This window comes from Giraffa tippelskirchi, chromosome 6 (genome assembly GCF_054371585.1).
Source record: "Giraffa tippelskirchi isolate mGirTip1 chromosome 6, T2T-mGirTip1v1.2.pri, whole genome shotgun sequence".
In the NCBI taxonomy this organism is placed as follows: Eukaryota; Metazoa; Chordata; class Mammalia; order Artiodactyla; family Giraffidae; genus Giraffa; species Giraffa tippelskirchi.
This window is the reverse complement of record NC_137280.1, coordinates 95,189,253-95,311,148: the sequence shown is the minus strand read 5'-3', so window position 1 is coordinate 95,311,148 and position 121,896 is coordinate 95,189,253. Positions and strand designations below refer to the sequence as shown.

At 52.9% G+C, this 121,896-nt stretch overlaps 1 protein-coding gene across 7 annotated transcripts; it reads right to left on the bottom strand.

The window, feature by feature from the left end:
* Positions 1 to 5,388: 5,388 nt before the first annotated feature.
* On the bottom strand, positions 5,389 to 115,544 carry PTPRS (protein tyrosine phosphatase receptor type S). 7 transcript variants are annotated; one of them, XM_081499620.1, is made up of 38 exons: positions 115,272 to 115,541; positions 71,027 to 71,228; positions 64,269 to 64,414; positions 63,586 to 63,727; positions 57,427 to 57,615; positions 55,433 to 55,441; positions 53,653 to 53,670; positions 50,682 to 50,792; positions 48,919 to 48,930; positions 39,579 to 39,848; positions 38,122 to 38,703; positions 36,976 to 37,109; positions 36,545 to 36,689; positions 30,704 to 31,009; positions 29,246 to 29,439; positions 29,087 to 29,113; positions 26,261 to 26,378; positions 23,911 to 24,519; positions 23,354 to 23,451; positions 22,555 to 22,808; positions 21,588 to 21,681; positions 21,281 to 21,496; positions 20,654 to 20,811; positions 20,173 to 20,184; positions 19,886 to 19,998; positions 18,295 to 18,342; positions 17,163 to 17,260; positions 16,958 to 17,081; positions 16,190 to 16,365; positions 15,991 to 16,110; positions 13,051 to 13,205; positions 12,664 to 12,949; positions 12,241 to 12,419; positions 11,212 to 11,338; positions 10,989 to 11,114; positions 8,024 to 8,178; positions 7,709 to 7,844; positions 5,389 to 6,698 (listed from the first exon to the last, which is right to left on the bottom strand). In XM_081499620.1, exons 2-38 carry the CDS (start codon positions 71,115 to 71,117, stop codon positions 6,630 to 6,632), a joined length of 5,847 nt encoding a protein of 1,948 aa, XP_081355746.1. In that variant the 5' UTR covers positions 71,118 to 71,228; positions 115,272 to 115,541; the 3' UTR covers positions 5,389 to 6,629. The 7 variants fall into 7 exon arrangements, with proteins under 7 accessions (XP_081355746.1, XP_081355742.1, XP_081355747.1 ...); XM_081499616.1 differs by lacking the exons at positions 20,173 to 20,184; positions 29,087 to 29,113; positions 48,919 to 48,930; positions 53,653 to 53,670; positions 55,433 to 55,441 and having other exon boundaries at positions 115,272 to 115,544; XM_081499621.1 differs by lacking the exons at positions 20,173 to 20,184; positions 29,087 to 29,113; positions 48,919 to 48,930; ... (1 more) ...; positions 55,433 to 55,441; positions 115,272 to 115,541 and adding an exon at positions 79,091 to 79,211.
* Between the last annotated feature and the right edge of the window lie 6,352 nt (positions 115,545 to 121,896).

Here is a 121,896-nt window from a genome sequence, read left to right as displayed (position 1 = left end):
GTAGGACCTTGTTGTTTATCCATCCTATACATCATAGTTTGTATTTGCTAATCCCAGACTCCCAATCCATCCCTTCTCCTTGGCAGCTACAAATTTGTTCTGTGAGCCTGCTTCTGTTTCATAGATATGTTCATTTGTGTCATACTTACATATAAGTGGTATCATATGGTATTTGTCTTTCTCTTTCTGAACTTGCTTCATTTAATATGATCATCTCTAGGTCCATCTCTGTTGCTGCAAGTGACATTATTTCATTCTTTTTTATGACTAATATTCTATTGTATGTGCTGTGTGCTTAGTCGCTCAGTCGTGTCTGACTCTGCAACCCCATGGACTGTAGCCCGCCAGGCTCCTCTGTCCATAGGAATTCTCCAGGCAAGAATACTGGAGTGGGTTCCCATGCCCGCCTCCAGGGGATCTTCCCGACCCAGGAATCGAACTGGGGTCTCCTGCATTGCAGGCAGATTCTTTACCAGCTGAGCTACCAGGGAAGCCCCCATTCTATTGTATATAACATCTTTTGTATCCTTTCATCTGTTGATGGACAGTTAGGTGGTTTCCACGTCTTGGATATTGTAAATAGTGCTGCTATGAACATAGCGGTGCATGTGTCTTTTTGAATTTGAGTTTGTTTGGGTATGTGCCCCGAAGTGGGATTACTGGATCACTGGGATTACTGGCAACTCTACTTTTAGTTTTTAAAGAAACCTCTCTACTGTTCTCCATAGTGGCTGCACCAGCTTACATTCCCACCAATGGTGTAGGAGGGTTTCTTTCTCTCTATCTTACACCCACTTCCTGTTGGTGGATATGTAAGTCAATGCCCATCTTTTATAAAAGAAAAAGTTTCCAGGTTTTGTTATTTTTTGTTTATAATAAAAATATTATACAGGGTACATTTTTTTCAGTTTTTACAAATAATTCTATGACAGACAAACCTCTGCATGTCTCCTTGGGCACATCTGCCCAGGACAAGTCTCTGTAAGATGTGTTAAGACTGGAATTATTGAGTCAAGGTATCTTGACTCAGTATCTTCAATTTATTAGATACTGTAGATTTGCTCTCTGAGGTAGCAACTTATTCTAACTTCTATTTGAGTGGATTTTCTAATGTTGAAGCATCCTTGCATTCCATAAATCCTTCCCTGTTGAGTCATAACATCCTATTCTTCTAATGAGATGCTAGATTTGCATTGAACTTCCCTGGTGGCTCAGTGGTAAATAATCCACCTGTGATGCAGGAGACACAGGTTCAATCCCTGGGTCAGGAAGATCCCCTGGAAGAGGGCAATGACAATCCACTTCAGTATTCTTGCCTGGAGAATCCCAAAGACAGAGGAGCCTGGTGGGTTACAGTCCATAGGGTCACAAATGAAATTGGACGTTACTGGACAACTAAATAACAACAAGATTTGCATTACTAGTATGCTCTTAGCCTTTTTGAATCTAGGCACATGAGCGAGATGTATTTCCCCCCTGCCCACCTTGAGTTGTCCTATACACTTTGAGTACTATCTCTTTTTTCCCCTCTGCAAGCTGACATAGCTTATAAAAGATGCCAATTATCTTTCTCTTGAAGATTTGGCAAAACTCACTTGTAAAACCGTCTGAGAAAGTGCCTTGTATGGGGGATAGATCTTCGACCATCATTTCAGTGTTTTTGAACATTATTCACTTTTTAATGACTTGGTCTGGTTTTGCTTTCTTAGACTTTCCCCCCTGTATTTTATCATTTGAAACAGTTAGTGGTGTGCTCAAGTCGTGTCCGACTCTTTGCGACCCCATGGACTGTAGCCCACCAGGCTCCCCTGTCCATGAGATTTCCCAGGCAAGAATACTGGAGTGGGTTGCCATTTCCTTCTCCAGGGGGATCTTCCTGACCCAGGGATTGAACCCACGTCTCTAGCATTCTCTGCATTGGCAGGTGGATTCTTTTACCACTGTGCCACCTGGGAAGTCCAACATTTAGTGGTATGAAGTTATATATCTGCAGCATATGCTCAGCCATTAAGATAACTTCGTGAGCACTGTTGATTCCTCTGTCATCCGTAACGTGCATCTGTGCTGTCTTTGTGCCAAAGGTTTTCTTCTTTAATGGGTGTTTAAAAAAAAAATCCAGATTTTTGTATTATTTTGTTGTTACTGCTGTAGTTTACCATTTGACTAATACCTGATTGTCCTAAAGATGTTTCCCCTTAATGCTCCTTGGATCTATTTGTCCTTTTGTGGGTGCCTGAGTTGAAAGCTTTAGTTTGTTCTATTTTTCTCATAAATTCATATAAGGCTACATATACCCTTGAGTACTTTCTTTGGCTACTTATTTCACTTATAACGAGTGTTCTCCTTCCCTCCATAAATGCACTTAGACTTTGAATTTACCTCTGAGTACATTTTTGGTTGCATCCCAAAGGCTTTCATTTGCAGTGGTCTTATCATTCAGTTCTAGATACTTTGTTGTTCATGTGTGATTTATCTTTAACTCATTTGTTTGAACCCTTCCACCTATGTAGATTTGAAAAGTTAGATATCATCACTGATTTATAATTTTATTACAGGTGGCTAGGGAGTAAAGTCTGAATGTTGAGCTTCTCTCTCTGGTCTAATTCGTGGTCCTTTTTTGGTGATGAGCTCTGAGTATTTAAACAGAATGTACATTTTTCATTGCTGGGTACAAAGCCCTGCATGTATCTATTTGCTAAAGTTTGCTACTGCATTGTGTATCTCAAGATCCTTCTTGTCAGCTTGGTCTTTCCATTCCTGAGTTAGGTTTAGCATCCAGCATCACTGTAGTTCTGTTCATTTCTCCTCACGGGTGTTTTAGCTTTAAATGTTTCAGAGTGATGTTATTAGGGAAAAAGTGTGTGCTCAGTACACTTTCTAGAGCACTAGAATGGGTTTCCTTGGTGGCTCAGTTGGTAAAAAAAAAAAAAAAATTCGCCTGCAACGCAGGAGACCGAGGTTCAATCCTTGGGTCGGCAAGGTTCCCTGGAGAAGAAAATGGCAACCCACTCCAGTATTCTTGCTGGGAGAGCCCCATGGAGAGAGGAGCCTGGCAGGCCACAGAGCTGGACACGACTGAGCGACTACACCACCACCACCACCACAGAGCACTCAAATGCTCTGGTCCCTGAGAGGCCCTTGGTGGAAAGGGGGACTCTGCTGCTGTAGGGCTCCGTCCCCTCCCAGCTTGGGGCTGATGCTGTGGTCAGGAGGAACTCATAGACGCCTTAAACTTTCGCACTATCACAACGGGAACTGGCTAGATCTGGGTCCATGTCCAGGTTACACTGCTTACCACCTGTGAGATCTTGGGTAAGAAACCTGACCTATTTGAGCCTCAGTTTTCTCATCTGTCTGCTGGTGCATTGTCAGAAGGATTAAATGAGACCGCATGAACCGAGCATACAGTCAGTGCTCAATATATGGGGGTGGATGTTATGGAATCCTGTAGCAGGGCCAAGACAACTGGCGATGCTTAGAGTCTTGGTGCTCCTGTCTGTGAGTTGAGGAAATTCTTTATGGCCCTCTTCCAGGAAGTCTTTAGATAAATCTCTGTCTGCCACCACCTACCCTCCAACTATAGCCATGAACACTCAAGGGTAGAATCATAGAGCTGAGGGTCACACGCTCGTTGACTTTCCCTGAAGATGTTCTGTCTGGTTTCCAAGGAGGGAAAGGTAGATCTTATTCAGACACTTTAGTCTCAATGGGCTTGGGTAAACAGAAAGGAAACAGATTTCTTAGAGGAGCTTTTAGAACTGGGCTTTGAGGATTGAGTAGAAGTTCTATGGGCAGAGTAGCCTGTGATAAAGTCTTAGATAATTTAGGTAGGACCAGACTTGGGTTAGAGTCTGACTTCTATCCCCTGGGTCCCACATCTATTACTAAGAAGACACTGTCCCACTACTTCTTGAATTCAGAACTCAGGAGCTACTAAATGTAGTCCTTTGCTATTTCTTCATCTTTCTATCTTCCCACCATCTCAGCCTAGGAGAGTGAAGGATTTATTTCCCCCATGCCAGCTGTCCTATAGCTCCCACTATTCCTCTGTCTGCAGTCTCTTTCCTGTTTTTTTCTCCGATACTCATCTCAAAATTAAAAAAAAGCCTCAATCTGTAGTTAATGTGCGTTCCCCCATATCCCTGGATTTGGATATTTTCTTGATCGTACTTGCCAAAGATTTGTCTATATTGGTGTTTTTAAAGAAAAGTTTTGTCAATGCAAGAACAACCTCAATAACACCCAATTAGAGTTACTTGGATTGAAAACTTGGTTCACATATTTTAAAGGTTGACTTGTTTCCAGAATTTCTTATCAACATGTTCAAGGCTATAAAATTTCCTCCCTGCATCCCTTTGGCTGCATCCCACGGGTTTTGTTACATTTTGTACTATTTGAGTTGTTGTTCAGTTTCAAAAATGTGTCACTTCTAAGTTGATTCCTTTTTTAACTCATGCCTCATTTAAAAACATATTTTAAAATTTCTCATTGAAGGCCTTTTCAGGGGAGGCTAAGTATTGCAGAATCTACTGCTGTGGTCAAGATCAGGTTATCTTACATTTGTTTCTTGAAATTTATGAAGATCTCCACTGCTGTGTTGTTTTTTTTTATATATAAGTGTTGATTTTCATAAATGTTCCATGTGTTTTTGAGAATTTTAAGGATGAGGGATTTAAGGTGTGGTAAATTGATTTGACTAAGTGTATTCACAGTGGTGATCACGTCATCGACTTACACACTTGCTGATATTGGATCTGATGGCTTCTAAAAGCGGTGACCCTACTCTTTCCTAGGCTGGGCCCCTGCCCTCAGACCCTCTTCTCATCCCTGGAGCATCTCTGTGAGAACAGAGGGGATCTTTCATCCACTTCCGGGTCTCAAGCCAGATGGTGGAGAAGGGACCCAGGCAAGGGTGCAGACACAGAACGGCTCACCCTCCACCCCCACAGGGCCTGACTGTGGCTTAGAGTAGGGCCGGTTCATGAGTTGGCCTACAGCGTGGCAAGAATAGTGCTCCCAACCCAATTCTTTCCCCCATGGACTCAGCTCTACTGCCGACCCTTGTGACCCTTCTGGGGGCTGTGGATGAGACTGACTGGGGTACGAATCCCAGCTCCACCTCAAACCGCTGTGTGACTCTTTGTTGGTGCCTGCCCCTCTCTGAACCTGTTTCCTCATCTATGAATTGGGTCGATTTCCACCTCAGCGGGCTGGCCCATGGTAGATACTCAGAGATGGTCACGATTATCAACAACAGTAACTATTATCAATGGGGCAGCCCCTGCAGGTAGCTTGGATTCTGTGTTCAAGTTCTCCAGGCTCCCGGCTTCCCCGAGGAGACTGGCTGGACAGGGAGTGGGGCGACAAAGACTCCACCAGCGGCCGGGGTCAGACGATCTTCCTTTAATACAAAGTCAATATATCTACATACACAGAGGTGGGAAAACCACCCAGCTGCTTCCGTTTGAATAAACAGTGTTGAAAGCAACAGCAGCTCTGCTCTTGTACAAAGAGAAAAACTCACTTGCTCAGGGGTGGGGGTGGGGCAGAACCCCATCCTTCTGCCCCAGAACGGTCCCATGGTCCCGGAGGGGCGGGAGGGGCCCCTGATTGGGGCAGGTCATGGCCTCTCTCTCCCCCCCTGTGTTCAGTCCTTCTCCCAGAGGTGGGAGATGGCGAGGGGCGCTTGGGCTGCTGGGGGCGGGGGTCGCTGCCGCCACCTCCTCCGTGGTAGTGCCCACCCTGTGGGCTCGACAACCGACGCTGGGAGGCCCAAGTCCCCCCACTGCCCCACCCTCACCCTCCTTGATATGTCTTGAGAATTTAATTAAAAAAGAAAAAGCAAAAAATTAAAAAAAAAAAAATCAGGAGGCAAAGGCCCTATTCTTGAGCGAGGCACACCTTCGGAGTAGGTAAAGGAAAAAAAAAAAGCAAGCCAAGGGGCAGCCTGAGCCCACACAGGCCCATGAACACGACTGCCACGCAAGAACGTCTGTTACGGTGGAAAAAAAAACAGACTGTCTGTGAACAGAATAGGAATAAGCCAGGTTTTTCTTTTTAAATCCGTTGACTGTCAAGTCTTTTTTGTTTCCCCCCTATTTCTTCTTTAAAAAAAAAAAAAAGAAAAAAATACACTATTAAAAAAAAACCAAAATGAAATGTCACCGGATACAGTTACACTGAGTTTTGAAAGAAAGCTGACTCCTGTCCCCACCCCACTCCTGCTCGCCCCAGCCCGGTGACCCCCAGGCTGCGGGGCAGGAAGGCTGCCTGGGGGGGAGGACGAGGGGCCGAGTTCCCAGCCCCTGCCCTCCTCTGGTCCTTGGGAACAGCCCCTGGTTTGCTCACTGCCCCCCTCCCCCCACCCTGGAACCTCTCCTTGTGGAATCTCGTTTTAGAAGGGAATGAGGAATGTGCCAAGTATTGAAGGCGGCGGCCCGGCCCAGGGAGGTGGCTGAGGCCGTGCGGAGGGGCTTGAGGGGCTGCGTCGTCATCCCCGGAGACCCCTCGGCTGTGGAAACGCGGTTGCCGCCTCCTGCCCTGGCCGCCGGAGGGGGTCCAGGCCTCAGGGGGCCCACCCGGCATGGGAGGCGAAGGGGCCGGTGGAGTCGGGCCAGGCCAACCTGGCTCTAGGTTGCATAGTGGTCAAAGCTCCCGAGGTACTCCAGCGCCGCCTGGTAGCAGAACTGGTATTCATCCTGTGTGGTGGGGGGAGTGGGGGAGGGCCCCCGTCAGTGCCTCTGCAGCCGCCCAGGGCTCCCCATCACACTGCAGAGAAGCTGTGCCCCTGGATCCTGTACCTATGGGCTCTCCCCGTCCTCAGCTGGCCCGCAGGGTTCTACTTGTCTCTTTGGACGCAGCCACTTGACCATCCCTGCCTTTTGTGACACTCCCCTGGGGGCTGGGAGGTTGCCACTCCAGCTCTGACTGCCCGGAGACAGGGGAGCTTATTGATGTATTTAACCTAGTTTCTGGATCTGGTGGCTTCTAAAAGCAGTGACCCCTCTCTTTCCTAGGCTGGGCCCCTGCCCTCAGACCCTCTTCTCATCCCTGGAGCATCTCTGTGAGAACAGGGGAGATCTTTCACCCACTTCTGGGTCTCAAGCCAGATGCGGAACGGACCCAGGAATGGGTGCAGACACAGACCGGCTCCCCCTCCACCTGCCAGGGGTCTGACTCTGGCTTAGAGTAGGGTCTGATCATGAGGTGGCCTAGAGCATGGGGAAGTACAGTGCTCCCAACCCAATTGTTCCCTCCACGGACTCAGCTCTACTGCTGACCCTTCTGAGGGCTGTGGATGAGACTGACGGGGTACGAATCCCAGCTCCACTTCAAACTGCTATGTGACTTGGAGACACTGTGTGGTCAAAACAAAGATGCCCACTGTCAACACGATGGTGGGACTCTGGGCCTGGCTTCAGGATCCATGACCCCTGCCAGGGTTCTGGCTGAGCTGGACCTCACTGAGACCCTGGGGCCGGGAGAGGGGACCCATCTCTGTTCATTCCGAGGGACGCTTCTCAGCTCTGGCCTTCGGCTTACTCTTGGGTCAGCCCAAAGCAGGAGGGGCTGAGGACCTTTTACCCTCGACTACCCTGGGAGTAGGGGGTGGCTGTGCCCACTGCACAGAGGAGAGAACAGAGGCTGGTGGCAGCATCAGCGTGAGGCCGGGCTGCCCTGCCCCCCCCACCAACTCCCCCTGCCTCACCTCCATCTGCACCATGGCTGGCCTCTGGGTCCGCAGCATCTTCACTGTCTGGAAGATGTCCACCACACCCTCGTACCGCATCCGCTCCAGCACGATGCTGAGCGTGATGAAGACACCCGTCCTGCCCACGCCAGCACTGTCAGGGCGAGTGTGCAGGTGAGTTCAGGGGGTGGGCGTGTGGGGGAGTCTGGCTCATCTGCCCAATTCCCGTCCTGCCTGCTCTGAAGCCCCCTGCCCCAGGGATGGAAAGAGCCCCAGCGGGAGTGCCCGAGGCTGTGCTCCTAAAGACCCAGCTTCCCGCCATGGGCAGCTCACCTGCAGTGGACAGAGATGGGGCCGTCCTGGCCAAACTGTTCCTTGGTCTTGTGCACTTGACCGATGAAGTCAATGAATCCCTCCCCCGACTTTGGCACGCCCTGCTCCGGCCAGTCCGTGAACTGGAACTGCCGGACAGTCCGGGACTGGCCGTCCTGGAACGGAGAGAGAGTGAGCCGGGTCCTGTTATCAAGGTCAGTGGCAGTCACCCTCGCCAACCACAAGCTGTACCAATAGCACCCTCCATCATTCCTCACCCTCCGCCATCCACCCTCCTCGTCCCACAGCATCTTTCGTTGAGATGCTCCAATTTCGTCTTTACCACCTAAGGCTGCCAAGTCCATCCTCCTCACCATTTAACTTCATCATCCAGCAACACCATCTTACATGGCAATCGTTCACCCCCGTCCCCCAACTGCTGCTCTCTGCACAGCTCCAAACCCATCCACCACGACCAAAGTGACACCAACACCATTGTTGTCTGTTATCCTCCATTCTGCACTGTCCCATGGTGCACCCAACACCTGCCCTTCTTGACCCATTCTCCATCTCCTTGGCAACCTCCTCTCTCATCATCTTAGAGTAAAAGAGCACTGTCCCATACTGTCACCTTCCATCTTCCACCATGGACATCATCTTCAGCCACTCACCAGCCCTATAATCTCCTATCCTTCACCACTCAAGGGTGCCATCTTCCACCAGCCACCACTGGAAATTCATCATCTTCTACCTGTGTACCTAATACCTTTGCCTCCTAACGTTCATCATCCACTTATGGTAGCTCATAATCCTTGAACATCTGGTGATGCCGCCTCCCATTAACTTTCTCCATCTCCACCGCTCAACCATCCATCTCTCCAGTCCTCACCCCCATGACACAACCATCCATCTGTACAATCTAAATCTCAACCACTCACCTCTCCAACATTCAGCCATCCATCTCTCCAATCCTCGTGCCCACCAATAGATCACTCATCCCTCCAGTTCTCAACCAACCACTCAACCATTCATCTCTCTAATCCTTATTGCACCACTTGACCTCTTGGATCCTCATCCCCACCACTCAACTATCCATTTCTCAAATCCTTAGCCCCAACAGTCACCTTCCATCTCTCCAATCCTCATTCCCACCACTAAACCACTCATCTCTCCAATTCTCAACCCATCACTCAACCCTCCATGTCTCTAATCCTCATCCCTACCATTAAACCACCCCTCTCTCTAATCCTTATCACCACCGCTCAACCTCTTTGATCTTAATCCCCAATACTCAACCATCCATTTCTCCAATCCTCATCCCCAAAACTCAACCTTCCATCTATCCAGTACTCATCTCCACTACTCAACCATCCATCTGTCCATTCATCATCACCATCACTCAACCATCCATCATTCAAATCTTCATCCCCACCACTCATCTATCCATCTCTCCAATCCTCACCCCCAGCAGTAAACCACTCATCTCTCCAATCCTCAACCCACCACTCAGCGATCCATCTGTCTAATCCTTACTCCCACCACTCAACCTCTTGGATCCTCATATCCACCACTCAACTATCCATCTCTGTAATCCTTATCCCCACCACTGAATCTTTCCAGTCCTCATCCCCACCACTCAACCACCTATCTCGCCAATACTCGCTTCCCACTACCAAGCAGTGCCATCCATCATCATGGCTCTCTTCCACCTTTCATTTATCATGACCCAGTGGTACCATTTTCCACAATTCATCCCTAGCAATCCATCATTCTTCCCCCTCTAAGGACCATCAGACATTCCACTATGTCAGGACCACTGACATTCTCTACCCTCCCTCACTCATCATTTACCTTTTCCCATTCAGTCTCTACATCAAAATGTTGCAGTCCAGTGATGCCATGTGGTTTTGATGGTCTCCATCCACCACCACCTAACACTTTCTTTCTCCAATCTCACTTTCCTCTCTCTTGGACCATCAACAGCACTGCCTATCACTGAATGTTCATCGTTCTTTTTACTCTTCAAATCATTTCCTCTTCATTTTATTCCATCTGCCACTGGCCAAACATTTGCCCTCTCCAATCTCACCTTTCTCCATCCATTGCTGGTAACACATCACCCTTCACCAAGCCTTGGTTCCATGTTCTACTATCATTCTCCATCCGCTTCTATCCGGACATTCTAGTCTCCAATCCCACCTTCCTCTCATCTAAGACCATCCTGTTTACCACCCTCCTCTATCACCCAACAGTGACATCGTTCACTGAGTCTCCAGTACCCTGTTCAACCAATCCAATGGTGTCATCTTGCACTACCCATGCACAATGACCAACAATGCTTTGTCCATCAGGGTTCACTATCCACTGGTATCATCTGGACTGACATTCCCATGCCCCATCATTCTACCCATGGATTCTCCAATTCTGGCACTAACTTCCATCCTCTGTCACCTAATAGTCTTCATCAGACCCCATCTATAATACCTGCCCTCTCCCATCACCCAGCACCACCCGCCTCCACTGGGTCTTCTCCAGCCAACACCGTCTACTCTCCATTTGCCTCTCTCCCCATATAATGGTTCCAATTCCTAGCACCTGGCCCCCCTTCACTGTCTACCACTCTTTTCCCATCTGCAGTGGCCATTACTTGACACCATCAACCCATCACCTTTCCCCCACCTGCCTTCAGCCCTCTAATGCTGCCCTCCATGGTTGCTGCTTCCCAGCTAATGCCCCACTTACTGCCTTTTACATGATCGCCTTGGACTATGTGCCCTAGTGAGTAGTGTGACACGTGCTCTGATGGGGACACCATGGGGTCATGGTCCTCTCTTCCACCTACTCGGTGGTGGGAGTGATTGTCCAGCTGGCCCACTCACTCCTCATGCAACCCCTGGGCCTTTGCTTCCACCCGCCAACTAGGAAAGCCCTCTCCAGACCAGCAGGGGAACGGTGAGCTGCCTGGAGGGTCTGTCTCTGTACTTACCCGGGCATCTGTGACCTTGAACTCCCGTAGGATGTACTGAGGCATGTTGTATTCCGCCATAGGATCCACCACAAAGTATTGGTAGCGGGCGGAGCGCTCAGCCGGCCAGTACTGGTGACACTTCTCCTGTTGGGGAAGTGGGTGCTGTGGTCAGCCCTGCCCCCACCCCACCCCGCCTCCAGGGCCCCTAGCCCCGCCCTGCCCTCTATGGTCCCCGGCTCACCCGGCCCATCTCCCTCAGCTTGGTCAGCATCACCACAATGGTTGAGTTGTTCTCCCAGAGCATGCGCCAGAAGTCCTCCGTGGTTTCCGCCAGCGGGCCCTGTGTGGCAATGTAGGCCTTCTGCTGCCTGTGAGGGGGGAGGTGGGGTGGTGGCAGCGGTGAGTCTAGGGCCCCAGGGAGACCCAGGCCCAAGCATCATCTCCCTCCCTATATGGTTCAGCCCCCTAAAGAATCCTGTTCTGCACCTGGAGAAACCACCAGCCTCAGAATCACTCCAGCTTCGTGAGGAAGCTGTGGGACTGTCTGCAGGCCATCTCTGCTTTCCTTCTCCGCCCCCTCCAGGGGCATTAAGTTAATATCCATTGTCTGCTCAGGCCAGGCTCCCCTTTAGGGCTACATATAGCTGCCCATTCCTAGAACACCCTCCTTTGCTCAGGGCTTCTCAACCTTGGTACTACTGACGTTCGGGACTGGATGATTGTGATGGGCCCCTGTTCTGTACCCAGTGGGGTGTCCAGCAGCATCCCTGGCCTCTGCCCACTAGAAAGTGTTAGTTGCTCAGTTGTGTCTCTTTGTGACCCCATGCACTGTAGCCCACCAGGCTCCTCTGTTCATGGGGATTCCCCAGACAAGAATATTGGAGTGGATTGCCATTTCCTCCTCCAGGGGATCTTCCTGATCCAGGGATTGAACCTGAGTCTTCTGCATTGCAGGCAGATTCGTTACCATCTGAGCCACCAAGGAAGCCCTAAATGCCAGTAGTAACCCTCCTCTCGCAACTCCCATTTTGACCATCAGAAACATCCCCAGATACTATGAAGTTTCCCCTGAGGGGCAGAACTGCCCAGATCGATGCTCTTCTCTGAGAGAGGTAGACAGATGTAATCATGTTCCAGCCAGTAGCTATCAGTTAAATGCATATCTAAAGAGTCCCTCCACCTCATCTGTGACTGCATGGGGCTGGCAGAGTCTGTCAAGCTCTCTCCCATGCAGGACTGGAGCCCCAGTAGCGGCCAGGGCCAGGTTTACCTGTAACCATCAATGAAGCTGGCGTTAATGTAGTCGGAGCCCTCCACGCCCCGGATGGGTTGTAGGCAGACCCGGGTGCTCTCGTAGGGCATAATGTTAACCAGGCGGTTCTTGAACTTGTTACAAGGCAGATTGGCACTGATGAAGCGGGATGTGTGGGCTTTGGAGTTGGCCAGCCGCTGTGAAGACGAGGGGACGCCATGAGGACAGCCTCCATCTGGGGACCCAATTTCCCCGGGGCGGGGGCAGGCTGTGTGTTTTCAGCCAGAGGGCTAGCAGGGCCATGGCGGGCAGGGGAACACCAGCCCTTCTACCCTCTGGTCCCCTTAATGGGGGTGGGGGAAGGAAAGAACTCTGGTCTCCTGCTTAGCCCCCTCTCCCCCACCCAACCACAGTATCCTCTACTCCTTCCTCCCCACCCACCTTGAACTCGAGTTCCATGCCAGTGACGTGCTCGCCTGGCTCCACCTGCGTCAGCTTCTGGATGTAGGCATAGAGGCTGCGGGCAGGCACCTCCGTGTTGCCGCAGCCCACGGCCTCCAGCAGGGCCTCGTGGATGAAGCTGTACTGGTCCTCTGTCTGCACCATGTAGTTGCGCTGAGACCGCATGAGCGTCACGTGGCCGTACACGTCCACCGTCTTCTCCGGCTTGATCCGCTCCAGCATGGCATCGATGACGATAAAGCAGCCTGTGCGGCCCACACCCGCGCTGTGCAGATGGAGGGGGCTGTCAGAGGGCATCCAAAGGCCAGGGAGGAATGGGGACAGGGTGCAGAAGGGAGCTGGGAGTGAAGGGGCGGGGGCGGGTACCTGCAGTGGACCACGATGGGGCCCGCGTCCGGCGGGTTGCAGGTCTTGACTCTTCGCAGGAAAGCCAGAAACGGTGTCGGGTACTCGGGCACCCCATGGTCTGGCCACGCCGTGAACTGGAACTGCCGGACCTCTCGTTTCTCACTAGAGCCATTCTGGGGGTGGTGGGGACACTGTTGATCAATGCAGCCCACCACCCATGTGCTGGGGGCCCAAGTTCACGCCTCCAGATCACCATGTCCCTGAGCGCCTGATTTGGGTGCCCAGCTGCTCCAGGGTGTGGGGGATGTCTCCACCTCCAAGTGTTCCCAGCTTCTTCGCACACTGCTCCCCATTTCTCCCTAAACCTGCTCCCCCATCTCAGCTGATGGTGGCGTGGTCCTTTCACGCACTCTGGCCAAAATTTAGGAGTCGCTCTTGACTCCCTTCCCCTGCCTGTCCACATGCAGCATCAGTCAGCACTGCTCACTCGGCTGTCAAAGTCTATCCCAAGCCCGCCCCCTTCTCACTCCTCACTCGCCTCCTCCATGGTGATTACCTTAGTCCAGCTCACCGTCATCCATCCAGACCAGAGCAGTCACCTGTGCCCCCTGGGTGTCCCCACAATCTATTCCCTCCACAGCAGCCAGAGGGCGCTGGTGAGCACCTGAGTCAGGTCTCACCGCTCCTCTGTCCACAGCCCTCCCTGGGCTAAAAGCCAGTCGCCCCTGCCCCTGCAACCCACAAGGTTCTGCACCTCCTCCCATCCCCTCCCTGCCCTCACCTCCTCCCTCACTCTGCTCCAGCCACACAGGACTCCTCACTATTCCCAAAACACCCAGGGCCTTTGCATGTGCTGCGCCCTGCCTGGAATGCTGCCTCCAGATCTCTGCAAAACTCCTTTCCTCACCAACTCCAGGTCCTCCACTACATATTCTGTTCTTCCTTGTTTTACTTTTCTCTTATGTGTAAGATTTTTGGTTGTTTTACATATTTGTTGTCCACGTGTTGTCCACTAGACTGTAAGCCCCACAAGAGTGGTACCTGACACACGGTGTCTGCTTAATGTGTGAATCAGCTGAAAACCCTTACTCACTCTTGTCTTCCTACTCAGGTTTCTGGCACCTGTGCCAGGTACATGCTCTATGTAAGGGCACGTGGCTGGCTGCCAGGGAAACACAGTGGTGCCGGAGCACCTCTCTCTCCCTACGTGACAATAAAAAGTGTCCCCAGTCTTCCAAGGCACTAGAAATAAAAATAAACAAATGGCACCCTAATGAAACTTACAAGCGTTTGCATAGCAAAGGAAACCATAAACAAAACGAAAAGACAGCCTACAGAATGGGAGAAAACACTTGCCAACAATGCAACTGAGGGGCTTAATCTCCAAAATAGATAAAGAACTCATACAGCTCAACAAAAAATTAACAACCCAATTGAATAATGGTCAGAAGATGTAGACATTTCTCCAAAGAAATACATCAAAAACTATAAATTCTAAGGGATGGAGAGGATGCAGAGAAAAGGGGACCCTCTAACACCGTCGGTAGGAATATTAATTGATGCAGCCACCGTGGAGAACAGTATGGAGGTTCCTCAAAAAACTGAAAATAGAACTACATATGATCCAACAATCCCACTCCTCGCCATATATCTGGAAACAAAGCTCCAATAAGATACAGGCACCCCTGTGTCCATAGCAGCACTATTTACAACAGCCAGGACATGGAAACAATATAAATGTCTGTTGACAGATGAATGGATAAAGATGTGGTACAAATATACAATGTACTCAGTTCAGTTCAGTTCAGTTGCTCAGTCATGTTTGACTCTTTGCGACCCCATGAATTGCAGCACGTCAGGCCTCCCTGTCCATCACCAACTCCCAAATACAATGTACTACTCAGCCACAAAAAAGAATAATACAATGCCATTTGAAGCAATATGGATAGGCCTAGAGATCATACTAAGTGAAAAAAGTTAAAGTATCATACAATTAAAAATACCATGATACCACATGATAAAAAGTCAAAGTATATGATAACACTCATGATATATGATATCACATATGCTATCAGATATATGATAACACATCATAGGATAACATATGCAGAATATAAAATTTGACACAAATGAACTTATCTACGAAACCGAAACCGACTCGTGGCTATAGAAACCAGACTTATTGTCAAGGCGGAGGGGGTTGAGGCAGAGCTGGAGTGGGAGGTAGGGGTTAGTAGATGCACGCTATTATATATACAGAACGGATAAACAACAAGGTCCTACTGCACAGCACAAAGAACTACATTCAATATCCTGTGATAAACTATAATGGAAAAGGATGTTAAAAAAAATTATATATACATATAACTCAATCACTTTACTGTACAACAGACGTTAATACAACATTGTAAATCAACTATACTTCAACAAAAATAAAAACATTTAAAGTGCACCCAGACATTGCCAAATGTCCCCTGAATGGCAAAATGCTGCAACCGAGAATCACTGATGTAGAAGGACACACGGAATCATGTGATAGACAGCAGCCATCAGTTAAATAAAGATTCCCTCTACCTCAGCCCCAACTGCCCGCTCTGTCCTCCGTCCAAGACTGGAGGCCCCTCGACTGCATGGCTAAGACCCTGCCATAAACCCAGGCTGGGTGAGGGAAGGGGTCAAGACTGACCCCGGGGTTGGGGGGTGATGGTGGTGAGGGGAGCAGAGGTTCATCGCTAAGTTGGATTCTGCTGGTTTGTCCTGCTGCGGCTGGAGACAAGAGCTGTTCCCCTGAGTCTCGGTGGTCCCATCCATAAAGTGACCACTTGAGAATGCGCCCAGCCCTGGGTCAGTGTGGTTTTTCTTCCATCCAGTGGGGAGTTCCCAGGGCAGAAGCTCATCTTCCTTCTCCACCCACCATCGCCCCCTCCCGCAGCCCCCCAGTCCCAGTCCGGGCCCTACCTTGTGTAGGGAGAACGTCCTCACGCAGAACGTGGCCAGCTCGATGGTGTCCAGGAGCGTGACCTGGATGAAGCCGTAGGTCTCCGTGCCCCTGTTGGGCCAGTACTGGTCGCATTTGATCTGCGCCAGGTGAGAGAGACCAGGTGAGTGTGGGCCGGGGCCAGCTCAGGGCTTGGGGGCCACAGGGGCCAGGCCTCACCCGTGACTTCTCCTCTAGCCGCGTCATCATAACAATGGTGGCCGAGCGCTGCTCCCACACCATACGCCAGAAGTCGCCGAAGGTCTCTGGCAGCGGCCCCTGTGTGGCGATGTATGCGTTCTGCCGCCGGTAGCCATCCACGTAGTTGGCGTTGATATAATCGCTGCCCACGATGCCTAGGCCGGGGGTAGGGGAGAAGCCAGAGATCAGTGGGGGTGCTATCTTTCTAGGCTGGCTCCACCTGGTCCACCGCTTAAAGGAAGCCCTCTGAGACTGCCCCAGTCTATCCCCAAGGAAATCGTGGCACATATACTCCATGGTTTTTCTGCCTCAACGATACTGCCATTTGGAGATAGACTGTTCTATGTTGGGAGCTGTCCTTTGCATTCCAAGGTACTGAGCAGCATCCCTGGCCTCCACCCTTAGGATGCCAACAACACCCCATCCCCCCAAAGCTGTGACAAAAAAAATGTCCCCAGACATTGCCAAATGTCCTGTGTGGTGAAGCTGCGCTGATTAAGAGCTACAGATGTAAAGGATGGATGGAAATCTGTAGTGGACAGCAGCCATCAGTTAAATACAGATCCAAAACTTCTCAATAGCTTCTGGGTAGGGTTGGACCAGGCCTCAGTTTCCCCTACCTATCTCCTAACTAGTCCACTCTGGCCTTGCCCCCCTGGCCAAGAGGAGACATGGGGTCTATGTGTTCCCCATGGAATGAGGACAGGGCAAGGTTGTTGGAGAGGAGCCTGGGACCCCGCACGCTACCTTCAATGGGCTGAAGGATTACACGGGAGTGGTCGTAGGCGATGACGTTGGCATAGCGGTTCTTGGGCTTGTTCACTTCCAGGTTGGAGTGCTCCCACGTGAACTGCTGGCCTGGGTCGATGGACTGTGGGAAGCGGGAGGCGGGAGATGTCAGGGTGGGCGTCTGTGGGCCCCAGGAGGGTGGGAGGTGGGGGAGCTGGCTCACCTCATACTCCTGGGAGAGCTTGAGGCTGTCGTTGGCCTTAAGTCGTTCCGTGTGCTCCGCCATGTCCCCGATGGGGATGGGCGGGTGGCTGAGCATGCCTGCAGGGAGAGCAGACCCGCCCATGTGGCCAGTCACTCGGGGGGCCAGGCTGGGGAGGGGAGGGGGGAGGGGGTGCTCTACGGAGTGAGTCTGCGATGGACGAGCTGCGGGTTAGAGGGGGTGGCGGGGAAGAGGAAGGTTTGGGGTGGGCCCCATGGGGGCGAGGAACCCAGGCCTGCAGGAGGAGCACTAGGTGGAGTCTCCCCCACCCTCCCCAGGCCCCCCGACAACCAGCTGGGGAGGCAGGTGCTGGGGGAGGGTTGCCCCGCAGGACTTCAAGCTCCTAGTGCCTTGTGGCAAGAAGCAGGCAAGTGACACAGAGATGAAGAAGCAGATGTGGCTGGCTGAACCTTCTGGAATATCGTCCCCCTGGTGAGGGCGGGAGGCCTATACCCCCATCTGCCCCCTTGGGAATCGGAGGGACCAAAAAGCCCTCTGCCAGCTGGAGCTGAGGGGCCGGGGAGGGGAGACATGGGGTATGTGTGTGTAGGATGATGGGGTGGGCCTGGGTGTTTCTTCCCCATCTTTAGGCCTGCCAGACTTCTCTCCTGGGGGCCCAGTGGCCATGCACGCGCGCACACACACTCACGCAGCAGCTACCGGGAGGGAGACTGACAGCTGTGCGCCAGCACCCAAGCACCGGTGTTAAATCTACAGGGATTTGCCAAGTCGACTGCTGAAGAGCTGTTGTCCCGAGCCCCTGGGTGCTGCCCCAGGGCCCACGTCTCAGAGCTCTGAGGCTGGTGTCTATTTGACTGGTGGGTCCCCCTGCCTCTCGCCTGTATTTTGACACATACCTGTGCCCTACATCCCTGCTCCTGGCCCCATTCTCTCTCCTCCTGCCTCTCTCTCTCACACACACACACGCAGTCACAACCTGCCACCTTAGGGCCCAGGGGACCAGACCCCTGCCCCCTTCGAGAAGCCAGCGCAGGACAGGTGGGCGGAGAGAGAGGAAGCCGGATGGAGAAACCAAGGATGAAAACAAACAGGAGCGAAAGGAAGCCAAGAACAGAAAGACACCGGAACTAACTTTCAAAGTGAAACCCCGGCTCCCTGAGGGGGCTGCTGAGGCCTGAATCTGCAGAAACAGCAAACAATAAATAAATGAAAACACGCAAAGGAGGGGGCCCACCTCCCCCCACCCCTTGCTGGGTGCGCACACAGTGGTCGACGGACAGATAGATGCAAAGGGCAGAGCAGCTTCAACAAGTGAGGGACACACAGCCACCAGGGCCCCAACCAGAGAACCCACGACAGCGGCTGGGTGTCACTTCAACTGGACACTGGCGAGTCCTGATTTTCAGCTATGACTTTGGAAAGATCTCAAAGCTTTTAGGTTCTTTTATCAAGCTCTCATCCCCGCACCCCGCCACCCCCGACCAACCTGGCCTTGGGTCCCTTGTCGGGGTCAGCAGAGGAGATTTTAGAGGAGAAGCAGGATGGTGGGGGAGAAACTTGGGGGCAGGAGAAGAACATATGGGCCCATGCCATGAGCTTTAAGAAGGATAGAGGCCATCAGTTAAACATACACATTTACCATTCTCATTTGGATGGAAATAGAATTGACATAAGCTAGTCCAGAGACAGAAGAGAGAAGAAGAGAATATAAGGGATGCCATGAGACTTTTCATGATCGCCTGTGGAGGGCTGCAGCCATCAGGTAAATATAAATGATCAAAACCCTCATTTGGAGAAACATGGAACTAACATGACACAGTCCAGAAATAGAAAAGAGAAATATATTAGGAGTAGCATGCAAGACTATACATGAGCCCATCAAAACCCCCATGGTCTCTTATGGAGGACTGCAGCCATCAGTTAAATGTTTAAAAATCTCCATTTGGTTGGAAACAAAAGTTAAAAGGAAGCAGTTCAGAGACAGAAAGTGAAGATCAGGGTGTAGGTAGAGAACAGCAGATGTCACCAGGCTATGAGCTCATAAGCAGAGAACAGCAGCCCTCAGTTAAACTGAAAATCCCTTAATTTGGTTAGAAGCAGCTGGCATGAGCCCATTAAGGGGGGGGGGGTGAGGGAGGCATTGCACATGAAGACGATCAAGGGCAGGGTCCTGATTCAGTTCTCCTACCACGTGTGGTAGGGGACTCAGCAGAATCCTCTTAATCTACAGGGAACTATAAGGAAACCAGGAGAGCATGAGCTTATGCGGCTATAGAGGGGAGAAAGATAGAGTATGGTGGAAGTGGAATTTTTGCTCCTTGCTAGGGGTGCTTCCCCAGGGAGGGTGGAAAAAACCCAAACACCCACCACTAAGTGGCCTTAAGACTAGAGGTGTGAACAGAAGCAGAGCTTTTTCTGCCAGAAGGAATGAGGACTCAGAAAATGTTTGCTTCTGTCTTTGTTTGAAGATGTCCTTTAAGCTCCTGGAGAAGACAGCAGCCACCAGTTGAATGCAGCTTCTCAAAAATCTCCCTAGATTGTAAGCACAATCAACCCCAGGACACTTCCAAGCCCAGAGCCACGTAGGAATTTGGGACTGAAGAACTGCACCAGGCACAGGTCAGTGGGGCCTGACAAGGATCCATCGAGGTGGCTGCTTCATCTCCCACTATGCTACCTCCCTCCCATCAGTGCTGTCCCTGGTGCCCGGGATAAGCACGTACCTGGCGTCTGGAAGTTAATGCGTCTCATTTCCACAGGGTCCTTGGGGTGGTGGGGGGCGAGGTCGGCGTTGTTCAGTAGGCATTTGGTGCGGGGCTCAGAGTCCTTTCGTTTGCTTTGTGCAAGCAGACAGACAGAGATGTGTGACCCAGCTGTATGTGACTCGGGTTCCCACAACCACACACAGACATGTGCAAAGGTTGGAACAACTAGGTTCCTGCTCATCCCGTGGGCAAGGTGCCACCCCAGCCCCTGTCCTCAGCCTCCAAAGGTTAGGACCAGTTCTTACCTATCAGGCTTACTGCTCCCGAAAGCAGACACAGGTGAGAAGGAGGCAAAGAAGACAGGTGAGGGCAGGCTGGCAATCAAGAGCCTGTTCTATGACCGTGGATGGCTTTCTTTCCCCCCTCTGAACCTTGGTCTCCAGAAAATGGGGCTAATCCCTTCCGACTTGGGTCTCAGTTTTCTAAGCTGGGACATGTCCCACGTGACTTCATTTAACAGGACAGAGGGAGTTCCCCCCCGCCCCATCTTGCACAGGACTTAACAGGAGTCAAATCACTGGCCAGGTTGGAATGCCATCCCTGCCACTTCCCAGGCTGTGCGACTTCGATCAAGTAGCTTAACCTCTCTGAGCCCTGTTTTCCCTGTCTAGACCATAGATGGCTTCTGTGACCATTCTCTCAGACAATCTTTCCCTGGATCTTTCCAAACCTCCCACCCTTAGGAAGGCCTCCCTCCTGTCAAGTGGGGACACGCAAGGGGCTCACTTCTTGTAGAGCAAGATGGCAATCACTATGCAGATAATGAAGACCACAGCCAGCACAGGCCCGATCACCCAGATGAGCCCCTCCTCGCCGTCCACGATGGGCTGGGGGTCTGGGTTGTCCAGCTGGAAGGGGTCTGAGAATGGGCTGGCTGCAAATGTCTGCAGAAATGGGGTGGGGGGGACTTCCATCAGTGCACACCGCCCTCACGGTGGTCAAATGGGTCTTCCTCAAACATAAATCTGTGTCTATCCCCTACTCTAAACCCTCCTATGGCTTCCAAGAACACTGACCATGGTGGTCTGGCCCTGGCCAATCTTCACCCTCCCCCTCCTCTGCTCTGTTTCAGCCACTCTTAGGTCCTTTTTGTTGCACCCCAGACCTTCGCACGTGCAAATTCCAGGATGCCTTTTCTTTACTGAACTCCTATGCATCCATCAAAGCCCTAGTTCCAAAGTCCTTTCCTCTAAAAATCCTTCTGCTTGGGATTTCCTCAACCTCAAATCCTTCCCTCTGCTCAGCTCTGACCACAGGAAGCTGGGAGGATCTGCATCTGACTCTGAGGTCAGGGCTCTGGGGACTGAAGCCACTTGGCATTCTGGATGGGGGCAGACACCATTTGGGACTTACGGGCTCACTCTTCTGCAGCACAGCAAGCACAAAGAGGACATATCGGTGGCCAGGCTCCAGGCCCCTGTTGTCAAAGCCTCCATACTGTTTCTGGTCCCCAGGATGGAAGGTGTGTGGCAGCACTGAGAAGCGAGCCGCAATGTAGGGTCGGGGGACCTCCAGCTGACGCGAGTGCCGCAGGCTGCGCCTCTGCAGCCGTGCGATGTCCTGGATCAGCTGTGGGAACAGAGGTGTGGGCTGCTCAGAACCCAGACAGGAGCCACTGGGCTCCTGAAAGCTGGCACGTGTCTGGGCCCTAGCCCCTTACCTCCTCCAGGTCCATATCCTCTGGGCTGCCCAGTGGGGTCAGGAATTGACCACCACGAGATTTGCGCAGTGGCACCATTACAATGAAGTAGTTCCTGGCAGGAGACAAGAGTCACAGGGGGCTGTCTACAGTCATGAGCAAGGGATGCTATTGGGCTGAGTGAGGGCACCACCCCTCTCTGAATCTTCCCTTCCATTCATACCATGGGTATATGGCTCAAGTCACATAGGACTATAATTTCTGATTCAAGCCTCCAGGGTTTTGATCATGTTATACCTTTTGCCTAGAAAGCCTACCCTGTGCAATTATAGTTGACCCTTCAACAACATGGAGGTTGGGGGTGTCAACCTCCAATGCACAGTGGAAACTCCACATGTAAGTACAGTTGGCCTTCTGTATCCATGGTTTTCCATCTATGAATTCAACCAACTGTGGATTGTGTAGTACTGTAGTGTGTACTTGTTGAATAAAAAAAATATGCATATAGGTGGGCCCCTGCAATTCAAACCTGTGCTGTTCAAGGGTTAACTGTATACTTCTCAAATTCCCATATGTTCTTCAAAACCCCAGCTTCCACATCCACACAGTCATGTAACTCTCAATTTCCCCCTGCTTCTCAGAGTACTCCTCTCCTTACTTGGGACTCTTAGCCTTTGTGCTTCTCATTGCCATACCGTGGGACTGAGATTGTCTGTGTCCAGCTCTGTCTCCCCATCAGTCTGAGAACCTAGAACTAGCAGCAGGTCAGGCCTGTAGGGGCGTGAGAGAATGCTGGAGGCCACATTTAGTGGTGACATCTATGAGAGGCACTGGACCTTCAGGGCAACCACATGAAAAGGGGCTGATGTAATCTCTGTTTTACAGACCAGCAAGGAAAGTGGGGTACGGAGAGGTCAAGCAGCAGTCCTCAGTCACACAGCTGACTAGGGGAGGGATGTAAAATCCTGGAGGGGTGGGCTAAGCTTACTGGACAGGCACGGGGCTCTGGCCATCTGGCAGATACACCACGATGAAGCCATCGGAGTCGGGCTTGGGAGTCACGCTGGGCTTTGAGCTGAGCAGGTTGAAGGCAGTCCAGGCTGTGACTGTCTGCTGGAGGCCGCCCAGGCTGCTGCCGCGGTTGGTCAGCACGAAGTTGTAGAAGGTGTTGGGCTTGAGGTGAGTGATGAGCTTCTTGGTGGTGCGGCCATCCACGTCCAACGTGAGCCCATTGTACTGGATCTGTGGGGTGGGCCAGCTCAGCGGAGCTCTGGGCTGAGCCCTGGTCCTCACCGAGCCTGGATCCCAGACTTAGCCCGGACCCTATGATCTGTGACCCCAGACTGAACCTTATTCACAGCTGTAGCCCTAATTCCGAGCCTTGACCCCAAGACTCAATCTCAACCCCAGTCTGAGCTCCAAAACCAGTTGATTCTCAATTCCAGCCGAGTCTCAACTCAAAGTTCCAATCCTTAAAAAGTCCTGATTCCACACTTAGGCTTGACTAGAGACTGAGAGACTGAGCCTCAAATCCTAGCTGATCCCAGGCTAAGCCCCAGTTCTGATCGAACCCTAATATCCCCCACTGAACCACAACCCCTGCTGAGTCCCAACTGTGCCTCCCAATCCTGACTGAGCCCTGAACCCAGGCTGAACCTCAATATCCCACCCAGTTCTGAGTCCAACTGACCCCCTACCCTGACTCCAGACAGCACCCTCACCCTGGTCGAGCCCCGCCCCGCACACACCCTAACCCCCCATCCTAGATGCAACAGGAGGCTGCGCACCTTGTATGGGGTGGGTGAGTTGTAGTTGTCTGGGAATTCCCAGCTGAGCAGGACTGATGTCTTCATTATCATCTTCACCTTGAAGTTCTTGGGCGAGACTGTGCCACACAGCAGCAGGTGGGAGAGAGCAGAGGAGAGATTCCCATGAGTGCTGGGGAGCTGGGCGGGGGTACGGGGTGGGGATGGGGCGGCCCAGGCGCTCCCTGTCGTCCGCTGTGCCCGTGGCCTTACTGCCTGGCCCTGGCCCTGGCCCGGCCCTGCCTGGCCCTGTCCCATGTCCCTGCTGCGGGAGACGGCGCAGCTGCAGAGAGAAGGCGGAGGCGGAGGAGGGGAGGGGGGATGGGGTGGGTGGGGGGGCGGCAGTGGGGGCGGCGGTGCCACCTAGGCATGTCCCACCTTTGCCAAACGCCGGAGCCTCGGGGTCCGGACTCGCCTTGAGCGTCCACGTGGAAGCAGAAAAGTGACCACTTACCTGGGCGGGGGAGAGGGAGGGGGCTGGGGTGGGGGTGGGCACGAGGCCCGGTCCGGCTCTGGTGCGGGGGTCACCGCGCGCCTACCTTGGTCCCGCAGGAACGTCCGGTAGCGGACGGGGGGGCTGTAGGGGCCAGGGCCCCGGCGTGTGTGGGCCCGCACTTGGAGGTCATAGGCCGTGTCGGGCTTGAGGCCCTGCAGCGTGAGCACGTTCTCGGCGCCCGGCTCGGCCGCCGCCGGCAGCTCGGTCTCTCGGGCGGGGCCTAGGGCGCCAGCCTCCCGCACGGCCACTGTGTACTTGACAATGGCCCCGTTGCGCTCGGCGGGCACGGGCGGCAGCCAGCGGAGCAGGACGGTGCCAGCCGTGGCGTTGCCAGCTGCCTCCAGGATCTGCGGGTGGCCACGGGGTGTGTCCTCGGGGATGCTCAAGACCTCGGCCGCCTCCTCGCCCAGGCCACCTCGGCTCCGGGCCGCTAGCCGGAACACATACGTGGTCCCCTTGTGCACGCCCGATGCGGTGTAGTGGTCCTCGGTGGGCGGGAACTCCAGCGTGGCCAGGGGGTGCGAGTCCTCACGGCCGAACTGCAGGCGATAGCCCAGCACCTCATCCTCAGTGGTGCTGGCCGGGGGCTCCCAGCGTGCCAGCAGGCTGCCCTCGGGGGTCTGCTGCACCGACAGGGTGGGGCGGCCCAGCACTGTGGGGGGATACAGGGCAGGCATTAGGGCCAAGAGATCACCCCCCAGCTCTGGAGCACAGCGTGGGGTTGCAATTTTTTGGCCACTTGTGGGATCTTAGTTCCCCAACCAGGTATTGAACTTGGGCCCTCAGCAGTGAAATCACAGAGTCCTAACCACCGAACCACCAGAGAAGTCCCAAGGAACTACAGTTTTTAAAAGCCATCTTGGGAAGGCCGTGCTCAAAAGGAAAAGACTTGAAGAAGGTGAAAGAGGGAGCCACAAGGTCTGGGGGGAACAGTGTTTCAGGCAGAGGGAACAGCCACTGAGGAACAATGAGGAAACAGGGGACTCAGAGGATCCGAGAAAGGAAAACATCCACAGAGGTCACAGCAGGCCCTCATCTATGTATCTCAAGTTAATAAGTCACTCATCTCTTGCCTCCTGCCAGCACCTCTTTAGCATCAATGGAATGGAGGAGGAGTGTCTAAAACCCTGTCTCTGCCCCCACGGTTCTCACAGTTTGGGTAGTAATCAATGCATCAAAGTCCCGAGAAGTTCTGCAGTGCTGAAGCACTATACGTGAAACCAGGTTTCTCTGCTGTAGGACTTCTCAGGGGCTTTAATGGAAGGTGGTATGAACAGTCACACTGTATGCAGCAGGTTCTGCTTAGCAAACATGACTCTAATATAACATCCCTGAGAGAGGCAGGAGAGATATGGGAAGATTCCTGGAGGTGGTAACATAGAAGCTGGATGCTGGACGACAAAGATAGTAGGCAGGTGAAGAGCACAGTAGGGGGCATGGGCCAGCAACAGTGTGAAGGCATGCTGTGTCCAGCTGGGAGGCCTTGAATATCAGGGTCTGTGGTGAGAAGAGATGGAGGCCATGGGGCTCTTCTCTGTTCCTGGAACACAGCAAGCTTGTTCCCCTCTCTGAACCTTTGCCCGGGTTATGTTCTCTGCCTGCAATGCCCTCCCCTTACGTTTTCACGGCTGCCTCTCTCTTCACTCAGCTAATCTTGGCTGGTGAAAAACCAGCCTCTGAGGACTGACAGGAGGAGCCAGAGGGGAAACTAAGGCAGGGCTGCCAGGAGAGGAGGCTTCATGGTACCACAGGGGAGACGGAGACACCACCCTGAAATGACAACCTGCTCGTGGGGATCAGAGCTGGAATGGGGGAAGCACGGCGTGCAGACAGCAGGGCTGGCCACGACTGTTGGCTGGAAAAGGGGTGGGGCGGGTGGCTGGAGAAGGCTTCCCGAGGAGGCAGACTAATCAAAGACCTAAAGGATGTGGAGGAGATGGCCAGTTGGGAGAAGGGTTATCAGCACAGGGGGAACAGGAGGCAGAGGGTGAGAAGTTAGGAATTGCCTGTTTAGGGATGTCCCTGGTGATCCAGGGGCTAAGATTCTATGCTCCCAATGCAGGGGGCCCGGGTTCGAACCCTGGTGGGGGAACTACATCCCACATGCAGCATGTAAGAGTTCACAAGCTGTAACCAAGAGTTCACATGCTGCAAAGAAGACCCAGCACAGCCAAATAAATACATTAAAAAAAAAGAGTAGGGTGTTGAAGGTTTCCATCTGGCTGGAGCTGAATGGGGCTGGACCACGCTGAGTCTGAGTGTCCTCTTGAACAAACCCCACACTTCGCTCTGTTCCTCCCTCCTGGGGCACCCTCCCGCCCTCCCCCACACCATGGGCTCAAGAACTCTGCAAGGATGCTCCGAGGGCAAAGGGGTCGGTGACAGTCTTGTACCTGCTCCTTTGGTCACTACCACCTTGGGTTTGCTGCGAGCGCCATCGCCTTTCATGGTGTAGGCGGCTACCGTGATGGAATAGGCAGTCTCAGGCTGCAAGTTTGTGATGACCATCTCCTGCGGGCAGGGGTGGTGATCAGTGATGCAACCTGGGCTGCCCACCCTCCTCCCCGTGCTAGGGACAAGCCAGGCGGACGCAGGGCCCAGTCCACGGGCAGAGACGTGCACCCAAGCTCATGCCACAGACCTCAACACGTAGCATGTCCATGCTGAGATGAGCACACGTGGCCTGATGACACCTGCCATGGCCCACCTGGCCCAGTGCAATGCCCACCCCTCTGCCCTGGTCCCCAGCTACCACTCTTTCCCACCCAGTCTGTCCTCCCTGCAGTGGCCTCCAGAGGGCGTGTGTGAGCACCTGAGTCAGGTCCCACTCTCTTCTGACTAGGACTCCCAGTTTCCTAGGGGCAAAAGCCCAGTCCCTCCCACCGCCTGCTGCCCACAAAGCCCTGACTGACCTGCCCTGTCCCCTCCCTCGCTCACTCTGCTCTAGCCACATGGGCCTCCTGGCTATTCCTCCTACACACCAGACATGGTCCTGCCCCGAGGCCTTTGCACTGGCTGTCCCACCTGCCTCCACTATGTCCCTTGGAGTGCTAGAGATTCCTTACAACAGCTCTCAAAAGCCAACAGTCAGATATTCAGAAAATCTGCAAGCCAGTTCTTAAAACAGGGTGATGATGGAAAATTAATTATAGAGGCTTCCCTGTTGGCTCAGTGGTAAAGAATCTGCCTGCCAATGCAGGAGACACAGGTTCAATCCCTTGTCATGGAAGATCCTATATGCTGTGGAGCAACTAAGCCCATGCACCACAACTACTAAGCCTGTACTCTAGAGCCCGGGAACTACAACCACTGAGCTCACGTGCCACAACTACTGAAGCCTGAGCGCCCTAGAGCCTGTGCTCTGCAACAAGAGAAGCCACGGTAATGAGAAGCCCATGCTCGCTGCAACAGGAGAAAAGCCTGCACGGCAACAAAGACCCAGCACAGCCAAAAACAATAAATTTTTTAAAAAACTATAAAAAATGAAGTTATATAAATGTACGATCAAATAAATAGTAAAAACAAAGGGAGTAAATACTCAAAACCCATTCCTCCCTAATTATTTTACTGTGTTAACTAATACTTATGCCTTCAAGGTCATTCTTTTTTCAAATTATATCTGAAATTATAACAAGTGTGCAGCAGTATACATATTTTTATACATTCTTTTTCATATTCTTTTCTACTATGGTCCAGGAGCCACTCAGGTAAGACTCGGGCTAGTGAATACCTCCAGGGTCCTCAGCAGGTGCCCATTTACCTGATGCAAAACTGAGGCTACAATCTCCAAGAGGTAACAATATCACAGAATACTGAATAGTTGCCTGTGCTACACATTACGACCCTGTTGTTCACTCACATTCCATCTCTCACATCTGTGTGACAGAAATACCATACAATGATGAGCTACTGCAAACCTGGTCAGTAGCTTGAAATTGACGTGGTAGTAACGTTTACACCATGAAGAAGGGCAAATGCCACACCAGTCACAACTGTGCCCACCCGCCCGCCCATCTGGACTGCTGACTGTTCAAGTCTTTACACCACTGTCTACACCCCGTCCCCACCAGAGCTGTAACCAGACATGCATTTGTGCGTGTTCCAAGTAATATCCCTCTCCCCTGGACCGTGACCCCCCAGGAAGGTGGGCTCAGGGCTGTCCTGGTCACCGCTGTGTCCATGGCACCTAGCACAGATCTACATTAGAGTAGGTGCTCAGTAAATCACTGCTCCTTCAGTGACTGACAGAGCACCCTGACCTTCCCCACAGTCACACGTGTGCCCATGTTTCCACGCATGCACACCCACCAACACGTCAGGCATGCCTGGGAGCTGTGGGGTGGCCCCAGGAGCACAAGGAGGGGGGCCAGGATGCACAAACAGGGGGTCTCCTGCCCCTGAGCCTCAGACATTCAGTACTTCCCAGGGTCTTCGTGGGTTGGAGGGGCTAACCTGGAGCCACGTGGGAACATCCCCCCAAAACTGGGATGGGAGGTGGGGAGTACGAAGCAGAGCCACTGGAATGGGTGAATGTGTCAATCTAACATCGGGCTCAGGGCTCAGAGGAGCCTGTGGCCCCCGTCTTAGTGGCAGAAAGACAGCCCAGAAAGAGGCAACGATTTTCCTAGAGCCACAGAGTCATCCCGACTCTGGCTCAGGGCCTCCACAGAAAGCTTGGAGGGGTAGAAACAGTTGTTCTACAGGCCTCTTGTCCCACCTGGCGCCCAAGGACCACTCCCCCCACACCCCAGAGCCAAAACGATGGGGAGGGGCAGTTAGGCCTGAGAGAAATTTCAAGGTCAGGGAAGGCTAAGCCAAATGACAAAAGAGTCAGGCTGGGTAGGAAAGTGACTGTTCTAATTTCCCAGGCCTGGGTCCATTAAGGGAGGCTGTAAGGTGTAAGGCTGTAAGGGAGGCAATGCTGTGGGAACAGTTGGGAGGGAAGATGTGTGGGAGACCACAGCCGGGAGCCAGCCTGGGGGACGGGGGTGGGGAGGCAAAAGGCCAGCGTTGTCCAAGAGTCACTCAGGTAAGAAGGCTAATGGATACCTCCGGGGTCCCCAGCAGGTGTCCATTTAACTGACGCAAAACCGAGGCTGTACGCTCCAAGAGGTAAACGGGGTGTGCATGGGGGCCCAGGGGAGGAGACCCTTTTACAAGGGGCGTGCAGGGAAGTGTGGACTCACAGCAGTGACAGTGGCTGGGGGGGCACTACTTACATATTCAGCCGTGTCGTCCATCTCCCACTGAGCGGGGAGGCGGCGGCAGGAGAGAGAGGAGGAGGTGAGCGAGGTAGCCAGAGAGAGAAAGAGAAGCAGCGAGAGGGCAGGAGCGCAGGGACCCCCGCCCCGCCCCGCCCCGCCCGGAGCCCCGCCCACCTGGGCGTCGGCCAGCATGATGTCCTTGATGCGCGGCGGCCCTCGGGCCTCTGCGCCCTCCATGCGCACGTAGTGGACCTGGTAGCCGCGGATCTGGCCGTGTTGGCGGCCGGGCGCGGGCGAGCGCCACAGCACGCGAATGGCCGTGGCGTTGAGCGCCTCCGCCTCCACCTTCCGCGGCGGCGCGCTGGGCACTGGCGGGAGGAGGGGAGGGGGGTGGGCGGGGACGTTACTGGGGTGCCCAGCCCTGCCCCGGGCAGCGCCACTGCCCGATGCCAGGGTGACGAGTGTCAGCTGGTTAACCGGGCGCTCTGAGCGCTCCCCACTGGCGAGGAGGGACTACCTCCCTCACACCTCCCACAGCCCGGGGAGTGAGCCCTGATGGTGCACCCTCTTTACAGATTGGCAACTGCAGTTCCCAGAGCCTAGACCACGTGCCCAGGGCCACCAGACATGGCCGGGTCCTTGCATGCCCCATCCTAAGAGCTTTACCCACACTGACTCCACCCTCAGATCACTCCTGCCAGACAGGGGCTCTTATGCTTACTTTACAGATTGGGAAACTGAGGCACAGCGAGTTGACTTAAGGATAGCAGGGTTATTAAGAGACAATGCCGGGATAGGAACCCAGGCAGTTCAGCTGAAGGCTCCTCTACACTCCAGGGTGTAGCCAGCCCACTCCACACTGGGACACTCTCTCAGCCAGCCCCCAAGCTCAGAGCCGTCACCATTCACCTCTCCCCTGATCCCAAGATCTGGCATGAAGAATGGCTTCGTCTCTTCCCCATGCTAATAGGACAAAATGTGGGGCTGCCAACAGAACCTTCCAGGCCAATGGCCCAGAAAGCAACTGGTCCGGGTTTCCTGCAGTTTTAATGGAGGAGCTGCCTGCTTCATTTCCCCCCCATGAACCTCAGCTTCTACTACGTGACTAGCGCCTTACGACTTTCTAGCGTGGCAGCAGTGGGGATATTTACACCACAGAAATTGGCCAGCACTGCAAATCAGTCTCTGACCCCAGGGAGCTGGTGGTTAACCATCCTCAGCATGCCATCTCCTTACTTTCTAGGTGGGATGGCTTAGACCCAAGGAGCTCCAAACCCTGGGTTATCTCAAGACTCTAAAAACTGGGTTTCTGGGGTCCCACGGACCTCTTCATTTTCCTGCCAGTGTTGCTTGCTGTTTCTTACACTCCACTGCCATGGTTTCCACCACCAGACCAAAATACAGGACACTGCCCGCTTAATGTTCCTGGCCCAAGGCTCAGAGAAAATGCAGCCCAGAAGGCCCAGTACGGAGAATTCCAAGATCAAGGAGCCCGGGATGACTTCTCACGTAGCCCTCTCCTGCCTGTATTGTACCTTCTGACCACCAGCCAGCCCAGTTCTCCAGGGACAGAAGGCTCTGCAGCAGGGGCCGGGCTGGGGCCTGGGGGTCGTGGGCCGGGTCGGTACTTACCGTCCTCGTCGGTGCGGACGACCACGGGCGAGCTCTCAGGCCCTGGTCCCACCTCTGTGTGAGCGACGGCCGTGATGCGGTACTCCGTCCACTTGTCCAACGCCTCCAGCAGGATCTGGGTGGTGGTCGGGGGGATGCCGTTCACCTCCTTGGGTTGCGGGTCCTCCGAGCCCAGCGGTCGGTAGCGGACGCTATAGCTCACCAGGGCCCCGTTGTGCGTGTCCGGCGGCGGCGGGCGCCAACTTACCAAAATGGCCGTGGAGCGTGTGCTGACACACTTAACATCTTGAGGGGGGGCTGACGGTTCTATTGGGGTGGGGGGAGAACGTGGGGGGTGGGGAAGGGAGGCGGGATGGGTGGGGAGGGGGGTGGGGAAACAAAAGATGGGAAAGAGAAAATAAAAAAGAAGATGATAACAAACAAAACAGAACCAAACCAAAGAAAAAAGTCGAACCCAAAAGAAGTGGGTGTCAACCAAAGATGAGATGGGCGGGTGGGCGGGGCCGAGGGCGGGGAGGGCTGGCCAAGAAGGCTGTGTTCAGCATAGGGGGCTGTGCTTGGCACACAGTAGGTCTTAGGGAGAGGGGAACCACAGTCCCATAGAGCACACATGTATGCCGTGCACTAGTCAGAGGGGAACAGCAGTGAAAGTCCTATTTACTGGGCACCTACCATGTGCCAGGCATGGCAACAACTGACATAGCAACAAAAGCCCCATTTACTGGGCACCAACTATCTGCCAGTCACAAAATAACAGCAACTCTGTATTTATTTATTCAACACCTACTGTGTGCCAGGGAGAGCACCAGGGATGGAATGGCAGTAAAGGTACTTATCTATTGAAGACCTACTGTGTGCTGAGGACTGCGCCAGTAGAAAAATAAAAGCTTCATTTATTGGGCACTTACTATGTGCCAGGCACAGTGCCAAGGGCTTTGCAGAGTAACAGTAAGAACATCTATTTACTGAGCCTCTGCTACATGCTAGGCACAATGTCAGGGGCTTCACAGAGTTAAAAGTAAGTGTACTTATTTACTGAACACTTACTGTATAGCCAGGCATAGCAGAGGGATAGAATAACAGTAAGTGTACTTATCTACTGAACACCCACTATGTGCTGAGCACTGTGACAAAGGAATAGCAATAAAAGCTTCATTTACTGGACACTATGTGCCAGCTGCCGTGCCAGGTGCCAAAGCAATAAAAGCCCTGTTAATTCAGTCACTACTATGTCAGGGCTTCCCAAGTGGTGCTAGTGGTGGAGAACCTGCCTGCCAATACAGGAGACATAAGAGACACGAGTTCTCTCCCTGGGTCGGGAAGATCCCCTGGTGGGTCGCGTGGCAACCCACTCCAGTATTCTTGCCAGGAAAATCCCATGGACAGAGGAGCCTGGTGGACTACAGTCCAGGGGGTCGCAAAGAGTCGAACCTGACTGAGACTTAGCATGCTAACACTACATTCTAGGCACAGTGCCAAGGGTTTCACCGAACAACAGTTAAAACATGTACTTATTGAACTCCTACTATGTGCCAAGCACCATACCAAGGGCTTTATAGAATAAAAGTAAAATGTTTATTGCACACCTGCTGTGTGCCAGGTACCGTGCCCGAGGAATAGCAAAAGCTCCACTTACTTATATGCTGGGCACAGCACCAACGATGGAATAACAGTAAACACTGGTTTACTGAACACATAATATGTGCCCAGGGAACAGCAGTAAAAGCCCCACTTATTGGGCACCTCCTATGTGCTAGGAGTGTCTCTAAAAACTTCATAGGTTAATAATAGGAGGATCCATTTACTGAACACCTGTACTGCCAGCGACCCTGGAGGGCACCCCAATGGTTACTCCTTGGTCTCACTTGCAAAGAAAACAATGCCTGAGTCTTGAGTACCTACTGTGTGCCAGTTAGCATGGCAGAGGATATGCAGAGTAATAATAAAAGCCCCTGTGTATTAGATGCCTACTGTGATGGCCCGGGGCCAGAGCTCTACAGGTAACACAGCTCATATTTAGCATTTACTGTGTGCCATATTTAGCATCTACTGTGTGCCAAATTTTTAATGATTCATGGTTCTTCTGAGTCCCTACTATGCACTTGATGCTACCCTAAGCCCATTACTGATCAACACTATGTCTTATTTATTGAGCACCTACTATAGGCTGGTCTTTTAACAGCCCTCTGATGATAAACGTAGCTGTTGCCATTTAGGCAGTGCCTACTGCATGCCAGGTCCTATGCTAAGGCCTTTACAGAAAAAGAAAAACAGTTCCCACATATTAAGTACCTACTATGTGCTAGATACTGTATGAAGGACCTTGTAGAACATTCATAGTTCTCATCTCTTAGGCACCTACTATGTGTCAGGCCCTGTTACTACTGGATAACAGTAATAATCTCCACAATTTAAGTACCTACTATGTGTCAAGCACTGTGTTGATGGCCCTATATAAAACCGGTATAGTTCTTATTTATTGAAGACCTACTGTTTATACACACAGTGCCAAGAACCTTGCAGACAACAGCTCTTCGTGTATGGGGCAAAAACTGCCCGACACCATGCTAGGCCTTTCCAGACTGACAGTAGCTTCCATCTGAGCACCTACTATGTGCCCAGCACCAGGCCACTTATCGAGCACTTACTGGATGCCAGCCATTGGCCAAGGGTTTTGCAGAGTGATCATCGTAGCCCCCATGTTTTGAGGACCTACTGTGCACCTGGGACCAGGTTGAGCTTGTAACAAACTATTAATAGTCTCCATTCATGGAGTACCAACTCTGGGCTCAGCACCTTGTCAATCCATATTTAGACTGAAAATAACTGCTGCATTTATGGAGCACCTACTGTGGGCCAGGCAGCTTGTTAAGGGCTTTAATAAACAACAGTGATGCTTCTCACGCATTAAGCACCAACTGTGTGTGTTCAGGGCTTTATGGAATATCAGTAATAGTCTCCATGTGCTGAGCCCCCACTAGGGGCCAGGCCCTGTGTTAAGAGCATTACTAATAAGTCTCACATTCTAAGCATCTTCTGCTCGCCCAGCAGCCTAGGCCTTTTACAGACTCAAAATGTGGCCCACTGATTGTGCCTCATTTAATTCTCACAACCCCTTAGGCGGCCAGAAGTAGCCCCCCCTCCACTCCTACCCCATGTTCCAGGGAAACGGGTTTCAAAGCCCACTGGGTTGCCTGGTATTATCGTTGATTGTGTACCCACTGGGTGCCAGGCCTGGTTTTACAGGTGAGGAAACTGAGGCCCAGAAAAGGCAAGTAGCCTGCCCTTAGGGCATGTGGTAACAGCCAGGACTTGAAAACAGGCTCAGGTGCTGTCCACAGGCTGTTTTGGTTGCAGCTGGGAATTCAGAACTCAGCCAGTGTGTTTATCAGCTCAGGCCAGTTAAGGATGCCTGGAGTCACACCCCCTCAAATGCCCATGACTCTAGAGTCTGCCTCCCCTCATGGGCAGCTCAGAGAGGTCACTGGTCTTGCTTGAGGTCAAGGTACATAGAATCTTCACCAGCTCCAACTATTCATCATATGTGTTTATAGACTTACTCTGTGCATACCCCCTGCCAAGATCTGGGACACAGAGATGAATCAGAGGCCTTTGTCCTCAAAGCCATCAATCAGGCCACCTGAGACCCCAGAGGCCACTCAAATGACTTATTGCAGCCAGAATGACTCTCTGGACTCACTTAAAGAGAAACACTGGAGTTCCTTCCTCCAGAGCTAGACCCTTGGGGGCCCCTTCCCCCATTTCTTGACCAGCCACCCCAACTGAAAGTGCCCAAGGGAGGGGGGAGTCAGGCAGGAGCAGAAAAAACAATCGAGGAATGTGCCGGAAGGAATGGATTCTCTGAGAAAGGGGGAGGAAAAACAAAACCAAAACCATAACAAAAGAAGAAACAACCATGATAGTGATGATGATGAGAAAAACCATAATAAAAGAAAGAAAGACGCCTTCCAGAAAACTCCCAGTCTGGTTACCTACCTTCCACTCTTCAACTGCTAACTTAAAAGACTTTCTTACGAGGGAGGGAATGGCGGAGTGCTGACCTACAAGGCCAGACCGAGCTCTGGGTGGGTCTCCGGCAGCAAGTGGGGCGTGCAGCCCTGCTCCGGCCCCAGTGTGGGCACGCTGCAGTTCCAGGCTGGTGCCGATGAGGCAGGAAGGTGGGATGGTGTCTGGGGAGACCCACGGCTGAGTGGTCTGGCCTCCACCTACCCTTGAGTTCAGCCTAAGAACCCGCACTCCCCGAGGAGGGGGGGGCATACGCCTGGCCCTGCGACTTGGCTGCCAGTTCTCTTTCGCCCCAACCGTCTTGGGGTGCAAAGTGGGGAGTCCCTTCTCCCCCACTCCCTGCCCTGGGCCGCCCCGGAGGTTTGCGTGGATGGGCCAAACCGCTTTCTTGACGACCTTGGCGGCCGCCTCCTTCACAATCCGGCCCAACCTGCGTGACTTCTCGGGAGGGGGCGGGGTGGCGTGGATGGGCAGATGGATGCGCCTGGGGGAGGGGCATGGTTCCGGGTTCCCAGTTCCTTGACAGGCGTGCCTCTCACAGCGGCAGCGGGGTGAAGAGTTTAGGGGGCTGAATTTGGGCTCTGGACTGTCTGCACAGCCCAGCACCAGCACACTGGGCACAGACTAGGGGGTGCACGCAGGGTGGGCCGTTTTTGTGAACTCGCTGGAGACCAGCGTGTACTCACCTTTGCGGCACCTGTGCCGGTCTCTCACGTGGCTGCCCAAGCCACAGGACACCCTCACTGATCGCCTCACGCACAAACACGCCTGTGAGTTGCGGAGCGCTTGGCTGGGCCCCCGTGGGGCGGGGAGGAGGGTAGGGGGCCGGAGGTGATGGAGGAGGGGCGGGGTGCTTTCTCCAAGGCCCGATTCCAGCGGCTCAGACACTCTGGTCGGAGTTGCTGTCTCTCGACTGACCCGTGACCCCCTGTGTGCACACGCCTAGGGGGTGCTTGAAGGTTTGAACACCAAGGCAGCTTCCGGAACATTGGCTTGGGGTAGTACCCCTGTGACTGACTGAACAGGGGGAGGAGAAGGAGGGGGCCACGGCAGGGGCCACCTAGGCCAGACTGAGCAGAGAGGAGGGAGAGAGGGAGGAGGGGGAGGCAGAGAGGTGGTGGGAAGAGGGGCCGGCCCCGGCCCTGAGCTCAGCAGGTGGGAAGGGGTGCGGAGTGTGGTAGGGCCACGGTGTGGCCCAGAGCCAGCTGCAGTGTTCTGTCCAAAAGGTGACTTTCTGTGACAGGGAGGCCGGGCAGGCACAGCGAAGAACTCCAGGAATTCGAGAGCCCTATGTTTTGGATAGCCTTGTACTCCCCCCAGGACCAGGCATCAGTTCTGACTCCCCCCAGCCCGGCCCCCGCCAATGGGGACCCCTGTTTGGGGGCCAAGAAGGGCCATTTGGGGAGGTGGGGTCTTCTCTGCATCCTCTGCTCTCTGGGAAGGGTGGGGTGCACGCTGTGACTGTCTCATGGACCCCTCCAAACGCCTGTGAAATGGGCGCAGTGTGGCCATTATTCCACGAGTCCCAAACCCAGGAGAGGCAGCAGAGAGAGAAGGTGCCATCAGTCAAACTGGCCATGGCTGTCCCCAGGGGAGATGGAGGAACTGGGGCCTGCGGGGTCCACCGGCGAGCCCCTCACTGCAGTGGCAGGGGAACTGGGGCTCAGCGAGGATTCTCGTGTGCGCCCGAGGCGGAGGAGCGAGGTGGGATGGGCCAAGGCGCCCCCCACCCTTGCGCAAGCCCCGCCTGGGTCAGTGCACAGGCGCCGGCCAGGTCCCCCCCGCAGGTCAGGGCGGGGTCCAAGAGACACCTACTGGACTGCAGCGTGCGCTGCCGCACCACCGAGGTGAAGGCGCCCAGGCCCTGTGGGGAGCGCGCCGCCAGGCGAAAAGCATACTCCGTGTTGGGTTTCAGGTCATCCACCACGAAGGCCGTGGCTGGGTCGAAGGTCCTCGCGACCTAGGGGGAGGGGCGAGGAGAGAGACCCGGATGGAGGGGCGGGGTGGAGGGAGAGAGAGAGACAGACAGACAGACAGACATCAGGGATAGACACAGACACAGACCCACAGAGTGATGGAGATGGAGAAAAGAGAGGTGTAAAGGTTAGCAAGGGACAGGGGCAAAGAGAAGGAGGAAGAGAAATATTCAGGCACCGAGCCAGCAAGGCAGGAGAGCCGCCCAGAGCGGGTGCTTGAGGAGGGGAGAGGGGGCGAGTGCCATCCCCTCCCCCACGCCACCCACGCACCTCTCTGCCGTGGTCGCCTTCCCGGTAGAGGAGCTCGTATTTGATGATGCTCTCCTGCCGCGGGGGGCTCCAGGAGAGCCCGATGCTCGTCTCTGACTTGGCCTCGGCCCGGAAGTTCATGGGCTGGCCGGGCACTGCGGGTGAGAGGCAAGAGGGCTGGTATCATCGAGGAGAGGCTGGGGCGGGGGTCCACCAGCATAGAGTACCCAACCTTCGAGGTTCCCAGTCTCCCCCAAAAGAGCTCCCTAAAGCTTAGCACTGCCCTAAAAAGAAGGGTTATGAGGCTCTGGATGCTCCCAGAATGTTCTCCAGTGTTCTCATTTCTCTTCTTTTCCCAGGGACAGCCCCCTGTGGCCTGTTGTTGTCAGCTGCCCGCCCCAACTCCCCCAATCCTCTCTGCTGCCAATGGGAAAACATTTAAAAAATCCCCTTTTCAATGCACCCCAGCATCCACCCTCTCCCCCCAGTTCAACAGAAAACTGCTGGGGCCCTTAACTGGAAATATAGGTCCATCTTGTGTCTGCTCTATGGCAGCAGAATTCCAAACCTCCTGTCCCTTTGCTTGAGCAGTGGCCTGACTCTTCCTGGACTCGAGGTTCCCAAGCCCAGAAACCCATAGAGAGCTGGGGCCCATGCCCCTACATGTTCCACACCCCTAACCCCAGCCCTGTGCCTGCACTGTGAGAGACCTGCATTCGGGACTTTGGGTTAACATACTTCCTGTTATTTCAGTGATCCAGTGGGCATGGATCACTCTAGTGAGAGCAGCAAACTGGGGTTCTCAAATTCAGAGATGGATGAGGGCTGGGCATAACAAAGGAAAGGGAGGCCAGCGGAGGCCACACCCCTTTTCTCAGATGCATCGCTACCAACTGTAGCCCTGGGTGTGGGCTTGCCAGATCGGCTTTTCCAAGGGTAGCCAGAAATCTGGGTTTTCTAGGACACCCTCCTGCATTGTGACGCTAGCGTGAAAATACTTGAAAAAGGCCAAATGAACCACGTGGTGGCTTCCAGGTAAGATGGCCCCCTCTGTGTGCTCAGAGGTGCATCACCGCATGGCTGCCTCCTACTGTTTGGTGGGGCATGGGTTCCAAATCCTTCTGTCCTCCCATCCCCCAGAAGCTGTGCATCACGCGGACAACTCACCTCCCTGCTGAGTCTTGACCTGGATGGGGTCCGAGAGGGGCCCGTCGCCCACGGAGGTAAAGGCCAGCACACGCACCGTGTACGTTTCGTCCTCCAGCAGGCTGCCCACGGTGGTCAGCAGGCTGTCGTCCACGTTGTGCTTCTGCCAGTTGCCCACGGGGTGCTCGGGCTCCATGGTGTAATAGATCCGGTAGCCCCGGATCAGGCCGTTGGGTTCCACCGGCTCCTCCCACTGGATGATCATGGTGGTGGCACTGAGCATGCGGGCCTGCACGTTCCTCGGTGCACTGGCGGGGGCCTGCTCACCGGTGCGGGTGACCACCGACTCGCTGGGTGGACCCTGGCCGATGGAGTTGACGGCCGATACCCAGATCTCGTACTCCGAGTTGGGGCTCAGACCACCGATGCTGTAACGCGTGGTGGTGATATCCTCTTTGATCTGGTATGGCCCATCCTGGCTCTTGGATTTATATTCGATGACGTAGTAGGACACAGGGTCTGGGTTGCCTGAGTCCCATGTGATGGTGATGCTGGTGGCTGTGTTCTCTGTCACCACGGGAGTCCCGGGGGCTTTGGGGAGAGCTGTGGGTGGGAGGCAAGGTCACATGTCAGGCATACTGGCTGTGAACCCTCAAGGCTGTGTAACTTTTAGTCATATGACTGCCCTCTCAGAGCCATCATTTCTTTGGTGGTAACCCCTGTCTTAATGACCCCTAGCCTACCATCTACAGCAAGTATTGGCAAGGTATATGGCTTATGTATTGCTGGTGGCTGCTTCTGTGCTATGAACTACTCAGCTCTGTCATAGTAGCCCAAAAGCTGCCACAAGCCAGTTGTGAGCAAATAGGCAGCTGTCAATAAAACTTTATTTATAAAAACAAGTGGAGGGCCAGATTCAGGCCATGGGCTGTAGTCTGCTGGCCCGTTCCAAAGCTAGAAAAAATATCTGGGGGCACCCTCCTCTGAATTTCACCACAAACTTGAGACATCAAGAGAATCAGTAATCCCTCCCTGCTCCCCAATGCTCCATCTCTCTGAGTTTTGCACAGGCTGTTTCCTTTTCTTAGATGTGTTCTCCATTTATTTTGGCTCATTCCTGTTCAACTTTTAGTCTTCCCCTGATTTAGCTTTCCTGGGAATTGGCACCTTTATTCTGGGGGTCTGAGTGGTGCTCCATGGCTGCTATCACTGCCCTAATCAGCTTGCATCATAACGGCCAGGTTACATGGTATCACCCACTTTGGACTGTGAGCTCAGCAGAACAAGATTGGGTCTCATTCCATGGGACCAGGCCCACAATAATTTGTTATCAGTAAATATCTGTTGACTGTCCTGTTCACAGCCAGGGGTGACTGAAGCCAGAAAAGTAACTCAGAAGTTTTTCCAGCAGTATGCCCCACCTACACCTGAGGTACAGGGATGACTTGCCTCCCCCATGTCCCCTGGCCCCTGCTTACATTTCACCGTGATCTGGGCCACGGCCTCGATGACGCCCAGGCTGGACATGGCCACGCACGTGTAGTTGGCAGAGTCCTTCACATCTGTGAGCTCCAGCACGTTCCGGCCCACGGGCATGTCATCCTCGGGCGTCAGGTCCTCGGCTCCCTGCATCCACTTGACGTATGGCATGGGTGAGCCCACGGCCACGCAGGTGATGTTCACGTTGCCACCTGGCATGATCTCGTGGCTCATGGGCAAGATGGAGAACCGTGGTGCCACGCGGCGGACTGGGGGAGTGGGGTGGGTGGGAGATGCAGCGGGGGTGGGTGGTGGGGGTGGTAGTGGGAGGGAGATGCATGAGGTTGGGGGGGATGGGGAGATGGAATGCAGAGGAGAAAAGAAAGAAAAGCAGGAGGAAAGAAAGAAAGGAAGAAGGAAAGAAAGAAAAAAGAAAAAAAAAAGTGGAAAACAATTTAAATATAAACAGGGCTGTTTCCTTCCCCCCAGTCGAAATTTTTTTTCTTCCAAATGAAAGAAAATAGCAAAAAAAAGAGAAAGAAACAAATTAAAAAAACAAATTCTAACACAAAGAAACCAAAACTTCAAAGGAAGGTAATTTCACAAACAATATATATAGAGAGATATCGATATATAATAAAAGAGACATGAAGCATTATTCCATAGCAACAGGGTTTCAGAGACCAAGGTGGCTGGTCCACAGCACAGTTAGAACACAAAAATTTATCAGCAGTTTCTCATCTTTGCTGACAGACGTGGCTTCAGGGAGCAGCCCCTCTGCCCGCTCAGAGGAACTTCAGAAGATTGGGGCTGTGGGGGTCGGGGGAGGGGGGATGCTCTGGGAAGGTCGGATGGGAGGGGTGAGGGCACAAGAGGTCATGGGAAGCTTTGGGACCAGCAGGCAGAGGGGGCCAGGATGTCGGGACCCCCCATCCCCACTCACTCTGGTGACCCGGGGTCCCCGCCCACTTCCCCAGGGGGGCCCTCCAGGAAAAGATGAGAAACTCTAATGAAATTTTTGTGGTTTTGGGGTATAGAAACCCTTCTTAAAGCTTCTGTCGGATCTGACAAGTTTCCATTGATAGATGCAGCTCTCAGAATCACAAACAGCATGCAAAATAGGTTGGTTGGTTGAGAGAGGTTGAAAGAGAAAGAGAGAGAGAGGAAGGAAGAGGCAGAAAGTAGAAGAGAGAGAAGGTTAATGCGAAGAGGCCTGGATCTCAGGGGCCTTTAGTGGACAGTCATGGGGGGAATCAGAGAGAAGAGAGAGAGAGAGAAAACAGAAAAGAGAGGGAGGGATAGAGAGAGAAAGGAGGGGGAAGGGGCCCACTTCAATGCTGCATATTAATTCTAGCGGATGTGACCCAATGTGACATGTCACATTGTCACATCACAGCCCTGGCAGAATAATAAGTAGGATATTAATAATAATCATAATCATAAACAAGGGAATGAACTTGAACGCTGAGAAACAGGGACATGTCCTGTGCATTTCTTAGCGGGAAAGCGAATGCAGCCTTCTGTCCCAATCTCGCAGACCATGAAGGCGGCAGGATGCATTTCGAGGGGCTCCATTTTCGGAAGCTGAATGGGTTTTTGGGTTGGGTGCATGTGTGGGGTAAGGGGTGGGCACTAATGGGCATCTAAACTGCCAAGGGGCACAGCTGCCCCATGGGAAATGTTGCCCTGCAGGAGAGGGCGGGGAAGGACTTGGGTCAACTGGTAAACCCTTCTAGCTAGATCAAGGTTGTCCCTGGCTTCAGGAAACCACATGGACATGCCCGCAGCTTCGGGTAGGTCAAGGAATCTTGTCTCAAACTGTAGGGATGACTGCCTGGAGGCTCAGCAAGGCTAAAACAGGACCACAAAGTAACTTTCACATGAAACTGGGGTGCTCGTGGTGGAGGGATCTGGCCTGTCCTACAGAGGAGGGGGCTCCAGGAGCAAAGGGAGGCAGCCCCATTTCCTCTCTCTTTGCATGGGTTACAAGCTGAAAAATCTCAAGCCTTGTTCCCTGAATTCCAGCAGGAGGTGAAGAAGAAGGGGAGCTCTGTGGGGGCGGGAGGGAAGGCCAAGAAAGCTGGCAGCCCTTCAGAAAAAGAAGCCCCACGAAAAGTCCAGAGTCACGTTGGAGACAGGATGGAGGAGCTGGAAGGTGTCAGCAGAGGAGAGGAATGGGGGGAGGAGCAGGGAGGGGAGACAGAGGGGCCATGCAGACAGACTAGAGAATGAGGGGCGGTGGGGTAGGGTGCTGATATGGGGGGGGCAGCTTTCTGGCAGGGCTGGGAGGAGGGTGGGGGGAGTTGGGAGGAGAATGGGGGGTCCGGCCAGCCAGCGGACGCGGTCCAGGCCAGCCGCCGGCATCCACAGCGAGGCACGAGTGGGATGCCCAAACGCTGCGTTGTCATGGAAACGGAACACGATGGGGGATGAGCATGGGGGAGCTAATTAATCAAGGACAGAAAACGGCACTGACGTCCAAAACAAAACCAGGAGAAACAAATGAAAAACCAAAGTGGGGTGGGGGGGATAATTCAAAACACCAAACAAAAAACCCCTCTAAAACAAAATACCCAAAAAGCAAGAAGAAAAAAAAAAACATGGAATGGGTGTGGGGCTGAAAATCGGGGTCTGAAAGGAGGAGGGCTGTGGCTTCCCCAGGGAGGTACCCCCCAACCCTGGCAGAACACAGCATCTGGCCTCGCCACCCAGCACCCAAGGGCCTTCGCAAAGGCTCGAGGCAGCCTCAGGGGTGAGAGCCTCACAGGTAAAAGAACCTTTGGAGCAAAACAACCCAGCCACAGGGAGCCCCACTTCTCAGTGACACTCTCCCTGCCGCTTGTTTAGAGCTGAACAGAGACCACATCAGTCTAATCACACAGTTCAAGGCGCTCCCCTCAAGACCTCAGGAAAACCTGCCCAGGCTGTAGTGGGGGGCAGATGAGGTTGCATAGCCCTGTGGCCTTGGGAAGGGCCCCTCATCCTCTGGGAGCCTCAGTTTCCTCCTCTGTGAAATGGAGGCCATCAGTGATATGCTGAGAAGGTCATTAAGTTGACTGGGGCAATGCCCAGCACACAGTGGGTGCTCAGCCTGGGCATGGGGCTGGTGAAGTTCCCTCTGGTCTTCCAGGGTGCTGGAAAGATCAATGAGATGCTTAACATTAAGGAGGTTTCAGGATGAATCAGAGTTGTTTTTTGTTTTTGTTTTTTAAGGAAAGCAAAAGAAGAATATCTATTGAATCCCTCCCAACTGAGAGGCCAATGACCTTGTACCCATTTTGTGGATGAGGCAGTGGAGGCCCAGAGAGGAACTAGGGCTAGCTGGAAGACACAAAGAAAGGAAGTGGTAGGGCCAGAGCTCAAAGCCTGGTATGCCTGATCCCTACCTCCCAGATAAAGTGAGCCTTCTCTTACCATGGTAATTAGCAAGAATTATATAGCCACGTGTCCCTTCTTGGTTCTTTCACACTTGTGTCCTTACCCTCTGGGGATACCAAAGAGGGTAAAAGTACCTCACCTATATACATCTGTCAACTAAATAATCACCAGTTGAACAATATCCAGCAGCCATCATAATAAATGTCCAGAAGCCATCAGTAAAAGGTTTATACCGAAAGGGATTACTGGAACATTAAAGGGAGTAAGAGCTAGCTTTAGGATTTAAAGATTAAATTGGAGCCAGATTTATCCCTGTGTAAAGCTCAACATCACACCCCAAAGACCCTGCTCACATCTGATCTTATCTTAAAATACCTTCCTTTAGGAGTGTCATAATTTGGAAGGTACCTCTAACACTTCTCAGAAGTAGACACAAGGCAAACATCTTGAACATGTAAAAGACTTGCCATACAGGGTTGTTAATTATAAGTCAGTTAAGTGTGGGAGGGCATTTATCAACAAATGTAATTTTGGTGCTCACAAATCCCCAGCATGGCCGGCAGCCATCAATTAAATGGATCTGCCAATATGCTGTAAAGGCTGACACCTAAGACACTTTGCCCACTTGCTTTCTCGCCTACCCCGTTGGTTTCTAAGGGTGTGCTGCAAGAAGAGGGCTGGTTTGTCATGACTTAGGGAAGGACTGTGCCCATGAGCACTAGGTGGCTTAAACCCCCCCCCATGGGGGGGTCCTCATAAGGCCTCTGGGCATCCTCCCAGTTGGCAAGGGCGGGTGGCTGACGCTGTGTTCTGCCCAGTTTGGTGCTGACTCCCACCCACATCATTTTTCCACCCCTGGCTGCAAGCTTGAGGTGCAGGTTAGAGAGTAAGGTGGGCGCGGAACCCACAGGACGGAGTGGCCCCGCGGGACCCCCGCCCCCAATTACCGACCTGAGTGGAGGGTCCAGGCGGGTTATAAGGGGACCACACCAGCCTTGGTCCTCAGCACGCTCCAGCTGGTTCTTGTTTCCAGCTCTTCTCGTCACCGAGTAGCCGGGGGGGTCCCAGTGGGGGGGACCCGCGTGGGTGCGGGGATCAGGAGGGTGGGCGGTGGTGGGGGGGGTGGCGGGTTGGGGGGATGGGTCGCTTCAAACCCCGATTCACATGGAAAAACAACTCAAAAACCATCAAAGCAACCGGGAGACGACCCCTCCCCCAGGCAGGAAGAGGCAGAAACTCAAAAACCAAAAAAAGTGGGGGCGGTGCGGGAGGCGGGGTCCAGGGGAGAAGGGGATGGGAAGGGTGGGAGGGGGAAACTCAAAAGTGAGGTGATCTGATTGAAGCACTAGATAGGGAACTCAACAGTGTCAGACATCTCAACGAGTCAGCAAGCCGCAGCTCCGAGGGGGTGGGGTGGGGGCGGGGGGCTCTGCTGGGCATTTTGGGGTGGGAGAAGCTGCTGGGTGCTCCTCCGGACTCCAAAATGAGGATGGGAAAGGGCGGGGAAGGTGCCAAGAAGTTCTGCAGCCTCCATGGGGTTTACTCAGGCTTAGATTACACCTGTCAGGGGAGGGGGAGGGGGGTCTGAGGCCTAACTCCAAAGCCCCTCCATTGAACCCCAGCCCGTGGCCCAGGGAGGCTGGATACCACTCCATGGCCTGCCCTGTGATCTTTCTCCGCCTCCTGTGCTATCCTGCCTCCCCTCTCCCACCGCCAGCTCCCTCTGCTGCTCAGATAGTGCAAGGCCTGGAGGGACCTGGCTGGACCTCAGGCCCACAGGCTGACCAGCGGCCTTCTGAGCTGGACATTTTACTGCCCTACAGATACTTTTTTATTGGGTTGTTGTTTTTTTTTTGGTACTCTCTGTCTCCCAATATTTTTTTTTCCAGTTCTAGCAAAAAGGGGCATAGTGTCTTGCCAATTGACTAACTCCCCTTGCCCCTTCGCTGCGGCCGCCGGAGACACAGGGCTCTCTGAATGACGAGGTGTAATCTAATGTACCCCTCACCCCCAAAAAACAGAGGAAACAGCAATGCAAAGGGTGTGAGGCAGGCAGCAGGCGAGGGGTGTCTAGAGCTCAGTGTTCCTGCGGAACGGCCCCACCCCCGCCCCCATCCACCATGCCCGAACAGAGAAGCCTGCCTCCCCACCCCTGTAGCCCCTCTCCCCTCGGGGTGACAGTGGGATGAGGAGAAGGGCTGGGTTCTGATCTGCCGCTGCCTACCACCAAGGTCATGTCAGGGACTTTGGGGGGTGGAGGATGAGGTGGGAGGGCATGGCCAGGTGTGACCAGCAGGAACTGGAGGAGCTTGCCAACATCCCCCAGTAGTAGTCTTTGTGGAGATACAGGAGGTCATGGGGAGGGATGATTCCAGGCTCAAAATCTATCTACTCCTGTCTGGAGGCTGCCAGGGGGGAAAAGGGAACACCTGGTGATCATATCTACCAATTATACGGCTTGGGTGGCAGAGATTTAATTTTAAAAACATTTTGCCCCACAAAATGCCATGTTGTGAACTGATCTGAAGGGGCCTGGGGATGGGTTGCAGATAAAGGGTTCTGAAGAACACCTGGAAACTGGGGCAATCTAGAGCTCCCTCTGGCATCAGATACTGAGTCCCTATCTCTTAGTTCAGCATTTGAGAATTAGCATTAAATTATCCCCATCAGGCTCCTTCTAAAATCCTGACAACATCCTAAGTCCCTTGAAGGTGGAAGGTTCTCTCCCACGTCTCTAGCTCTAGCATCTCGCTGTGTCATCAGGTGGGTGGCACACCATTTCACTGGGTCCTGTGCACCAGGGTTAATTATGCTATGTTGCTAGACCAAATGGTAAAGACACCATCTTCAGCCACTCATTCATACCTTAAAGGCCGATGATTTTAAAGAAAATTTACAGCCAGGGAGAACGTAATTCTGAGCTACATCTTCCTTAGGGAAGTTCTGGGATTAGAGCTGCCAGCTGCATTTTAAAAAATGGACCTGGCTTTGACTTTGGGTCCTTTGAATCTCAGCAACTGACTTCAGGAGAAGGGTAAATCTGAATACTCCACCCCCTGGATTACCCAGGGTCAGGAGAAGCTGGAGACTATGAATTGAAGGAAGAGTTAGGTTGAAAGTGGGGATTCCTTGCAACTAATTCCCAGGACTGGTTGCTCTGGCAACACTGTAAATGCTTATAGCTTTCAGGGCAGAACATGCTAGGTGGCTCTTCTCTTCTTCTGAGCTGGTATATATCTGCAAGGGTAGCCTAACACCCAAACTGGGTCACTGGCACTCCCTCCATTTTTTTTTTTTTTTGCCCCCTTCTGACACTCTGGCCACAGAACTTCCTGTGGGAGTGACAGGGAGTAAGAGGAAAGATGTGGATCTGGGGAGACCACTGATCTCATGGGATTCAGGTTGGAGCCAGGAAAAAATGAGACCATGGGCTGAGCTCTGAAAAGCATTAGCAAAGCTTGAGCTCTGAGCAAATGAATTAACTTTTGCCCTCCAATTCTTCCCAAAGCAGTTTCCCGTAAGCCATCTTATTCAAACAGCATATCTGTGAAATAAATGATGGGGAAACTGAGGCCCCCAAAGGGAAATGACCTGCCCAGACCATTTATTTGAACTCTATTTCCCTATTTTTACAACAATCTCCCTTATGATTTCTTACGTGCCACACACAACACAGGGCACCAGACAGACGAATATTAATTTTCTCCATGGACTCCTCCCAACTATTCTGTGAGCTTGGCATACTGATGCTTCTTCCTACTGTTCAGATGAGAAAATAGGGACTCCAAGCAACCAAGTGACCAGCCCAAGGTCATACAGCCAAGGAGGGGCAGAGGCAGGACTTGAATCTGAGTCTCCTCAAATCGAAAGTCTGTGCTCTCACCACCAGTCTAGTCTATACTGCCCCCAATGTCCAAGTGGTCTTCAGAGACCCTCAGCCACCTCTCAGTTTCAATTCACTGCGACCCAGCTTTCATAAAGGAGCTGAGAGATCTCTTTCCTCCACCTTTTGGAGAGTTCTGCCTGGCAGCTCTTACTCTGGATTCAAAAGGACACAGGAAAAATAAATCCCCTATTATTGCATCTAAAATCTTCTTGCCAACTCGGCCCTGAACTTAATCATTGGGAGTTTAGAGAAGGCAGGTGAGGGACAAGTGAGAGGAAAAGGTTACCCCGAACAGGCTAGTCTCAGCTCTCAACTGTCATCTATGTTGGGTAGTCAGCTGGGAGCTAGTGGCTATAAATCTAAATAGGTATTTTATAGGGGGCTTGTTTTCTATTTGGGGTTAGAATGGTGCTCTCAAAGGCTTGCCTTTCCTCAGGGAGGGAAGAGGAGATGGGAGCGAGTGTCTCCAAAGGTTTCAAAAGTGAGAGAAACAGACAGAAGGAGAGCTGAGAGAGAGAGAGAGAGGCAGAGGGAGAGATGGGGAGGCAGAGAGAGGGAGGAAGGGGCTGTGCCCAAAGTTCCCCAGGGTTTTCTCTAGAATTCCACAGTTCTGATGCTTAGGTACTCAGAAAGTGACCATGCTGCATTGCTGGACAAAAGATGCCTGTGACTAGGCTGAGAGTCTGGGAGGTGGTGGGGGAAGCAGCCAACATCATCTATGAGGCAGAGGCATAGCACTAGGGCAGAATGACTGGCCAAATAGTTGGCCAAAGTCTATCATGCTACATTTTCCGAGGGGTGGATCCATATTGGTACCCAGTAAGGATGCAAAAAGTCATCACAACAGCTATCATTCTGAGCACTGACTATGTGCCAAGCATGCATCATTTTGGGAGGATGGTCCATTTATAGGTGGCCACTTCTCATGTTTAGACATGTTGCTCTATTGAACAAGAACTCAACATGCCAGCTGTCCATTCAGCTGTGCTTCCAATGCCTGTTTCTGGGTTGTCTGGGAGGGTGGGAGGTGGTCTCATGCTGAGGCAGAAGGAAGGGAATGTGCCTGCTTAAGCTCCCTTCCAACATGGCCGCCCTGAAGCGCTGAGGCATCAGCTCTGCATAAGAGAGGTAACTGGCCAGTCAGGTCAGACAAACTGGGCTTCTCTCCTCACAGACCTCACCCAAGCTCTGACCTCCCACCATCTGTCTAAGCCACCTCCTTTGTGCCCTTGAGCCCGGGTGGTCACTTTCTGCCCTAGCATCCCAGCTGTGGGACCCTTTCCGCCCTCCTGGATGGTAGCTGGGACAGGAACACTGGCTTTTAAATCACAATGCGTTTGGAAAACAACCACACAACAGCTCAGCCCAAGAAATTGAAACCAAAGAGCACGGAAACACAAGACAGACCCAAAGACCAAACGCTATGATGGGGGAGGGAGCGGGGTAAAGGGGCTGGGAGGGGGAAAAAAAAACGAACCGATCGGTTTTTTCCCCCAAAACGAAACCAAAAATTAATAATTAAATAAAAAGAAGAAAGAAAGGAAAAAAAAACAAACGTAGGAAACCAAAGGAGAAAAACGGAAGACGAGAAACACTCCAACAGAAGGCGTTGGGAATTCACCAAACCGAATCGACAAGAGTGGCATGCAGAGAAATTTTTACATTCTCCCAGCATGCATCAGGCCCAAGTTACCATGACGACGAGGAGTGCAAAAAACTTAGCAACAACATTACCAAAGGATGCATATAGGCGACCACAATGCAAGCATCGCATGTGTGCGGCCGGCCCTAGGCCGGGCTGGGCGCGGCTGAGATTTTCGTGTCTTTCTGGGTTTTTTTTTTGCTCTCGCTTGGAGGTTTTTTGTTTTGTTTTGTTGGCTTTCAGCTCATTATTCACATTCTGTCATTGTTTTTTTAAGTTCATTTTTCTATCATTTTCTGTGTGCATGTCTGCGTGTGTCCGTGTTCCTGTCTGTGTGCGTTTCGCGCGTGCGTGTGTGTGTGTGTGTGTGTGTGTGACTTTCAGAATGTAAAAATGTGGGTAAAGAAAGTAAAAAAGAAAAAAACACACCAACCTTCTCGAAGCTCTGAGGGATGTAAAGGGGGTTTGATGCAGAACACAATGACATGGGGAGAAGAGAAAAAATAGGGGAGATACAGAGAGTAAAAAGAGGACTTCCCAAGGCTAAAAGCTGCAATAGTTTGTTGATTTTTTTCTTTAAACCAAAAAAAAAAATTAAAATTAAAAAACAAAAAGAACAGCAACGACCTTTTCGTCTTTCCTTGACATACACACGATCTACATTTGCCTTCCACGATTTTTTTTTTTTAATTCAATTTTGGAGCGTCTGAGGCCCAGGCAAAGGATGGGAGGCTGGATCCCCTAAAGAAAGGACCACCCCTCCAGGGGGAGGGGCACTGAGGACACAGAAGGCTGGCCCCCCTCCCTGGCTGCACCCTGTTTAGAGGGCCCGCCCCCACCCTGCCCCATACTGTCCTCCTTGAGCCCTGCCAGACTTACAAACCCCCTTCCCAGGTGTTTGCAGAGAAATAAAGCAGGTTAGACAAAGACCAGTTAATTGGAGTCGTGGACGCACTATAACTCACCAGAGGTGCCACGGCAGCAGACCGGAGATGTGGCCCCTGTCCACCCATGCCCCTGGGTCCCCAGCCCCACCCTCCATGCCACCTTCTCCTCAGAGGCGAGATGCAGAACCCAAGGGCGGCCAAGGTGCTGCTTCAGGGCTGGTGGGGGCTGTGTCTGGTGGGGGGGGGAACTGAGGGCCTGAGGGTCTCCCAGTGAGGGAGGAGCTGCATGGCCTCCCAGGTGGAGAACGGTGAGGGGCCTGGTGTGTCAAAGCGGGGAAGGGAGGTCCAAAGAAGGGTGGCTTGGGATAAAGGATATGGAGCCAACCGGGGGCAGCCCCGGGGGATGAACGAGACCCCATTTCCTGGCAGGTAGAAGCTGTTTCCACCACAGATCTGACCAGAAACAGCCACGGGGACACAGGAGATAGAGGAGGCAGCAAATGAGTATTTCCAAAAGGACGGAAGAGAACCAACCCAGAGATGAGATGGGGGTCCACAGAGGCATCTAGGAGCAGGGGTAGCACCCCCACTCGGCACCTTCGAGGAGACACCGAAGGGCTACTCCCAGGCCCTCCTTGGGTTGGGGGGGTTGGTGGTGCCGGGGCAGGGACCCCCGTGCTTCCAGGCGTGACCAAGTGGGAAACTGACAAGCCTCAGCCCAAACCCTGGGACACCTGCCTACAGGAATCCTCCTCTGAGGGTGACCAGGAGAGCACCAGGCTCTGGGGACAACTGAGGCTGTGGGGCCGGCAGGGGCAGCCTTGAAGACCCCTCCCCACCTCTCAGATTGAGGGCACTGGAGGGCGGGGCGGTGAAGCGGGTACGAGGCCACGAGTCTGGAGAAGCGAAGCGAGCACACAGCAAGGGAAGCACCGCACGACACACCACAGAAGCCGACTCGGATAGGCGGGCGGGTGGGCAGGGTGGGGCAGAGGCCTGCAGGCTCCCCCGGCCCTGTAGGCCCACGAGAGACCCCCTCCTTCCGGCCCTGCCCCATTCCCTCCTGCTGCCCCCACCCCAATGTCCTGCAGCTCATGGGACAGCCGTCACCAGGCACCGGGGTGGGGAATTGAAGCTGCCCCTATTTTACAGGCAAGGAAACTGAGGTCCAGAGAGGGACACCGCCTCGCCCAAGGTCCCACAGCCACCACCCAGGGTGGGCCTGCCTGCTGGGGTCTGCAGGGGACAGGGGAGCCCGGAGGCTGTGAGCCCGAGGAGGAAGGGGGACTGGTGGGGCGGGGGGCCCTACCTCGCACATAGAGGTTGGCGGGTGAGGAGTAACGCACACCGGCGCTGTTGGTGGCCACGCACTCATACTTGCCCTGGTCGGTCTCCTCGCTGCTCTCGATCTGCAGGGCTCCTGTGGGAAAAGGGGACAAGGCCTGGCCCATCAGGGGGGACCCTGGCTTGAGGGAATGGTGGGAGGGCTATCCCAGAGTCCCGTCCGGCCTGTCTCTTGGTTGGGCTGGGCCAGAGAGGCAGACAGAAAAGTTAAGTCACCCTAGAAGCCCCTGCTGGGTCAGGGCCTCCCTGGCTACCTGCCTTTCCCCACCCCAATTCTGGCCCGTCCTGAACACACCGCATGCCTGGCCAATCCTCCACCCTCAGCTGGGACCTTGTGAATGACTGCCACGTTGAAGGACAAAGCTGGGGGATGAGGGGAATGTGTGCCAACTGAGGTGCATTTAGCAAAGTACCAAATGATGCTCGCCAGGGGGAAGTGGAGGGCAGGTTGGCGGTCCCAACCCACAGCAACTGCTCCAAAGCCCCTGACACTGAAGTGGTCACCTCCAATGATGTGCCAAGCCTGGGAGGAAGTTTGGGGGAGAATGGATACATGTATATGTATATGGGTGAGTCCCTTTGCTGTCCACCTGGAACCATTAACACTGTTAATCTGCTATACTCCAGTACAAAATAAAATTAAAAAAAAACAAGGTGCCAATTTGGGAGCTGGTGGTCGCTTGTTCATTTCAACCAGTGTGTAAGTAACCGTGGATCTGGGTTCTTCAAGTATGTTTGGAATCACAGGCCTCGAAGCCCAGGGTGCTTGTGAACAGAGACAGGGTTAATTTCTTCAAGGGTGTTTAGATTTCAGAACTGGGTTACCCTCTCCACGAGAGCGAAAGCAAAGGATGCTGAGAGTGATATATTGAGCTGGCCAAAAAGTTCGTTTGGACTTTTTCCATACAATGTAATAGGAAAACCGGAGCAAACTTTTTGGCCAACGCAATACACCAAGTAAGTTTGAAATCAAAGGGCTGGATCCAAGCTTTCTGTACCTGAAATGAACTGAAGAATGAATTTCCCCAGAGACTTACAGTCATCTATGTCAATCAGTCTGAATTCATGGACCTGTTTCAAAACCACGGCCCTAGATTCAGGATCCACAAGTAAATTAATTTTCTAAGTGTGTTTGCAATCATAGACAGAGACCCAAGTCCACGGTGCTCAGAGGTTAACGGGGAGAATTTTCAAGTGTTTGAAATCAGAGGTCTAAAGGAAAACCTCTAATCTGCACAAGTAAAGTTGAGGATGAAATGCCTCCAGTGTGTTTGAAATCATAAAACTGGATTAAAGAATTTGTTGGTCATGAGTCAAAGAATTTGAAGTGGTCAATTTTCTTAACCAGATTTTTTAAAGTTTTTTTTTTTTTTTTAATGTGGACCATTTTTAAAGTCTTTATTGAATTTGTTACAATATTGTTTCTGTTTTAGTTTTTTGGCCATGAGGCATGTGGGATTGTAGCTCCCCAACCAGGGATCAGACCCACACCCCCTGCATTGGAAGGTGAAGTCTTAACCACTGGACCAACAGAGAAGTTCCATCTTAAGCATATTTAAAATCACAAGCCCAAATAAAGGGTCTTGGTGCCCACAAGTAAATGAAACTAGGGCAGATTACCTCCTTCTATATGTCTGAAATCATATGTCTGAAATCAGGTCCAGATGAAAGACTTCACTTCCCATGAACATGTGAAAATGAATGAATCTTGACAGTGTTTGAAAGCACAAGGCCATGGACACTACAGTCTCCCTGGGCAAATGAAAATGTGGCCAAGATTTCCCCAAAGTTATCTGAAATCACAGGTCTGGGAGAAATCTTCATTTCCACAAGTAAATGAAGTCCAATGAACATCTCTAAGTATGTTTGAAATCATGGGCCTTGATTAAATTCTTGAGCACATATGAACAAATAAAAATGAGGCAGAGATTTCCACAGTATGTTTGAAACCAAAGGCCTGGACCAAAGTTTACATTTTCATAAGTTAATTAAACTGTGTGACTATCTGTAAGTTTGTTAGAATCACAGGCCTGGACCCTGTAACTTGTTGCTTATGAGTAACATGAAGATGAGGGAATATCTCCAATATCAATCACAGGTGGTTGATTTTTGTTTTTTTTAACTTTTTTTTTTTTTCTTTTTCTGATCACAGGTTTTGATTAGAGTCCCTGGCACCCGGAACCCAAAAATCCAGTCCATGGTCCCAAATAAACCCCCCTTCTCAGCTTTGTTTGTGGTTGTCCCACACAAGTGGGGGGAACCCACAGATGGGGAAGTTCTCTCTAGGGGCTGTGGATTAGGGTTCTGTCCCTACATAACACTTCCTACCAACCTCAAGGCTCCAGGAAAGCAGGCAAGCAGATACCACTATGGGGGCCCAGAGAGGGCATGGAACCTGCTCCAGGTCACACAGCAATTCATGGCAAAGTCAGCACTAGACTTGGACTCTTCCCTAGGGCTCCCACCCAGGCCTGTTCTAGTCTATTCTTTGGGGCAGCTCCATGGGGCTGCCTTTGAGACTCTCTGCTCCTTCAGAGAGCTGGACCCCTACTGCATCACCCAGATCAAAGCTTCACAGCTGGAAGGCCCTCCTCTACACACCCATTGTATAGATGTGAAAACCAAGGCTAGAGATGGATGAGGGCTGCATACAGAGCAGTCATCGGCGCTCTGGGTGGGCATGGGAGGCACTGCACCTTTCGGAGGACATAACCCCCTATGGCCAGATGACCTGAGGGGCCAACATGGCCTCACTCAGCCCCCAGTCACAGACGGTGACACAGACACAGAGACTGTATGGACACCGGGCAGGGTGAGGAGGAGACATGTGGAGGGGGGCCTGGGGCAGCCCCCTGTGGAGCCTGGGGGGCTGGGCGGGCAGTGAGAGAGACCGTGAGTGGGTGGGTGGGTGGGTGGGTGAGGAAAGAGCCTCTTACCTCGGATCGGAGTGCTTTCTGTAAGGGAAGCAGAGAGAGTCAGGTGAATGTCAGAAGGCAGTCCTGGGGGGCCGCGGGGCCCCAGGGAGGCGGGGCCGGGCCACCTGCCAGGCCTGTCCACTCTGCCCCCAGGACTGGGAGGGGGCCGAAGGAGGCAGCCCTGGGTCTATGGACCCTGCGGGCCCTGTCTAGGAAGGCGAGGCAAGGCTCCCAGGAGGAGGATGGGCACTAAGGGCTTGCCAATCAGGAGGGCTTCCCATAGAAGGCGGGAATCTCTTGGGGAAGGAGGGGCTGAGTCTAGAAGCCCCTGTGGACTGGCCGGAGGGGCGTGGCTCTGCCTCAGGGAGATCCATGGCCTGGCCTGGCCTGGCACTGTCAGCTGCCTTCCTTCCGGGCCGAGGGAGGGAGGTCCATGACCTCCCCTCCTAGATTCCTTCTCGAGAGGGACAGGGAACAATGGGAGTCTTGGGAATCTTGTTAGAAATAGGCTGGGGAGAGGGGTTAGTGCCCCAGGGCTGGGCATTAATAAAGCAAAGGGAAGATGTTACAGACAGGCTAAGTAGGAGGGGCAGGGGAGGGTGGTGAAAGGGGATGGAGGGAAGAAGGAAGGCCTTGCAGCCTCTCTAATTTCCAAAAGGAAAAGAGGAAAAGGACTATGTGTCTCTATGGATTCTGGGGGCTGGGACAGCTCAGGAAACCAGACATGGTGGCCCCCGGTTAGAATTTTGCATCCTCAGGAGTGATATGGGCCCCCTCTCTTTCTCTGTGCTGATGACAGCTGATAACTCTCAATGCCATAGCAGAGAAAACACATCCCTCTCCATCTGGCCCCAATCCATTTTGCAGAGGGGCAAACTGAGGCCCACAGGATCCAAGAATTGTCCCGCCATGAGACAGAGGCAAGGGTGGGCCTTGAACCCAGCTCTTCGGCCTCCCAGCCTGGGGCCCTTCTAGAACTTTTAGGAGGGTCCTATATTATCTCTTAGAAAATCACCAATCTAATGGGGCCACTCCCCCTCTTCATACAGAGGGAGGAGGGGAGAGAAGGAGGAAGGGGAATTTGCCTGAGGCTGTACTTCGGAGAGCAAAAATTTGGGTCAGTGGGAATCTAGGTCAGCTCCTGCTCAGGCTGTTTCACTAAGATTATGGTGACAGAACCCAGAGAGTGAAGGACAGAACTTCCCAAGATGGCCATAATAGGCCATGGTCACTATATTGAGAGGAAGATCACACATGGAGAGAGGGTATTAAAGGTTGGTTTGCCTTCTACTCTGAGGAAGATGAGAAGTTACTATTGTCAGTCAATATCAGTCATTCTCATCTTAGTAAGAATTAGCCCAGCAGTTGGATTCAGGGGCTTCAGGTTGGATGCTAGGAAAAGAGAAAAAGATGCACCCAGTACTAGCCCAGACCGAACATTCCCCCTACATCTAGCCCCTAAATTTCTGTAGCTTCACATTTTCCAGCAGCGTCAAGGCCCAGAAGGGGCTGGCAAGGGGGATGGGGGTGGGTATGTTATGTATGAAGCTCCTGTAAGTCCCTTGTGGTCTTGTCTTTTTTTTCCTCTTTTCCTTTTAGGCTCTTCTCTCTGCAGCCCCCTGGTGCCCAGATGGGGAGGGCCAGGTGGCTGGGGGGGTGGGGGTGGGGAGACGTTAGTAGACATGCCACGTGGAGTGGGTCACAGTTACTGTCACGGTGGCCGTTAGTTTGGGGGAGGGGGTGGGGTAGGGGACACGGAGGGGGGCGTTAGTCGTTGACATGGTGAAGAAATTAAACTTACCAAAGGTTTCTGAACGTTTACAACAGAGGGACAAGAAAAGAGAACAGGAATGTTAACGGGTGGTTATACAGATGCCTCTATCCTCTGGGGATGGGAGGGGATGTTGGAATAATAATTAGATTGATCACAATGTTTTTTTTTTTGGCTGCGCCACGTGGCTTGTGGGATCTTAGTTCCCCGACCAGGGATCAAACTTGTGTCCCCTGCAGTAGAAGCTCAGAGTCTTAACCACTGGATCACCGGGCAAGTTCCTTGATTATGATTTTTAAAGCAGCCGATGTTCACTGAGCTCCTGGTAGGGCCAAGCAGCCTGTCAGGGGCCCCTGACAGGGGCCTTGTTTCATGACGACACTGAGACCCAGAGAGGAGGACATGCCCAAGTGACCAGGCACCTGGGTCCACACTCAATCATTTCATTATATGGTGTGACAATGGTGGAAAGCAGCAGAGAAGCAACTGGGTTCCCAAGGCTGCCACCACTCCTCCAGCTGAACCCCCCAAGCTGCAAATATCCTCAGACAGGTCGGCACCGGGAAGGCTACGTCTCTCCCAGGGCAAGGTCCGCGTCTCTCCACAGAAGAAATTCTGGGCTTAACATCTGCCCCTTTTCAGGTTTTGGGTCTTTGTCGAGGGGAGCAGAAAGTAGGAAATGGGCAAGCAGGACTCCTCAGAAGATGAGGCTGGGCAGTGAGTGGCGGGGGAGGTACGCTGAGAATGATGGAGAGGCTTTCAGGCAAGATTGGCTCCAGGGTGAGGGCCCTCAGAGAAAAGTGAAAGGGAAAAAGGGGGTACACCCACACATGTCTTCAGAACAGACAAAGCACGCAGGAGTGCCTGGGGGCACATCCTGACCACGCTCATGTCTGTGTACACAAGGACCAGCCTGAGACGTGCACATGGGAGGGACTATCACACAGACACACGTTTGGCTGAGATGCACGTGGACAAATTTTGCTCTGGGAGGGGGAGGGCAACCTGTGTGCCGATGGCATGGCCTACATGTTAAGTCAGGACACATGGGGAGCCTGGACACACACACACACAGAGGTTCGTGAAGCAGTGTGACAACAGATACAATGCACACAGAGCTCCCCAGACAGATGGACTCACAGACAGGGGCATGGGACTGCTGTGCTGAGACACAATTGTAAAAGTGCCCAGCCCCAAGGTGGCCCAGGCCCTGTGCTCTGTCCCAAGGCCCCCTTAGCCTGGGTGGACCAACTACTAGTGCCCCATCACATCCTTACTGCCTGTCTTGGAGATGCTCTCTCCTTGCAGCCCTCTATGGCTCCCCATTACACTCCCTGTCTATGCCCTTATCTCCTCTGGAGATGCTCACTGCTTCAGCACTGGAAACACTCTAGCCTTTGCTTTATGCTCCTCTCTGCTCCTACCTGTCTGGACCTCATTACATCCTCACAGGACAAGTCCACTGTTTCAGCTCAGAACACACTCTCCCCCTGTCAGCTTCCATGGCTCCCCAGTACCTCGGCCATGCCCTGTTATACAGCCAGTGCTCAAATGCTGAATGCCTTCCTTCAACACCCTCCACAGTTCCCCATCACCTCTGCCTGTCTGTCCCCCACTGTGCCCCCAATGTGGGGGCACAGGAGATACCTATCCTCCTCCGGCTTTCCATTACCTGCAACTCTCTGTACCCCATTAGGACCCCACTGCTTGGGTACTGGGGACACTCTACCCCAACGGCCTCAGCAGACCCCATCATTGTGCATATCTGAGTCAGCTATGGCTCCACTCAGGCACTGAAGAACTTGCCCCCTAGCACCCACCATAGCTCCCCATTACCCCTGTCAGTCTCCACCTTATTACATCCCCACTGATGCGGCTCCAAAGACACCCTTTCTCCCCTCCACGGCTGCACATCAGCTCTGCCTTTCTGTCCTCCTTCAGTCCCCAGGGCTCGGGCCCTGAGATGCTGCTCTCCCCCTGCCACCCTCTGCGGCTCCCACATCCTTCTGGCCCCCTGCGCTCACCCGATCGCAGCTGCTTGATGCGCCCATTGCTGGCACTGGGGTCCACGGGCAGGAAGTCCTTGAACCAGGTGATCTCAGGGTCGGGGTTACCACTGGCAGCACAGAGCATTGTGGCCGTCCGTGTCCGCTCCACCACCTTCAGCTGGGGGCCCATGTCGATGTTGGGGAAACCAGGGGGCAGCTGGTCCTCTGGGGGGGGCAGGTGATAGGGAAAACAGCAGAGATCCAGTTATTGCACAGCTGTCCCTCCAGGGTGGGGCTTGGGGATGGGCCCTGGGGGCAGCCCTTGCCTGGCTGGGTGATCTCCTGTAGCCTGTTTCCTCCTCTGTCTGCGGGAAACTGTGGTAACTGTTGCGAGGACATCAGGCTAGACTAGTGTCTCTGATCTGGGCCGATCCTGCCCCCCAGGGGACACTGGGCCACATCTGGGGATGTCCATGGTTGTCACTCTCAGCATCAAGTGGGTGGGGGCCAGGGATGCTGCTCAACCCCCCACAGTGCCCAGAACGGCCCTCATGTCAGCAGTGCTGAGGTTACAGAGCCCTTGGGTTACTTCACAGCAGCCCAAGGGAGCTTTTCGAAATGTAAACAGGGCCACACCACCCCGTGCCACCCGCCCCGCTGTAGTCCCCTCCACCCTCCGGAGGAACCCAGGCTCCTTGCCTGGCACTGGCCCCCAGTGGCCTTGGCAGCCCCATCTTGGGCCAGCCTCACTCTTTTCACTCTCTCCATCCAGCCACGCCAGCCACCTTGGTCCCCCAAAGCCGTCAGGCCCCCTCCAGCATCACTCCTTGGTGATGCATCCACATCACCTTGGGCAAAGCTCGCAGTCCCAAGTTATAAACACCCTGGGAAATCCCCCAGTGGTCCAGAGGTTAAGGCTCTGCGCTTCCACTACAAGGGGTGTGGGTTCCATCCCTGGTCGGGGAACTAAGATCCCACATGCTGGCAGTGCGGTCAAAAACTAATAATAAAAAGTAAAACCCTCCCGTACTCAAGAACATCCAAACATCAAACCCCATAGATCACAATGCATCTGTGTCTTTGCAGTGTCCTTACCGCCCCATGTAGGTCCTGGCACACAGTAGGTGCTCAATAAATGAGCTAACGACTCAGCCTCAGTTACTGCCAACCTGTGAGAGGCATGCCTCCTGGCCTCGGTCTCCCTATTCACTGGCTAGCCTCCAGATAAAGGCAGTGGGGGGGAGAAAATACCTCTCCCTGCAGACTTGGTCCCCACATTCTAGTGATAGATAAGAATGTGGTTGACATATACACACTACTACATATAAAACAGATAACAAATAAGGACCTACTGGATAGTACAGGGAACTCTACTCAATACTCTATAATGACCTATATGGGGAAAGAATCTGAAAAAGAGTATATATATGTATTTGTATAACAGATTCACTTTGCTGGTTTTTAGTGTGCATGAGTGTTTAGTCATGTCTGACTCTTTGTAACCCCATGGACTGTAGCCCGCTAGGCTCCTCCATTCATGGGATTCTCCAGGCAAGAATACTGGAATGGGTTGCCATACCCTCCTCCAGGGGATCTTCCCGACCCAGAGATTGAACCTGTGCCTCCTGTGTTGGCAGGAGAATTCTTTACCGCTGAGCCACCTGAAACTAACACAACCGAGGTGACAAGCCGGGTGGCCTCTGTTTGTGTAATCTGCATGTCACACCATGGGCTCCATGGCCTCACTCAGCTGGAGTTGGCACCAGGGAGGGGGGACGCGGCTTCAGGGCCTATTGGCAGGTCCTGCCCCCTCCTGTACACTTTGCCTTCCCCCCTCCAGCACCTGGACTCCTGGTTCCTTTTGCTCTGATCCCTAACACCGCAGCTCCAGTCTGGCCTAGCATCCAATGGACAAAGGGTTCCCTGGAGTGGGTCATACCTCCTCAGCTACAGTTAAAACAGCCACCATCCCCTTGTTACGGGCTGAAATGCACCCCACCCGCATTCACAGGTTGAAACCCTATGAATAGGCTGGATGGCATCACCGACTCAATGGACATGAGTTTGAGCAAGCTCCGGGAGTTGGTAAAGGACAGGGAAGCCTGGCATGCTGCAGTCCATGGCGTCGCCAAGAGTCAGATACCACTTAGCGACTGAACAACAATTCATAGGTTGAAACCCTAACCCCAGGACCTCAGAATTAGACTATATTTAGAGATAAGGCATTTACAGAGATCATTAAATCAAAGGCGGTACTAGTACGACCCTAATCCAACAGGACTGGTGTCCTCCTAAGAAGAGGAGATTAAAACCCATGCACACACAGAGCAGAGATCATATAAAGACGGAGGAGAAGACGGCTGTCTTTGAGCCAAGGAGAGAGGCCTCAGAAGGAACCAATCCTGCTGACACATTGATCTCGGACCTCTAGCCTCCAGGACTATGAACAAAAACGTGTGACATAAGCCGCCCAGATGGTGGTACTTCGTTAGAGCAGCCCTAGCAAACTAACACAGTCTCCGTCCCACCCCAATGAACAAGTGATATAGTGACAAGTGACAAGAAAGTGACTGGACACAGGGCTGATAAGACAGAAGACACAGGCCTGCTTGTCTGTGGCAGGCAGGAATGTGTGCTGGTCCAGTGGAACCAGGGGTGGGGGTGACTTGGGATCATCCACCTGAGACCCCTGAGCCTATACACCAAGGAGGAAGACAGAGGTATTCCCAAGGTGCCAACACTAACAGCAAAAGGCTGGCAATGATCTAAACGTCTGTCAACAGAGATTTATTATACACAGGCCGGGCCATCCACAGGGCAGGTCCCCAAAACAGCAGAAGGAATCACCTTACAGATTCAGAGCAAAGTTCCAGATGTACTGCTAACTGGACAAAGTGAAAGATGTATAGACCAAGGATTGAAAACTATGGCCCTTGAGCCAAGTCTGGCCCCCTGCTTGTTTTTGTTGATAAAGTTTTATTGGCACACAGCCACACCCACTGGTTTCCTCATCATCCCTAGCAGCTGGCCTGAACTGAGAAGTTGCAACAAAGACTCTCTGGCCTGCAGGGTCAAAAATATTTACTCTCTGGCATTTTACAGGAGAAGCTTGCCACTTCCTGGTATAGACAAAGCTGCTATTTGCGTAAAAAGGAAATAACACTCACATATTTGATTACAGATGCCCTGGAGGGAAACAAGGCATGGCGGGGCTATTGGGGGATGGACAGGGGACTGGGGAAGAGGTAGGCAAGAAGACACCATGTGGGGAGAGAATAGAGACCCAAGTACTCGGAGGGTGCAGGAAGCCGAGACTGGGTGAGGAAGAGGTGGGTAGGGACACCATCACCCCATGTCTGCAGTTAAACAGAGCTGTGGTTCCTGTCCAGGCAGGAGTCACTTCATAGAGGAAAACAGCCTGAGTCCCAAATCCTGAGCACTAACTATGTACCAGGTGATGTTAGGTAATTTCCTGTATCCGCCTCTGAGAAGGGATCCATTTCACAGAGGGGGAAGCCGAGGTTCAAACACAGGGCATACCTGCCCTGAGTCATACAGTCCAGTCGCAGCAAGGCTGGAATTCGAATCCAGGCTGGGCTAAATCTAGAGGAAGCTGGATGGGGCCAGTGACTGCAGAACCCCCAAGCCGGGCCTGGACTTGTCGGGTCAGAGGGGCTGGATCCTGGCTGAGCTGCTTCACACCCAGTTCGTTCTTCCTGGGCCCCGAGGCCTGGACCACCTCGCTGCACGGTCCTGATTGGCTACGGATGACGTCACTGGAGGTTCGGGCCAGGATAACCGGGCCTCAATTCTAGGTGCTCAAAGCTGGCCTAGACATGCTGGAGGCTGGGGCTGCCAGGGTCCCTCGGTGCCGACGTTTCCTGCGTGTGCGCACACGGGTGTGCATGTGTGCTCACCCAAATCCCACATGTGTCCACACGTGAGCACTTCCTGGGTGCGTGCAGCCCCGCGGGGGAGGGGCGTGCGTGCCTGTGGGCGGCAGCCAGCCAGGGTAGGGGGTAGGCTGCGGCCGCCTGACGTTACCAAGAGCTCCTAATTAAACAAAAATGTTCATCGAGTACCACATTGTGCTGGATTCCTCGGAGTTTAATTAAAACAACAGCGTGAGAGGCGTGCGCAGCATCCACAATCAGACGGCAGTGGGGGAAGAGAGGTGGGGGGGAGGGCTGGGCCCAGCAGCTCAGACCTTCCCGCTCAGCTGGGGGGGTCCCTGGGGCTCAGAGGAGGCAGGGAGACAGGCCTCCAGGTCAAACGCTCTGGGCTGAGCGCCCAGCCCAAGCACCACGTCTGTTGAGGAGGCCTGAGAACAGAGATGCTGAGGGCCTAGATGGGGGGCAGGGAGCGGAGATGTGTCTTTCCCAGACTCCCAGAGACTGGGCAGTTAATAGATTCACAGCGTGTCCTTTTAACTCTCTGAGCGCTTACAATGGAGGCTGGCACGGTGGGGGGAGAGGACGGCGGGGGGGGGGGGCAGGCGGTGTGTGTACAGCGGGAGCCGGGCTGTTGCGTCTGTGCCCGGGGAAAGGTCAGGGCAAAAATATCTGCTGGGAAGAGGCGGGGCGGGCTGGGGCAGGCGGACTCCTCCCCTCCCCTCCTCCTTCCTCCATCCCCTAGCAGGACCCGCTCCAGGCCCTACACACAATGAAACTATGGGGCCCCTTGTTTGAAAATTACTAGGAATTTCCAGGCGGTAACAGATGAGGGCAGGCACACACCAGGGTCTGGGATCAAGTGGCCCTGTGGCCAATATGACGGCTCCTCCCGGGGCTCCAAGCTGCCAGGGAGGACACTGGGTGACTCCCAACCTGGGAGCCACATGTGGGGACCACTTGCCCCCTAATGGCTGGCAGTGACTTGTACTTTTTTTCCTTTGGGCCACGTGGCATACCAGGATCTTAGTTCCCTGACCAGGAATCGAACCTGTGCCCCCTACAGCTGAAGGGCAAAGTCTTAACCACTAGACTGCCAGAGAAGTCCCAGGTGGCTTACACTTAGAGATCAGAGAAGGTTAGGGTGGTGCTGCAGCTGACAGGCAGAACCCACCCGACAGCTGCACAATGGCTGATGATGGCAGCTGTCCTGTCACAACCAGCACAACAACAACGATGGCAATATCAGATAGGCAGCACCAACCAAATACTTGTTCCCCCCACAGCATCCTGTTGGTCCCTGACTTGTTTTGTCCACTTCTGTGGTTCGTGTAACAATCTCCTGTGGTGAACATCATTATTATCCCACTTTGGAGGTGAGGGAACTGCAGCTCAGAGAGGTTCATTAACTTGCCCAAGGTCACAAAGCTACAGAATGGCAGTGCCAGGATGTGAACTCAAGTTGCAGGCCCCTAGGTTAAATTAATCACCTTGCAAGGGAGAAGGCAGTCGGGAGCAGCTGGTGGGCAGGTGGGAGGCGGGTTTGCAGCAAGACTGTTTGAATGATGCTGTATCACAACAAGGAAGCCATTTCCTGGTGCCCCAGCCCACCGAGGCCAGCAGGCAGTCCACAGGAAGGACCCATGGGATGTGTGGGGACGTGTGGTCAGCTGCTTCTGCCTAGCCAGCTGCTATTTCTCCTTTGTTTCTTTGGGGAGACCACCCCTTATTGACCCTGTCTACATGGGCTGACCCACCCTTGACTTCAGGGAAAACTCTGCCAATCAGAGTATTTCTTCCTCCATCCACGGTGAAAAGCTCAGGGATAGTCATCTGACCCAAGTGGGTCAATGAACAGTCCTGGGTCACTTAGTCCTCTCTTCTGTATACAGGCCCCTGAGTCTGGAGCTAATGCGGAGATCTCACTGAGAATACAGTTGATAGGGAAGAGGACACCCAGAGTCAGAAGATGAACCTTGAGAACATGGTATGAGTTCCTGGATCCAGCTGAACCTGAAGCTGTTCTAATCCACAAACATTTTAATTACATGAACAAATGAATTCTCAGTTTGAGCTGGATGCACCTTTTGTGCTAGTCCCTTAACAGGCTGCTCTTCTTTTCTGCAAAGGCTCAATAAATTCCTACCAGAAGGCTCTAAGACCCAGTGGTATTATGGGCTAAAAAAAGGAGATCAAAGTCCCCCAAAAGTGAAAATCCAAAGCAAGACTTTCATGGATTCCTTTGGTATCTGTCCCCAAAACCAGGCCCCAGGGCCTCCTCCACACACCCTGGGGAGCCCAGTACCTCGGAGGACAGTGAGCTTGGCGTGGACGGTGATCTCCCCGACTGAGTTCTGGGCCACACACTCATACACATTCTCATCTCGGGGTGTCCGGAGTGGCTGGATCCTCAGCACAGCCCCTGCACTCCCATCGAACTCGATCGTCTGTCGTGGGGAGGGGAGAAAGGTCAGGGTGAGGCCGGAGTCCCAGGGGTGATCAAGAGAGGAACTGGGGGCTATACACACGTGTGTATAGGCCCTGTATAGATACTGGAGGCAGAAAACTGGGTCTGTACGAGTAAAGGGTGTTGTGCATACATGGGTTCATGAGACACACACATAAGTCTGGGGACAGGCATGCAAAGGCATGCTGGATGTGGAAACGTGTATGTCTGACCACAGACATGGGCATAGGGTTGCGAATTCCCTTCTATGAGATAAAGGTCCAGAGAGGGAGGGCATTGCTTGAGGCCACACAGCACAAAGGTGGCAGAACAAGTGAGCCTGGCAGGGCCCTCATGGAGCACGTGTCAGGGTGCACCTGCCACGGAGGTGGTGGAAGAAGAGAAGGGTCCCAGATGGGAGAGGGAGCCAGCTCCATGTGGGAATGTTCCTGGGACGGCTTCTGTGGCTGAGCGGCCATGGCCCCCTGGCGGGGGGTGGGACTGGCCCTGGGCTGTCTCCCCTCCCTTCTCTGGCCACTCACCTCAAAGCGCTGTGAATTGACCTTCTTGCCCTTCTTGTTCCAGGTCACCCGTGGCTTGGGATCACCCGTGGCCTGACACACAAAGGAGGCCACGCCCCCTGACACACCGATCTGGTCCTTGGGTTCTTTGATGAACCTGGGGGGCTCTGGGGAGAGAAGAGGAAGAGGGGCTCTGGTGGGCCTGGGCATGTGACCAGGACCCCATGCAGCCATGTAAATGTGCCCTCCAGCCTGCCTGGCCACAGAGGTACCACGTGGGCCCGACATGAGGGCTGGAGAGGAGGAAGGAGAAATGTGCCACTGCTCGCCCTCCATGGGTACCCCGGGGCCTGCCCAGCACCCCCACCTCCCCGCTTCTGGTTACAACAGCCACACACACTCACACATGCACACAGCCTCATGTGGGCACACCCACTCAGATGAAGTGCCACAAAGGAAGGTGCGAGGGGAGACCCCCGAGACTCTAGGGTCCCCAAATTCAGCCCTCAGTGGTGACCAGCCAAACCCTGGAAGGTCCTTGGTCCTAAAATGGCTTGGGAAGAGATAACATGGTCTAATCCCCCGATGGCACATGTGGGGAAACTGAGGCACTGAACAGGGAAGCGGGGGGGTAACCAAGGGATCCGAGGTCAGAACCAGCGCTTGAACCCAAGGCCCCAGCCTCTTCATCCATGGGAGGTGTCCAAACACGAAGGGTTAGAGAAGGAGGCCGAAGCTCAGAACAGGTGACTGGATGCTGCCAGCCACTAGAGCAAGTGCTTATTGAGCACCTATTGTATGCAGATGGTGTACACTCAGAAACATCCAGTTCTTCTGGCAGGGATTTCCCTGATGGTCTAGTGGTTAAGACTCCAAGCTTCCAATGCAGGGGGTGTGGGTTTGATCCCTGATTAGGGAACTAGTATCCCACATGCTGTGCAGTATAGCCCCCTTCAAAAAAAACTTCTTATGATAGCGCTGGGTGGGCAGAGCCACCATAATCCTTATTTCACACACAGGAAAAGTGAAGCAAGCCATCTGCTTGGACACACAGCCAGCCAGGGGCTGAGCAGGGATTTGAATGGGGCTGGCCCTGTCCCCACATCCTCTGTCCCTCATGATGATGTGATGTGCTAAAATCTCCCCAGGTAAGTCTCAAGTGGGAGTTAGGATGTCTTTTATACCTAGACAGCTTCAAGTCTGGGCCTCACTCAGGCTATAGCACCTGGTGAGAGCTATTAACATTGTTCTCTTTTTTTATGGACTTTTCACAGTAACCTTGAATCGCCCAAAGGGATCCTGGATTTCCAGCCACAGTAAAGCTACAAGATAGCCCATAAAATGAATTCAGTTGTTTCTGAGAGTTTTGCCAACTGACTTAAGGGCTGAAACATGCTTAGAAGGTCCTGAAGGGAACAACCCATTATCCAACAAAAGGGGATTATTAAATGAATACGGCCACCCATGAAGTGGAATACTATGTGGCTGTAAAAAAGGGACAAGGATACTTCTGTAATGAGCTACTAGGGAAGGAATGTAAGGTACCCTACAAAATGGACAAAAAAATGAGGGGTAAAATGTGTAGTGAATGTTATTTGTATGATGAGAAAACTGAAAACGGGTGAAGTGTGTTTAAGTGTGTGTGTGTGGGTGTGTGTATAGAACAACACCTGCCTCTGAGAGGAGAAAGCAAGTAGCCAGACTCAGGGGAAGTGAGGCTTTACACCCTGGTACCTGTTTTAGACTGAGAACTATTTGCAGATAAATTGCAATTATTATTTCTGTAAGGTTTGAATAGAAAGGTGAGTAGATTGAAGAAATATATTAAGTAAAAGCTTGGGATCTGAGGCACAGACAACGAACAACTCCAGGTTGAGCAACAACTGGGCCTCATAGGTTCATCTAGAAAATTTTGGCTACTCGGAGTGCTGAGAAGTTCAAAAAGACCTCAGGTTCCAAATCTGGATGCCACAAACCCCAATTTCTACCATCTGTGACTCAGGCCGGGCCTTGAACAAAATACAGAGTCCCTATTCCCGTGGCTTGACTGGCCTCACCTCCCTCATTTCAGGCTGTGCTCCCATTGATATGACCTTGTGAGTCTACACTGGTCATCTCTCTGGAAAATCAGTAGACCCACTGTATGCAGGCATGTGTGGCCTCCTTCAGCTCCTGTGTAGTCTACTGAGGAGGTGACTGTTCATCCCATTACACAGAGAGGACCGTGCAGCTTGAGGGAGGTTAACAAGCTTGTGTGAGTTCACACAGCTCAGACATGACAGCACCGGGCTTTGAACCTGGGTCTCTGACCCAAAGCCCGCATCTTCTGCTCCTCTCACCCCTCCAGGCCCAGAGCCTGACTGACATGTTTTTGCTGCTCCATGCTAAGTAGCCCCGGGCTGGGCCTGCCCCTCCTCCTGGAACGGTAACTGGGGCCATATGTGTCCCCAGCCAAGGTCAGGGGGGAAAGTCACTGCAGTTGGGTCAGGAATCTTGCTTTTGGGAAAAGCCCTCCCTCGGGAGCTGCTGGAAGGAAGGGCAGAAGCCAGCTGCAGGGAGGGAAAAGCATCCAGCTGCCTGTTTACCACTCGGGGCCGGGGACACACCCCAAGGACCCTCCAATCCAGGGAACGAGACTCGACGGGAGCCTGCACTGTCCTTCCTCCTCCTTGCATCTGGCAGCTTCAACCTCTGCTTGGCCAGCACCTCCCCCAGGGAGCCTTCTTGGATTACCACTGGCTGGGTCAGGACCGCCTCTGTCCCCATCCTTCTCTGGGTGCCCCCCTCCATCACAGCCTTGATCACACTGGGCTGAAATACTTGGTTCCGTGCCACCTGGCAGACTGTGTGTGAAATGGACCCCACTCCCGGGGACTCCCTCATACCACCTCTCTGAGCCCGGTGACCCTTGAAAAACTGGGGCTTTGAACCGTGTGCATGCGTGCGTGCTAAGTTGCTTCAGTCATGTCTGACTCCTTTCAACCCTATGGACTGTAGCCCACTAGGCTCCTCTGTCCATGGGATTTCCCAGGCAAGAATACTAGAGTGGGTTGCCATGCCCTCCTCCAGGGGACCTTCCCCACTCAGGGATCAAACTCATATCTCCTACGTCTTTTGCATTGACAGGTGGGTTCTTTACCACTAGCGCCACCTGGGAAGCACTGGAACCCTGATGTTTGCCAAATACTGAGTAATGAAGCTGCCCACTCACTCCCTGGCTCCCCCTCTCTTCAGGGCAGACACCTCTCAGCCTACGTCCAGGCAGTTCTGGGAGCCCAGCCAGCCCAGAAAAGCTTTCTCCGCCTGCTGCATCTCCCATTAGACTAATTCTTGTGGATACTTAAAGTCCCTTATTTGGACAACCCTCCCCTCCTCTTCTTGGCAAAGGGGCTCCAGACACAAGAAAGACACTGGGATATGGCTGCAGCTTATGGCAAGCAAGCGTTCCTTTTGTGCTGGGCCTGTTCTCACACCAGCTCTATTCCGAGGCTCAGAGAGGGTGATTGACTGGCCCCTGCTCACCCAGCTTGTGATGGGCAAGAGCTAAGATTCCAACCTGGTCCCATTTGGTTCCCAAAGCCCTGCACGCTGTACACTTGATACACAGGATTGTGGGTTTTTGGTGACAGAGAGCACCCTGGGTGTTCCCATTTCTTAGATGAAGAGACTGAGGTTCAGAGTGGTGATGCCAACACCACTGGGGGGTTGGGAAGGGCTTGGCTCGATTTCTGTTTTTCCATTTCAGATTCTGCAGAGGAAAATCTGGTGCCAGAGGTAGAGACCCACCCATCCTCCCGTCCCTTCCAATCCAGTCTGGGCCAGCCACACAGCGTTCTGCGAAGGTCCCACAGGACCAAGAGCTGTTTCTGGGGCAGAAACCGCTCCTCTTGGTGGTGGGTGGTGGACATCCCAGCTGCCTGCCTGGGCTCTCTCCCGCTGACAGCCCCCACCAGAGTGGCTCCCTGAGGACCTGGGCTACTCCTTGATGCTGGCAATGCCAATCACGGTGCCCACAGCCCCTCCGCTGACTACCCAGGTGTCAGGGCTCCTGCTGAACAGACCACCTCTTACGGTCAAGATGCCCCAGCTTTGGAGATGGAGACCTGGGTTTCAGTCTAGGCCACTACCAATACCTATAGGGATATAGTAATAACAACTGCAGGGACTTCTCTGGCGGTCCAGTGGTTAAGACTCCACACTTTCAGTGCAGGGGGCATGGGTTCGATCCTCAGTCAGGAAACTAAGACCCCACATGCTGCATAGCCAAATAAATAAATATAAATAATCAGTAAGTGCAGGACTCACTGAGGGAGCAGCCACTGAAGTAGCTTGGCTACATGCCTGGTGCTGATACCCTGGGTCACTCTCCCTGCGTGGTTCACCCGCTGCTCTGGTTCCCTCACCCCACCTCCGTCTGTCCTCCCTTAGCAGCCAGAGGGGACCTGTGAGTATCTGAGTCAGGTCTTGCCCACTCATTCTGCCCACGGCCCTCTGGGTCTCCCATCTCCCATCTCCCAGGGAGCAAAAATTCATGTCTTCCAGTAGCCTGCGAGACCCTGCACAACCTGCCCCACGCCTCCTTGTTCTCCCCTTCACTCACTCTGCTCCAGACACAGGCCTCCTCAGTTCCTCCAACACACCAGGCAGGGTCCTGCTCCAGGGCCTTTGCACAGGCTATGTCCTCTGCCCAGGACACTTTCCACACTCTCCCAACATGAATGGGGCACTCTCCTCAGCTCCTTTAGGACTCTGTTCAGATGCCATCTTCTTGGTGCAGCATAACACCCTCTCACCCATTTAAAATGCAGCCCCCAACCCTCCACTCACAAGCTCATCTCCCCTTCTGTTTGTCTTGCTCCTGGGTGTGTCTACAATCCTGCACACTTGGGGTCTCTCCCTCCTGAGATGATCAGCTCCAAAAGGGGGTGGGATATCTGGTTTGTCCCCTAGGTCTAAACCAGTGCCTGGCACACAGTAGGTGCTTATTAAAAACCCACCGAATGAATGAGAGCACAGAAGCAGCCATAGTCCAACGACAGAGCCAGGATTTGAACCCGGATCAGGAGAGTCTCCAGACTGTGATTTCCACCCCCCTCCTCACCATAGACACTGCGGCCTCAGTTTCCTCATCTGTAAATGGGAACAATCTCAGCCTGAGGTTGGTAATTGTCAGTGGCAAGATGTCAAAGTCACAGATTTATGTCTTATTCCACTAGTGTATGTTAAATTAGTGGTTCTCATGTGTGGGGGTGCCATCAAGAAGATGGGGCCAGGGGTGCTCCACATCCCACAATGCCCAGGACACCCTTCCCCCAGAGAATGCTCTGGCCCTGATGTAAGCAGTACCAAGGGCAGCGGAGACCCTGAGTTAACTAAAAATGCTCAGTACCCTCAGCCTGCCATTCCCACTATGAGGAATGTAGCCCAGAAGACATAGGCCCTAGAAGGTGACTGGCCAGATCATGGCCCAGTTATGTCTGGCCGCTGACCCAGAGGCAATGTGGGGTGATGGGTAGGAACCTGGGCTCTGGCACCAGGCAGGCTGCTTCCTGGCTGTAATGTAACCTCACTGTGCCTCAGCTTCCCTATCTGTACAATGGGGATAGGGAAAAAGCATCCATCTCATCAGATGGTGGTGGTTGATCTGAATGGGTTAGGCATTTATTGTAAAACAATATGAAAATAAGAAAAAGCACAAATGTACAAAGCAGGTGTGTATGTCTCCGGTGTCCTCATCCAGGTGCAATAATTATCATGCTAGTGATAACCCAGGATTGCAGGCATACTATGTGTAGGCAGCATGCGGGGGTTATGGCATGTCTATGTCCTGGGAATGCTGCGAAGTGGATGATGCTGAGTCTCATTCAATCGTGGTGGAAACAGCCACTGAGAGAGGCTGACTTATTGGCCCCAAGTTACACAGGAGGTTGACAGCAAAGTCAGGATTCAAATCCAGCCTAATACCAGATCCCAGTTTTTCTGCTGACTTGACACTTAATGTCCCCATGGGCCTGAATAACACTCCTCTAGGCCCTTAGTGGTGAGACAGACCCTTAATGACACTCCTCTAGGCCCTTAGTTGTGAGACAGACCTTGGCATTGGGCTCAGGACCAACCCTCATCCTTCCCACATTACTTCCACAAACACAGCCTTGCCCATCGCCAAACTATATGAAACTTTTTTTTTTAAACTCCAGGCCTTTCCATGTGATAACACTTTGACCAATAATGCCCTTTCTATAGGCAAACTCCTACACACCCACAAAACCCCAGCTCCAATGTCCTCTCTCCCAAGAAGCCTCCCCTGGCTCCTCCTGGGAAGGTTTGATTGCCTGTGTGTCAACCAACTGGTCACTGGTGTTTCTACTTGTGGCAAGGGAAAGTGAACTCTGTGGCTTCTTCAGAAGTGACTTCAAGTAAGTCCCTGCCTCCTCCTCTAAGCCTTGGTTTCTCTGATGCAAAAATGGGATCGTAATGAAACTAGCTGGATTCTGTGAGGTGGAGGGAGAAGAGGCAGATAAAGTCTGCACTTAGCACTGGTCTGGGTGCAGAGTCGATGCTTCAGAAACCCACATGGTCACCCCTGTTACTATGACTGCTTTTTAATACCATCCTTGCAAGCTGCCTCTGCATCTCACAGGACCCAGCACAAAGCAAGCATTCTACTTGGCCTCGTTCACAGAGCACAAAGGCTCTGCTTGGCAAAACCATGGGCCCCCAGAGAGAGGTGGGGACACGTGTTCACATGCGTACATGCAAACTCAGATGCCCGCACTTACCTTCTGCGGCACAGCCTCCGACCAACAGGACCACGAGGAGGCCCACAGGTCTGATCACAGACGCCACACCATGGCCCCAGGCAGGCGCCATGCTCAGCCGTGACCTGCAACCTTCGACCTCCGACCTCCACCCTGGAGGGGGGGATAGCCCCCGGGGTCCCTCACAGAGAGGCCTCGAGCCAAGTGTCAGACGGGGCAGCGTCTGCAGAGATAAACAAAGGTGCTGTGAGAGGGGAGCAGGGGAGGCCTGCTCCAGGGGGCCTTCGTGGGGGAGGCAGCTGGAGGATCACAGAGGGACAGAGGAGAGTCATGGGGTTCGAGGGTCATGGGGTGATGATGGGGCAGAAAGAGAGCACTGAGCCCCTATGATGAACTTAATGTCTGTGTACTGCCCCCAACAAAATTACGATGTTGAAATCTAACCCTTCGTGTGGATGGTATTAAAGGTCTTTGGGAGGCAATCAGGTCATGTGGTGGAGCCCTCACGAATGGGATTAGTGCCCTTATAATGGGGCTTTCCGGGTGGTTCAGAAGGTAAGAAATCTGCCTGCAACGTGGGAGACCCAGGTTTGATCCCTGGGTCAGGAAGATCCCCTGGAGAAGGGAATGGTTACCCATTCCAGTATTCTTGCCTGGAGAATCCCATGGGTAGAGGAGCCTGGTGGGCTACAGTCCATGGGGTTGCAAAGAGTCAGACATGTCGGAGTGACTAACACTTTCAAAGGGACCCAGAGAGCTCCCTCACTACCCCCACCATGAGGACACAGCTAGAAGAGGATCATCTATGAATCAGGAAGCGGGTTCTCACCAGACACTAGATCTGCCAGCATCTTGATCTTCAGCTTTCGGCCTCCAGAACCGTGAGAAATGAGTGTTGTTTATAATCCGCTCAGTCTATATTTTTTATGTCAGCCTGAATGGACAGAGACACCCCCACCTCTGGCTGGGTCCTGATCCTGCTTAAGCCTCAGCTCCAGCGGAGCCCAGACCCCAGACCTTGGCTGAGCCCCCCGGCCCCAGACTGAGCTCCCACCACCACCCTGCTAGAAATCACTCTGAACATCCAAGTCCTCCCCCTCCCAGGGTGAGCCTGTTGAAGGCCAAGGCTCTGGGTGACACTGCCGATTGTCCCTATAACCAGGACCCTTTGGCCACCAGATGGATTCTCTCTCCCAAACACACCTGCTGTTTCCTGCCCTGCTCCAACACCTATGGCTCCTGTGACCCCCAGAGGAAGCCATTCCTGCTGATCTGCCCCCTCCCTCGGGAGGTGTGGCCACACAGCCCCAGCTCAACCCCACCTCTGAGCCTTTGATACTATGTTCCCTGCCGGGAATGCTGTTTGCCCCCCACCCCAACTGCTGCATGACAGGTCTGTTTCACTGTCGCTTCCTCCGGAAGCCCTCCCTGCCTCTCACAGGTCAGCCCCCACCCCCACGCCACATCCCACGGCTTCAGAGACGACTGAGCTCATCCTCCACGGCATTTATCCCAGTTTGCAAGTCAAATGCGAATGTGTATCGCCAGTGTCTGTTTCTCCCACGGGAATTCAACCTCTGCTAAGGCAGAAGGGTCCTTCTCGGGACCCAAACCCTGGGACAGCCCCCTCCCCAGTGCCCTCCCTAGCCAGGGCACAAGAGAGGGACAGGGAGAGGCCGTGCCCTGGGTGGGTCCAGGCCATGGCCACAAGGATGGGTGCCACGTAATGATGGGGCGGCCCCCGTGATTCTGGCTCCCAAAATACCCAGCTGCGGTCACCTCGCCCAGCCCCAGAGCAGCCCCAGGGGAAGGCTAGGCTGGTGGTGGCCGGGTCATGGTCCAGGGTGGAGAGTGGAGAAGTCAGGATGAGAGGAGTGGGGGCTGGGGGGCTCAACAGGCACACAATTAGACCACAGTGAGACCAGACAGAGATGGAGGCTGCTTGCACACAGTCAGGTCACAGACAGACCTGGACACACAGTCAGATCACAGACAGGGAGACCAGACACCATCACAGATGTACAGTCAGGTGACAGAGATGGGTCTGCATGCATCAGTTCAATTCAGTTGCTCAGTTGTGTCTGACTCTTCCTGTCCATCACCAACTCCCAGAGCTTGCTCAAACTCATGTCCATCGAGTCGGTGATGCCATCCAACCATCTCATCCTCTGTTGTCCCCTTCTCCTCCTGCCCTCCTCCTGTCCCCTTCTTTCCCAGCATCAGGGTCTTTTCTAACGAGTCAGTTCTTTGCATCAGGTGGCCAAAGTATTGGAGCTTTAGCATCAGTCCTTCCAATGAATGTTCAGGATTGATTTCCTTCAGGATTGACTGGTTTGATCTCCTTGCAGTCCAAGGGACTCGCAAGAGTCTTCTCCAACACCACAGTTCAAAAGCATCAATTCTTTGTAGTCAGGCCAATAACACTCACCACAGGCACAGGGACAGGCACAAAATCAGGCTCCAGACACAGGGTTGCAATGGGGCTGACAGCACATATAAACAGTCAGATAAGAGGCAGACACAGGTCCACGCCATGATCACAGATCCACAGCCAGGTGAGACACGTACACACAAGGTCACGGTCACGTAGGCAATATACACACACAGCTGGGTTGTGGGCAAACATGAATATGGAGGCAGATGCGAGCTCCATGGGACATGGCAGGCGAAAACACACAGCCCCCAGAGTCAGATGTGGGCACACAGTGGGGCAACAGAGACAGGCAGTCAGTAGACTGAGTTTGCACTCATCCAGACAACATACACCCAGAAACGCACAGTCAGAGCCCCCCTCATCCACACACAGACAGGCACGCGCACAGTCAGACCACAGACATACACTGCGACCCAACTGGTCTGGGATGCGCAGATGGGGAAATGGAAGCCTGGAGCCAGCCACCTCCCCTGGTAATCCCTCTACAGGCCCTTTAAGAGCAAAAGTAACTGATGGGGATGGTGAAGGCCCTAGCTGGAGAAATGGCCCATGGCCAGCTGCAGCCAGGGTGACCACAGCAGCTGACACCACCCACAGATGCACATAGGCTCAGCCCCATCTGGGGGACAGGGTGGGGCTCTGGCCCAGACCAGTTGGATCGGCAGGTCAGGTCTGCACAGAGCCTCAGGGAAACCAAGGCAGCACAGCAACACAGACTGCCAAACCCAGGGTTGCCAGGTCCCCCTGGCATGGGGGTAAGGTGGGGGTGACCTCCTAGTTCCTGTCTACTCACCTCCAATACAAGTTGGCACAGGTAGGGGTCACTTGCATGAAGGGCCCTGGCCACAACGCTTCCCCCGCCCCCTTTCACGCCCCATGGGAACCAAGGGCAGCCACCTTCTAAACTGGGAGGCCCCTAATTACCCGCTGGGCCCACGCCTTCTCAATGACTGGGCAGGATGGGGCTGATCCAGGCCCAGGCAGGGCCGGGCCATCAGTTCCTGACTCCCCCAAAGAGGCCAGTCCAGCCTGCTGGGAGGGGAGGGGGACAGAGCACTGGGGGCTTTCAAGGCCTGGGGCAGGAATGTGGGTGGGAGAGGATCAGACAGAACACAGAAGGTTCCAAGTTCCAGGGTCTCTCAGGCCCCCCACCTTCCCTGAAGGATCTTGCTATAGCAAAGCCCCTGGCTCTCCCCCTTCCTCTGGCTTCCTGCAAGACCCAGGTGTGGGGGTCTTCTACAAGGGGTCAGGGGAGAAGATAAACAAATCCTGTTGGCTCTGCCTTCAAAGTCTAGTCTGAGTCTGTCTACTTCTTACCCTTTCTTCTGTCTCTATCTGGTCCAGCACCATCATTGCTCACCTGGACCAATGCTGTCACCACCTGCCATGTCTCCTGCTCTGTCTGCCCTCCCCTCGAAGCCAGAGGGCGCCAGTGAGCACCCAAGTCAGGTCACATGCCCCTTCCTTTGGGGGTAAAAGTCCAAGTCCTCCCCACCACTCACAAGGACCTGCAGGACCTCCTCCACCCACCCACCCCACTCACTCCGCTCCAGCCACAGGGGTCCCCCAGCACAGTTCCTCCAACACATCTGCCCCAGGACCTTTGCATGTGCTATGTCCACTGCCTGGACCTTACCACCTCCAGATGTTAATATGAACTCGCCTTCCAATGCAAGAGACGTAAGCGATGTGGGTTCGATTCCTGGGTCGGGAAGATCCCCCAGAGGAGGGCATGGCAATCCACTCCAGTATTCTTGCCTGGAGAATCCCATGGACAGAGAAGTCTGGCGGGCTACAGTACATGGAGTTGCAAAGAGTAGGATACGACGGAAGTGACTTACCACACACACACACGTGATTACTTGGCTGAGAATTAAAGGGGGAAGCAGAATGGGGGTGGGTGTCTCCACAGAAGGGAATAGCATGAAGAAGGGCAAGGAGTAGATGGGGAGAGATTAGGGCAGAGTGGTGGCAAGGAGGCCTCAGGGGCTCTGAGCAGGGGGAAGAGGACGTGGCCAGACTGGCACCACGCCAAGCCTCCTCTATGGCCATCACACATAAAGCAGCCTGGGTCACCAGCCCCACCATGGCTGAGAAAGAGAAACTGAGGTAGGAGTTTGGGGCAGCATGACACAGCGAGATCCCCAAGGTCCTGGAGGATGGCATGGCCATTAAGAAGGGAACAGCCACCCATGAGAGTCACAGGAAATAACCTGTGTGGCCAATGAGCCTGGGCACAGCATGCGGAGGAGGAGAGGAGGGGAGGGAGCGGCCTCTGGACAAGGAACCCAGGGCCCAGGGTGGATTCCTGCCCGCCTCTGTGCCAGGCGCCAAGCTGTCCACCATCCACGCCCAGCAGCTGGGCACCAGTGGGTGCTCAACCTGCACAGATAGGGAAACTGAGGCTCACAGAGGAATGGAGACTCTGCTAAAGCCCCTCAGCTGGGCGGGGCCTTGGTTCCACAGTCCATGTCGACACAGGACTGTGTCCTTCCCTAGCTGCTGTGTGATCTTGGGAAAATGGATGACCCTCTCTGGGCCTGGTGCTGCTGGATGACCTCTAGGGGCTCCCAGGCCTTGCTCAGAGTGGGTGAGCAGGCACCCATTCCAGTCGGGCGCTGGGGCGCAGGTCACGCGATCCTGGAGCCAGCTTTGTGTACCCACGCACAGCAGGGAGCATAAAAGGGTGATTATGACCAGGACTGGGCAGTAAATAGGCTTTGTGTCACCCTCACGAGGCAAGGTCTCCTGGGGGCCTGAGGACTCCCTGCTGCCTCTCCCTGCCCTGCCTCTGGGTCTGGGCCGTCCTCGGGACCAGGGGGCTCATCTGTGCAACCCTGACCCTCAGGGATTTCCCAAAGCCAGGCAGAGGGAAGGCTGGGTAGCTTGTCCCTATTAAGGAAAAGTCCCTCAGGGATGCAGTCTCATGGTTATCACACCCACTCCGCCCCCCCATATCTCTCTGGCTCTGTTGCCTCCTTTCTGGGCCCAGGAACTTTCCTGCAGTCTGGACCCCCTTTCCCAGGGCCTCAGATCCCCTTGAGGGTGGGCCTTCCGGCCTCCCACCTCCAGTCTCTCTGGGTTGCGTCCCCAAAGGGTGAAGCGGGGTCCAAGCTCTGCCTCTGCAGCCCCTGGTGGGCTCCACGTGGCTCCAGCTGAGGCCCCATCCCTCCTGGGGCCTCAATGTCCTCCCAAGGGGAAACAGGGAGTGGGGCAAGGTGAGGCTGGCCCTGCTACCTTCCAGGAATGGGTCAGGAGCAGGGCCCAGGGTTCTGCCTTTAATTGACCATCGGCTTGTATTGAAAGCTGTCCCCAAGGGTCCCTACAGCCAGGAATGGACAGGCAGGGCATCCAGGGAGCCAGGCCCAGTCTCAGAGGGAGTAATGAGTGTCCCCTCCACATGCCCAGCCCTTTCAAGTGCTCCCTGTGCTTCCTTCTGTTTGAGAGAGGAGGAAATTGAGGCTCAGAGAGTGCTAGCCGCACGTTGAGGGTCACACACCAAGGGCTGGGCTAAGATTTGAGGCCAGAGACCGGCTCGCAATCAAGCTCAGAGTCCACACTCCCTGTGGGGCTACATTGCCAGGATGGCTCCTGCCAGCATGTCCCCCACACCGGCTTCATGTGGGAGCCTGGAACACCAAGATCTGGGTGCACCCCTGCCCTGCTCACACCTGCCGGGCTCCCCAGCGCCTCTACTCGGTGTCCTGGGCCTGCCCTGTTCCCTCTTTGCATGGTTCTCAGAACGCACTGCTCTGCCTCGGGCCTCTGGGCCTTTCCTAATACAGGTCTTCTTTCCAGGAGGCCCACTTGTCAACTCATCCTTCAAGCCGTAGCCACAGACCTCCTCATCCCAGGCTGAGATTGGACTTGTCAGGGGACCCATCCTCTGCCCAGTCCTGACCCTCAACCCTGGGGCTGGAAGTAGCTGTGTTGGACTCTGCCCCTCCTCTGCTCTAAAACCTTCCATGGTTTCCATCAAAGTCCATTCAAATCTAGACTCCTAACCTCAGCCACCCAGAATAGCCGACTCCATCACATCACACTGCAAGCGCTGTTTGCCCCGTGGGTGTCCCTACTCATCACCTTCTGGCTCACACAGGGATATTTGTGCACAATGTTCCCTCCACCCAGCACACCTTTTCCTCATTCTCCATCCAACCTCAGCCTTCACACCCATCCTCAGGTCTCAGTGGAGCTGTCACCTCCTCCAGGAAGCCTTCCTGGATACCCCAGGCAGGATCACAGCCCCCTCTGGACTGTCCCAGTACCAGTGTCTCCCATCATAGCTCTACTCCTGTCACAGACCTATCAACCTCCAGGATGGGACTCTTCTCCCCACTCTAGGAATGTGCGTTTATTAGATGCCTACTTAATGCCTGGCTCCATTTGACCCACGCCACTCCTGTGTTCACGTCCTTTTCAGAGAGGGAAACTGAGGCCAGAAGAAGCCACCATGTCAGCCGACATGGGCACAGCCCTGACATTCGCTCTTGGGTGTAGGGAAACTGCTCAAGCATTAAGAGATGGAGGGGAGGCTCAACGAGGGGCAGGCAGGGCTTGGAGGGCTGGGCCAGCCCCCCACAGGGCTGCCCCCTCCCCCAGGAAGCCCCTCTTGGGTAGGAATCTGGGAAGCAGGACTCTCTAGGCAATAAGGGGGGGGGGGTGTCCAACACAGCAGTGCAAAGCAACTATGTTTGTTGTTTTAGTCAGCCAGTCATGTCCAACTCCGCGACCCATGGACTATAGCCCATCAGGCTTCTCTGTCCATGAAAATTCTCAGGTAAGAATACTTGAGTGGGTAGCCATTTCCGTCTCCCGGGGGTCTTCCCAACCCAGGGATCAAACCCAAGTCTCCTATTTGGCAGGTGGATTCTTTACCACTGAGCCACCTGGGAAGCCCCCATAAAGCAACTATACTTCAATAATAAAATTCAAAAATTAAAACAAAACGGGGGGGGGGAGGATCCAGAGGCGTGGTAACTTAGGGACAAGGAGACAGGAATGGAGAGAGGGTCGGTGGGAGCTGATATACTTGCCTGACCCCTCAGTTTATTAAAGCCACCAAGACGCAGAGAATAAATCTGGAGTCCATAGGCCTGAGGGGCGCAGGGACAAACAGACAGAGGAAAACTTTCTGGGAGTTTTGGGGAGTGGCCAAGAGCAGGGATCCCAGCCACTTACGCCCCCACCCCCATCCCATCCCCGAAGTTCTGTCACCTCCTCTGCAGAAAGGAGAGAGTCCCCAGCGGGAAGGATGCCAAAGCCCCCTATCAGAAGCCCGCTATCAGAGCACCCCCTCCGCCCCGGCTGGGAGCGAAGGCTGCCGGGGCCTGGCTCCACCCCCAGGAGGTGGGAGAGGAGGTCGGGCTGGGGGCCAGGCGGGGGAGGGGACCCCACAGATCATAACGGTCTGGAGTTTTCCAAAGTAATAGACCAACCGGTCTGAATGGCGGAGGCGTGCCAGGCAGTGGTGGGCTCAAGGTGTCCCTGGTGGGTAACCAGGCCAGACCACACGCAGCGGGGGTGTGGAGGGAACCCGGAGGGTACCCCCCCCACCGCCCCCGTCTCGGGAGCCTGAGTAGGGACGAAGAAAGAGACAAGGCCCAGCGCAGACTGAGCCTCGAGGTGGAAGGGGGTCCAGACGCACTCACCCTGAGGCTCAGAGATCGGGGCCCGGGCCCCGCGCTGCCTCGGCCGGGCCGGCTGCAGCCCTTCCCTGGGTCCGCCCGGAGCGCCGCGCGCTGCGAGTACTCAGAGAGGCTGAGGCCCAGAGAGCTCGGCCTGGGGGCGGGGCGGGGCGGGACCATGGGCGGAGCCGGCAGGGGGCGGGCCCGGGGAGGGGGCTCCGGAGCAAACCTTGGGCGGGGCCCGGCCGGAAGTAGGGCGGGGGGACCAGTTGGGAGCCAGATCTGCGGGCACTGGAAGCCTCCGTGGATGGGGGTCCTGTGCCCGGAGGCCCCCAAGGAGGGCACCGTGTGCCCCCCTCCCGCAGTGTGCACAAACCCGAGGGGGCGCCCCAAGGGACACAGCTCAAGAACCTCCCTTTTGAAGGCCAGATGCCAGAGGGCGCCCCCTACCCTGCTCCTCTCTCCCTTCCAGGAGCTGATCGTGGCCATAGCAACGGATAAAGGGACTGGATGCTGGACAGGGCGTCAGAGAGGGCGCCCCAAACAGACCCAAATACAGGAGTCGAAGAAGGGGCAGAAAATCCCCTCCCAGTCTGGGTTGGATGGCAGAGGCCGCGCCCCCTACGAACACAGAAGCCCATAGGGTGGGGGAGGGGCGCGGGCACAAAGAGGCTTCCCTCCTGCTGGGAGTCCAGTAGGGGGCTGGGGGTGTTTGGGGGGCGGCGAACGGGAACACTATGGCACAGGCCCCCAACCGAGCCACAACCCTGGGGAGGGGGCGGAGAGCACAGGGCCAGATTGGAAACAGATGGGGCCACCGTGCCAAGCTCGAGACACCCGATCTGGAGGGGGAGGGGAAGACAGGGCAGGGGGGTGGGGAAGGAGGGGGTGGCCCCACCCAGGCAGCCAATCCCGGCCGGCGCTGCTGCCCCAGTGCGGGTTTGAAAACTCCGAGGGAGAGGCCGGGAATTCGGAGGCCCAGTAGGTCCTAGGAGCTTGGGGAAGTGGTCAGGGAGGGGAAAGAAGCCTGACAGAGACCATGGGCCGCTGCAGGGGGCCGGTTCCCCCAGCTGATCCCATTCCAGGAGAATTCCACCACTGATCCCAATGGGTCAGGACGACTCCCACAGCCAGCGTGTATCAAGATCTAAGTATACGCCAGGCCTGGTGACGACTCACATCACCCCACCGTCAATCATCCCCATTTTCCGAAGGGGTTAGGGAGGAACAGAGAGAAATGACCAAGGTCAGGAAGAGCAGGGATTCGAACCAAAGTTTGGGTCCAGCAGCTAAGCACCCTTACCCACGATGCTACAGAAGGCCTGGAGCCAGAAAATGACAAATCACTACAAAGGTAAAGCCCAGGGGTAAACAGCAGAGCTGAGACAGACAGGTCCCAGCCTCTAGAAGCTCACTGCCCAGTGGGACAAAGAACATGGGCTGTGATGGAGGGGTGCACAGGCAGCTGTGGGAGCCCGAGGGCCCCACTGTGGGCCCTTCTGCTAGGGACCTGGACTACTCACTTTCCAAGGTTGCCCATCCATGCCCTGCTAGGTCTACCCCCATCTCTCCCCAGCACCGAATGCACCCTCCCTAGGTGATCTGCCCGTTTTCGGGCCCTGCTTTTGCAAAACAGAGCATATAATTCCACTTCCCCTAGCACTGGGGAGCCATGCATTGGAAAGCCATGCACTGGAGTCTCCAAAACACAGGGCACATAGTAAGCACTCTGAACATCTACAGGCAAACTCTCCACCTGCCCCTTCTATATGGAACACATAGTAGGTGCTGCTAAATGAGAAATACTCTGACACCTCCTCTCCCCATAACCCTGGGAGGCCCATAGCTGATGCTTCATAGAGGTGGGACAGACACCTGGAAACCCAGCACCTTGTGGGAAGCACACAGGAGGTGCTCTGGGTCGACATGGGTGTGGAATCAAGCAGCAGAACCTCCCCCCTACCCCGGTGTGGTAGGGCACACAGTGGGCCCTCAGAGAATGTCCCCAGGAGCATGCTTTGCTTGCATCTACAGGCTGATGGTCCAGGCCAAGGGCTCATGCAGACCCTGGTTTGAATCCACATGACTTCAAGCAAGAACCTGCACCATTCCGGGCCTTGGTTTTCCTGTCCGAAATACAAAGCAGGCACACAACAGGCACCCGATGAATCCACGTCATCAGGCTGGGTGACCTGGGGCAGAAATGCCTGTCTCTGGGCTGCCCAAGCCTCAGGGGATGGTGGCTGTGGACGTGCCACCCCCTCCCAGGAAGGGACTACCCTGTCTGTGCCCTTGCCCGTGTCTCCCTGGAAATGACCTCTTGCTTCCAGGTGAAGGAGGTGACTACAGTGGGGTGGGAACACAGCCACCCCCTAGGTAGAGGTGGAGCCAGACAAGCCCTGCATCTGGCCTCCCTCAGCTGGGAGGCCCTGTCTGCTCAATGCCCTGAACAACCCCCCACCCCTACTTCCATCACAGCTCTGATCATCCCATATGTCAACTGTCTGGACACGGGTCTGTCTCTCCCACCAGACTGTGACCTCAGAGGACAGGGCTGGGTTTGTCTCTGCCTCGATCACAGTGTGTGCCCTGAGTCGGGTCCCCAGCACCCAGCAGGTTCTCAAGCAAACATTTCTGCAACAGCCAGGCTAGGTTCTTACCCAGAAGAGGATCCCCTCCAAGTTCTACATTCTCGCCAAGATGCTACACTGTGAGGTGCCCTCGTCCCAAAGCAGGGGTCTTCATCCACCCTTTTTTTATTTATCCATTTTTAAATTTATTTGGCTATGCCAAATCTTAGTTGCATTATGTGGAATCTTTAGTTGCAGAATGTGGAATCCAGTTCCCTGACCATAGATGGAACCTGGGCCCCTTGCATTGGGAACGTGGTGTCTGAGCCACTGAATCACCAGGAAACTCCCTATCTGCCCTCTTTTTAAAAATGTTTCTTTTTATTTATTTAATGAATTTATTTGCAGCAGGTCTTAGTTGCAGCACATGGGATCTTAGTTCCCTGACCAGGAATCGAACCCAGGCTGCTTGTATTGTGAGCATGAAGTCTTAGCCACTGGACCACCAGGGAAGTTCCTACGATGTGCCAGGCCTGGCTGGAGGCACTGGAGATGGAGCAGTGACCAAGACTGAGCAGGATCTCTGCCCTCATGATCCTGACGCTCCAGGGCAAGCAGTGGATGAGAAAGGAAAGAAAGAAAATACACTAGGGTAGTTGGTGCTAAGTGCTATGAAGATGAACAAAGTAGGGACTTTCCTGATGGTCCAGTGGTTAAGTCTCCATGCTTCCAATGCAGGGGCCCTGGGTCTAGTTCCCTGTTCTGGAAACTAGGATCCTACATTTGCCTCACGGTGTGGCCAAGTGGAAAAAAAAAGATGGACAAAGTGAGGGAAGAGGGGACATGTGGGGTGGGATGCAGTATTAAATAGGAGGGTCAGGGAGTGGGAAATCAACATTGAACAGTCTAAAAGAAATCAACCCTGAATATTCACTGGAAGGACTGATGCTGAAGCTCCAATACTTTGGCCATTTGATGCAAAGGGCCAACTCACTGGAAAAGACTCTAATGCTGTGAAAGACTGAGGGCAGGAGAAGAAGGGGGCGACAGAGGATGAGATGGTTAGATAGCATCATTTCACCGACACAAAGGACATTAATCTGAGCAAACTCGGGGAGATAGTGAAGGACAGGGAAGCCTGGTGTGCTACAGTCCATGGGGTTGCAAAGTTGGACAGGACTGAGGGAGGGAACAACAAGGAAGGGAGTGGGGAGGTGACATGTGAGTAAGACCCGAAGGAGGTGTTTAAGAGGAGTGATCCAGGCAGTGGGTACAGCACATGCAAAGGCCCTGGGGCAGAACAGTCTCTGGCATGGTGGAGGGACAGCAAAGAGACCCCTGTGGCTGGAGCAGAGTGAGTAAGGAGGAGAGAAGGAGGCAGTGAGGGGAAAAGGGCAGGTTGATGCAGGGCCTTAGGCTACCCTGAAGGAGGTGGGCATGCAGGAGGGCTGTAGGCAGAGGAAAGGTGGGATCTGACTCAGGTATTCCCAGATATCCTGTGGCTACTGCATGGAGGACAGACTGGGGGTGGGGGGGGAGCCGGAGAATCAGGGCAGAGGTGACTGCACTAGTTCAGACAAGCAATGAGGGAATTGATCAGGTAGATGCAGAGAAGTGGGGCAGCAGGGTGGGGTGGGGAGGGGTGTGGGCACATTTTGGATAGATTATGAAGGCAGAGCCAAGGACGTTTTCTAAAGGATTGCAAAGGATAAAGGGGTGCAAGTTAATGAAGGGACTCAGGATGATTACCTTGAGCACTCTGGCCTGAACACGCTGAAGGCTAGAGCTGCCACCTCCGGGAAGCTTCCCTGACTGCTCGGCCCACCCAGTGCCCCTGAGGGCTGACCCCAGGCGGGAGCCCACAAATCAGTTGCTACATCCTCTCTATATACACAGGAGGCCGCTGTCCTTGGGATGCAGCCTGGGGCTAAATCACGTCAGCTCATGCAGCTGGGACATTTGGGGGGTAATTTTTTTTCAAAATAACTTTTCTTCTAATTATAAAATAGGCTCGTGCAGCAGAAAATTAGGGGAAATCAGCATGAAGAAGAAAATAAAAATTGCCCACAATCCACCCCTCTCCTGGAGAAGAACGGTTAGCATGTGGTCATTTTCATTCATTCTTTCCAGAAACACTTACTGAGCACCTACTGTGTGCTGGGTCACTGAGGACACAGCAGTAGGACAAACAGCACCCCCCCATCCCCTTACCCGGCCCCACCCCCGTGGCTCACAGATAAGAGGAAGAGATAGATACGCACCGAGAAACAAACATCATCACTAACATAAGGCCAGAAGTACTGAGAGGTTGGAAAAAGAAAACAAAATGAAGTGTAAGGCTCTAGAAAGATGGAGGGGTCTGGGGAAACCTCTCAGAAAGACCTTGACAGACAAACTGCTATGGGAAAAGAGTTTCAGGCGAGGAGCAGCGAGTACAAAGTCCCTGAGGCTGATTGCCTCTTTCTGGTCTTTCTCAGATGGGTACACAGAGATCACCATTATGAAATCATCTGCCAGGGTCCAGCCCGCAGAGTTTAACAGGTCTTCACTCGTTCTCCAGTATAAACAACAGAAAAGGACCTAGTCAGACCAAGCTGTGACATCCCTCATTTCCAAGAAGAGGGTGAGTCCCTTGGGATGGTCAAAAACCTTTGAGACCTGCCCTGATGTGCCCACCCAGGTAAACCTGCACCCTGGGGACTTCCCTGGTGGCCCAGTGGTTAAGAATCTGCATTGCAATGCAGAGAACGTAGGTTCGACCCCTGGTCTGGGATGATCCCACATATGCTGAGAGCAACTAAGTCCACTCACTTCAGCTACTGAGCCCGCAAGACACTAGAGGAGTCCGTGTGCCGCAACTAAAGATCCTACATGACGCAGCGAAGACCCCGCGTGCTGCAACTAAGACCCGATGTGCTGTGCTAAGTCACCTTGGTCGTGTCTGACCCTTTGTGATCCCCTGGACTATAGCCCACTAGGCTCCTCTGTCCATGGGATTCTCCAAGCAAGAATACTGGAGTGGGTTGCCAAACCCAATGTAGCCATATAAATAAATATTTAAAAAACCCCACAAAACTGCACCCTGGACATTCTCAGGCAGGACCCCCCACTCCCAATCATTTCCCTGACTTCACATTTGGGACCAAAATTTCTGAAAATTTCATTTAAGGGCAACCACCAAACTCCACGCACTTGGCTTTGGGAGCAAGAGAGAAACTGGTTGGGCAGCTTCCTGCTTTCTCAGGCTTTGGGGCTCCCGGGCCCCAGGTTGCCCAATGGGCCCCTCCCCACCCAGCTCAGCATTCATGCCCTGGGGCAGCAAGCGTGTGTCGACCAGCCCGGTGTCCGCCTCACCCACACTGGCATCATGGCCCTGGCGCCGTTTCTGCCTGCCAGTCACACCACAGTGAGCACGCTACCTGCCACAGGTACGCAGCACCTCCTCATCTGCCTTTTTCATCTTCTGGTTGCCCCAGGCCTAACTACCATCCCCTCCTGGAAAAAGCCGGGATGCTTTCAGGTGCAGCTGGGTCCAGCAAACCTGCTCTTCCCTGTGTCCTTCCCTGCTCAGCGGATGGGAGCTCTGTCCTTCCAGAGGCTCGGGCTAGAACCCAGGGACTGACTCTGACTCCTCTCCTTCCCTCACCACCATGTGCTGCTGGTCTGGAAATGCTCTCAAGTCTCTCTCCAGATGCCCTTCCCATCCTGTCTAGCCCTCATCAGTACCCACCTGGACCAGTCACCCCTGTCCTGGTTCCTCAGCTCTACCCTTTACTCCACACAATCTGTCCCCCTCCACAGTAGCAAGAGGGCGCCAGTAAGTACCTGAATCAGCTCCCATTCTTCCTCCGCTCCAACCCTCTAGGCTCCCACCTCCCTCCAGCAAAAGCCCAAGTCCTGCCCAGCTGCCTACAAGGCCCTTCAGGACCTGCCCTGTCCCCTCCCTGCCCTCTCCTCCTCCCTCTCTCCCCCTCGCTCACTCTTCTCCAGCCACGGGCCCCCTCATTGTTCCTCCAACTCCCCAGGCACAGTCCTGCCCCAGGGCCTTTGCACATACTGGTTTCCTCTGTCTGAAACACCCTTCCCCCACATTTTCACAGCTGTTTCCTTCTGTCGACTCAGGTCTTCCTCAAACATTGCATCCTCAGAGAAGAACTGATCACCATGGTTGATCACTGCCACTCAGGTACCACCTCCGTCAGCCTTTATCACATATTCATTCTCTAGCTTTTTTTTTCTTGGGGGGGGCACTTATTTTCATCTGAAATTTATCTACTTCTCATTTACTGTCTAGATTTGTGCTGTCTGATAAGGAACCACCAGTCATATGTGACTAAATTAAAATTTTAAAAAATTAAACAAAATTCAAAAACCAGTTCCTCGGTCACACCAACTGTGTTTCCAGTGTGGTTCGTGGCCACAGGACTGGCACAGACATCACATATTTCTCTCAGCACAAAAAGTTCTGTGGACAGCTCTGCTGGAAGTGGTGGGAACTGGGAGGGTGAGGCCAGGTCAGTTTCAGTCACTGCTGGGTCCTAGTGCCTGGCATGCAGTAGGCACTCAATAAAAGGTTTCTGAATGAAAGAATAAACTAATGGCTAAGAGGCCTTGCAAAGTCTGGAGGGGCTGATGTACAGCACTGGCAGAGGTCAGCAGGTACCATCTACAGCCACAAATCCACACAGCTCAATCTGAACTTGGGTCTACTTGGCTTCCACCCCAAGCACCCTCTGGGGGCTGCTGCTCTGGTCCCGAGGGCAGAAATTTGTGAAAAGCTGCTCCAACCACAGCCAGACTCCACTCTGCAGCCAGGTGCCAATGTGCTGACTCAGTCAGAGGTGGGGGTGGCAGGGGTAGCACCCCTGCCAGGCACCCCATGGCCCACTTTGAACCAGCTCTGGCCGCCTTAATATATCTGGCCACATCCTCATCCTGCCTCTGTACCCGCCAGGTCCCCAGTGGGGATGTGTATGGCATTTCCCCCTCAAATCTTCAGTCTTGTTCCCGACTTTTGCCACATCCCAATAACCCTCATTAAATCTTTCATTCAACTGGCTCATGCCATTCTCTTAAACTAATTTACTTTAGAAACTAAGTCTCTAATGCACAGCTCTAACTGCCTAGCCTTGAAAGCCACCAGAAAATTATTACAATGAAACTACGCGTCGAGTTCTTCCATTTTCCCTGGATACTGTTGCTAAACCCAGCAGCACAAGGGGATTTGGTTATGGAGAGATTGGCAGGTATTGGTTTTAAAGATCACCCTGTACCCGACTGAGACTTTCTTCTTGACCTGTTACTGACTGAAAGTAGAGTTACTGCTGGTCCGTGTAGCTCTGTGCCACCAGATGCTTCCTCCATGGGTCACCCCCAAAAAGCCTCATCCTGGTGGCAGGTCCCTCACTTTCAGACTCACGGCCCAGAGAAGGCAGGAGCCCTAGGTTCTTGTCCCATCTCAGTCCCCAGGGAGCTGTGTGGCCTTTAGCAAGTTCTTGCCCCTCTCTGGGTCTCTGTGTCCCCACCTGTGCAGAGGACAATTGGGTTTTTGGTGCTGGGGACTGATTTTGGTGGGGTCAAGGCCTTTGATGATCAGAGAAACTGAGGCACTGGCCAGAGAGATGCCCAAGACAGGGCTTCATGCAGCATTTGACCGACTTGCCTCATGAGGGTGGGACCCAGCCTTGGTCACTGCTGAAATCCTAGCCATCTATCCTGTACCAGACCCTATTCTGAGTTTTGGGGATGCAGCAGGAACCAGGGCAGACAACCTCCCAGGGTTTCTCTTCTAGGGAGGGAGACAGATGGAGGCAGCCATGCAAAGATGGGGGTGGGGAGGGAATTCTGAGTAGAGGACACAGCACTATAAAGGTCCTGTGGTAGGAATGAATACACTAAGCTCTGGGGAAAGAGAGGGAGATGGGATTAGAGGAGTAAGGTGAGGGGATGTGATGTGAAGAATGAACATATTGTAGCATGAACGATTATCATACTTCCGTAACAATTCTTTCACATATGCATTTAAAGAGCACCTGCTGCATACCAGGCTCCAGGCTGAGCACTAGAGACACAAGATGACCCAAGCAGTCCTGGCCCAGCATTAGGAAGTTCACAGGCTACAGGGGAGGCAGACAGGGGGCTCTGGCAGTTAAGAGACCAGAGATGTGATGAGGAGTGCATCTGGCATGGGGGTGGGGAGGGCTTCTAGGAGGAGGTGATATCTAAGATGTGAAGGAAGAGGGGAACTGGGAGAAGAAATCTAAGTGGCACTGGACTGAATGGGAAGAAGTGGGAATAGGAACCTCGGGCCAAGTCCTACCTCACAGGTGAGAAGCCTGAGGAGCCAGGGGGCTGATGAGGGGGATGGGACGGCAGAGCTGGAGTCCCTGCTTGACCCAGCTATGAGCTCAGGTGTGGGCATGACCTCCCTGGGCAGCTCCCCAAGTTCTCAAGTCCTGGGTGACTGGGAGGCGGGGCAAGGTGACATCTTTAGACAGGGGTTGGGCCCAGGTCCCAACCCCACCCTTCTCCAAGACTTCAGAATGCTCTTTAAGGCTTAGTATGGGGCAAAGCTGAAGTTCCAATAATTTGGCTACCTGATGCAAAGAGCTGAATCATTGGAAAAGACCCTCATGCTGGGCAAGATTGAGGGCAAGAGGAGAAGGGGACGACAGGGGATGAGATGGCTGGATGGCATCACTGACTCAATGGACATGAGTTTGAGCAAACTCTGGGAGATGGTGAAACACAGGGAAGCCTGGCATGCTGCAGTTCATGGGGTCACAAAGAGTCAGACACGACTGAGTGACTGAACAACAAACAACAATGGGGGAAAGCACTCTAGACCAAGCCAGGCACAGAGTAGGCACTCAATGAGCACTCTGGCTCTTACTCCTGGCTCTTCCTGTGGGCCAGGCATCCATGAAGCAGCTCACTGAATCACCTCAAAGACTGGGGTTACTGTTCTCCCCATTTTTCAGTTGGAGGAACTAAGGTCTGGAGGTTGGGCTCATATTCTCACCACTAGAAAGTGGCAGAACTAGGACTTGAACACAGGCTGGTTCTCACCTCCTCCCTTTGCCCCCACCCATCCATCCAGGCCTTGGCTTCCCTTCTTCCTGCCTAACTGGAGGTCACCCAGTCCTGGAATTTGTAGCATCTTGAACCTAGCCCATCTGTGACTTTGTAGCTCACATGTGGGCGGGGATTGGTGGCCTCAGGGAGGCATAAAGATGGACCTCTGGCTCCCAGATATATCAGGTATTATGATTAATAATTAATTATTCCAGGACTTCCCTGGGGGTCCAGTGGCTAAGAATCTGCACTCTCAACGCAGGGGGCCCAGGTTCAACCCCTCCGTTAGGGAACTAGATCCCACGCACCACAACTAAAAATCCTGAAGTGTGACAACTAAGATTCCTATGCAGCCAAAGAAATAAATAAATATTTTTTAAAAATAATTAATTATTCCCCAGCAAGCAGTGCTCATCTGGGAGCCATGATGGAGGGGGTGCAGGCAGGGGTTTGGACTCAGCAATTGTCCCAGGAGATCTCACCTCCGGGCCTTTGCACTCTCCATTCGCCTGCTGGGAACACTCTTTCCTATAAAATCCACCTGTCTCCCTCACCACCTCTGTTCAAATCTCACTTTTTTTTTTTTCTGGCAGGCACTGGGCTCTTAGTTCCCAGGCCAGGGATCGAACCCGCCCCTTGTATTAGAAACACAGAGCCTTAACCACTGGACAACCGGGGAAGTCCCTCTCAAATGTCACTTTTTCAGTGAGGTCTTCAGGGACACTCTTTTGAAAATTCTGCCTCCCACTCTCTGGGCCCTCCCCAGTCCCTTGGAATTTTTCCCCCTTAGAGCAAACCACCACTCTCTGACTTTTTATGTGGGTTTTATCTGTGCTTTGTTTATTCTCCGGCTCCCCAACTGGAGTGATAGCTGCAAGAGGGCAGGAGATTTGTTCTTTCAAATTCCTCCCGCTGAGGACAGGAAGCAGCTGGTGTGTGGCAGATGCAAAGCTTTGTGGACGGGAGAGCCCCTCTTATCTGCTCCTAGAAGCAACCTCCATTGCTGGTTTGTGTCAATCTCTGCATATCTCTCCCAAGCAGTTACAGACCAAAAGTAACACCAGAATACAGAGTGGTTTTTTCTTCTGTGAAATTGTATCATCTTGTATCATTTCCCAGCATTCCTCCTTCTTTCAAAAGACACTGTATCTACTGAGCACACTCATCCCTAGACACTTCCCCTCCTGTGTATAATCTTCCATTACAAGGTTATTACAATCCCCTGTTGATGGACACCTAGGTTGGCTCCACTTTTTATTTCTTCCTCAGTCTCGACCAATGCCTGTGAATCTTTCTGTCCACATCTTCCACATCTCAGTGCAGAGAGATGGGCAGTTGGAGGGTCTGCACCTTCCCTTTGGACCTGCTAACATCACTTCTAGGAGTTTTTCTGAAAAACACATCCCCGTGAAATGGCATGTGTAGAAAATCCTCATGGCAAAAGACTTGAAACAACCTAAGTGCCCAACAATAGGGGATTGGTTAAATAGATAGTGGTGCAAGGGACCAAATAATGCCACAAAAGATTGCCATCTTTTAGTATTATGAGACTAGTATCACAGCTGTGAAAAGGAAGATAGAGCCAGTTGTATAGTTATGAAATCACTTTTAAGATACATTTTTTTTAAGAGAGAGGAAAAACAACCCCAAAGTATGGGACAGCTTTTAAAAGATGCTACCATTTGGTTAAACCAGGGAACATAAATCTACCTGCCTACTGAATGTTCACTGAAGATGTCTAGATAACTGTGCTGTCCAAAACTGTGGCCACGGGCCACATGTGGCTGTTTACATTTAAATGGAATAAAATGGAATAAAATTTAAAAGTTGAGTCTTCATTTGCACTAGCTACATTTCCAATGCTCAACAGCACATGTGGCCAGAGGCTATTTTATTAGAAAGCTATCACCAGAAAGTGTTTCTAAAATTGTACAAAAGTTCTGCTAGACAGTGCTAATACAGAGCAGGGGCCAACAAGCTACAACCCAAGGACCAAATCCGGCCCCCTGGCTGTTTGTGTCAATAAAGCTTTATTGGCACCCAGCCAGCGCCATTCATTCACGTATTGTCTCTGGCTGCTTTCATGCTACAACAGTAGCACTGAACAGTATTGATGGAGACTGCTGAAAAGATTTACTATCTGGTCCTTTACAGAAAAAGTCTACCAACAGCTGTCCTAGCAGGAGACTGGTGGCTACTTCTGGTGAAGGAGAGGGGAGGAGAGCTGCAGATAGGAGGGGAGTGGTGGTAGAGAGACTCTCCCCTGTGTATTCTTCTGTACATCCTCCATTATAGCTCACATGTATGTGTTAGCTGGCCAGAAAATAAAAATAAAAGATGGTGAGAAGTAGCCATGCTGATTTATTCTCCTGCTGATGACGCCCAGGGGTCCCCCTCCCATTTCCAATCTGGAAATCATCAAGCTTCATACATTTTTGCCAAGCGGATGGGCAAGAAATGGATCTTGTTGTTTTAATCTGCATCTCCTGGGCAAGAGATGAGGAATCTTTAAATATGAATACATGCTTATCTACTCATCCATCAGACCTCCAACTCTGAAAAGCCAGGGATCCCGTTGATCTCAGTCACCGTAGCATCCCAGCACCCGCACGGGGCCAGCCAAACAGCTGGAGCCCAATAAATGTGTGCCAAGTGGATGAATGAGGGCCTGAGGGAACAGGGCCCAGGGCTGGGGCTGTATTACAGGCCAGGGATCACTGGGGACAGCAGTGGGCATCGAACACCAAGCCTAGCTCCTCCAAGGCAGGCTCACCAATGGACCCAGGGCAAGCCTGGCTCCCAAGCAGGCCAGAGCTGGCAGCCCCGTGGGCAGGAGCCTGGGGACACCCTTTCTGGGGATGGTGGTGGGGAACCTCGGGCTCCAGGCAGGAGAGAGATTATATATTCATCAGAATCTTAAACAAAAGCCCCGCGGCCGCCTGTCAGCAGGCTCTGGCTTTTATGGTAATCGGCGATGAATTACCCACAATGCCTGGCCAAGCGCAAGTGGTTCTTGGCCCAGATCCTAAACTAATTTTTATATGTTCGTGTGTATATAATTTCGCTCACTCCCTCCAGTCCCACTTCCATCATTAGTGGAAGCATCGGGGGAAGGGTGAGGGGAGGGAGCAGAGGGAACCCTGGATGTAAAAGCAGAGGGTGCTTATCAAGACCCCCCTCCCCTCCCCGGGCTTGCCTGGCACCAGGCCCTGGACTCAGTGCCTGTGGAGGTGGGAGATGAGTGCCAAGCTGGAGCCAAGGGGAGTCTGGAAACCACCAAGAACCAAAGCTGGCAGCCCTGGCGGGTGGAAAACGCCCAGAGAAGAAGAGAGAGGAGCAAGGTGGGGAGGATGTGTGGGCCCAGGAATGCTGAGCCACAGGCTGTGCAGCCTGCATCAAGCGCCCTAACCACTCTGGGCTTCAGCTTCTTGGTGTGTGAACCAGGCCTCCTTTGTATCTTGAACTGGAGGCTTCTAGTGAATATCTGCCTTTCTGCCCCAAGAGCCCCAGTGGAGCTTGGAGCTGGGCAAAGCCCCAGCCCCATCTAAGCCCAAAGGTATAGCTGGCTGTGCTCTAAATGCTTTGTACATATTAACTCATTTCACTGCTGCCTTCTGTTACCATCCCCATTATACAGATGGGGAAACTGAGGCTGAGAAAAGGCTGTGCCACTGGCTTGTTGGTGGCAGGGGACACCAGCCCCACATCACACCCACAGGCTGACTTCGGAGCCACCAGCTCCAGGAGGCCTCCTCCAAAACCTGCAGAGAAGCACTTCCTTTGCTTCTGGAAACCTTAGTGTATGTTAACACAAGGGTCCCCATGTCTGTCCTTCCCCGTCCTTGCAGATGCGCAGGCCAGAGATCTGAGAGTTATCCTCCATTTCTCTCAACCCCACCCTGCACCCACTGCTTGGCCAATCTACCAGCTCTTACAAAAAAAAAAAAACAACTCTCCAGAATCCACCCACTTCTTCCCCCTTCCCTGCCTCCATCTGGTCCAGCCCCATCATTGCTCACCTGGGCAAGCACAGTTACTCCCACCTGGTCCCCAGTGCCCGCAGTGGCAAAAGGGTACCCATGAGCACCTGAGTCAGGCTCTGTTCCCTCCTCTGCTCACAGCCCCTCTACAGGGTTCCCACCTCCCTAGGGGTAATAGCCCAAGTACTGCCAGGGCTCACAAAGCCTGGCACAACCAGCCCTGTCCCCTCCCTGTCCACCCCTCTTCCTCCTTCTCCCTCACTCTGCTCCAGCCACTCAGGCCTCCTTGCTGTTCCTTCAACACACCAGGCATGGTCCTGCCCCAGGGCCTTTGCACAGCAATTCTCTCCCTGTCCTCCAGGGAACAACTTTACCCCAGATCTTCTCATAATTCACTCTCATTTCCTGCTGGTCTTCACTGAAAGATCACCTCCTCAGAGAGACCCTGCCTTGATTCCATAGTTAAAATAGTTCCTTCCTTATCATCCACCCCTTCTCCTGGCTCTGTATTTAATAAATAATCTATTCATTTGTGTATTGGTCTTCTCCCTGCTACACTTGACAGAGGCAGGGCTTTGTCTTCTGTGTTCTTCACCACTCTATTCCCAGCACCTTGGCAGGGCCCAGCACATAGTAGATGTTCAATAAATAGATGAATCTCTAGATTGCCGCCCCACCCCCACCCCCCCGCAGTAGGATTCTGAACCCAGAGGAGGCACTATGATTGTTTTCTCAACACTCAGAAGCTTTTCTTGGGGTCTGAAAGAAAATTTTAGATCTGAAACTGTGGGGGGCTTCTGCAACTAGTCCAGTGGCAGCAGCTAAAGAATAAAAACATCCATTCCACTAAACCATTCAGAAGCCTGCACGCACTCGCTAGTGGCTGAGGCAGAGATTATAGACACTCTGTAGGGTGCCCAGGTGAGATCCAGCAAATACTAAGATGTGCATGCCAGAGGACTTCCCTGGTGGCCCAGTGGTTAAGAATCCACCTTCCAATACAGGGGGCTTCCCAGGTGGTGCAATGGTAAAGATCTGCCTGCCAGTGCAGGAGATGCAAGAGCCGGGGGGTTGATCCCTGGGGGCGGCAAAGTCTCTTGGTGAAGGAAATGGCAAACCACTCCAGTATTCTTGCCTGGGAAATTCCATGGACATAGGAGCCTGGTGGACTACAGTCCATGGCATCGCAGAGTTGGATGCAACTGAGCGCACGCGCACACATTCCAATGCAGGAGACATAGGTTCGATTCCTGGTCGGGGAACTAAGGTCCCACGTGCCATGTGGGCAACTAAGTCTGTATTCTGCAACTACTGAGTCCATGTACCACAATCAGAGAGCCCACATGCCACAACTAAGGAAAACACAACACAGCCCAATAAACAAATGTAAATAATTATTTTTAAAAATGTGAATTCCCCACAGAATCTCTTACTGGTGCTTGAAACCTGTGCATGAAAAGCACTGCAGCTTATCTCACGGGAAAGTGAAAGAGAGGGGTGGATGGGCATGACCATCAGGAGGGGAGTGGGCATGCCAATAGCATAGTACACAGCCCAGAAAAAAGCAGGCGAAGGCTTCATACATACTGCATCTGTGTGAAAAAGAAGAGCACGGAACAGTGGGCATAGGGTGTGTGAACAAGGTTGGAAGAGCCCAAGAGACCTAGCTTTGCTAATGTTGAAATAACAGGACTTCTCTGGTGGTCCAGTGGTTAAGAGTCTGCCTGCCAATGTAAGGGGACATGAGTTCTATGCCTGGTCCAAGAAGATTCCACATGCTGCAGGGCAACTACGTCCGTGCACCACAACTACTAAGCCCACATGCCCTAGAGCCCAGGCTCCACAACAAGAGAAGCCACCACAAAGAGAAACCTGTGCACTGCAAGGAAGAGTAGTCCTTGCTTGCCACAACTAGAGAAAGCCCACGTGCAGCAGAGAGACCCGGAACAGCCACAAAAGAAAGAATAACAGTAATAATAACACTTGTTAATATTTTAAGACACACATCTCACCTAATTCTCTCCCTTTTACAGAGGAGGAAACTGAGTCTCAGAGAGGTCAGGCCACTTACTCAAAGTCACACAGCTTGGAGGTGGCAGAGGGAGGATATGAGTGCAGGTCACCCGGTAGCCCCAGAGCCTGGCCTAGATTGAGGTGACAAAGCTGGCTTGCAGCTCAGCTCAACACCGAGTATACAGTAAGTGTCCCATAAATGCCACGGAGATGCCCAAGGGCAAAGGGAACACAGGCAGAGACCATGCTCAGGCAGAAACAGTGAATTTCCGAGCAGTGGATCAGGTGTTCGCTAGGGAGAAGGGATGAGGGCTTGAGCAATCAATTCGTTTGATCCTGGGAGCCGGGCATTGGGGAGTGAGACGGCTGGCTCTGAAGAGAACAATTGGCTGCCAATCTCATTTCCTCCTGTGACAGAGATGGGCAGGCCTGGCCGGGACTCACGGCTGGCACAAAGCCAGGGCCAGTGGGGACCTCCCCACCTGTCACCCATGATGTGTTCATCAAGAGCGAGGGGAAAGTCATAACCATCCAGGGTGGGAGGCTGGAGGGCTGGTGCAAGGGCTCCTTTTGGGTGGGGAGGGGAGACCCTGGCCCAAAGTCAATGTGGCTCCTGGGAAACCTTTCCTCCTCTCTGTCTCAGCTGAACCAACTCACCATCCAACCCATGCTTACGGAGAATCATACGGCATGAGATCCAAGACCATGAGTTTGACATGAGTTTGGTCCCAGGCTCTGCTCCTTGCTTACTCTGTGACCTTAAGTAAGTCATTTCCCTTCTATGAATCTCTATTTCCCTGTCTGTAAAGTGGAGTCATCATCACCTGGCTTGGCACAACCACCCTAAGCCATGGGTTTTAGATTCAGAGCAACCCAAGTCTGAATCATGGTTTAACCTCCACGCTAGGTGGCCTTGGGCAAGCAGTTTAAGCAATCTGGGTTTGCTTTTGTCTTTCCCAGACTAGGAAAATGGCAACCCATGACAGTCTGCTTTTCAGCTTCCCTGGTGGCTCAGTTGGTAGATTCCACCTGCAATGCAGGAGATGCGGGTTTGATCCCTGGGTTGGGAAGATCCCCTGGAGAATGTAATGGCAACCCAGTCCAGCATTCTTGTCTGGGAAATCTCACGAACAGAGGAGCCTGGCAAGTTACAGTTCATGAGATTGCAAGAGTCAGATACAACTTAGCAACTAAACCACCACCAGTCTGCTTTTCTTCATCTTTAACAAGGAGTTAAAGAGTCCTTGTCTGAGCTCCTGGATCAAGCCATGCCTGAAGATGGTATGTTCTACATCAATTCATTTCCTTTTTTTCAAACTGAAGTCAGTTTGATTTGGGTTTCTCTTCTTTTCAAGCTGCCTGCCCACTGTGCATCTGAGGACAGAGCCTCCTTAGGAGCAGGACACGGAGCTGAGGATAACCTTCAAGGTTATCCCTGCTCAACAGTCAACCTGCTGATGAACTTCAAACAGACCCAAACCTCTGGGTCTCAGGTCTCTCAGAATGCAGATGCTAGAATGCAATACCCACAAGGCATCATCCAGATCTGGGACTGAGGGCAGTGCCTGTTTACTGAGCACCTACCTCGTGTCCGCTAACTGGCTGCCTATTATGGATCCACTGGTCTAACATCTACCACAATCCATTTAGTGAGCACCTACAATGTGCTGGGCCTCATGCAAGACACAGGATTTAACTGCTCCACCTTGAGGGCTCACAGTGACTTCACAAGGGGAGTCTTCGCCCATGCTGTTCTCTCTGCCTAGAACATCATTCCCTCCTATCTCTGCCCAGGTAACTCCTACTCAATCACCACATCTCAGATTAGTTTCCACCCCCTCCAGGAAGCCTTTCCTGACCTCCTCTCCCATTGTTCATTCTTGGAGACTTTTATCTTCTCTCCCTCTTTCTCATCCAAATTCCAGATCTGACGATCTCTGTATTGAATTGAGTTTAAGCTGCATCACTATTTTACGTGTCAGTAAGAAAGAAAAAATGCTACCAATTAAACTGAACATAACTGCTTGCCTTTTTTTTTTTTTTTTTTTGCCATACCAGGCAGCATGCGGGATCTTAGTTCCCCAACCAGGGATTGAACCAATGTCCCCTGCAGTGGAAACACAGAGTCTTAACTACTGGGCCACTAGGGCAGTCCCTAGACACAACTTTCTTATCACACAGAATTATCATTTGACAGCAACTGAATGGGTTTTTTTAGACTTCTTTGGACCATAGACTCAGATCACCTTTCTCTCCTGAACATAAGTGGAAAGTGTAAGTAAAATATATGTACAAGTTTTCCTAAAACACCCCTGGTTCCAAGCCCAGGTCTTCTGAATTGCTTTTCACCCCAGGGCTGCTGATTCAGGGTTTTGCGCATGGCATCTGTCCCTATGCGGCCAGGCTCCAGACAACTAGCGTTTCCCGCGGTTGGCTGCCTCAAGACTTCCCTCTAAGCTTCTGACATCTGCACTAAGGGATCCACGGAAGGCACTGACAATCCACGGAAGGCTCCCATCCACTCTCACGTGGCCCAAGCACTGTGGTTTGTCAACTAACATTTTGGGGGCCACAGTGGTCAAGACAGGGATAACCAGCCTGCCTAAAATGGCCTGGCGCACAGCAGGAGCTAAAAAATTATTGGGATGACAAGCAAAGAGCTGAGTCTGATTTCACCGGAAATGGGCAGTTCAGAGAGGTTGGGCAAAAGCCATAACGTCACACAGCTAAGTAAGGGGTAAGGGCAAATTCAAATCCAGGATACTTGGTTTTGTCCCGGTATATCTGCCAACAGTATTGACAACGTATTTTCCTAAAATGGGGTAGAGTGGGGATTCCAACCAACTTTTTGACTAAGAGAAAGCAAACTCACCCAAGCCTTTAAATGCAAGGGGAAAAAAAAAAGATACAAATGAACTTATTCATAAAAGAGAAACAGACTTACGATACTGAAAAGGAACTTATTGTTACCAAAGGGGAAACAAGGGACAGAGGGATAAAGCACGAGCTTAGAAAGAACATAACAGACACAACTATATATAAGATAGACAACCAACTGTATGGCACAGGGCACTATACTCTATGTTCTTTAATACCCTATATGAGAAAAGGATCTGAAAAAGAATGAATATATGTATACGTATCAAACCAGTCAATCCTAAAGGAAATCAACCCTGAATATTCATTGGAAGGACTCATGCTGAAACTGAAGCTCCAATACTTTTGCCCCCCCGAGAAGAAAAGCCAATTCATTGGAAAAGACCCTGATGCTGGAAAAGACTGAGGCAGGAGAAGAGGGAGGCAAAGGATAAGATAGTTGGATGGCATCTCTGACTCAAGGGACATGAATCTGAACAAACTCTAGGAGATGGTGAAGGACAGGGAAGCCTGGCATGCTGCAGTTCATGGGGTCACAAAGAGTCAGACATGACTTAGTCATTGAACAACAATATGTGTAACTGAATCACTTTACTGTACACTTGAAACTAACACTATACACCAACTATACTCCAATAAAATTTATTATAATTTAAATATACATTATACAGTTATATATATATATATATATATATATAAATCATACAGTTCAGTCGCTCAGTCGTGTCTGTCTCTTTGCAGCTCCATGGACTGCAGCATGCCAGGCTTCTCTGTCCATCACCAACTCCAGACGCTTGCTCAAACTCATGTCCATCAAGTCGGTGATGCCATCCAACCATCTCATCTTCTGTTGTCCCCTTCTCCTCCTGCCCTCAATCCTTCCCAGCATCAGGGTCTTTTCCAATGAGTCGGTTCTTCTCATCAGGTGGCCAAAGTATTGGAGCTTCAGCATCAGTCTCTCCAATGAATATTCAGGACTGATTTCCTTTAGGATTGACTGGATTGATCTCCTTGCAGTCCAAGGGACTCTTTAAGAGTCTTCTCCAACACCACACAGTTCAAAAGCATCAATTGTTCGGCACTCGGCTTTCTTTATGGTCCAACTCTCACATCCATATGTGACTACTGGAAAAACCATAGCTTTGACTAGATGGACCTTTGTTGGCAAAGTAATGTCTCTGTTTTTTAAATTATAATAAATTGGTCAATTTAATATAATTATAATTATATGGGTTTCCCTGGTGGCTCAGACAGTAAAGAATCCATCTGCAATGTGGAAGACCTGGGTTCAATCCCTGGGTTGGGAAGATCCCCTGGAGAATCCCCATGGACAGAGGAGCCTGGAGGGCTATAGTCCATGGAGTCGGAAAGAGTCAGACACGACTGAGTGACTAAGCACAGAACACAAGTAAATTAGAAAGAAGTGACGGCCATGAAGTGCTTAGGGAGCAAGCTGCACCCCAGCCAGGTCACCCAGCCACTGTCCAACATCTAGCTGTTTGACACTGAGCAGATGACCCAGCCTCCCTGGGTCTCAGCTTCTCTGCCTGCCAGAGGGGTATCACAGTCGCCCATGATAGGTCTGCCTTCAAACTCTATCCCAAATCTCCCCACTTCTCCCCTATCCTAGGTCTCCACATGGTTCACCCCATTACCCTGCTTGGACCACCAGTACAGTCTCCTCTGCTCTGCTCCCCCCACCCCACCCCCATGATGTAGCCTCCCCACAGCACCCAGAAACCCAGAAGGCTCCCATGAGCATCTAGGTCAGGTACCCACCTCCCTCCTCTGGGTAAAAGCACAAGTCTGTCCTGCCCAAAGGTCCTGCCCACCCTGCCCCCACCTGTCCCTCCCTGCCCTCCCCTCCTCTCTGGCCCCCAGGCTCACTCTGCTCCAGACACATGGGCCTCCTCACTGTTCCTCCAACACCTCAGGCACATTCTTGCCCCAGGTACTTTGCACAGGCTGCGCTCGCTCCCCAGATCATTCTCTCTCCCACACATCCACTTGGCTCCCTCCCTTACCTCCATCAGGGTTTTACTCAAGTTGTCAACCCCTCAATAAAAAGCCATCCCAATGACTTCACTTAAAATGACAGCCCTGGGACTTCCCTAGTGGTCCAGTGGTTAACACCCTTAGTGGTTAAGTGCCCCTTCCACTGCAGGGGCCACAGGTTCAATCTGTGGTTGGGATATTAAGATCCTGCTTGCCACTCAGAGCAGCCAAGAATAAATAAATAAAAAAATAAAATAATGACAGCCTTCATCCCTTCACTCACATATCCCTTTTCCTCTTTTATTCTGTTCTCTTATCACCACCTGACATGACACATCGTTTGCTTATTATCTCTTCCTGATCACAACCTGAGTGCCACAGAAGCACGCACTTCCTCCCGGCAGGGCCCCAGCAGAGAGCCCGGCACACAGTAGGTGCCCGGATGACACGGCACAGATGTGGGGGTGGCTGTAGCCACAGCTGAACCAGCTATCCATCGGGCCTCTGGGGCTGGCTGGGAGCGGAAGCCTCCACGCCTCCTCCAGGCCCCTTCCTGTCCCCATTTCTGAGCCATCCCTGGACTCTGCCCTCTGCCCCCTTTCCTGAGTCTCCAGCCAACACCTGCTGAGAAAACGCAGGAAGCAGGGGCGGCCTCCGTGGTGCCTGTGGCCTGGGCAGGGCATGTTCCTCCGGACAGCTTAATCCCTGCCCGGGTGGGAGGGAGGCCCCAGAGGTGGAGCCAGGATCTTCCAGCCAAAGAAACAGACCATCTCTCTGATCCTGCTCCCAGGAAGAGGTGCCATGCTGGAAGGTGCCTGATAACTATTTAGGGAGTAGATATATTATTATTATTGTTATTGTTATTATTATTTCAGCCACATGGCAAGTGGGATCTTAGTTCCCTGACCAGGGATCAAACCCACACCCCCTGCATTAGAACCCCAGTTTTAACCGCTGGACCACCAGGAAAGTCCTAGATGTATTAATGACGGCCACTGTGTCATCCTTACTCTGAGCCCAACAGTAAGGCTTCGCTCTTAGTAACTCATCAGATCCTCCCAAGGATCCTGGGAAGATGAGGGTCATCATTTCCCCTATTGTACAAATAAGGACACTGAGGCCAGGAGGTGACATCAGAGCAGGTGAGCAACACAGCTGGGACTCAAACCCAGGCCCGTCTAGTTGTGAACCACTAATCGACATGGTCTCAAAGCATAAAACATGGCAGGAAAACATCAGCAACATCTACAGAGCATTTGCTGTGTCCTCAGCCCAAGGTGGAAGGGGGAAAACAGCATGGGTGCCTCATCTCCTGGTCACCTGCCCACAATCTGTTGATATGGGCCCATTCTATGATGAGGAAAACTAAGTCTGCAAAGGAGGAAGTGATTTCCTGAAGGTTCCCAGAAGTGGCAGTGCCCAAAGCTGGTGCTAAATTCACTCCATCCTTCCCTGGGATGGGTCATGGAGCTTTTTCAGAGATGACTCACCTGCTATGAGGCTGGCTCATACCTCAAGAACACCCACTGTGTGATCCGGGCCCCAAGTGGAAAACCCTCAGGGGTATCATTTCTAGGTGGGTAAACTGAGGCTTCAAGAATTTCAGCCGTGTACCTGAAGTCTTGAGATGTTCACTGACTGGTGAGTCGAGGCTCAGAGACGTTCCTCCACGTGCCCAAGGCCACACAGCCAGCAAGAGGCGGCACCAGGACTCAAACTCAGGGCTTCCCAACCAGACTTGGAACTGTGGGCTGGCATGAGCCTGCAGTGGAAACTCTCAGCTCTGCAAACCAGATGCTCCGTGGCCATGATGGAGTATCCACGGGGACAAACATTGCAAAACCCCAAATGACAAGTGTTGGGATGGAAACAGCCTTGTGCGTGGCTGGGCTGCTTCAGGCGTAAAAAATGAGCAGGGGGAGGATATCTAACACCAACTGTATTTTTAAAAATCCCACAGCAATAAGGAGGCTGGCCCGTCAGCACGGCGTCACGTCCGTGGGCATGCAGAAGCCCAGAACGCAAGGACGCGGCTATTTTAAAGGGGCTATTTCTGGAGGCCGAGGTGAGAACGCGGGGGCGAGAGGAAGGATCAGGAGCAGCCGCTGAGCGGCCCGAACTGGCCGACTGTGGGGTGGGGGGACACAAACAAGTGAAAAGGGAGGACTCGGGAGCCACCTGCTTAGTTGGTGCCAATGCAGGCACTGGCACAAGCCAGCTGGAAGACCTGAGGCGTCTCAGAGCCCCATTTCTTGCCTGGTGAATGGAGACCTGTGTGTGCAAAACTCTCAGGGGGCCCTACTGTGCATAAGTGCTGCTGTGGACATAGTAGAGGAGACAGGAAGAGAGGAGGTAGATGGTAAGAGGCATATGAAGTAGAGATGGCAACAGTGCTGCCAGTAAAAGCAGAGCCAGAGCGGGAAAGATGGGGAGCCAGGTGGAGAGGCGAATTTTGCAATTAACAACCTTACAAGTTATTTCACAAATAATAACTTTGCAAACCTCAATAGAGATTGGGAGGAAGCCTCACTTAAAAATGAGCAGAGACCTAAGGAGAGAAAGAAGAAAAGTGCTTTGTCCCGAGGCTCACCTACTGATGCTATTAGGATCAAGTTGGGCTGTAGGTGTCAAAAAAACCCACAAAAACTCACTGGAGAGGCCTACTTTCTCTCTTCACATAAAGGAAGCTCCCAGGTGGGTCTCTCAGGGCTATTTTGCCCACCCCTTATCATCAGGGTCCAGGCTCCTTCCATCTCTGATCTCCCATTCTTAGGCATGAACCTGCCTCACAGTTCAAAATGGCTGCCTGGTTGCCTACCATCACCTCCACATTCCAATTGGGGAGGGAAGTAGGGTAGAAGGAAGCATGTGCTACCTCCCTTTGAAGACATTTCCAGGAAATTCTGTTCATTTATCCCACTGGTCAGAACTGAATCATGTAGCACAGACAGCTACAAGGTATACCCAGAAATGTTTGGGTTTTTTTTCCACCAGGTAGCTATGTACCCCCAAAAGTCAAAGGGTTCAACTGCTGTGGAGGAGAAAGAAGGGGTTTTGAGAGACTTTCCCCCACCACAAACATGAAACCCTCCACTCCAGGATGCTTTTCACTCATCCCAGGCTCCGCCTCCCCAAAGACCCCAAGGTTGCAAACTTCGGCTGCAGCTCAAGTTCAGGCTCCGTGTTTCAGGGGCCGTCTGGAAGGCAGGGCCCCACCTGTGGTCCACCCTTGCTAAGCACTCAGGCCCAAGGCACCAGGCATTTCCCGTCCCACTTCGTGCCTGCCTGGTGAGGCTGCCCAGCCAATTTATCTCCTTCTCCTCAGTAAACAACTGTCAGGGAAAATAAATAGTTTTTAATAGGCTCATTAATTGAATTCAGGGAGAAATAACCTTCTCCCGAGGCTGTTGAGAAGGAACACTCAGACACACAGAAGAGAGTCCCAGGACCCTGGTGTGAAGGTAGAGACCCCCAAACAGTCATAGCCGTGTGCAGCCACATGGACTCCACCAGTAAGGGGGCCCTTCCCCTCCCGGGCTTTTTCCAGCCTCAAGGCTGGAAGTCTCCGGTGGGTGCTAACTGGGCTTTAACGCCTCAGTAGCCCTTGGCCTCTGCTCTAAGCCTGTGGCGGCAGCAGAATGATTTAATGTCATTTTCTTTCTCTCTCTCTCTCTTTTTTTTTGCTCTCATTATATTTATTTTAAAGGTTCTGCCTTCTTATGTCAAGGACATATCAGGTTGCCCATTGATGAGAGTAAGACAAATTTTTCTCCTTTAAGTTTTCAAAGAGGGACTTCCCTGGTGGTCCAGTGGGTGAGACTCCACGCTCCCAATGCAGGGGGTAAGCTGGGTTCGATCCCTGCTCAGGGAACTAGATTCCACGTGCTTTAACAAAGATCCCACGTGCCATAACCAAGACCTGGTGAAGCTAAATAAATAAAGTGGTTTTTTTTTTAAGTTTTCAGAGAGAATGGGTTTTCAAGAAAACTACCAAGTCTCCCTGATGGGGTGTCCCAGGTGGCTCAGACAGTAAAGAATCTGTCTGCAATGCAGGAGACCTGGGTTCGATCCCTGGATTGGGAAGATCCCCTGCAAAAGGAAATGGCAACCCACTCCAGTATTCTTGCCTGGGAAATCCCATGGACAGAGGAGCCTGGCGGGCTACAGTCCATGGGGTCGCAAAGAGTCGGACATGACTGAGCAACTAACACATACACACAGCAAGTCTCTAGGAGGACCAGGGAGGTGGGGGCAAAAGGCACACATCTGGGTGGTATCTCAAAGAGCTCTGGATAGGGAATCTAGAGAGGTCACTGCACCTCATTGGGTGATTGTGGCACAGAACTGACCCCCCCAAAAAATCCACCTAGGGCTCTGGCCACATAGATGTGACTTGGTTTCCCCATTGTGGCTCAGTGGTCCTGAGGTGGGCCTCCTGCCACCATGGATCACAGCACCGGCATGGCCTGTGGTTCTGTCTGCCTGGGGCTGGTCCCCAGCTCCTGGCGGCACTGCAGCAAGAGACTCAACCCTGCTGGGAGAAGCCAGACTTGAGCCCAATTGCTCCCAGGACTCCCAAACCTTTTGCCCCCCTCCAAAGCTCCGTTTGCGGGTTCCCTGATGTGCCCGGAGAAGGCATTCATCACCATACTGTGTCTTAAGACATTTAGCCTGTTACATCTTCAATGTGCCAGCACATTCCAAGCAGACTCGGTACAGACCATTCTAATCATTCAAAACAGTCTTGTTCCCCTTTTACAGACAAGGAGACTGAGGTTCAGTCAGGAGACTCCAGGGGCCCAGAGTCATGCTCTGCAGAAGGCCAAGGCTTGAATGCAGATTCTACAAATGCCAAATGTGATCCCCCACAGAAAGCCCGGCCCATTCCTAGGGGCATCTCAATGACTTCTCTACCTATCTGGCTGAATGTTGTTGCTCAGTCGCTTAGTCGTGTCTGACTCTTTGCAACCCCATGAACTGCAGCACATCAGGCTTCCCTGTCCTTCACCATCTCCTGGAGTTTGCTCTGGCTAAACGGACAGGGTGCCAATGAACAGCAGGGTTAGTGGAATCTTAAAACCTCCTGGCCCAGCTACTATGCCCTCTGGGGATCCCCTGTGTTCCTCTGGGTTTCTCATCTTCTCAAGAGATAGGAAACCTCCTGGACTGTTTCAGGGTTCCCTGACCCCATGACACTTGGTCCTCAGGGGCCCTGGCTCTCAACAGCCATTCATCATAGCTTCTGCATCAGACAGCTCAGGTATGAGGCGATTCAGAGAGGGCAAGCGAGTGGCTGAAGTCACACAGCACCTCCAGTGGGGTCGTGGGTCTCCTAGCAGCCCTGCCCAGGGCAGAGGGAGCTGAGCCAGGGCATTTGAGCTGCTGATGTGGGGTTTTCCCAGCCATGACCCATCTAATCTGGACAATTAGACACACTGGTTCTAGCGCAGGAGGGCAACTTTCAAAAGCCTGGCAGGATGGTCTTGTGGGAGGGAGCCTGGTGGAGCTCCCATCCTGAAAAGGGGGTCAGATGGGCTGTAAAACAGCAGCTAAAAAGTGAGATATTGACCAAAAAGTTTGTTCGGGTTTTTTTTGTAAGGTGTTACAGAAAAACCTGAATGAACCTTTTTTGGCCAGGCCAATAAAAAGACTACTGGGGAACACTGGCCGGATGGGGTTGGCCCAGCCAGAAATGGAATGCCCAGCAGAGGAAACAGCGAGGACAAAGGCCTGGAGGTAGAAAGAGAAGAAAGGTCAGCGTGGCCGATGCAGAATGAGTGAGAAGGGAGAGGGTAGAGAAGCTGGCAGGGGACTGTATGGCAAGAAGCGTTTGGGCACACCATCCAGAGAGGCAAAGCAAGTTGCCTGAAGTCACAGTAAGAGGCAAAGATGGACCTTGAACCCAGACCAGCTGACAATGACGCCCCTTCATCTGCGACCAACCTTCTGGCTACATAACTGTCACCTGCAAAATGAAACTGCAGAGCCTTCTTCTGCAAAAATTATTAATCATTTCAAGAAAGCAACAGCAGATCATTCAACCAAGTACAGACCCTCTATGAGCACAAAAATGCACACAGACAACCCTGGGAAAAGACTCCAGCGAGCCAGTTCCTCGTCCTTACCCTGTGCCTCAGATGCCCCCATCTGCCACCTCTCGGAGCTGTTCTAAGGATGAAAGGAGAAAGTTCAGTGAAGCTTGAGCCCTGGGTCAGACAAGCAGTGTAGACTCCACAACCGGGGACCTCACGTAATACTGGGTTATTTCCCCTCTGTTGTAACTGTTTGGGAAATTGTGGATGTGGGGTTCCATTCATATCTCCCCCAGTGGTTTGTGAAGACAGGTGGAGGTGAGAGGAGGGGAGGTGAAGCCACAGTCATTTAGTCCCTGCTTGTTTTCCCAGGTGGCGCTAGTGGTAAAGAAGAATCCGCTTGCCTATGCAGGGCACGCAAGAGACTTGGGTTTGATCTCTGGTTGGGAAGAAGCACTGGAGGAGGAAATAGCAGCCCATTCCAGTATTCTTGCCTGGAAAAATCCCATGGACAGAGGAGCCTGGTGGGCTACAGTCCATGGAGTTGGAAAGAGTCAGACATAACTGAAGCACACACACACACATGTGTACCCTGGGTGCCAGACCCCATATCCACATGATGGTGTTTAATTCCTGATGCAGCAGGCAGGACATGTCCCCATTTCCTGGATGAGAAAACTGAGGCTGGGGGAAGGAAGAAGGGGTGACCTCACACAGCCAGGGAGGGCCTGTATCAGGATTCGAACTTAGCACTCTGGCCTCCAAAAACTAGATAGGGAAAAGAGGAAAGACCTAGCCATGGCAGCCCCTTGGTGTCCCAGATCCACCACTATCTCCGGAAAACCCCAGGAACCCATGCATCAGGGGCAGTTTCCCGCTTGCGATGATCAACTGGGCCATGGGGGCCGGGACAGGTGGGCTGCGGGAACCCGTTTGGGATCTCAGCGTTCGAGTCCAGGAAGGCAGTGCAGGGCACGGGAGGTGGATGTTCACAGATAAGCCCATAATACCCCAGCTGCCTGATTTCTCTCACCACCTGGGCTGTGGAGCACATAGCAGGTTTTCGACAGCTCAGCGTGACTGACATCTAGAACCCAGTCATTCTCTGTTGCAGGGGGTAGGGGTGGGGGGCATCCCAGGCGCTGTGGGGTGTGGAGCAGCATCCCTGCCCTGGCCACTGGATGCCAGGAGCATCCCCTAGTTGTGATGACCACAGATGTCACCAGACTTCACCCTGTGTCCCCCCGGGGTGGGGGGAGCAAAATCACCCCAGGCTGAGAACCACTGCAGCGAACTCCACAGATAACACAGGCGATCCAGTGGCCCAGCCCCGAGAACAAATAGGTACGTTCCAGAAAAGACAAGGGGAGAGGAACAGGTCCTGCGGCTAGCAGGTAATTCACAGCATTGCCTCACGGGACCAGCCAGCACAGCATTTAATTTCAGTCAAGTTTATCATTATGACCAATATTATCAGAGCCAATGTTTATCGAGCATGGCCCGCTGGCCCAGGCCCGGTTTTCAGCCCTCCCCGGGAGGAACAGCACCACTACCTTCAAATAACCCCTCCAGGTGGCTGCGAATCTTCAGCCCATTTCACAGTCCAGGAGACTGAGGCCTGGGGATGGCAGGTGAGGGGTTGAGCCCATGCAAGCAGCAAATGGAGATGTTGCAAGGAAAAGAATGATCCGAGAATGGAAAAATAGGGCAATTTCATGTAAAAAAAAAAAAATCTAGATTTCTGGTTTTTCTTGGAGAACCAGGAAGACCAGGGTTGGGGGGGTTCTGTCCAGTGCCCCCTTAGCATGACCTCTCCAGCCCTGATGGGCCTTGGGGTTTAAGAATGGCGTTTCTGGATTTCCCTGGTAGTCCAGGGGTTAAGACCCCGAGCTTTCACTGCAGGGGGCAAGGGTTCGATCCCTGGTTGGGGAAGATCCTGCATGCCATGCAGTGCAGCCAAAAAAAAAAAGACAATGAAGTTTCTGCCAAGTCTTCCTGCCTCGGTCTTCTTCTCTAGACCAGTGTGAAGAGACCCTGCCCAGCTTCTAGTAGGAGGCTCAGCCCAGCAGTCACACAAGCAAGGTTGGTGTGGCTGTGCGGCTTTGGGCAAGTCCCCCTGCCTCTCTGGGCCTCAGCCTGAGAGCTGTTCCTGGAGGTGTTTCCAGAGTTCCCAGATCTCCACTAGCAATGATCTTTGCACCCAAGCTCTGGAGGGCTTTCAGCAAACTCTAGCTGCATGTGTGGAAAATGCCATGTGAGCTCCTCAGGGTCAGGACCCTACGAGGTCACCTACCTCTCTCTTCCGCTTCCCTCATCTCCTGCCACACAGCGTCACATGCCTGCCTTCTCAGCTTTGCACCTGGTGTTCCTAATACCTGTTCAACTCAGAAAGCCCCCTTCCACTCGCAGACAAAATAGGGGCGCTGTGACCTGCTGGGGGCCACTGGATTTCCAATCTCCACAGAACAGTACTGCAGCCAGTCTTTTTCTTATTTATGTACTCACTGTCTCTCCCAAGAAACTATAGGGTCCAAGGGATGGAGGGCCGAGCCCGCCTTGTTTACTGCTGTATCCCCTAAATTCTATTTTCATTTGCTTTTATTTACAAAAAGAAAGCAAGTGAAAGAACGCACCAAGTGCTTTCAGTCTACCAGCACATATTCGTTCATAAGTGAAGCAAAGGTCCCATTTTACAGATGAGGACCCTGAGGCACATGGTGGCTTCACACCCAGTCCAAGGCTCCTCAACAGGTCTACATCAATAGTCTGAGGTCCCACAGTTGGTGAGCAGCAGAGCTGGGATTTGAACCTAGGGTCTGGCTCTCAAATTCTCTGGCCACCAGTAGTCAACAAATACTGATTGAATGAATGAACGATTGAATGAATTGGCAAATGAATGAATGAAGGCTGGCACACCAAGCTGATAAACTTGAGCAACTCTCAGCAGAGCTGAAGCCAAAGCTGAGCCCGCACAGCCCTGAATCCTCAGGGATCTCCCCCAAGGCACTCACCTAGATTCACTACAGACTCTGGAAGTCAGAGGGCCACTGCCTGGGGTCTTAGGAGCGCCCAGATCCCCGAGGCAGCCACCTGCCCTCCCTGTCTGCCTCTCCTGGCCTCCCATGGCTCAGATCCTGCCAGGTGCCTGGCCCAATCCTGCTGCAGATATGGGGCAGCCTTGATTAGGCAGCCAGTGATGGGGAACGCCCCAGTTTGCAATGGCTGAGTCATCCTGACATTGTTCCCATGCTGGACCCCATGAGGGGATAAGGGTTCCGGGGGTGGGAAGGATGCTGCTGGGGAGCCCCCACCAGGCAGATCTGGCTACATATTGACACATCACTTAACACACATTGACTCGTTTGATTCTCCTAACAACCCTACAAGGTGGAGAGCATCACCTCTCCACTTTACAGATGTGAAAAAGGAAGCACAGAGAGGTTGAGCAAATTGCCCCAGATCACACAGCCAGCAAGTGGCAGAGATGTAATTTGAACTCAAGCTACCTCAGAACAGAGTCCATACTCTGAGGAAGGCAGCTGGGGGCCTTGGGGTCTCCACAGTGACTCTCCAGTGAACCCTGCAGGGGAATGGTCATCAAAGCTACTTCTCTGACAATGGGGCAGCTAGAGCCCCCCAACTCCTTCCCAGGAGTTAAGACTTCAGGTTCTGGCAGCTGCTGGTCCTGGGTAAGATTTCCAGTTCTCTCACATGTGGGCTGTGTGACCTGAGGCCGGTGGAGACCTCTCTTTGTGCCTCAGTTTTCCTGTCTGTGAAATGGGGTTCCCAGCACGCTCCTAAGGTACTTACTCAGCATGGGACCTGGAATAGGCGCCAGCTCCAAATAAGTCAGATCAGCTATTGTTATTCCCCAACATCCCCTCATTTGCTGATCATGGGGTTAATTATAAGTGGCGTTAAATTATACACACACAGACGCATCCACCTCCCTTTCCCAGAACCCCTGAATTTTCACCAGCACTCAATTACCCACGCAACAGCATGGCAATAGAGCATCTTCCTGGCTTCTCTCCACCTGGCCCGCCTCCATCTGAGGGTCCCAGCCCTCTATGACAGAGGCCAAGACACCACTCGGGGGCCGAGGCCGTCATAGGATGAATGCAGCCAGCGACGGCCACGTCCAAGAGCCGAGGCAGCCTGTTTACCCACAATATCTCCTGTCGGGGCTTGCCATAAGGCAGGCTGCGATTGCTCTCTGATCTTAGGGACGAAGGAGCACAGAGAAGTCAACCAACCAGCCCAAGTATGCACAGCAGGGTGGGTGCTGGAAGTCAGGAGCCCCTGAAAGTGTTTGTCGCTCAGTCAGGTCCAACTTTGCGACTCCATGGACCGTAGCCCGATAGGCTCCTCGCTCCATGAAATTGTCCAGGCAAGAATGCTGGAGTGGGTTGCCATTCCCTTCTCCGGGGGATCTTCCCAACTCAGGGATCGATCCTAGGTCTCCTGTATTGCAGGCAGATTCTTTACCATGTAAGCCATCAGGGAAGCCCCACGACCCCCTGAGCCAGAGGCATTTCCTCCTTTTGCAAGAGATGAGGCTCCTACATGGAGAGGTTAAGTAACAGAGACAATGCCACACAGAGAGGGAGAGGGAGAGGGAGAAAGGGGACAACTGGGAAACCAAAAATTGGGATTTTTCCGTTTTCCTAGGAGGGTTAGGGCCTGGCCTTCCAACAAGGGACTAATGTAACAGTAAAGATTTCCAAAAAAAAAAAATCAAAAACGATAAAACCTCAAAAGCCACAGGGGCCATCCAGGGAGTTCTGGACAAAATCTGCTCCTTCAAAAACAGGATATTTATGGGAGCGGGGTCACTGTGACCCAGAAACCTGAGTTCCAAGCCCCTGGATCAGGGGAGAATGCATGGGAACATGAGGGTGCAGGGATCCTAAAAAAAAACAAACAAAAAACCTGGGTGTGTTTTCAGGTATGGAATCCTTTTGGCCTCCGCAGGACTGGGGGAACCGAAATGGGATTCCATAGCCAGCCCAGAATAGCAGCAACCCCTAGGTCCACCCCCGCCAGACCCGGGGGAGGGGTGGGGGGAGAGGTAGGGCAGTTCCCCAGACCAGGGAAGAGAGACAAAAATAAAGCAACACAGAAAGTCGGGGCCTGTCCGTGAGTCACTCCCACCCGCTCGTTAATTTTTGCCTTTGCACAAGTGTAAGCCAATTGGTTTTCTCATGTTCCCCACGCACAACCCCCCACCCCAACACTTCTGAAATATCAGCCAGAGACAAGACAGAAATGGTACGGCGGGGTTCTTTGTTTTTTCTTCCTTTGTGTGTGTGTGTGCCTTTTCTTTCCTTAAAGAAAAAAGAGAGAAGGGAGCAGGGGCGAATCCGAATACCACACTCAAAACTCGTAAGCGTCTAGAAGCCCAGAGGGGATGGCATATTGGACCGCAGGGTTCAAAGACCCAGGTGTCACCACTTCCTATACATCTCAAGCTATGATCTGCCTGGGTCCAGGCTATTTGTCCTGGTGATGGGGTGACACGCACTTGAAACCATCCCCTGCCCCATCCAGCACTCCACTTTCTCCAGCCGCAAGCCAGGACCTTTCTGGTTCCAGGTAGAAGTCAGATCAAATTTTCTAAACCATCTGAAAAACCCTTGTTCTCCCCAGCGCAGTGGTGCGACTTTTCTTCTCTCCACAGCCCCACATAGGGTTTTGTTGGCTTGGCACCTGGATCTTGTCACCTGTCCCCACTCTGAGCCTCCTGCCTGGTGGGCAGCTGGGGTCTCTCCAACATACCCCCTCCACCGCCGCCGGCTGAGCATCTTTTGTGGTGGGGAAGGACAGAGCAAGGGCAAGACAGGGGCACCTCCTCCCTGTAAATTCTGGGAAACAGGACGCCCGCCCACGGAGGGTGTGCCAGAAGGCTGTTCTGGGTGCAGAGGAAAGCAGGGTGGTGTCTCCGAGCCCCTGGCCAGGCCCCCTGCCTCTCTCCAGAAGCACAAGCCCTCCCCCCTCCCCCCAGAGGGGACACCACAGCCCACAAGGAGCCTGCCGGGCCACTGCACTTCCCAAGAACCTTCCTCTGGCTCCGGATGCCTCTACAAATGGAACCTAATGCAGTCGGGGTTGTGAAGAGGGGTAGGGGGGTGGGAATTGCTTTCAGCTGAAAACGTTAAGCTTTGTCAATTATCCCCTAAACCCGCCAGGTTTATAAATATCTGTCTTTATTTTTAGGGTTTTCCTCTCCATCCTGAACTCTATCGGCACCCCCCACCCCCGATCCCACCTGCCCCCTCCAAGCAGCGGCTGCACTAAAGTCACAGGAAGCAGGTGAAACTTGGGGCTGTTGGGGGCTGCATCTCGGAGCCACGTAGGCCCTACCCGATCCTTCCCTGCCTGGCCACCTCTCTGACCATCCTTCAGGCTGGAGTAATCAGCACAGCCACAGGTCTCCCGGCGCCTGGCTCCTAGGAGCAGCAGTTGGAGATGCGCGGTGCTCCAACACCTGTGACGGGCTGTTCCGTGCCCACCCAGACGGCAGAAGGGGAAACTGAGTCATCCATGGAAAGCCGTCTGCTGAGGAGAGGTGGAGCTGTCCCCTAGACCGATCCCAATCTAGGGGAGGTCAGGCAGACCCCCACGCTCTCAGCGGCCCAAAGAAAATGGACACACAGTCATGGCTCCAGAATTGTCCCCCCTAGATGCCACCACTAAACTCCTGACATCCAGGAGCTTCTCCCCTTCCACCTGCTCTGACAACTCAGCCCAGAGCCGCCGCTCTGGTGCCGGGATAAAAATGCCTCAGGTGTCTGAATGGGGCCCCCAGACAGGCAAAGATGCCCGGGATCCCCCAGGGAAGCAGGGGAAAAAGAAAGGCGCTAGGAATGATCCAAGGAGCTAGAAACAGAGGCATGGTCAGTGGGTGACGATTCCTGTGCAGGCAGCAAGCAGGCACCTGGCTGGCAGTGCCCTCCCTCTGTGCCCACCTCAAGGCACGGGACCATGGGGGAGGAGGGTTCACCCCAAGGATGCCGGCCTGCACCCCAGCAGCACCCTCCAATGCCATACCCCAGTCACATCAGAATGACCCATGCCTCTGCCCCACTCCCCCCTCCCCCGCAGAGAATGGGGAGTGGGCCAGGCCTGGCCTCTCCTGGCAGGACGGGTACTGACATGACAGCACCAGCCCTCTTCACCCCCTGGAGGGCCGATGTCATCGACTGGGTGGCAAGAATAGAAAAGCGCATGAGCTCACCAGGCAGGCTGGGTCTCCCTCGACGTTTTGTTTGCCTGAGCCCAATTATACCAACTCTCAGGACAATCGCAGATGGCTGCCCCCAGGGGGCTGGGGGGACCAGGGCCCCACACAGAAGTGCACAGTCACGTTGAAGGTGTCCCCCGGGCCCAGGGAATGGGGCAAGATGAAGCTTTCTGGAGCGGGGGGAAGAAGGGAGACAGGACAGCAGGCATCCGGAGATGCCCCCTCAGAGGGCATTGCGGGGGAGTGGGGATGGGGATCCAGCCAGAGACCCAGGCCCAAGTTGGTGGGCTCTGAGATTGGCAGGGGGCGGAAAGCAGCCGCCCCCAGTCCCAGCTGCCTTCCTTCCGTAGCCAAAGTATCAGCTGGCAGAGGAATAACAGAGCTGAAGGACAGAAGGCAGGCGAGATTGGCAGGGGGAGGGGGCACAAAGGAAGGGGACCCTGGGTGGGGGAGGGGCGTTATGCAAATGGCAGAATCGACCCAGTCCCTCGGCCATTAATAAAAGCTCCAGCAGCAGCTGCTATCGGCAGGAGTAGAGGCGCGGGCTGGCTGGCTCTTCTCACGGGTGCAAGAGGGTGAAGCAGGGCGCCCCAAACAAAAGGGACCCTCGCCCCCCGCTGCACCCCGGAACAGCAACAGTGGGGAACACTGATGGAAGGCCAGAACCCCAACTGCCAAAGTCCAGCGGGGGAGACCACCGGGGGCCCAGAGCGGGTGGGACCCCGACCTCAACACCCTCGAGGACCCTGCGGCTTTGTCCCTTCTCCGAGTCCTAATGCCCAGCCTGAACGCCTCAGACACCTCCCTCCCCAATTCACGGAGCTGTTGGCTAGGTTGGTTTTTCAGGGGTCTGGCGGGAGACAGAAGGGCTCCACGCTCAGAATGAGGACTCCCACAGATGGAGATGGGGGGAACAAGGGAATCCCAGCTGAGCCCGAAAAGGGGAAGGGAGGCACCACCCCCCAGATGGAAACGCTGGAGAGGTTCGTACGTTTGGGGGATGAGGACCCAAGGGGGTGGCTAAATTTGAGGAAGGACTGCAGAGGAAACACATTCCGAAAAGCTGCATATTTACGGAGCTACTAGAGGAAGGTCTGAAATCGGGGAAAGGATCACATAAGAGGAGATTCCAGATTGGGGGCGGGGGGTGGTGTGTGGCTGACAAAAAAAAAAAAAAGATTCCACTTGGGGTTAGGGGCGATTCTCTGATTTGAGAATTTCAGAGAGAAAGCAGTTGAAGGGGGGGTTCTCTGATTTACGGGGAGTTTCGTGGGGGTAAGCATCCAGGATTTGTGGACAGGTGGAATCCTAAATGTAGCAGTGTTTCCATAAGGAGCGGTGAACTTGGCCGTAACTCGGTCGAAACCCTCGCGCCCAGAGTACAGGCGCTCTAACTCGGGGGGGAGGGCTTCCCTCTGGGTAAGGGGCCCCCGCGCCCCCTTCAACCTGGTTCCGACGGCTCCGCCCCCAGGGATGACGTCACCGCCCCTCCTCCCAGCCCCCAAGGGGGCTCCCAGGGCGTGCAGAACCCGCGAGGCTGGCAGCCGAAGGGGCGGCTTCCCCATTCCCGGGATCCCCACGGGGCCCCCAGCTCCTAGGGGAGGTCGGGCGCCCAGCACGCGCGCCCGCCCGCCCGTCCGCAAGGGTCCCTGGGGCTGGGGGCTGAGTCTTGCCCCACTTGGGGGATCTGAGAGGGGGCGCTGGGTCCGCAAAAGGGTGGGGCAAGACAAGGTAGCGGAGGGCCACCCCCCACCAAAGGATAGATGAGACCGAGAGGGCGCTAGGGGGAGACAGCATTGAGTAGGGGGGTCTCTAAGGGAGGGGGATTAAAGAGCGAAGGCGGCGGGCACAGCAGCCGCCCTGGGCGCACAGTCCAGTCGGTGCCCCCCTCGCTCTCACCTGGAGGCACCTGTCCCGGGCTTGTCTCCACTCCGGGGCGCCCGCGCGCCCCCCATCCCCAGCACAGCGCCCCCTGCCTCTGGGACCCGCCCGGGGAGCCTGGCTGGGCGCCTCCGGGGCCAGCACCCCCTCCGCACACACGCGCGTCCTCCCTCCGCGCCTTTGCCCCGCCCGCAGCCCGGGGTGGTGCAGCCGGCGGCGCTGGGCAGCTTCCAACGCCGCGCTCCGGGCGAGTCCAACCCAGCCCCCTCCTCGCCGCGAAGCCCCCAGCCCCGCCCGCCGAGCCCCTTCCCCCGCGGCCCGTTCCCGCCCCGGCCCAGCCCCTCAGGGGCATTGTTCGGACGCAGCCCGCCCGGCGCAGCGGCTGGGCGTGCAGCCGGCTGCAGCGGAGCATCCTCCGAGCACAATGGCCGTACAGGCTTCCCCGGCACAAAGCCGGCGCGCTGCCCACTCCGCCGTCTCCAAGACCCCCACTGGAGCGCCTGCATTTCTTTGAATCGAATTCATGATTATTTCCTTTACCTGGAGGCTGGCTGGGCTGGGCTCCCCCGGCTCTGCCCCGCTTCACATCCTGGCTGTTGCATGGGATTCGAGCGGAGCCCGAGCGCCAGCGGCTCGCGGCGTGCGCGCGCCGGCCGGGCTGCCGGGCGGGCGGCGCGAGGACACTCACTGCGGCTCGCGCTCCCCTCGCGCCGGCTCGCGCGCCCCCCCAGCCGGTGACGTCATCCCTTCCGCCACCGCCGCCGCCGCTGCCGGCCGGGGGCGGGGCCCGCTATGGCGCGTCACTGCGCAGACGCACAGCCGCCACGCCCCTCGGCCAATGAGGCGGCTTGGCGGAGGCACGTGGCCCGGGGCACTTAAAGGGCTGTAGGAGCACGTGGGGGTGTGGGGCTTCGAGGGACACGTGGGTAGCAGCGTCAGCAACAGGGACCCCTCTGGCTTCTGGTCCCCCCCCCGATAGCCCCAGGGTACTTGGCACAAAGGTCATGGTGCTTGCCATCCCCTGCTCTAGACTCTGCCCTGGTTTCCCAGTGCCCTCTGTATAAAATCCAACCTCTTCTATGAGACCCACTTCTCCGCACTGGCACCCACCACCCTATTCCAGGTGTCCATGCTTAAGCCAAGCCAGCATCTTACAGTTCTTCCAGTCTACTCACTCCTGACAAGATCTTGCTCCTGCTGTTCCTTCACCTGGCATAGTCTTCCCCGCGGCACACCCGGCCCCGGGGATCTTTCTGGGGCTTCCAGGTGGCGCTAGTGGCAAGAAAAAAAAAACCGCCTGCCAATGCAGGAGATGTAAACAGATGAGGGTTAGATCCCTGGGTTGGGAAAATGTAAACAGATGAGGGTTAGATCCCTGGGTTGGGAGGAGGACATGGCAATCCACTCCAGTATTCTTGCCTGGAGAATCCCTTGGATAAAGGAGTCTGGTGGGTTACACGCCATAGGATGGCAAAGCATCGGACAGGACTGAGGCGACTTAGCACAACATCTTCCCCATTTCTTCTCTCCCATCTCTGTTCAACCGGCAGCACCTGGAAGAAGCCCTCCTTGACCATGGCCCAGCCACCCTAAGCTCCATTATCTATGCCATCATCCTGATTTTATTCTGATCATGCTAGGGTGTGCCTCCATGGGGCCTGGAGATCCTAGCTTATTGATTGCATGAATGAGAGAACATTTCCTGCAGAGTAAGCACTTACCAAACCTCTCACCTAATTACCATCACCTGCTGCCCTTGAGGCAGGGCAAACCACAGTAGGAACCCCAGCTCAAACACTGGCTTGCTGTGTGGGGCCCTATCTCAGCTTTTCAGCTGCAAAATGTGTTTGCCCCACCTCCCTGGGTCTCAGTTTCCCATCTGTGAAATGGAGCAAGGTGGCCATTGCTCACAAGAGACTGTAAGGATGAAGTGTGATAGGGTGCCCACCTGGCCCATAGTTGGCACTTGAAAATGGGACAGTGAGGGAAAAAAGACAGAAAGAAAAAAGGGAAAGATTACCATGGAGGGCTGGAGGGCTCAAAGATGCCAAACAAGATTGTGCATCAAATGACTGTGTTCTGAACCCGTTGGAAGCATTTTATTTCATCAAGGTATGTGTTTGAAGAGGGCCTCATGCCCATAAAAGGACTCAAGTTTAGAATTCGGGGAGTTTTTCCTCCCAAATCATTGATTCATTCATTCCTGGCCAAAGATGCAGATATAAACAAAAGGCATTAACCCAGGGAACAAAACAAGAAGGCGGAAGTCATAAATAGGAGACAAGAGAGGAGAGGATGAATAATTAAACAAGGAACCTAAATTAAGCCTGGAGTTTCCCAGCGGCCAGTGCAGGTTTGCAGAACTTATTTGTCCTCCTTCCTGGCAGTGTGACCCTGACCTAGCCACTGACAATCTGACCTTGGTTTTCTTATCCAAGCAATGGAGACACAACTGCCTCTTGAATCAAATGGGATGATCTGTGCACAAACGCTTAGCTGATCTGAAATACACAGTAGGTGCTCAAGCCCTGTATACTCAATGGAGGTATACTTCTGGCTCTGGAGGGGCTGGACATGGCATGAGCCACACTTAGCCCTGCCACCTAGAAGGTGAAGGACTTTGAAAAAGCCCCTTTCAGCCTCACTGCTACCATTGTCGGAAAGGGTACAACCTCATCTACTTCTGAGAGTTCTTGTGAGCAGGCAAGGAAAACAGTTGCAAAACATGGTACAGTGTGTGCTCAGGACACCAAACCATTCAAGCCATCAATCTGTGTGCCAGGCTGTTTCTAGGGCTGGGGCACAGAAAGAAACAAAACAGGCTAAAAAATTCCTGTCCTCTAAGAATTGATTCCAGGGAAGGACACAGACAATATCTCACTTGGGATAAAAACACAAGCCTTCCTTGCAGCCCAAAAGGTACTCCACTGCCTACCCCCATCACCTCCCTGCTCTCACCGCCTCTATCTGCTCCCCCCCAACCCTTGCTCACTCCAGTACACCTGTGCCAGCCACCTCACTGTTCCTTGCAAATATCAGGCACAGTCCAGCCTCAGGGCCTTTGCACTGGCTGTTCCCTTTTCCTAGAATGCTGTTCCCAAGGCTGGCTCCTCATCCTTCAAAACTCTGAGAGACCCTCCCTGACCATCCTGCCAAAGTTTATCTTCATCTTGGTACCAGATTATTTATTATGATTTGGAGTGATTACTATTTGGGGGAAGTTTGTTTGTTTTCTGTCTCCCCACTTTGTGCCTCAGTTTGCCCATCTGCCAATGCAGTATAGTAGAGTCTCTTATCTCCTCCAGTTTTGGGAGGGTGAAATGAGTTACTTCATCTAGATTCTAGAAGGGATTGCTTGGTAAATGTGACTACTGTAAATGGGAAAGCCAGGATGACTAGCCAGGTGATCATAAAAATCCATACAAGGGGAACAGAACAGAAGATTCTAGTCTGATATTATTGCCAGCCCTGGAATATAGACAAGTGTCAGAGGGCATTAAAGATCCAGTAACCAAGATTTCCTGCAAGCCAAAGCTTGAAGAGAAAATAGGAGAGAATATTCTCCCTTGGGGCATGGCTTAAGCCTCAGAGCTCCACAAGGTGGAAAATACTAGAATTGGGAGGTGGGGCATGGTAGGTTCTGAGTCTCTTGTGTCTGCCAACCCAGGGACTGGCAAGCTGTGGAGGTGACTCATGGTTTGTGGAGTGAATCGTTCAGTCATTGAGCATAGCCACTTTGTGCAGGGGAGTGGTGGGCTCTCTCCATTTTTCCCTCCTCCTCCCTCTCTGCCAACACAACCTCCAATCCAGCATCTCCCAGAACCTGATAATTAGCTTTGTTTTGTTTTTATTGAGACAACTCCAGAGGAACCATCAACTGCCCATCACGGCATGTACAGGACTCCTCCTGCCAAGTTCACAGAACCCAGCCTTGAATTCTTGAAAGCCACTTCCAAAACATCTCCCCCACAACTCTGCCCTATGCCAGAGTCCACTGTCTTTGTACATTCCTTCAAGTTAAACATTTCCCTCTCTGTCTCTACCCAAGTTCACTTCAAATGCCAAAGAGAAAAGGGACAGATGGAAACACCTCATTGGCTGACAGCTTGCTCTTTTCTGCATTCAATGTGGGGCTCCCTTGGGGGTCACCCTGAGTTAGCTTATCAGGTAATCATCAGGACTCGGGAGTCAGAGAGACATGGCTTCAAATCCTGGCTGTGACATTTAAAATTCAACATCCCTTCAGGATAAAATACTCAGCAAACTAGGCAGAGAGGGTACTTCCTTGACCTGATAAAGGATGTCAACCGGCAACATCATACTTAATGATGAAAGACTGAATGATGTCCCTCTAATCCCTCTAAGATCAAGAACAAGACAGTGATGTCCCTGCTCATAAGTCCTATTCAACACTGTACCAGAGGTTATAGCCAGATAGTTAGGCAAGAGGACAGGCATCCAGATGGGAAATGAAGAATTAAAACAATCTCTATTTGCACATCATTTTGTAGATAGAAAATCCTAAGGAATCAACTTTAAAAAAAAACTGTTAAAACTAGTAAACAAGTTCAGCAAGGCTGCAGCATACATGATCAATACACTAAATCCATTGTATTTCCTAAGCAGTGGCAATAAACAAGAAAAAGGAAATCAAGAAACCAATTCCATTTGCAACATATCAAAAAGAATAAAATACTTAGAGATACATTTACTGAGAAATGCAAAACTTATACTATGAAAACAAGGTGGTGCTGGAAGAAATTAAAGAAGACCTAAATAAATGACAAAACATCCCATGTTCATGGATTGGAAGACTTAATACTGCTAAGATGGCAATATTCCCCAAATTGACCTATAGGTTCAACCCAATCCTTATCAAAATCCCATTTGACTTCTTTGCAGAAATTGACAAGCTGATTCTAAAATTCATATGGGAGTTAGAGGGACCCAGAATAGCCAAAACAATCTTGAAAAAGAACAAAGTTGAGGGGCTCACACTTCTCAATTTCAAAACTTATTGCAAAGTTATAGGCATCAAAACAGTGTGGTCTTGGGGTTAAGACTCTGCACTTCCAATGCAGGGGGCATGTGTTTGATCCTGGATCTGGGAACTAGTTCCCACATGCCACAACTAAGAGTTCACTTGCTGCAACTAAAGATCCCACATGCCACAGCTAAAGAGCTCATGTGCTGCAACAAAGACTGAAGATCCCATGTGCCACAATTAAGACTCATCATAGCCAAAACAAACAGAAATTTAAAAATATTAAAAAATAAAATAAAAATAATAAAACATTAGGGACTTCCCTGGTGGTCCAGTGGTTAAGACTCTGCACTTCAACTGCAAGGGATGCAGGTTTGATTCCAGGTCAGGGAACTAAGATCCCACATGCCACAATGTACAACCAAAATAAATAAATAAATAAAATAAAATTTAAAAGACATTAAACAAACCCTTGGCTGTGCCACCCCTGACTTACATGACTCTAAGCAAACCATGTGTCTCTTTGTTATTCTCAGTTTCTTTGCCCTGAAAATCAGGTATAATTAGACCAACCCCTCTCAGGCTTTCTGTGAAGGTCAAATAAGCCATGTCACAGGTAATTATTTGAGGAAGTATAAAGAAATGAATCCAAGTATCCAAGAGAAGGGAACAAGCATGAATTAACCAGGTATGACCCAACTGGGGAATAGTATACAGCAATGAAAAAGGATAGGTAGCATGGACTCATGAGGAAGGATCTATAGGATAATTTGATCTTGATAAATGCCTGTGGAGAGCTCTGATTATCATGTTCCACCTTCTATGTTTTCAGCTTATAAGGAAATAAGCTGAAATGAGCTCATTTAAAATAAGCAAATGCATATATTTGCACATCTATAAACCCAGGTCACCACCACCATCCAAAAGAAACAAGTGGTGGGATGGATGGGCTACTCAGATAATTCTCTTAAAATGGCATTTTTCTCTTTGTGGTGACAAGTTCTGAATCTTGATGGTGGTTGTGTTTACACAAATCTGAACGTGTGATAAAATCGTAAAGAGTACATGCACACCACACACACACACACACACACACACACACACACAAACCTGAAAAGTATGGAAGAGATCAGTGGATTGTAGAATGTCAGTTTCCTGATTTTGAAAACATTCTGTAATTATGGAAGATGTGATCACTTGGGGAACCTGGGGAAAGGGTACATGGACCTATTTGTACTATCTTTACAACTCCCTGGGAATCTATAACCATTTCAAAATAAAATGCTTTTCAAGGAGCATATTGGGAGGCTGAGGTGTGGTATGTGTGTCCTGTCTGTTCCCCCTGGCTGGACGTGGATGTTGCTTTTTATTTTGGGTGCCCACAGACAATGCTATGCTAAACAGTTCGACTGTCATCTATCCACACAAGCTGCTTTCCCTAACTCTCCAAACCCAGCCATTCTCTATTTAAGCTCTTATAGATGGTTAGTGGGGCTTCTCAGGTGGCTTGATGGTAAAGAAGCTGCCTGCCAAGCAGGAGACTCGGATTTGATCCCTGGGTCAGGAAGATCCCCTGGAGGAGGGCATGGCAACTCACTCCAGTATTCTTTCCTGGGAAACACCATGGACAGAGGAGTCTGGTAAGGCTATACTTAGCACACACGCGTGCATACACCTGGGGACTCAATGATAATCTTCAAATCTGGCATCTGTTACCTCCTATCTGATACAGATGGGGCCTCTTGACTTACTGATTTTAAGGGACAGAGGATGTTCCACCAGATGGGGGCTCTGCTGAGTCAGGGACCTTGGGACACACCTAGATTCACCATCCAGACCCCCTGCCTCAGCTCCAAGCCAGGGGCTTCCTACCACCATCACCATGGGTCCCCAGGTGTGGCATCCAGATGTCTGGGAGGCCCCAGGGGGATTTTAAATTCTACAATCACAGCATGAAACACCACGGTATCCGGCCGGCCAAAGCTATTCACATCTCGGTTTTCTTTTCCAGGAGAAAGTCTTGGGTGGTGCTAGTTGAGTCATAAATGCATGCCTGCTCACATCCTCTCAACACTTTTTCCAAGAAGGAAAGAGTTGGCCCAACTTGGGGTCTGAGAATGGTGGTCACAGTTCAGATCGGATCATTGCTCTGGATTTTGTTAATTTCATGGCTGGGTCTTC

Bases quoted from the DNA above. Each gene is read 5' to 3' on its own strand.
- PTPRS (XM_081499620.1), bottom strand. From the start codon at position 71,117: ATGGCGCCTGCCTGGGGCCATGGTGTGGCGTCTGTGATCAGACCTGTG. The intron at 21,682-22,554 runs GTAAGCTTAGCC...GTCTCCTGCCAG, and splicing joins CAGAGCCCCGTGCCTGTCCA to GAACTACTTCATTGTAATGG. The intron at 21,497-21,587 runs GTAAGGGGCTAG...CTGTTCCCACAG, and splicing joins AGGATATGGACCTGGAGGAG to CTGATCCAGGACATCGCACG.